The sequence below is a fragment of the Ixodes scapularis genome, unplaced genomic scaffold (genome assembly GCF_016920785.2).
Source record: "Ixodes scapularis isolate PalLabHiFi unplaced genomic scaffold, ASM1692078v2 PGA_scaffold4__175_contigs__length_147842914, whole genome shotgun sequence".
Lineage (NCBI taxonomy): Eukaryota > Metazoa > Arthropoda > Arachnida > Ixodida > Ixodidae > Ixodes > Ixodes scapularis.
The window spans coordinates 109,491,340-109,635,518 of record NW_024609879.1 but is presented as its reverse complement, the minus strand read 5'-3'; the positions used below and the strand labels follow the sequence as shown (position 1 = coordinate 109,635,518).

At 45.4% G+C, this 144,179-nt stretch overlaps 1 protein-coding gene across 1 annotated transcript; it reads left to right on the top strand.

Annotated features, from left to right (window-relative positions):
* Window positions 1-36,637: 36,637 nt before the first annotated feature.
* LOC8032941 (galanin receptor type 2) lies at window positions 36,638-117,744 on the top strand. The gene is made up of 4 exons (XM_029970709.2): window positions 36,638-36,651; window positions 36,806-37,015; window positions 76,914-77,064; window positions 117,433-117,744. The coding sequence occupies exons 1-4, from the start codon at window positions 36,638-36,640 to the stop codon at window positions 117,742-117,744; spliced, it is 687 nt and encodes a 228-aa protein (XP_029826569.2).
* The last annotated feature ends 26,435 nt before the right edge of the window (window positions 117,745-144,179 follow it).

Sequence of the window (144,179 nt, the reverse complement as noted above, 5' to 3'; positions counted from 1 at the left end):
CGCCTTTAAAGACGAAAAAAAAAAAAAAGAGAAGGCGCCGATTCTTAGGATTTTCACTCAACTCCTCTCATTTCCTTCAAATGACCGGCGACTTCTGAGTCGATCGATTTGTCGTCGGTATGTCCATTCTAAACTCGCGAACAAAAACCCAAACGCAACGATCACGGCCTGATAGATTTTTTTCCCCACTGAACGCGCTACTCAAAAACCAAAAGGAGCAGGACTCTGTTACAAAAGCAGACACGGCAATCTCAGGTTTCATGAAGGTTTAGCGCTCTGCGTCTAGTACAGCCGTCGCTCTTGCGTTGGTGGCCTCGCTTGGAGTGAGCACCCAGACTTCGCTTCGCGCCAGAATGAACCGGAAAGGACGCTGGGATCCATCCCATCCAATCAAACTCTGCGATCGGGTCACGTGACTAAGCGACCCGCGCGTCGTTGCAGCCCTTCCTTCGGTCACGTGGCACTCACACTTCATTCGATTGGTTCTGATGGTTTTTATAGCGTCCGCTATTCTCTATCCTAACGTGAAAAAAATATATATAGTAGCGCCCGCTCTTCCAGAACAATAGTAACTGAGAGAGTGGAACATGAAACTAGCGTGCCCAAAGGAATTTTTTTTTTTGTGTGTTTTTTGAGGGGTTGGGGGAGGGCGGGGTACTTTTTGTTGTTCGTCTAACGACCTGCCGGCTTCGGTGATTTGTTGCGGAATTTGTATTTGGCGGGAAATGTCTCTATGTTTATGTATGTGTTAGACCTTCCTTGTTATTCCTTTGTATTCTGTAGTAATGAGAATTCTTGTTCGTGGGCAGCTCTTAAACAGATGGGTATCTGATTCCTATTGCCTTTGGACACAATCTGCACGTAACAATGGGAATCAAAAAGAAAAAAAGAAGGACGCCCAAAGAAACATAAACAAGAGGAGCCGAAGTGCTTGTTTACTTTGATAAGAACCTGGAGTGCCCTCAACGTTCTCGTGGCACTTATGGTCATGGTGCTTGTATAATCTGCACTTACGGCCGCTTGCGTATATGATGTGCCCATGGATCTTCAGACGTGCTATCACTCCGGATCTGATTAGTGGACGGGACTTCTCGATGACAACGCGGAAGGACGAATCGCGAAACAAGAAGCGGAAATACAGGGTGTCCCCCCCAAAAAAATGCAGCGTTGCTTTTGACGCAAAATTATACAACGCATCGCCGAACGTTCATTCTCCGCCCAAAATGTAGCCCCAGAGGTCCGAATCACATGCCAAAGTTTCAGCACTAACCGTTATTTTATTTTTTTTTTTCAAAAAGCTATATATGACTTTTTAAAATTTTCAACGCGAAAATGGCGACAGACAGAGCTCTCGATTACACTGGAGCTCTATAGCGCCAGTTACCGAAAACGCGCAAAAATGGGCCCTAATTTCCCATCGATAATTAGAGAAAATCACTTATAGCTTTTGAATAAGATAACGGTCAGTGTTAAAACTTTCTCTGCTGGTTCGGACCTCTAGCGTACACATTCGGGCGGACAATGAGCGTTCGGGGATGCATAGTTTATTTTTGCGATGAAAAAAAGTGACGTAATATATATTTGGGACACCCTGTATATATAATAGTCCACGCCCTGGAATTATTAAGCTGTCAGTGACTATAAAGTCCAGGACAGCGTTGCCAGATCGGAAAGCAGTCGCAATAGCAGACTACTCATCGAAATTTCTGGAGATTTCACAAAACACTGGAATTAACGCAAAAAAAATAATAATAATAAGAAAGAAAAAAGAAACGCCGAAGAGATTTCAAGCATTTTTTTCTCAGAATGTGTAATTTATGAAGAACATAAACCATTCAACTCAGTTTCACGTATAGATACGTACGGGGCGTGCTCAACTTGCTCCATGACACGAAGCAACCGCTAAAGGAAACGAACCAGCGGTCCGTTTTGTTTGCAGTAGCTTCGTATACTGTAGCATCGTACACAGCCCTGTGGCACTACGCTGCTTGGAATGCGTCCCTGACTAATGTGTTTACCGTGTCAAAAACACAACAAAAAGAAAGTGGTCTCTCGATTTTCGCTTTATGACGACACAGAAATGTCATTCTGTCGCCGGCCGCTATCCTGGCGGTGACACAGCGGCGGGCGGGGCTGGACGTGGCAGACGGCTGTTCTGCTGCGGCTCGTTCTCCAGCTTGACAGTCAATGGCAGCTTCGGAAACTGAGGAGCTGGGACGCCGCGATGACAGAAAAACTGGCGTTCGATCGTGTTTTTGTTTTGTTTTTTGTTTTTGCCGCCACTTTTTGCGTTGACCGCCAGGATCGCGACACCCGACAGCGTTACACTCCGGTTTTTCGTGACGTCATTCGTTGCCCCATCGGTCGTCAGTTTTGATGTATGGGAAGGATGGGACGGGCTACACACACCAGTGAAAGGCGCGTTCGGGGCACCATAGTGGCACTGATCATGACGTATCGAAGTGTGCTTGCTTGATACATATCTATATTTCGAACGTGCCTAACGACATTTTTGGTTTGTATGACCAATGAAACCGTCGTACAAGGAAGAAACATAACCTCAGACAGTACCTGCAGAGTCTTGTTTGCATGATATTTTAGCGATGTGAGCGCAGCTTTAGAGTATAGATGCGGCTTTGGGTTCATTCGGAATAGTCCATGGAAAGCAAAAATGTTTTGAGCTCAAACGATCACTTCTGGCCTCCTCACGCCGTCATATTTCGTAAAATACAAAAAAAAAAACGTTTTTATCGAAATTATGTTTTTACGTCATGGTGGCGGCGTTGCGAGTGTATATATTCGTGGAACTCAAGCAAGTGCGCTGGCTAGCTGATTCAGTAGCGACACCCAGGAGCGGGAGGAAACGGGATGGACGACAAAAAGCTGGTGTTTTGTGTTGTTGCCCGTCCCGTTTTTCCCTCGCTCCTGGTTTACCATGCCAATATATCCATGGAGGGTTCTCGCGCCGTTGCAACATCACCAAGCGTTTCCAAGTTAAAGCTGCCCTGGGATAATCCTTGTTTCTTTCAGAGGATCTGCGTCGAGGACAGAGCCCTCTGCGCATTAAGAGGTACCGCATACACGGATTATTCATTAACGTGGGCTCTCTGGCGCGCGTTCCGAAGGACCGCGTGTCGTTTTTAAACAAAGAACTGCTTTCTTCTGCGTTGTTTACGTGTTTCTTATGCATGTCGCTGGCCATAGGAGTTTAACGAACCGGCTTGTGCATGTCTATCACGGATCGTTTCATTTTTACGCTGGAAAGTTCACGACGAGGGGTAAACTATTCTCAGTCTCTATAGCATTCTTACGCGTGACACCAAACAAGCTCCCGTTAAAATTAATTTAAAGTACCATTTTCAGAATATCCCGAGGAACTTTTTTCTTCTGTGCCAAACTTCGCAAAGGCATGTTTATCGTGGAAAAACAGCCCAACTTGCCCAGTTGTTCAGTCAACTAAGGTATATGTACAGCAAGCTTTCGTTGTAGTATAGAAAAGACAGAATGTACTCGACCCTAAATAGTTTTCGTTTTTTTTTCTTCATGATTCTTGTGCAGGGAGACGTCCTATAAAAGTTACAAATCCGATCGTAGAGGGCGGTATAAAGCATCCAAATCTGAGTAACAATGCGGGGATCGCGAAAGTTAGAGACACACTGGAGGCGCTGGCGACAACGTCTCCAGGGAGTTGTTTATACTTTATTTAACTAATTCCATAAACCTCTGCAACAAAGTAACTAAACTAAAAAAGAAGCAAAAAAGACGAGAAACTGAAGGATGTTTTAAGAAATCGGGAATGTACAACGTCTTTTCACGAAGTTTTTGTTAAAGATAATTGTTATAAGTTAAAGTAAATATAAACTAAAGGTATGCATTGGCACTAGTGTTTGTTTGGGCTCAGGATAGCCGCGACGCCGCAGAAAGGTCAATGGCCCATGCCGGTGAAGCTTACGACACCGATTGGTCTCGATCTGCTGAACAGACGCCTCCTATCTTTGTAGCAAAAATACTGGATCCTTGGCCAGAATGCAACACTCTCAAAAAGAGAACTGAACATTATTTGTGCCTTTTTTTTAGTGACAGTGCTATTTTCTATAACCATTAGGTGCTAAAAAGTTTACTCTCCTATCAGTGTGTATATTTGCGAACACGTGTACGAGTGAGTGAGGACGACAGTGTGCAGTGTGTGCGTGTGAAAGAAGTTCTGTATATCTTCGGTTACAGAAGATCCACAAAAAAGGTCCACAGTGCTAAAAAAAATAATATTGCGCTTTACCAATTTCCTGGGGCGCCATTCAGCAAGAGCTCCGTGTGATGGTGTTTAGCCACCTGCTTCGCGTTTGCGCCACTCTGTCTGTGTCAGATTTCCGGTATTCTTCTTTCTCACGCCTTGGCCTTTCTTATACCATCACATTAGGCCGCTTTTAAAAGTCCACCAGGCAACCCTGGCGGTAGCCATCGCTTGGACACGAAGCGCCTGATTGGTTCAAACAAATTTGAACAATCGATCCTTAAACGGGCGAGGAAACAATATTTCTACTTTCAATAAACACAGCTTATAATTATTTCTTGACATTTATGACCTATGAAACACATGTTGTTGTTTTTTTTCTCCGCGGAACGGCAGTCGCAGAAAAAAAAATCGGAGAAAAAAGAACTCCGTTAACTTCATCAGCTCGCAGCCAGAAAAGGCTGTTAGCTGATGCTGCGATCCTTGGAATTTTACCCCGACGAAGACGCTTCTTGGGCAGTGGTGTTGCGTTCGAGTAGTATTGGGTCCCACTAGTGCCGGTAAGTTGGTTGAAAGTGAGAAACGTTCCTACACAATATCGTTGCACAGTCCCTTTAAATGCTGCGTTGCATGCCTTATAGGACTTTGGAAACAAAAAGCGCCGTCAATTCCGTTTTCTTCACTTTCGGGTATGGAGTTGCTGGCGCCATTTTTAAAGGCCGATCCACACAGGGCGTATTCTCAACTTATTGTAACGATAATTTTCCTCCGTTACTCAGTCGAACCGTCCCGTTCTCAGTTACCGTAGTTTTCCTCTTCTTTCCCTTTATTATCGTAGCATCCCCCCCCCCCCCTCCCCTTAAAAAAAAAGTTGGTAATCTCTCTGAACAATACAGTTGATGTGATCTTGATGGTAGTCCGTCTGCAAAAGATGTCCAAATTCTTTACGGAACTTGGACTTGGCGCGCTCGTGGGATGTATAGCTTGAGATGCGATACGTGCTCAGGAAAGCAGCGGTGTGTGCCAGGAGGTCGTCCATCAGTGAGGTCCTCAAGGTAATAAGTGGCAGGCCCTCTTAGTTCCAAGATTCGATAAGTCCCTCGGTGTCGGGGAAGAAGCCTCCCGACAGACTGCAAGGTCCGTCTGGCCAGAACGTTGACGGCGAGATCGCAGTTCCGCAAAGTGAAGTTGCTCAAGGTGAGAGCCGCCGAACCGAGCGTCCAGGTTAGCGATCAAGGTAGGGTAACCGTGAAAGAGGTTCGCTTTGATAGTCTCAAATATTTCGATGGCCTTCCCCCGGAGGTAAAACACTAGGGCTCTTGCTTTGATCGAGACGCTCCAGCCGTTGGCTTCTGCGATCGTTTCAAACTGCATCTGATCGGCTTCCTTAGGAAACCGCTCCGTCAAATGGTCGTTGTTTGAATAGAAATGCGCTGTGTGCATGCCGCACTACCGCGAGGACCAGCACCGCCTCGGGAAAGTTGTGGTGCGGGCTCGGCTTGTTGTAGTTGATTTCGGAGAAACTGGGCTTCCAACTGCCAATGGCGCACCTGGACTTCCGTGGGATCCTGGCTGTCAGCGCCCAAGGCAGGTCGATCTTCCAGGTTTCGAACGTCGTCATCGTTGTGGTCTCTGGCGGGGAAGTGAGAGCGGGTGAGAGGAATATCCCACCGCTGCCACCAAAACTGTAACGGTAACTCTCCTCAATTACTCAGTCGAGCCGTCCCCTTCTCAGTTCCCGTCGTCCCCTCTTCTTTCCCTTCATTATCGTAGCAATATTCACACGCGTTTCAACGGGCATAACCACGACATTTGGCGTGCGCTTTGTTCACAGAACAGAAGAAGGGAAGGTCGCCAAACGATACTAACGGCGCTTTTTGTTGACGTCTCTTCGGTGTTTGGTTTGGCTCGACTCGCACTTATCATGAAGCGAGGCAAAATGTACATCAGCTTCTATATTATTGCTTTTTAGGTGGAGAGAGAAATAACTAAATTTTAATAAACCACGAAAGTCTAATATGCTAACGCTTGTCTCGAACAATGTTACTTGCACTATAGCCACGTTGCCAACAAGTCCAGAGAGAAAAACGGTCGCAATCTCTGCTCAAAACCCTACCTTTTAGCATTCTTTTTTTTTTTTTTTTTTACATTGCCCGCCACACAGATGTTTTTTTTTTTTTTTTTTTTTCTGTCTTAGTTGTTCATCACTATACCCGTTTTCACTTCAAGAACCATAGTAAAACAAGTCCGGCTTCTGGCGGAGCATTGCCAATTTCCCACTTCATATGGATAATTAAAACATATGTAGGTAAATTTTAGATTAGTTAAATGTTATGTTATCAAGACGTACACGTTTCAAACGCCGAAAGCGTCACATTTTTCTTCGACAACCATATCTGGTAAGAACTACTTCGCGCCGCGTTAGAACAATACGCAAGACTTGCTTCTTTCTTGAGGTGAAAATGAGTATAGTTCGTAAGATATCTAGCGATTCTAGTACAGTTCGCCGATAAAACCGTTGAACGAGATAAGCCAGCACCCATTTCGGCGGCTGAGTCAAGCCAGCCAGCCGACCGCAAAGCTAGCCAAGCCGTTCCTCGAGCCACTTCCGGCTGTCAACACGCGAGCTAATTGACTGGCACGCGCCGTGCACTTCTAGATACGCCACGTCGAAATGCGCCGAAGCACCGAGATCTGTCTCGGTCGGACAAATAGGCGTGTATGTACGCCAGCCAGCCTTGAGACGCTCAGAAAGCGTTCGTCCCGACGCCCGCGCTGTACGTCGGGATTACGTCCACCGAAACGCCCGTAAATAAGTCGAAAATCCGCCTTACGTTGTTCGGCCAGGTTCCTAATCTCTTCACAACCATTATCTCATCCTCTCTCTCTCTCTCTGTCTTTCTCCCCCTCTCTAAACCGATATCTAACGGGGGGTGACGAAAGTGAAGGAGGTCTAGACGTGTGTATACACACCAGCTTGTAGGGTATTATTCATTGCAAGCTATCAAAGTAATTGTAATCGATTAGCTTTGAGCGTAATTTTATAGCAATTTGATTACCTTTATTAGATAGTTATCACAATAGTAACCTCGTTACTTTTGGAAGTGATAAAATTACTTGTAACCTTTTAGTAAGGTATGTTGTTGGGCTAGTTGGTTCATCTTAGTAAAACATATAAAGCACCTGTCCTGTTTACTTCTTGTCCTTGTTTCTGTTGCGCTATTTTATATGTTTTACTTGTAACCGTCACTATTTTTTTTTCTTCCCTTCCTTATGGCGCCCTTTGTGCAAGTTTCCTACCAAGGAATATTCGAACCAAATCTCCGACGGGAGTATGAATGGCTTACCGAAATCGGTGAATTAACATGGGTAGTTTATAATTTGGTGATCCTAATTCAACGATGGACAGTAGAAAATATCCTTTTTTTAACCCGGCAGAACAATTTGTCCTTTTTGAAAATCTGAACGGTTATTTTATTTTAGTAAGGCTCAATCATTTTTTTTTAATTATCAAGTAATTTAACTAAACACTTTTTGATCATAGAAAAATTATAATTGATTTTCTTTTTTTTTTTTTAGTAATGCGCACAAGACTGATACTCGGCACGTCAGGACAGGTTTCTGACATAAGCTGGCATGGCGTTTGTGCTGACTGTCATGTGCGCACATTTCGCTCTGCGGAAAACATATTTTTGCGCATCCGTTGAGCCTGCAGTGGCTGACGGCAACCGGCATTGTTTGTGAGAGCTGAGTTGGTGCATATACACCAACTCAGCTCTCTTTTTTTTTCTTGCCACTCTAGAGTCTTGCTTTCCGTACATTAGTCTCCAGTTACTTCACATAGCGGTGACGTGAAGGAAAAAGTAAATGGCCGAAAGAAAAGTCCCAAGGATAAAAAAAAACTCTGTATAGAGTGTTTTTATCCTGGGACCTCTCTTGAACCATCTTCTACTCTATTACGTCACCACTATGTGAAGTAACCTGAGACTAATGTGCGGAAAACAAAACTCTAAAGTGGCATGAAAAAAGAAACGTTTTTGCGTTTGTATTTGTGCCAACAGTGTCGCGCAGTGCACGGGTACAGCTGTTAACTTTCTTTTAGTTTTGCAATATACTTGCTCAATTTGTTACACTTCAGACAAATTTACACTTTGCGTAAACTGAACTCGAGAAGATCCGGCAATCATCTGCGAAACGACGGGAGGATGCAAGCGTCCTTAAACCAATGAGTTTACGCTGCATCAGTGTCGCGGCGATGCAGTTGCCTGTATGATGCATTACTGCTGCGAGATTGTTTTTAGCGCGAGCGCAAAGCTTTTAGAGGAGAGCGAGATGTCTAGAAAATAACACCAAAACCAGGTAAAATTTAATAACGTGAAATCTGGTGATGTAGAGTGGCGGCTTTTGACGGCATAGTTTCCAAATAACCTTGTCAAGTGTTTGATGGAGCTGTTGCGGTCGCAATAAAATTAAGTTCGACTTTTTTTTTTTTGTTCTCAGAAGAGTCGAGGGACTAAAGACACAAAGAACAAGAAAAGTCGTGTGTGTGACTTAGAAAGGTATAAATAAATTTAAAAAGAACTAATTACGCGCACTTCAAACCCGAGGAGATTGGAGAGAAGGGAGAAAAACGCAGAGTAAAAACATAATGGGGCTTCAAAAAATAATTAGATTATAAAAAGACGCTTATTGAGGAGGGGCTTTCGTGGTAAATAATTACTGAGGCATATTTTCTTTCTTTTGTTTTTTGAGAATATGTATTCTTTTACCACAGGAGAGGCATCCCTCGGTGTTATATAGGCTTGTTTCGCAGTCAAAGGGCCGTACAACGAGTTTTTCACTTTAAGTAAATACCTCGGTTTAAAAACAGCGCGACAAGACAGACACAGTAAAGACGAAACAGACGCAGCGCTGCCGTCTGTCTCGTCTTTACTCTTTCCTTGTCTAGTCGCGCTGTCTTAAACCAAAATGCTCATAAACCAACTAGCTCAAAGATACCTTTTAGCAAGTAAATACCGCTTAGGATTATTCCTCGATGCCAAAGAAACGCGCATTTGTTTTTCTCTCCATAAACTGGCAGTCGTGCAAGAAAAAAAAAAGGAGCAGCATTTTTTTTTTTAAATTTGCAGCTAAGCACAAGCTTTTCCATTATCGGGAACCGATCGCATGCCTCTTATGTTCATCAATGCTGTGCGCTGATGTTTAGAAAGCACAGGAAAGATGCTAAGCTCCGAACATTGTTGATGTTCGTCTAATTCCGTCGACGCAGCCAATGGGCACGAGCTGTTCTCCGAATGTTCGCCGATGCGTCGAATGTCTCGAGCCCTATTCCAGAGCTCACAAAAAGCTGGTTTTCAGTCCCTGAGGGGCATTTCACTGTCATGGGGTAAATTCCAGTGATTACGTGAGCGCTCCGATCTCCCTGATGATGTCACAGATTTTTCCGAATTACAACATACAAATAGAGCTCCTGTGTTAGTAGCGTTGCGTGTGAGTATACTTGGGTTCTAAAAAAAAAAAAAACAAATTAGTCGTTAGTTGTTTATACAGCAGGAGTTTAGTCTGCCAGAACATGGCGACATTGTTACCCACTGTAGATGAGCACTTTAGCCAGTGCGGTACAACCGCTATCCTGGGGCCTTTAACGTGCACCACGCAGTAGTGACACACGACCACACGCCGGTACGATGCTCATCCAGATCGAAAAGGGCAGGGGTGAGGCTCTACTTGGGTTCTACTATACTCGTTTTTACCTCAAAAAGGTCGCAGTAAAAAAAAAAAAAGAAGGAATTCCGGCTTTTTGCGGAGCGTTACTAATTTCTATCTTTATGTGGAAAATTAAGATTTTTATAGGTGCATTTTAGGTAGGATATATGTTATTTTATGAAGATGTACACTTTTCAAACGCCAAAAAGCATCGTTTTATCTTCCGACGAACAACTCTTGTGAGAACTACTTCGCGCAGCGGATGCACAATAAGCAAAGCGTCTTTCTTTTTTTTTCTTTCTTAAGGTGACACCGACTATGGCAGGAATCTTCTGTAGATTAAGAAAAATATTAACCTACGGTCTTTCTATAGATTCTGCTTTTGTGTATTCAACTTCTGAACGCTTCTTGATTGCTTCATCCACTTCAAAACATGTCTTTAAACGTACCTGACGCGTTTTGCCCAATTTACTTTCAACGATTGATTAAAGGGTTCCCATTGTGGAACGTACTAACCACTTTTCGATATTATTTCATAGCAGATTGTAATACAATGACCAACACAAACATCTGGTGCACGTTAAAAATGTTTTTGTCCGCGTAAAAGAAACAAAAAAAACAAACAATATTAATGGCGATTCGAGAAAAACGGCTCTCTGACATGTTTGTTTCATGCTATGTATTCCGACATCAATCTTCATACTTTAGAATACGAAAGAATCAGTGCGCCATTCCTACGTGCACTTTGCCTCAATCGTTTTGATTTGAGTCGTAGCTACCTTCTTTTAGCGCAGTACGTGTCGTTGCGTCTGGGAACCATGTTACACAGGGAGGCAGAGGGTTGAAACAAAGACCATACATTTCGAAAGAACGAAAGAAATAGAGACAAGAGAGGACGTATTTCGGGCCCATTGTCCTAGCTCAATTCTCCTCCTTGGTTGGTGTTATTTGAAGAAACATACTGACGGCTTCTTATACTTTCCTGCGTCCGTGCATGTCGAAATGACTATCAATCAGCTCAGTTCGTACCCTTGGAAGATTCGGTAAGCGCTTGCTAAACCATTACGGTATTCCTGACGCAAAAAGAAAATGAAAAAAAGAACATAGAGAAAGTCGAGGAAAAGTCTGGAGCTAGGGACGATGTACCATGTCCGACGGCTGTTTATTTAGTCGTGTAAATACTCTCAGCACTCGTCGCGACAAGATAAGTCAGTGACCCTTCTATTTCTATTCATGAGACAAACAGAACACAACAAAAAAGCAGAAGATAGTAATCACTGTGCTCATTGCTTTTGAACGGTGCGGCAATTGCCAACACCACCGCGCGACATCCGGTTTCGTAGCTCATGCATTTAAGTCTTTAACGGGTAAGCTCGAAACAAAGGATGACCGAGTGGGCTAACGCGTCTCAGTTCGGAGTGTGGAGCGAAAGCTTGCGCTGGAAACATCCTGGGTTCGACCCCTGCCGCCCCCGCCCGTTTCGATCTGGATGAGTTCCGTACCGGCACGGCGTTCGTGTAATCACTACCGAGTGGTGCACGTTAAAAAAACCCAGGTTAGCGGATGTATTTCAATGGCTTAATTTCTCATCTACAGCTAAAAGACCGATCACCCGTTGAGCTCCATCAAGGCTGTATAAACATACAAAACAAGCCAATTTTTTTTTTTATAGAGAGCGGAACTTTGATATAATGGTAATTCAATCCTGGTGGCAAAAAGCTGCACGCCCCTTTTTACCACTTCTGATTATCGATCAGGTATAGGCTTTACTTACAAAGTAAATGCCAGTAAATGATTTTACACTAATGGCTTGGGGGGGGGGGGGGGGGGGTGCACTGGGTTTAGTAAATCATCCGAATCTTCTAAGCTTCAGTTACATGTTGCTAACTATTAGCAACATGTTGGTGACAGCTAGAGAAACGCGAAGGCGTGGTTTATTCTTGTCATGCTTTTGGCTTCGTCATTCGTACGGCGGCATTTTTATTGGCTGATCCTCCAATCTCATTGGCTAGAGAGCGATCATAGGATGTCCTGGACTCGCAGCTACCTGCGTTAATTAAGCTGGCATTTACAGCTTAAGAAACGTTACAATTGTATAGGCATTTGCAAGTGCGGCCCCTGGGCGCCGCCATCTTGCTGCTGGTGTGGGCAGACGGTCTGATAGTTCAGCATTGCTAAGGCGTACCCTCGGACTCAGCGATGCTTGGCTATCAGACGATCAACACACACCAGCAACAAGATGGCGGCGCTCAGGGGCCGCACTTGCAAACGTCTATAGTCAAGGTGGCTATACAGGGTGTTTCTGCTTAAGCATAACAAATTTGTTTAAAAAAAAGGAAGCTGTGAAAGCTACATTAATGCGGTTTTGTGCAGATCGCGACTCCAATAGACCTATTTCTAAATTATCCAAGCATCAAGGAGCATGCAGGGATCCGTGTTCCACCCACCGCACGCGCACGCCTTCTCCGTATAAAAGATTCGAAGTAAATAACCAAAATAAAGCGTTGACGAACGCGTGTGCAATATGCAATTTGCTTTAGAAATGTTACTACTGCTGAGGCCAGCACGTGCGGCGCGCGGAACACCAATCCCTGCATTCTCCTTGATGCTTGGGTAATTTAGCAATTGGTCTATTCACTATAGGTGGCGCCACTCGTTTTCCAAACTGGCAGTTATAGTAAGGGTCGGAGATGCGTGCCGGTATACCAGTTGCTGATCCTGTCTAGTGAGCTGGCTTCACTGAACAACACAAATGATTCCTGCTTATACGAAGAAGCTAAGGTGTTCTGAGCGCAGATCATGTCTTTATCCTTAAAAAAGAAACGGTGTTTAGCCTAATATTTACGCCAGGAGGCACGTTTTAATTCTGGAACGAAACCAAAACTATAACCTCTCTTTTTGGGATAAATTTCTCGGTATAGGTGTTCACTTCGGATTCTTTCATAACACAAGATGTTTCATACAGCGTAATTATCGAGCTATAGAAGTTGTTCACGGAAACTTTATTTTGTGGCATACGTGTCCGATCCAGACACTTTCAGTGTCCCTTTAAAAAGGCGGTCTTTCGTACACGTTAACGGTAACATAGAATATTTTTGTTGATGAAATCAGTGCTGATATTTGTGGGCTTTACTGCCTCTTCCGCAGTTCATTATTTCACATGGCACTTATAAGTGTCATGTGAATTAATGAACTGCGGGCTTTTTAATGTATTTTTGGGTATTCAGATGAATATATTTGTTTTAACACTATTCTCAGCACAAGAGAAACAAAATCAATCCATATTTAGAACAACATATAGACATGGGTAATGAGCTTAGAATATGTTCCCGAAAAGTATAAATTAAGAAACGCTGTTCTCACTACAAAAACCCAAAGACGGAATTTGAGTTAGACAGGAGAAATGTGTTTTTTTTTAATGTTTTTTTGTTTTTTTTTAAGAGCGCGTGAATTAAGAATTTATATTGCGTCCAGTGTTTCACTGTTTGTTTACCTTGATAACGATGTCAGAGTTTGTCATATGCTAAAAAGGAAACAAATGATAAGTTTCTGGAAAGACTATTATGATTAAGTGTTCTTTTTTGTGTGATCGTGGCGTTTATTGGGGGCCTACATTGCCAGAATTTGTATGATAACACAATGAAGATATTTTAATACGTAGTTTTTAAGCTCTAATATAATTTGTTGCTTAGGATCCAATTTCAAACGCGCGAAGTGTGCCAATCAAATTGCGCAAATTATTATCACGGGTGCCAATTGCAGCATTTTTATTTAACAAGCTATAAAATAAAAATTGCCTAAAATCAATGAAAACAATCTAGTTAATCTGAGAAATCCATTTAAAAGGAAATTAATTGTGGGTACAGCATATAGTGCTATCAAAGTTGTGACTTTTGACAGTCGACAAAACTTCCAATGTCGCCGCCAAACATTCCGAACCAGCTACCACCCCCCCCCCCCCCCAAAAAAAAAAAAAAAAAAAAAAAAAGAAAGAAAAAAAAACCGGAATAACTGGAGATTTTTTTTATCATTCTTCTTAGAAATTTTTTGTTTCTTTCATTTTTACGTGCCGTCATTTTGCAAATCTCAGCCTTTCCAGATCGAAGGAACGATTACCCGCTTGCACGTCTGCTCACTGCAGCACGTTTCGTTGCTGTAGGAAAGCGGGGGAACAGTACTGAGTTTTACTATTGCGTATGCGAGCGAACGGACGCACTGTCTGTTTGCGTTGGCGTTGTGTCTTCAACACTGCGCGTGATCAAAATTGCGGTCTTGGATTGGAGCATGGCAACGACGGGCATGCCCATCCTGGAGCAGGCGACACTAACTCAAACGTACAGCGCTTGCGTTTCCTTTTATACGCAATACTAAAACTCTCTAATAAGGTACACTCCTATACCGGCTGCAGCACTACGTTGGGACAGTGAAGAGTGTTGTTTGCATTCGGAAATGACATTTCGCGAGCCATGATCGCAAGCAGTTCCGCCGTGCGCGCTGAGCAGCAGAACCGGAAAACCGTCACTATTTGAAAACTCAAGAATGTAGGGCGAGGGGAAGGAAGGCCGGGGAGGAGGAAGCAGGCGAAACGCTGGAGAGAGGAGGAGGTTCCCCCTCTCTTCTCTAGCGTTCCGTCTGTTTCTTCCTCCCCGGCCTTCCTTTCCCTCACCCTACCTTCTTGAGTTGCAACGGACTATAAAGCGCTTCCCGTTTCCGCCGCGGGAGGGCGGGCAACGAGCAGAGCTGGAGCAGAGCAGAGTAAATATTCTAAGCCTAAATGGTAAAACCAAATGGCTAGGTGGCGTAAGCTACCGCCCGATCCAAAGGGCTCAGCCGGATTCATCCATCCATTCATCCATGGATACCCGAATACGGCCAGGGGGGCATGGTATGGGGGGCAAATCGTCACGATGAGTTTAATATTAACGAAAAAATCTTAATTAACGTCTTAAATATTAAAAAATAAACGTATGGTTTTCAATAGAAACTTGCTTAGCGCCATCGAAAACCACTAAATCAGTCAATAGTAGAAAGTCTTGGAGCGCATAGGAAGCACGTTGAAGCGCTAACGTTTACCACGCGAGCGGCACGAGTAAGGCTTACGGGGCCATAATGCGCCCGCGCGGTTTTCACCGCGTCTTTATCATCCGCGTTATATGGATGTATGGATGGATGGGTAGCAATGGCTTTGTAACGGGCGTCAACTTGCGCCACCTAGCCTAACACCCCAGCCTTGTGCCTGTTGTCAGCCTTGTGCCCCTTTGAGCGCGTGAAAAGCGCGGAACTGCGCTTCCCACGTCCTCGAGGTCTTTCTAAAAATTACAGATTTAGTGACGAAACTAATCCCCGGAGAAGGGGAACAAGGGGGACAAAGGACAAACACAAACCTCCAGACCTCTTGTTCTCCTTTTCCAGGGATTATTTTCGCAATTCTTCTCCAGCTCGCTTGCACATTTGCAATTAATTGCATTATAATAACAGATTTAGTGATTCTTCATGACGCTCAGAAAGTTCCTAATATGAACCATATGTTAGTGCGATAGCGTTTAGGTGCACGTGTAGCAGAAAATCTGGCGTCGGCGTGGGTGGGACCAAAGCAAGTCCCATAATGCAACGCGCGCTGTTGCGTGTGACATCACGTGTGACGTCACATGTGGCTGTGACATCATGACCCTATTAACCCGCTAAACTTAGCGGGAAGGTTTTCCGCTAAATTTAGCGAAAACTTTTCCCGCCAAATTTAGCGAAAAATGTTCCCGACACGTATAGCGGAAACTTTTCCGCCAAATTTAGCGGGTCGATAGGGTCATGACGTGACGCGTCACGTGACGCTACCGACTAGACCAAGCACACACGCTTGCTTGGCTTGCGAATGAGCGTAGGTTTATATGAGAAGGCTTTGTGAACTCCCCTATTAAAGGCGATGCTCAAGCGTCCCCCAAGTTTTTATTTTAACTAAAACAATTTACTTAACAAATCTTAGTTACTTATTTGAATTATCATGGTAATTAACCTCCTATATTCTGTTCCCCTGTGCGAATATCTTACCTGCACAAACCGCATTAATGTAGCTTTCACAGTTTTTTTTTTTTTTTTAGCAAATAAGAAAAATAAAAAAAGATAACGTATCGGTTCCTACTCTTCTAGATAGTGACAATATCATGAACAAACCTATTGATAAAGCGGAATGTTTCAACAGTTATTTCAGCTCCGTATATTCGTTACCAGTGGCAGATAATGTCCGAACTGAAAGGCCTGTTTGGGGTGGAGTAGCGCCCATGGAAGACATATTGTTTGATTCACATGGGATAAACATTTTACTGGAGCGATCAAGTGTTTCAAAGGCTGCAGGCCCGGATGGCTTACCAAATGCCCTGCTGAAATCTTGTGCACGTTCGAGTACTCCATATTTGAAAGTGATTTTTGAGAAGTCTTTGCATGATTGCGCTCTTCCTAATGACTGGAAAATAGCGTCTGTTGTTCCCGCTCACAAATCAGCCGCTCGTAATGTTATTTCAAATTACCGTCCTATTTCTTTAACTTCCGTTTGTTGCAAAATTCTGGAACATATTTTATATACGTCTATTCTGAAGCACATTAATGGTCATTCTCTGTTTAACCCATTCCTACACGGCTTCCAGAAAGGGCTGTCGTGCGTGACACAGTTAACAGAATTCACCCACGATATCGCACAAACACTGAATAACCGTGCAACTGTAGACTGTGTCTTTATCGACTTTCGGAAAGCATTCGACTTGGTTCCCCATACATTAGTGGTGCAAAAATTATCGAATTTTAATATTAACCCTAAAGTTATTTCCCGGATTGCTGAGTATCTCCGTGAAAGGCGTCAGTACGTCGTAGTTAGTGGTGCAGCATCGACAATCGCTGATGTGACATCAGGGGTGCCACAGGGTTCAGTCTTAGGACCTTTACTTTTCTTAATTTATATAAATGATATTAATGAAAACGTTACGTCGTGTATGAGAATGTTTGCCGATGATTGCGTACTGTATAAAAAAATAACCTGTGAAAGTGATAATCAGATAGTACAGAATGATTTAGATGCAATATACACCTGGTGCGAAAAATGGGGGATGAAACTTAATCTAGATAAAGCATTGTCCATGACGTTTTCGAGAAAGAAAATGAAAACTAATTTTCGTTATGTAATCAACAATATTATTTTACAAACAGTGTCTGAATATAAGTATTTAGGCGTCTACTTCACAACCTCGCCGAGTTGGCATCGACATGTGGATTTCACTTTTGCAAAAGCTATCAGGTCTTTAGGGTTCATAAAGCGCAACACTAGACAGTTTCTGCATGACATCCGAGAACTCTTGTATAAAACTAATGTGCGCTCTATACTAGAATATGCCTGTACGGCATGGGACCCTCCGACAAACACTGACCAAGAGAAAATAGAGAAAGTACAAAACCTAGCCGCTCGGTATGTGTTGGGAAAACCAAAACGGGGTGGTGATTTTAGCGCGACGGGTGCAAGACAAACATTAAAATGGGACACACTCGAGCACCGTCGAGCAAAGCTTCGTTTAAAGCTTTTCCATACCATATATCATTCACAATCTGGTATTCCATGCGAAACCTATATTTCACCACATTATGTATCTGCTCGTGTAGATCATGCCCACAAAGTGCGTGAGCTTAGATGCAAGACTGTAGCATACAGTAGCTCTTTTTTCCCTAAAACGATTTCCCAATGGAATCGGTTGCCTTCAACCATAGCGTCTGTTATAGACAATGATGCTTTTTATGCTGCCCTAGAAACAGTCTCGTCATTCGATTGAAAAGGTTCATAGCATGATACTAATAATGTTTTTGTAAAACTTGTTGCAATCTTCTCTGTGTGTCGCGGTAGTTGTGACTTTGTTGTTTCACGTTCGCAAAATCTTTTTTGTTCGATTGGTTGTCTTTTTATGAAGGTTTCCAATGTAGTACCTGTTACGTCATACTTTAGAAGGGTGTGTGCTTGGGCTAGTTGGTTATTCATGAATAGGAGGTAAAAGCGCTAAAAAACGACGGACAAGTTGAAGAATGACGAACACCACAGAGCGCTAACTTGCAACTGAAGTTTATTACTGTCAGTTAGATCATCACCCTCGGGCAATCTGGCTGTACACTGTAACAGATGTGGGTGTGTCCCACGGCTTGACAACACCGTTATCTTAACTCGGAATAGAGACAAAAAAACGAGAGAGATATCGGAGGCGTTTTTTATTTTGAAGTACGATCAGGGCATGTGTGTCAGCGCTCCCTCAGTAAACCTGTATAGCTCTGAGGTGGCATATTTGAAATCATTCGAAAGAGTAAACAATTCATAGATTAACCTTAGATAGATGAAGCGGCATTATTGCCACTTGTCTTTTTGATGTCACGGTGTATATATGTGTACGTGTTTTCAGTAATAAACTTCAGTTGCAAGTTAGCGCTCTGTGGTGTTCGTCATTCTTCAACTTGTCCGTCGTTTTTTAGCGCTTTTACCTCCTATTTACGTCATACTTGATTTTTTTGTGTATAACCCCCCAACTGTAATGCCGAAAGGCACTGTGGGTATCAAATAAATAAATAAAAATACAAAGAAACGCCCTGTAGAACTGTAGCGGGCGAAACGATTTTTTTTTTTAACCTGTCAATAGCCGTGCATTTTTGCCTCTCCGTGTGAGTAAAAGGGAAAAAAATGCTTGGGAGGACAGGAATTGATTTCGTTTTCGAGGCCAGATATTTGCTTACGCAAGCAACTGTCCAGTTTTAAGAAAAAGAAAGAAAAAGAAAAAAGAAAGCGCGGTGCGAAGACGGAGAGTCGTATTCAAAGGGGACACAGCGAACAAATACGCCGCAAGAGACTCCGTTTGAGGAGTAAGCAAACACCCTTACCGACGTAAAAAAGGAGAAAAAACATAGGTACGCGAAATAAGCCTGTCAACACTCACACACGCACACAAACAAACGCACACACACGCACGCCCACGCACGAAGTGTATTGGTATAACGCTCAAAATAACTCTTCCTTCGAAGACCACGAGAATAGATTGTTCAACGTAGTGCGATAAAAGAAATAAATAGAAATAATAAAAAAGCAGCCGCAGTGTTATCTGCTTGCAGTATAAATAAATGTTTGTTTTATAAGTCAGACTTTTTTTTTTTTTTTTTTTTTTGCTTTTTGAGTTTTTACTTTATTGTTGAGGTTTCCCCAAGTTTGAAAACGGGGCAGAATGGGCCACGTAACTGAACGTGGGCGAATAAGATGCTTTCAACAGGAGGTAAAAAAGGTGCTGAGGTCACGTGGCACCTTTGATTGAGCATATTCCCACGCAACATCGCGTTTGTGTGTGCGCGTGTTTTTCCGTTTTTTATTGTTTTTTTTTTTTTTTTTTTTTTTTTGCTGCAAAGTTTTGAAACGCACGCTCCATGACTGAGGCGATTGAATGGCGTACTTTCATTTCGCTACTACAAAAATGTATTAAAATCTTTTCTTTTTTTTGTGGGAAACATATAATAAACCACATACAGCCAAAACAAAAAGGCGGCTTGGGAATATTCGGCTTTATTTCTCCATCGATTTATAGTTATTTTTTTTTTAATTGTTTTGTGCGATGCCTTTTTTTAAGTACTGTAGTATCTTTTTAAAGGTTGTCGACCGTTCAACGTGGTCGTCTTAAAATACTCGCCTATCATATCTGAAAGGTGTTTACGCTGGCGAGAATACCTGTACTCTCTGCCAGTTTAAAGAAACGCAAGGTTACCTGTCTCGGCATTTTATTGGTACTAATAAGCGAATAAGATCTTATCTTATTGACAAGATCTCATTTCCTATTATCTCTACGCTTCATGCTTCGTGATTGGTACTCCGTTGTTCTGATCGGCCCATGCCACAATCTCGTTTGTTGCGGAGCGTGATTAATGTTCTCGGCACTGGTGAGCATAATTTAGATAATTAACTCAAAATTAACGAAAGTTAAAGCGTGAACCCAAGCGTTGACTCGGACAGTTACTCGGCAATGGTTATTGTAACCTGAAGAACATTTTAGTCGCCAATATGGCAACTAATTGAATTGCCTTCGAAAACTACGGCCATACAACAATTTCCGACGCGCAGCAAATTAAATACTTTGATTTCATTCGCGTTCCAGGAATGTAGAAAATGGCTCGCCGTCACAACAGCGTCCCGTGTCGGATGGAGCGGACGTGCGTCTCGTAAAGACGGGCTCCCACATTTGCGTGTGAGCGGGCACCGACTGCGTTGGCACCGCTTTCGACTGCCTACGGAAACTTAACAATGGTGGCGCCATTTTTTGTGTAGCCCAGGTCCACTTATGGTTTCCGTACACTTTGTTAAATTTTTTGCCCATCATTCTTTTACTGCAGGCTTTACATTATGCTTTGGCCGTCGGATTGCCAAAGCAACATGATTTTCGTTTAAGGCTCGTCAGAATACTAGGCGCTGGAGAAAGTCAGCCATCTGCGTTAGGTACTTATTTCGAACTCTATTTGTTCACGTTCCGCCCGTTGTGAAACAAGGAAAAGAGCCCAAGTACGCACCTGATATCGATGCACCATCCTCTCCTTCCGCAGAATAAAGTCCGTCTGCTATTGTCACCGAATGTCAATGCGCCGAGAAATAGAGCGAGAGGAGGAGACGAAAGCTCGAGCAGGGACGCCAGAATGCCGAGCTCTGATTCGAAGAATTAGTGGGTAGACTTAAAGCTAGCTGCCTTTGTCTCCATTGCCATCGTTAAACGCGTTCGAATGTGAGAGCCAAATGCCGGACGCCTGCCTTCCGCGTTCTAACGCGTTCGACGAGAGAAATGGAGACAAAGACAGCTAGCTTTCTGAAGCCAGCTACAGCCGCGCCATCTTCCGAATGCCTTCTGCCACCAACGTGGCAACGATAGCTTGGGCTCCGAGCGCTGCCAAACCAAACCGTTCGCACTGCGCGCGAAGAGCCCTCGCTTTGTTCGGGGAATCTTTAATATAATCTCAGGCCCGAGTGTACACCAAGCATCGTCGGAACCGATAATGGTTCGCCGGGCAACCGCTTTCCGCTCGCAGGGTCGGCTTCCGCAGCGGCGTGTCCAACTTTGACTAGCGTTGCGACGTTCACGTTAGCAGACGACTTACGGAAAATGGCGTCTCCCGTTGCTGGCTTCAGACGCTGTGTTCGCGCGTTCCTCCATAAAAAAGACGCTTCGTTACCATGGTGACGCTGACAATAGCAGGCGGACTTTATCGTGCGGAGGGAGACGGCGGTTAATACACGACAAGTATGTTGGGCCAAAATTTATGCTTCGGGTTTATTTTTTTACAAGTACAGATATCTATTGTAGCGCGAACGAACGATACACATGCCTCTAGCAACAAATGTTTCGCCACCATTCGCTTCCAAGAGTAGCTAATTTCAGTGCTGCTCCATCATTTGTTTTTCAAGGGGAGCACAAGGGGGGGGGGGGGGGGGGGGAGCGTAGGGCCCCGCGCAATGGAGCATTTGATGCTACTTGTAAAACGAAGACAAGCACACCAAGGGGTTAGGGGTATCGGTGGCCGAGTGGGCTAGCGCACACTAGAGCCACGAAATAAGGTACGCTTCAGAGTAACGACACTCCATGTCGTCTTAATACTTAAAATCATGGTTGCCAGTTATCTGAAGCTTTATTTTAAATCGCAAGAAACGCTTTTCCGTCCTCTCGAAATGTTAAACAGCTCGCGGCAGAGCAAAACAATATCCATTGAGCTTCCTAACACAATCTAGAGCCGAGGAAGTCAACTTTTTTAATTTTGACGATCAACAGTTGCGTGTACCCTGCATTAAGCACCGAGATGGCGGCGCCACTAGCAGATCCGGGAACGGAGTGCCGGTTCTCAAACGGTAGCTCATTCAGTGGCTCTAGCGCACACCGGCTCAGAGGACGTGGAGCGAAAACTCGCGCTGCAGGACCCAGAGATCCTGAGTTTAATCCCTACCGTCGCCCGTTTCAATCTGGATAAACATGGTACCGGCGTGCGGTCGTATATCAATACTGCCAGGTGTTCGTTAAAGACTCCAGGCTAGCGGTTGTACTGCACTGCCTAAATAACTCATCAACAGTTCAAACCCCACTCGTTCGTTGGGGCTGACTAACCTCTGGCTGTATAAAAGTATACACACAACACAATTACATTTAATCTAGGGGCTTTAAAAGGGTGCTCCGGCGATTGTTTTGAGCTACCCAGTTAACTATGTTCTCTGAATTCCCATCCTCTACCCTTCCCAGTAGGCTATTTTGAAATGTTTGTTGATGAATTCAGCAAATTTTTCAGGCCAACCAGGGGCCACGAAGAAAACGCCGGAGTTTCCTTAGATATGCAGGTTTACAACGCAGTCTGTCCAGCCCACACGCAAATGGTTGAACGAGCCCTAAACGAGTAAGGACGGTCTTCACATCGTTGACATTCGACATTATAGGACGGCCCCGTATCCTGACGACCGAGAAGTAGGCGCGGCCGAACTCGGACTTCTCGGAACCATGACTGTTCCGAGAAGTGACGTATGGTGATGGTAGTCAGGACGCCTGGAATTGATCTTATCTGCTTTACGGCCACGGACGGCTGCTCAGGAAAACGGGGCCGCGTAAAACAATAACAAAAGGAATGTAAAAAAAAAAAAAAAAAGAAACGAAGAAGAAATTAATGTTTTTGGTTTAACGGCATGGGAAAAATAAATATGTGTAGAAAGCTCTAACATAACAATAAAAAAGAATTGTGTGATTATAAAGTCACATTGCTCGTGTATTACATACAAACGATCCGCGGAGTTCTCTGCGGAGATGTCTGCGAGAGTTATCTGCGGGCACGGCTCAAGCATCTTCGAAACATGTTTTCTTCATGCACATGGACACACTTCGAACATTTCTGCAGACGCCTCTTGTGTATGGTGTATCAGCGGTGGCACTTTAAAAGGCCGCGGGGATGCGTACTGAGAGTTGAACTTGACGTATGGATAGAGTGGGAAAGGTGGAGAAAAAGACAATGCGTCTTTGCACGCAAAAAAAAAAAAAAAAAAGCAGAAGTAGCATTACGGAGGCGAGTGTTTAAGTGCAAGCCAAAAAAAAAAAAAAAAGAGGTGTGAAAGGGGGAAGGAAGTGGAAGGAAGAAAAAGTGTGAGAGAGAAGGTGAAAGAGCTCGTCAAGTGGGAACGAAAAGCACGCAACTCAGCTGCGAGTGGAGAACAGATCCTAGAGCCGCGCTTCAACAATAGGCTCCTTTCGAAATACGGCCCTCTGTCGGCAGCTGTGCAATCCCTTCACAATGGCGGACTGGGACCCCAACAACGTAGCAACGCACACCTTGTGCGTTTGAGTAGAGTCGATTGTTGGGCTAGTTGGTTTTGGAATTTGGAATACATTTTAGCGCTCAAAAAACAGGGACAAAGAGGCGAGAAACAGACAGCACAGTGCGCTACTAACAACTGATTTTATTACGTGAAACGACACTTTTATACCATCCGAGTTTCTGATTTTGCTCCACCACTAGCCAACCCGGTGCCAGGCCGCGTCATTGAGGAACGCACGCTCCTTGTCCAGTAAATCAATTGAGGCCACGCTGACACATGCTGCACCACCCTTCCTAATCTCATCTGCCTCGATTATCTCCCTCACAGTTTTTTCCTTGTGCCGTGCCAGAATCTTGCTCTCGGAAAACAACGGCATACACTTGCACCTTTCACAATGATCAGACAGATGACCGTCCCGATAATTTCCTACTTTAAGTTTGTGCTCCCTCAGCCTATCATTAACACACCTACCTGTCTGACCTATATACTTGTTTCCGCATGATACGGGGGTCTGATATACTACTCCCTCCGCACATTCAACGAAGGGATCCCTGTGTTTTACCGCGCAGTCAGAAGGGGCCTTACAAAAAGGATCTGTCCTCCTACATAATCTACTAAGTTTGTTTGGTGCGGAAAACACTACTTTCACGTTTGATCTATTGGCCACCTTTTTCAAGCCATGCGCCGTTTTGTGAATGTACGGTATCACCGCGACCTTCTGTTTATCTCTGAGAACCATTGGGCAAGGGCGATCTTCACTACGCAATCTTTTTAATACGATCTCTGCAACTGAGACCACTACATTCTTCGGGAAGCCAGCTGCCAACAACCGCCTGTACTGCGTGCCCAGGCCTTCTGACATCACATGATGGCATGATTTTTTGAGGGCGTTCAATACGCACATATTGGCAATACTCCTTTTTACCAGTTTTGAATGAGCTGAATTGTACGGCAACAGGGGTTTCTGGGCTCTAGGGTGGTACATCCAACACACATGTCTTTCAGAAAAGGTTAGTCTGATATCAAGGAACTGCAGCACACCCTCTACTGGTAGTTCCTGGGTTAGTATGAGGGGGTGTAGCGCACTGTGCTGTCTGTTTCTCGCCTCTTTGTCCCTGTTTTTTGAGCGCTAAAATGTATTCCAAATTGTGCGTTTGGTTGGATTCGTAGGCAAAAAACACACCCACAGACAAAAGGTGATGAGAGCGGTGACGTTGCACTTTTGATGGTGTTTGATTGGCTCGTTTGCTGCTAGCGTTGGCCGCGCTCCGACGAATTCACTATCTTGTGGAATGACTTGCACGTTCCACGATGCTCGTTGTTCCGCCTATATGCGGTAATTCCGCCCTTCTAATAATCGGCACGTGACTTTCGAAAGTCGCGTATGAGAAACAGTTCAAGAGATAAAGAACTAAGCCAGAAACGCGTTCCCATGAACAGGGGCCCTAATCTGGACACTTGGCGGAAAAAGTCGGCGAGAAATCTGGCGGCCGTGATTGGCCAATTTCGCACTTGACCTTGGCGCCTACCAATCAGAGCCGCTGGATTTCTCGCCTTTTTTTCGCCAAGTGTCCAGATTAGGGCCCCAGGTTGTGGTACGAAGGTGAACGATTTGAATCCTGAGCCTTATTCCGTCTTAATTAGGACTGCTTTAGGCAAAACGGAGAACGGTAGTACCTAAAAAAAAAAACACAAAAAAACAAAAAAAAGACACTTCTAGTTAGTTTGACTGGACTCAGCTGAACAAGATCGTTGGATTAGTTAGCTCGAGGATAATTCGCCCCCCCCCCCCCATCCCCCCCCACCCCCTCCTTTCCCTGGTTATGCTCGTACAGACAAAATATCAGCTTACCGAATTTCTTCTAAGTCAGTCCCAAATTTGCCACGTAGTGCGCTCCACCGTTTCACCACAGGCTCGTTCGATTTACCGGCACCTCTTTGAGCGGTGCAACAAGTGTAGGGTGACGTACTTCCGGTCGTATCGTCATGCACATACCGGAAGTACACTGTCCTACACTTTTGTGCACCGGTTGGGGGGGGGGGGGGGCAGACAAACCGAACGAGCCTCATACAGTCGTAAGATCCTTGCTCAAAGACGCACTTCGGCTGCACAAACACTGCAAAAGCAAAAGCAACTGCTTTCTGAGGGTTGTAAACTAAACCCTCAGAAAGAAGAAAAAAAAAAACAGGTTATTGGATACAAGTATTACAAAAAAAAAAAAAAGAAACGTACAGGCGAGCTGGTGAGCTTTCAACGTCTTAAAAACCCGAGACAGAGGGCCAGAAGAGGCGGCGACACACACGTAGGTCTGTCGAGACCTGTGCGTGCGCGGCCTCCGGTTTGTTCGTTGATCTCGGGTTTTTAGAATGTTACAAATTATTTCTTCTTGTTGCCGCCGTCACGCTCGGCTGATGCTTGTACATTCAATCAGTGCAGCGCAAGCGTAACACAAATGCCAGCCGAAGGCTGATGCAGAGCACTCGTCGCCAATGATTCCCGGCGCAATTACGTCATCGTTAGGGTGTCTCCGATTTTCCGCAGGCGGCAAATACGCTGGAGCTCGGCGATAGTACGGCGCAGAGCGGCAGTCGCGTGCGTGTAAGGCGTCGTTGCGAACCAACATTGCGCTCATAATCTGACGACTACGAGCGCTAAGGTGACGCGGACGAGCGTTAGCTGGCGCACCATGAATCTACCAGCGATGATGTGAGGCGATAGAAAGCGATAGAAATAACACCACCCTCTTCTGGGTGGTGTTATTTCCATTCATGTGGGGAAAACCGAATATACTGGATGCCGCGGTTCTGTTGTGTCACTTTATCCTGCGAAGCACAGAACGACCATGCGATCGAACCAGCCAATAATAACCGAAAGTTATACCATATATATTAAAAAGATTGAAAAAAAAGATTGTCAAGACCGTAGGGCAATATGTGCATGATTTGCATTCTCGATGTCAAATATTCTAGAATAATGAAATTATATAAAAACAAAAAACACGCTTTGGTATATTTCTTTTTCTGCCTGATTAACATTGTACTTAAACCTTTTGCACCCGGACCAACATTAAAGCACTATTACAAATAAAAATAAAAAAGAAAACTAGCGCGAAAAATTGTTACGGTAATTCTTGAATATGAAATGAGGCCCATTGCTGAAAAATCTCATGTGTTCCGCTCACAAGGTTACTTAATGATAAACCTCAGTCACAGCTGGCGCTATAAACGTTACAATCATCCGCAAAGAAAAAGGAAACCAGCGTATTAAGTCATGGATGAAGAAAGAATAAAACAATTAAAACAGGGAAAACACAACCACATCTTTCTCCCAAGCACCGTATTAAATTCGTCGGCACCGTGCGACCAACACCGACCAAACCCCGACCACACAACGCTACTAAACAACTTTTATTTTTGACTTTATGAAATGACACAGTTCGTGTTCATTAATTTTTTTAACTGCACAGCGTCTCTTTTTATGAGTGTGCTCACCTTTTCTTAACGTTCATGTTCGCTTAGATTTTTTGTCAATGTTTCTTACCTTCCTTTTTTTCTATTTGCTTCTTTGGTGACAATAGACCCCTTTCGAAAGTCACGTGCCGATTGTTAGAAGGTAGGAGCCACTGCACAGCGACGGGACAACTGACATCCCGGAAAGTGCAAGTCATTCGATAATATACGCGAACATCGGACGCGGTCAATGCTAGGAGCCGACAAGCCAATCAAACGGTGTCGAAAATCTTACGTCACTGCGCTCATCACCTTTTTCTCTATGTGTGTTTTTGTCTTCTAAGTTCTAACCCAACCAGACGCAAATGCGCTGTGACGTTGCGGCTTTAGTCCGCCATTGTGTGGAGAATTCACAGCTGCCAACAGAGGGCTGTCTTTCGAAGGTGAAAAAAAATGAAAAAAATATATAAAAGGAGGGATGACGAAATGTTGGGCTAGGTGGCGCAAGCTGCCGCCCGTTACAAAGGGTATAGCCATTACCATCCATCCATCCATCCGGGAGTCTCACAGGGGTCTATAGCAATATCTTTTTTTATGTTACAATTGGGAGATACAGTTTGCTACAAACAAGGTCTGATATAGGCAGTAGACAGGAACGAGCGATGAACTTCGACCATGCATTTATTGAAACTACGTGAAATGAAAAAACAAAAAACAAAAAAAAAACAATCACTCCATAATCACGTCTACACGCGATTAGGCTGCTGTTTTCTTATGGGGCACGTAGTTTCAGTAAATGTTTAGTAAAATTTAGGCGGGAGGCTGGGCTGGTTGTTTTGACGTAGAACTGCGTCTTTCTCCGCTCATGGAAGGGCGTCCAAAGTTGGGAGGTTGATGTCACGTGTCACGGAAGTGACGTCACGCAGATCACACCAGAGCGTAGCGCGCCGCCTGCTGCCGAGAACCGCGCAGTGCCAACACCACCTAGACAGAAGGCCTCCACACGCGTCATGATAGTCAGATCGATCGAGGCGAGAGATTGGGCACGAGTGCTGCGTCAGTGTTCGGCTGCGGCTCGTGGCCAATCAGCGCGTCGAAGGTCGGACTCGGGTCCAATAGCCGACCGAGCGCGATCCGACTGTGATGACGTTTCATAGAGGAAGAGGAAACCATGCGGAGGCCTTCTGTCTAGGTGGTGTTGGCAGTGCGCACGCGCGTCCTTTCTTATCTGCTGACTTGCTCGTTTGCTCGATTCAACGCCAATCGCAAATACACACACACAAAAAAGTTCGGTACTTTTATACACACTAATCTGAAACCTACCCGTAGTTCTACGGAAATTTATGCAGACTAGTAAACCTATGCACCGACCGATGTTTTCATTCAGACTTGGTTTTTAAGCCAAAAAGCACGCGGAGAAAAATGAGACGCAACAGCGCACAAGGCGTACTTTGAACGAAACATTTTTCAGAGACATGTAAACGTTGCACAATCCACATGCGAAAAAAGAGCCGACCCGATCAAAACAAAACACATAAAAAAATTAGACAACACTAATGCATGACATAGCCTTAGTCCTGCATGTGTTAAAGGCCGATGTACAACCTCGGTTTTCTGCAGGGAAGATAATCCTCTCAGCGCTCCCCTTTCCTAAGCTGCGAGGAGAGCCCAGTCGGGGCAAGGTAAAAAGTGGAGAGGATATAGGAAAGGAGGAGGCGAGCAAAAGTGGAAAGCGCGAAGTGTACGTCGGGCCTTTAAATGACTTTTTCACTTTCCGATTTTTTTTTTTATCTGGGTTTCTTTTTTCTTCTTTGCGCACATGCTGCTTGAATATTTATGAGTTGCCTAATAAAAGTTTTGTTTAGGTGTTCAAAATAAGTACCCCTTGCCCTATGTTGACTTTCACTTTTGTCTTTTTTTTTTCCCGTAAAACCTCAGTTTGTTTACTTGAAGTTCAGCTCTCGTCTTGTGTACTGCCTATCCCTGTCCTTATTTATTGCGCGCGGCATCACCAATTTCCAGGAAAGAAACCACCACGCCTGCATCGCCACTTCTATTTTTTTTTCTCATGCCTGATATATTATTACATAACTCCCCTGAGCCTAACGCTTTCCAAAAAAAAAAAAAATTATTAGCATGTTTTGATTATTTTACATGTTTTATATGCTGATCGCTATTGTACCTGTTTTATTATTATTATAAACTTTTTTAATTATTTATTAAGTTGTCGGCAAGCATGATCTCTGGCTGCTGAAGAAAGGAAGAGTGTGGCCTATTGAAAGGTTTTAGAATAGGGGGTCTCAACGCTTTGTGTCTTTCGAACAGCTCGGCGCTTCGCACTGCGCATGCGCGTAACTTTTTCGCATGTGCAGTACATCGCCTCAAGCTGTCTTGGGGCACCCAAATCGTTCTGGCCTTCTATTCTAAAACTCTCTACCACATTCGCGTTTTTGTGCTTCTGGATTCTTTCATCTGCAACCTTATCGACCAATACCGACAAAAGATGGCCGATCATATTAAGCTCGGGTCTAGCCGCGCACCTTGCATTTGTAATGCGGTCAGGGACCATGGTCTCTGATGTCCTGTCCAGAGACATATTTCTGCCATAACGCCTCCAAAAGTAAATTTAATATGTAGACTGGTTCTTGAACTTAGTCCAAATGTTTCAATACAGGACGCAAACTGTTTCTTTTTCAGCGTCTGGCCCGCTACGTTTTGAAACTTTCACTCAGAAAGGCGCAGGTGTGCAGTTGGCGGTTTTCTCCCGGCTCAGCATTACCACTGTGCATAGATGGCGCTTCGCGCACGTTTCGTCATTGGTACAGGTGCGAAATTCGCGGTCTTTTTTTAGTTCAGTGGTACCACTGCTCATAGATGGCGCTTCGTACAGTTCGTCATTGAAACTTATATATTTTAAACTGTGAAGCTGGTTATGATTTGGTCTAGAGAACGTAATACTAGATTACACGAGAGAAGAATATTACGGTTGTAAAATAACTAAGTCATGTATTGATCATATAATAACTAGACTTGGAAATGTGACATTAGTTCCTGCAGTGATTAAAGAAAAAGTCGCGAATCATTATTGCATAGCTCTTGCCGTATTGGTAGAAAACCCAGCCAATTACACGTCCAACCGCACAGTGCGTAAAACAATCTTAGATGATAAAAAGATAGACCGTCTGATTAGCGCGTATGATTGGAATTCATTGGGAATGTATGATCATATCACCACTTACAATATGCTCGTAAATAGATTTAAAGAGATTTATAAAACCTCTTCCACGATTACAAAGATAAAAAAAAAACAGAACATGTGTGGATTAATGACGATATTTTAGAACTATGTCATCAAAAAGAGAAATTGTGGCAAAGATGCAAGCAAAATCCCGGTGATGAAAATCGTAAAAATGAATTTCGTGCACTCCGAAATAAAGTAACAGCTAGAATTCGATTGTCAAAGAAGAAGCATTACTTAAACGAATTTGCTTCAGCAGAAAATTCAAGGAAAACATGGTATCTCGTAAATGAGTTAATTGGTAGAAAAACAAAACAAATAACATTGACGATACAATAATAAATAATTTTCCCGATATAGAAAACTACACGGAACTGGCCCAGTCCTTCAATAGCAGTTTTGTTCGTACTGTAAAAGCCTTAAAGCAGAATATATTGCCGCATGTGGAAAAAAATCCAGCTGAACAGATCGGCTGCTTATATTCGGCACACTTAGCAGAACTACACGAACAAGAATTGTTCGATATTATCAACTCAATGTCAATTACAAAGGTACCGGGGATAGATGAAATTTGTGTACGGGATTTAAAGTATAACTATCCGAAGTTAAAACTAATGCTACTTAAAATCCTCAACGGCTGCTTGACAACGGGTGAAATTCCAGAAGGGCTAAAAGTATCAATATTAAGGCTGCTTTATAAAAATGGTAATAAGAAAGAAGTTGGAAATTATAGACCCATATCTATATTACCTGTGATCGCTCACATTCGAGAGAAATGGGTTTAAAAATGCATGAATAGATTTTGCGACAAATTTTTGTTATTAAATGACGCGCAGTATGGCTTCCGAAAACAAAGAAGTACAGTTTCACTATTAGTAGATTTCTCCCATTGTGTAAATGAGACACTTGAAAATAATAAGATAGCGCTTGCCTTGTTTATTTATTTATTTTATTTATTTCCAATACTACTAACCCCATTCGGGGTTTTTGTAGGGTAGTACAGTTTGAAATATTACAAGCAGAAAAAAAATGTTCAACACATAATTTGCAGGTAAATATTCAAAGCAAATATAGAAGTCGAGAATGAAAAATTAGTAAACAACTTCAATACAATAGATACATTGCACTTTTAAAAACAGCATAAAATATTAGTTTATGATGAAAAGTGGGCATCTACGTAGTCGAGGAAGATTTCAATAGAAGAGGACTGAACAACATTTTGAGGCAGGTAGTTCCATTCGTTAATGGTTCGGGAAAAAAAGTGAATTTAAAGCAGTTATGATGAGCGACGTCTTCCTCGTAAAGCTTGCCATGGTTGTACCATGTAAATCGTTTGCTTGTATGGATAAGATAATTTTCTTTTGGTAGGTTGGAACGATCGTTGGCTAATTCGTATAGAAATTTAAGTCTAGCTGTTTTTGCTCTTTTTTCTAAAGAAGAGAAACCCAGTTGCCTGCAAAGTTCAGAGGGAGAGACGTGCCTACTATACTTATTGCAAATAAACCTCGAGGCCATTCTCTGAACTCTTTCTATCTTATTGATGCCGGAGACTGTGTGGGGGAATCAGACGACGTTGGCGTACTCGAGCATAGGACGTATTAAAGTTTTGTAGGCTAGTAATTTAGTGGCAGGAGATGCAAATTTTAAGACTCGTTTAAGGAAACTCAGTTTGTTTAGAGCTTTATTAGTTGTGGAGTGAATGTGTGAGTCCCAACGCAAATTTTGATTTATATTGAGGCCGATGTATTTGTATTCACCGACTTGTTCCAAGAGGTTATTGTTTATCTGGTAAGGAAAGGAGTATTGTTGTCTTTTATTGGTTATGGTCATAAATACAGTTTTATTCGAATTTATTTCCATCTGCCAGTCGTGGCACCAATTTATGATGTGTTGAAGCGCATTATTTAGGTTAATCTGGCCATTTGGGTTATTTATTTGTGAATAAAGTATGCAATCATCAGCAAAGAGGCGAATTTTTACGTTCACATCTTTGACCAAGTCATTTATGTATATTAGGAACAAAAAAGGTGCCAGTACTGATCCCTGTGGGACTCCCGATGAAACTTTGCCTTTGAATGATGAGTGCGCATTAATTGCTACGTACTGGTAGCGATCTGAAAGGTAGTCTTCAATCCACCTGAGAATTTTTCTTGCTCCTAGTATAGATTCTAGCTTAAACAATAGCTTTGGGTGAGATACCTTGTCAAAGGCTTTTGATAGATCGATGAATATGGCGTCAACCTGTCCTCTATTGTTTATGACAGTGGAAAAATCGTGAATGCTTTCAACAAGTTGCGTCACTGTTGAAAGGTGACGTCTGAAACCGTGCTGATATGGAGTAAGTATTTGATTATTCTCGATGTGGGTGGAGACATGCTTCAGAACAATGTGTTCGAGCAATTTACAGCAAGTTGAAGTAAGGGAGATGGGCCTTCAGTTTGCGAATTCGTTTTTGTTTCCAGATTTATGAATGGGGATGACTTTCGCTAACTTCCAGTCTTTAGGAGTTGCCCTTTGTTAAGTGATTGTGTAAATATTATAACAAGATATTTTGTTACCCATTCGGCGTATCTTTTTAGAAATTCATTTGGTATATCGTCCGGCCCAGCACTTTTTGTTTTGTGTTCAGGTTGAGTAGAAGAGATAAAATACCCTGTTCGGTAATTACAACGTTATTTACAGCCAAGACTGGGGAATGGGACGCGAATGAGGGTGCATTACCATTATCTGTTGTAAAGACCGAAAGAAAATAATGATTGAAGGCTTTCGCAAGATTTGCTTTGTCACCGAAGAGCGTTTCTAGACTAGATTAGTTTTTTGGGTTGACATAGTTCCAGAATTTGACGGGTGAAGATTGAATAAACGACTGAAGAGTGATATTGAAAAATTTGTATTTAGCCGACTTGATTTTTTGTCCGAGATCGCTGTTGAGTAATGCCATTTTGTTCTTATTTAGAGGAGTTCTGGCTTTCTTTGCCTTCTTACGAAGCCTATTTATTTTGCGCTTTACATGGATGATTTCTCGCGTTATCCAAGGGTTTTTCGTTGTGGAATAAAACATAAGACACACGTGCCGTTTTGAATTCGTTCCAAAGCATATCTACAGTGGATTTATCTAAAACATTTGGCACATTAGACCATAAAATTCTATTACGTAAACTCGAAAAGCACAGTTTCAGAGGTCCTTTTAACAGATTCTTTACAAACTACTTTACCAACCGATTTCAACTGGTCAAAATTAGTCACAACACAAGTGAAAAAGTAAGAATCGAATGTAAGGTGCCGCAGGGCAGCACCTTAGGCCCCTTGTTTTTTTAATATTTATGTAAACGACCTAAGATCAATACCGTTTCAGTCTAAAATGTTTCACTATGCCGACGATACCGTTTTATTATTACCACATTATGACTACGAGCAGGCGGTTCATATTTTTTCAGAGTGAGATAAACTTATTAATAGATTGGTCCTCGAGTAACGAAATTTCTCTAAATACCAAAAAAACTAAGCTAGTATGTTTCCGTAACCCTCATAAGCGCATTGAACTTAAGACAAACATATATCTCCACCTTCATGAGCAAGATCAGTCAATGTGCAGATGCAAGCCATTACCATACGAGTCTTCAGTCAAATATTTAGGTATATTTTTTGCTGAGCACGCACTTTGGAAACAGCAGTTAGTACATATTCCTAGAAGGCTCCGTTTAGTATCCGCGTATATATACAAACTAAAAAGTGCATGCTGCGTAAAATTACGGCAGTCTATTTTCAAAGCTCTAGGAGAGTCAATCTTACGGTATGGAATAACGATATACGGGAATTGTTCAGGGTACAAAAGAAAGGAAATTGGTAGGGTCATAAAGCATATTGGGAATAACGTTTCATATGGTTCAGTCCATGATGTCTTAGAACTGGAAGAAAAAATTAAGGCACCAGGCATACTCTCATTCGATCAATTTTATAAATATGTAGCAATAGCAAGTAATTATTATAAAATGATTTCAAATACGAGGTTAAGAAAAGAAATCTCAGGCGTACAGAGAGATTTGTGTTGCCGAAAGTTCTAACAAATTATGGTAAAAAAGAAAGGAAATATTACATCCCTGCATTATTTAACGCGTTGCCTGAAACTTTAAGTAATTTAACACCCATTCGCGTGGTAAAACTAAAAGTCAAAGAATGGTGTCAAACGCTCTCTGCTGTTACCTGTGAATAAAAAGTTGTAATCGTTTGCATAGTGCACAGTTCTTCCTTATGTGTAATGATGCATGCAGTGTTTTGTTGGCTGCCTGGACCCACACACAAGCATTTCTGCTTTCGTGGGCCAGTATGCTATCTTGTGTAAAATATTTCTTTTCAGTAAATAAAGTATTATTATTATTATTGAAAAAAATATATATAAAAATATCTAGCGTGAAGTACGTACTGAGCCAACATGTGCGTGGTGCGCTTAGAAGGGATGTTTTTAGCGAACTTTCACGTAATCTATACTGAATACATAAAAAAAAAGAAAAAAAAGAGCAATTTCTGAAAGATAGGACATTTATTTTCGAAGACGGTAAAACAGTTTGAAAACAGACCCTGGCATTACGTAAGCGCGTGTTAAAAAGGGGTAGACAAAGAAATTGAATATGCATGTGTTTGTAAGAAGTACGTTAGTACCGATATGTGCTTGCCCTGATAGAAAATAGACGACCATTGAAACTTCAGAGCATCTATTATAGTGCGCACATAGAAGCCTATATATGTATATGGCCACCTATCAAAAATGATTGGCTAAAGAAATGAATATGCATGTAACACAAATAGATTTATATATGCAAAGACGTTTAAAAATAATCGCAAAGTTGCCTGGTAGGAATAGAGAATCTTTTTTTTTTTATTTCTATTTTTGTTAAAAATCGGCCCTGCCTCGGGGTTCGGCAAAGTTTCTGGAGATTTTTTGTTTAGTTCGTTTTGCTTGTTTCTATTTGTCGATTTGTCTCCTTGCTGGTTATTTTCCAGAAATTCAGTACTTTGTAAAATTCCATACTTCGGCCGGGGCGATAGTGTAATATTCACTGCCATAATGTCTTCATCTTGTCTATTGTATTATCACATAATCGCCCTCACTAGACGCGGCACCGCGGGCCTTGTTGACTCTCCAAGCTTTGAAAAAAATAATCTGACGGGGCAGTGTTTCCAAAGTTGTGTTCGACAGAGGCACGATCCCATCCGATTACACTATAAAACAAATTCCTGAGCAGCTGCATAGCCCGCCGTGGGCCAATCACGGTGGTCACGTACCTGGTCCAGAAACTAATGAGAAGCTAAAAGGAAATTGTCCGAGTAGAAAACTTGGTCTCCTCTGGAACAGTGAGCAAGGTGACAACAAACGATTTTACCAAGACCCGTGAACAATTCGCTCTTCATAATTTGAAGATGAAAACGATGAAACATATATCGCAGCACAAAGAAAATTAAAGATGCATCGGACGTTGAATATTCTTATACAACAAGTTATTTGTGATTTCCGTCACTTCGGACAACGAATGCCCGCAAGTGGAGGGATATAGGCACGGTCACGCACTAGCTACCCTAGGAGGCTAGTCCGCAGTAGAGAAATAAAAACGCATCAGAACATGAAAAAAATTATGGGATGTTGGACGGCTTGTGAATGATAAGGAGGTTAGCCCGCCATTGTTGTCTTCTAGCGCAAGCGCCAGCCCTGTAACTTGAAGAAAAATAACCATGGCGTTTAGTGCTGTAAATGGGAATATAACTGCATCCCTGCATCGGAGTACCCCACGAATAGTAGGAAACTTAGAACCCAACAAAACATTGTTCAACGCTGTCTGAAATGCCCTTTTGCGAAGTGGTACGTTCGTGCTTCGAAAATGTTGTTCTATGCGCTGAGAATCTGAGAGAGAGGGGGAAAAAATATTGGCGCGGAGACGTCGGAACGCCGAGCTCTGATTGGAAGGATTAGAGGGTAGCAGGGCCGTAACCAGGGGGGGGGGGGGGGTTAGGGGGTTCTGACCCCCCCCCTCCCCCCGAAATTTTTTTCTGGGTACGGCCCTGGTCGGTGCACTGGCAGCCAGCCGATTTTAATCTCCACCTCTGCGCACGCGCAGTGGCGCCGGTCGGCTACCGGGTACCAAACCGGGACCGGTTCTCCGGTTTGCTGTAACTCTCCATTATATGCTACCGATGAACATGATTCATAAGCGAAAATAAGACAATAGACACTTTCAAAATGGCCGCCGTTGTCCCCGAAACCCCCCCCCCCCCCCTCCCCCCCGAAATTTTTTTCTGGGTACGGCCCTGGAGGGTAGATATAAAGCTACCTCCCTTTCTCTCCACTGCACTCGTCGAAGGCGTTCGAATGCCACAGCCGAACGCCTGACGCCTTTCGTTCCGCGTTCTAAGGCGTTCGACGAGTGCAATGGAGAGAAAGGTAGCTTGCGTTAGGTCTACCCCCTAATCTATCCAATCAGAACTCGGCGTTCTGACGTCAAATGTCCGTGCCCCTTTCTGATCTGTGACGCAGTGCTCGTGTCCAATGGCTCGGTGGATAGGCATTCCCAATGTTGCCCCCTTTTTGCTACCAGCCGTGCGGGCTATCAGTCGGCAGAAGCACCTCCTATTCACTGTCCCGGGGTAATGCGAAGATACGCGAGAAAGTTAGGTTCTGAAAAGATTGTACAACATGGGCAACCAAACGTTTGTGCGGATTATAATTTTTTAATCCCTCTCGTGTCTCGCAGGCCGTTGTTTACGACTATTGTTGTAGAGCAAAGGACGCAAACAATCAGCACTTCGTGGTGTGTCGAGTCTCGCTTTAAGCGGGACCTTGACCTGTCCTCTGTCCTCCCAGGTACCTGGCCATCGTGCACCCGCTCGTGTCCCGGGTGCAACAGAGCAAGGCCCGGGCCAAGCGCATTCTGCTGGGAGTGTGGACGGTGCCCTGCCTCCTGGCCGCGCCTTTTCTGCACCCGGCCAAGGCAGAGTCCGACACCCTGTGGTCCCAGTACGGGAGTATCTCGAGGAGAAGCTGCCTCATCACCCTCGAGCCGGGATTCAGGAGGTGGGCCGTCACCAAATACATTTTTTAAATATAAAATATTGCACTCCGTTCATTTTTTCTCAGGCTGGTTCACACTATAAAGTCGCTGGATCCTAGGAAAGTAGCGCCAGGCTCCACGCATGGTCGCCATTTTGGTTTATGGAATGAGCGATTTCTTTTTGGCTTCTCCATTCTTGGTGAGCCGATCAAAATTTGCCAGTAATGGGTAGCTTTATAGACACGTTTCTTGTATACCGTTATTTTTCTATTCACACACTGACGAAACGAGTGTACATCTTCGTACAGTCCCGACATGAGGTGTCGATGCTTCGTGTAATTGAAAAATACGTTTCCTCTCCTAAAACAGGCAATAAGTGCACTATCATTGTAAGAGATCTGAAGCGACAAGCATGATTGATAAGTCGATTGCATATACAGTGCGAAAGGCACTTATGTTGGCGAGGAACGTACGCTTTCAGTACGTAGGTGCTCCATTGCGAACTTGGCGCGACTAATTGAGAACGATCCTTTTGAAACTTCAAACATTTGAATGGAAGTGTCGATTTCCGTGGCAACAGAGTCAGATCAGCCCCTTACCTTGCATTGCGAGGTTTGGTTGTGTTTACGTTAGTATTTTGTTTGTGTATGGCTTGCAGGCAGGGAAAGAACTGGCACTACTTTCTCAGGATCTAGTGATTTTAGTTCACACAGCACCCTTTTTCTTACGTTACGAATAAGGTACCTCAATGTCGTTCTGTTTAGGGTAATGCCACCCTTTGTAGTACCTAGTGCCACTAAATAAGCTACGCTTCAGAATAACGACACTTGGCCATATTGTGGCTTAAAATCATGGTTGCCAGTTATCTGAAGCTTTATCTGAAATCACAGGAAATGCTTTTCCGCCCTCCACAAATGTTCAAACCGTTCGCGACAGGGCAAAGCAATATTACATTACCTTCCTAACACCGAATCTAATGCTTTGGAAGTCGCACTTTTGAATCATGACGATCGGCCGTTGCGTCTGTTCTGCATACGAGCCAAAATGGCGGCGCCCACAACAATGTCGGGGAACGGAGTGCCGATACTCTAAGCGCAGCTTATTTAGTGGCTCTAGTAGTACCCGATGCCGACAGCACGCGCTCACGTTGAAAATACAAAGAAATTGACGAAAACAATATGGCGCCAGAGCACAGTCAGCGCCACAACCGCTTGCAGGGACACGTTCTTTCACGAGCTTCTGAACAAAAAAGAAAAATAAGCGTGTGGAACAAAATGGCCAGATGCCACTACCCTAAGCAAAGCGCATATAAAGGCACCTTAGTTACGAAGCTTCCGCACGCTTACGTCGAAATTCGACCGGAAGTCACTGGCACATTTGTGCATGGTATTAGCGGCGAGATGTTTCGGTGGCGCCCTCGTTTGGTTACCTTTTGTGACGTCATTACCCTGTGTACAACAAGTTCGATGGTGTTTGTAATCGGCATAGTGGAAGCCTGAAATGATAGAGCTCTCAAAGCAACACTGCCAACACCGTCAAAACTGAAGTTCTTACATTCCTCTTAATTCCGGCAATGAGACATCCTTTGCTGACGTCATAGTCAGCATTCGGCCAATTGGGATGGGCCGACCACAGCGACGCTTTCGATAGCTCACGTCGCCGATTCCGCGTGCCGAGCTACTCCACGAACTTGTTGCAATGCTCCTTACGAAGCACAAAAGTGCCGGTGACTTCCAATTGTACTTCGACATAAGCGTACGCCATCTTCGTGACGTAAAGAAGCGGTGCTTTGTGAACCAGCCTAACCGCTCATTCACACTGGAAGCGGATCCGCGTTCGCATAGCGGTTGCGAACGCGGTTGTATACACCTTTGCAAGTGAAATCCTGGCTTAACCTCGAACCGCGCGCCAAGGTGAGGCGGACCTACTCTCCAGCCAGGACGTTCGCTGGTTGTCGTACAATGTTGCCAAGCGTCTCTCGCCGAAACGTACACCACTGAGCGCAGAAAGAAATTAAAAAAAGTAATTATAAAACGTACACGTGTCGTCTTCATCAGCGAAACAGCAAGGAATATTAAATAAAATGCCTAAAGCGGTAACAAATCGAAAATTTTCAAAAAGATCTAAAGTCTCAAGGCGCTCTCTTCAGAATACGCCAAAAGTCGCAAGCCTTTGCATCAACGATGGCTGCGCTCGCGGCAGCTCTGGCTTCCACAACATGCAGGAACAGAGGCTGCGATCGTTATAAAGTCAGCTTCAACCCTGAAAGATGCCCCGTCCTACAATATGTTACGCTACGATTCTGTGTGGATACCTCCTCCTGCGTTCCGAGACAGTAAGTGTGCCGCTAACGTAAGCCATCGGCGAGGCAGCAAACGGCACCATCTTGTCATCGCGCACCCCAATGACGTGCCCCTGGCGCACCCCAGCATGGCGGAAACGGTACGGGGCGCCAGCATCGCTCAAAATGGCAGCGCACAGGAGCCTTTCTTGCAAACGTGTATAAAGGTCCAGTACAATTGCACGCGCACTCCATGACATGAAGTGCGCGTGCAATTGTACTGGATCTTTATACAACCGCGTTCGCAACCGCTTTGCGAACGCGGATCCGCTTCCAGTGTGAATGAGCGGTAAAGGTTCATTCACAGAGTGGTGCTTGCTTACGTTTTCTACGTTACGTTTTGAATCATCGGGACATCTGCGCTTCGTACTTCGATGAAAATCAACTCCTTCGATTGGTGGCCACGCTCCATACGAAGCACGGACTTCCCGGTGACTTTCGACCTTGTTGTGTCTGGTTTCGGTCGATGGCCCAAATCTCTTTAGGCCATCGAGAAGTGGCATGTTTTTCTTTTTGGCCAACGTTTCACACTCAAGATGGACCATCAGGTTCTAGTGACTCTGCTTTCTACTCAGGGAACCGGTCGATAACCGATGAGAATAGCCAGATGGGTCATGAGACTCCTAAAATACGATTACGAGATTCACTATCAGAAGGGGAATGAAAGCGTGGTGGCAGACGCACCTTGTCTGCCTGCACGGAATGGTTCCGACCACTCCGAGACATGCGAAGATGACGACGAATTCACTTGCCTGGTACACAATTACCTACGATAGACAAGGTCAAAAGTAAAACGACACAAGACCTTGATTTGCCTCGGGTGATACAGTGTATCAGAACGGGATGGTGTCTCGAACAGCAACGAGACACAGCACTGTCTCCATACTACAAACTACGAGAAGACCTCTCCTGGGTGAACGGCGTACTACTACGGGGAGAAGTGCTGGTGCCACCTACTTCAATCCGACGGAGACTCATTAACTTAGCACACGAGTCACATTCGGGTGTTGTGAGAACGAAGCAGCGTCTACGTCAGCGCTTCTGGTGGCCGAGGATGGACATTGAAGTAGAAGCTTGCATCAAAGACTGTAACACATGTCAGACAAACGACAAGACAGCGGTTATAGCAGTACCACCTCTTCAACCAGTGGCACTCCCATCAGCCGCATGGAAACAGCTAGGAATCGACATTGTGGGACCGTTTTACCAACTTCCTCCAGAATTTAGATTTGCGGTTACTTTAGTAGACTACTTCAGCAAGTGGCCAGAGGTCGGTTTTTGTACTCGAGTAACGGCTGAAGTTGTTTTCAACTTTGTAACTACGATTTTTAGCCGAGAAGGATACCCGGAAGTGATTGTTTCGGATCATGGTCCACAGTTCCGGTCTAGCACATTCCGAGAGTTCCTGGACACAAGAGGAATTTCTCACCGTCGGTCTGCCATCTACCACCCACAGGCAAACGGACAGGCGGAGAGATTTAACAGAGTTCTAAAAGGGTACGTCCAGACTACGATACAAGAACAAAGCAACATTCGCACTAGCCTGACTGAATTCTTGGGCGTCTACCGGAGTACACCACATGCGGCGACGAAACTCTCCCCGGCTGAACCGCTTCATGGACGTCGAATGCGGACGAAAATGGACATCGTCGGATTTCCAAATTTCGAGAAACTGGCTCCTATCGAGATGCAGCAGCTCCGTCAAAACATCGCTGATTACCAGCGACGGAGCAAGCAGTACACTGACGAGAGACGCAGAGCAAGACCCTTTAAAGGAACCGTGGGAGACTATGTGCGCGTGAAACTTCCCACACACCAAACGAAGGGAACAACAGCGTTCGGACAACCCGAATGAATTCAAAAAGCAGTCGGCCAAAATACGCTTGTTACATCTGGAGGAGGATGTTGGAATTCGTCGCGGTTATCGCGAGCATATGTTCCAGTCGGATCACAGTCACATGAGGACAACACAGGGCCCGGGGGAGATACACTATGGTCCGTTGCAACCTAAGAACGAAGGGCGAGGGTAAGACGGGCCTGGGAGGAGGAAGCAGACGGAACGCTGGAGAGGAGAGAGGGAAACCTCCTTCTCTCTTTAGCGTTCCGTCTGCTTCCTCCTCCCCGGTCCGTCTTACCCTCGCCCTTCGTTCTTAGGATGCAACGGACTATGGATGTGGAACAACCACTTCACCTAACTCTACGAAGGTCCAAGAGAAGCAGGAATCCGCCGGACAGATTTTCCCCTTAGGGAACTTTTTTTAAAGGGGGGATTATGTTGTGTCTGGTTTCGGTCGGAAAGAAGTGCTCGCAAGGAGGTGGAAGAGGAAGACGGGAGTAAGAGGAGGACGAAGGTGGAACAGCTGATCTTTCGTCTAGCTGTCTTTAAGCTCCGATATTAAAATACAACAGACCTAAGCAGACGTAACCTCTCGTAACATAACGTAACATAACCAAACCGGGCTGTGTGCCTTACACAGCGAAAATGTGGTGGTGTGCTTTTGACGCTCTTTGATTGTTCCCGTGAGCTCGTAGAGTCGGTTGCGTGCGGAAGTCAAGTGAATCGAAGTATAGTTGGGTGTTGAACTGTCGACGCTGTGACGCGGTCGTGCGACGCCGAGGGAAAGCGCAGCCACCGACGCACCGAAATGCCGGTTTCGCCGAGACATCGGAGATGGTTCTTTAGACACTGCAGGAATAACGAGGCTGTGGCGCATCCAATCGCACCAAAGCCGTCGGACGTTTTCGGAGGGAGATGTATTCCCCTTGTAAAGTATTTGCCATTACCATCTGTCTGTGGCGTACTTCCAAGTATGTACCTTTCCAGCGCTTGTCACACAGCTGAAAAATGCTGCGTCGCTGGGCTGTGGACGCTTGCGCAGCCCCCGTCTCTCGTGCTCTGTCCTCGTCTTTGGTGCACTTTCAGATCAGGATGAATAACTACCCACTAGCCCAATTTTCCACCCTTCCGCTTGCGCAGTGTCTGATATTCCATAAAAAGAGAGTTACTGCGCATGCTCACAAGACGTTCCACAGCCAATTAGACAACTATGGGAGCTCGCAGAAGGCCTGGATTGTTCCGCGTGGGTTAATTAAAAGTCCGATCGCCTTAATTGACAATTTTCAAAGGTACATCAAGCAGCACTAGTGACCGGCCTTTCTTGGGCATCGCTTCCTGCTCGAAGTGTGTGATTGGATACGAGTTCAACGCCGAGCGGTGAAGCAACACTGGTGTCGAATAGAGTTGCAACCGAGAACGCGACGAACTCGGTACATTCCGCGCCCTGTGTTGCTTCAGCAATAAGTGACTATGAGGAGGTAGAAATAACTTAAGCTTAAGAACTTATGTTTGAGAACTTGAGCTTAAAGGCCGACAAACAAGGAGAAAGGAGGTAACTCTCCTCAATTTCTCCTTTCCATTCGAGAAAGGAAGATACCTTCCTCCTTTCTGTGGAGAGTAGCTCGGAGCCCCGCTCCTGTGGGGAGAGGAGGAGAGAAGAGAGCGAGAGGAAATGGAGAGAAGGAAACTGGGAACCGATTTTCTGCCCGGCAGAAGACAATTCTGTAGGTCGGCCTTTAAGAAGAAAGCTTATAAACACTCTCTTACGAGAGTGTTCCTGGAAATGTGCTGACTTGAGACATCTTTGAAGAGATAGGATCTGGGGCACTGCACTATGGGTATGGTGCCTTGAACACGTCTGCCAACTGATGTGGCGTTTGAGCGTGTTTGGAACAAAACAAAATAAAATGTGAAGTAATAAAAAAAATCGACACTAGAAGACTGGTCATAACGTTCACGCATTCAGATTATCACCGCAGCCTTCGTTTCTGAGACCCAACGTTAGAGATCTTTGGGGAACCGTTTTTGCCCATCCGATATGGTACGACGTGCCATCGAACACGCACTGGGCATGTGCGAGTCTTCTGCAGCAGCACATACGCAGTTCGTACGGGAGGGACCATTGTACCGTTTCGGATGTGCTAAAACTGTTCCCTAAAACTCTCTATTATCTTTACACCAAGACACCGTTTACGAGCAAGCGCGCGTCTGTACACACCAGCTGTGGGTAGAGCGCGCGGGCAAAAACCAGTTTTGCGTGAGATGAAGAGTCTGCGCTTGCGCAGTTTCGACAGCAGCACCACCGCAGCGGCGTGATGTCAGAGAGATGGGTTGGTGTATAGGGAGTATTCACTGGCGGCCATAGCTGTGTGCGCGACTGCTGAGCGCGTGCTGATGGCGAGCTTCCACAGTTCGTTTGCAACGTGCATTCCACACCGCTAATATTGCCGGTCTTAGCAACCTATTAGTGGGAGCTCGTTCTGAGCATGCGCTCTAAACAGTACCCACAAATATGGCGTCCAGTGAATACTATTTCCTTTTTAATCCGCAGTTTTTTTTGTTTTTCTTTTTGTGGTCGCTGAATTAAAAATTACACGAGGTTTTTCTTTTTCTTCTCGAACAATGATAAGTATTTTGACAAATTTTAGAGCAAATATGGAATGAATATGGTAATAGAGCTGCCATTAAAACGCTTCAGGTGCTTGTTGCAAGGTTTCGGTGTAAACGCAATCTCGCTGACAAATTTTAATATAGCCTCTGCGCTTCTCTGCGATACGAGAACTTCGTCATACCGAACAGCCAAAACTTCCGAATACAGCTTATTTAATTAATTGATTTATTTTGAGCATATTGCCGTCCAATGTTTTGAGGCCAAAGCATGGTGTGGGGCAGAACAATAAAAAAGTCAGCAAAGCAAAATAGTATAGTTAAACATTCAGTAAAACAAGAACACAATTCAGTCCCCGGAGTCCATTCTAACCAAAAAAAGACCTGGAATGCACAGAGCAGCACTTCAAGACGAATCTTGTAAAGAGGAAGTCATACTCACTAAGGGAGGATGTCACAAGAACAAAACAACCCAAGTTGCGTGTAAAGCTATAGCAAATAAACGCCATACCCTCGTGAATCTCGAGCGTTTACTTCCGCGCAAAACACTTGACAGAGCCAATCGTGGTGGCCTTCGGAGAGAGAATAAGGCCAAACGACAAGGCTAAAATGTGTAAAAAAACAACATTGAGGTTTGGGCGCATTTATGCAGCCTGAACGTAGTCTGCCTCAACGGGCGACTTGTCTCTCAGCTGTAGAGGATAAATTTAGGCAGTGCGGTACAACCGCTAGCCTGGGGTCTTGAACGTGCATCACGCAGTAGTAATGCACGGCCGGACGCCGGTACGACGCTCATCTAGATCGAAACGGACGGCAGGGGCGATTGAAGTTATGTCTATACACGTTTGCAAGAAAGGCTCCTGTGCGCTGCCATTTTGAGCGATGCTGGCGCCCCGTACCGTTTCCGCCATGCTGGGGTGCGCCAGGGGCACGTCACTGGGGTGCGCGATGACAAGATGGTGCCGTTTGCTGCATCGCCGATGGCTTACGTTAGCGGCACACTTACTGTCTCGGAACGCAAGAGGAGGTATCCACACAGAATCGTAGCGTCACATATTGTAGGACGGGGCATCTTTCAGGGTTGGAGCTGACTTTATAACGATCGCAGCCTCTGTTCCTGCATGTTGTGGAAGCCAGAGCTGCCGCGAGCGCAGCCATCGTTGATGCAAAGACCATGCGACGTTTGGCGCATTCTGAAGAGAGCGCCTTGAGACTTTAGATCTTTTTGAAAATTTTCGATTTGTTACCGCTTTAGGCATTTTATTTAATTGTCATTGCTATTTCGCTGTCGAAGACGACACGTGTACGTTTTATAATTATTTTTTAAAATTTCTTTCTGCGCTCAGTGGTGTACGCTTCGGCGAGAGACGCTTGGCAACATTGTACGACAACCAGCGAACGTCCTGGCTGGAGAGTAGGTCCGCCTCACCTTGGCGCGCGGTTCGAGGTTAAACCGGGATCCCACTTGCAAAGGTGTATAGATGTAACAAACCAATCTGCTGCAGCACTAAGGCACTAAACGTGGCGTTTTATGATCATGCCACCATGCCCATGACACTATGGCCAGAACCACCGTTACTGTTTTTTTTTGTTTTTTTTTTTTGTTTTTTTTTTAGGTTTAAAAATACTATAAGCTTTTCGTTCGGCGATTTTCTTTCTTAGATCGCAGTTATTCGTTCTTCCAAGCGTTCCAGATTTCATAGAGTGCCGAAATCACTCCATGCTGAAAAAAAGTTTCAAATATGTTAATAACGAAAGACGATAGAAGAAAACAAATATACATTAATAGACAGCGGTTTCTTTCCGAGCTTCACGAGGCTTACCAATGTACAAAGGATCGATGCCAAAGAACGTTGTGTGTGGGCGCGTGCGCATGTTTTGGGATGGAGATAATCAAGCTAGGGCTTGGCTTCAGGCTAAGTGCTTGCAGTGAACTTAAGCGTGGACGATTTGTGTAGCAGAGCTCGCTTTTATTTTTGTTGCTTGGCCGGTTTTAAGCGGGTTCGTGAACAAAAGGGTTGAGGCTATTTGCATCCACACTGTTTGATAGCAAAGCACCCCAAGTGCCGCCTTTGCGCAGCGCCAGACTGGCGCATCAAGCGCACTAGCGCTTTCGCCACTTTGGAGAGCTATAGCTCATTTCCTTCTGAATTAGGAACGCTGATGTAACATATTCTAACGCTCAGCTCATTCACAAAATGTCGATGATGAAAGCGATATTTTTGGGAGGACTTTGTAAAGTCGGAGAAAAGGAGCAGCGAGGCTCATGAGATCGTCGAAAGGGTTTGAGAGTAAAATTAAATTCTCATTATTTTTATCCCTTTCTTCGCCGGCATAAATACGCATGCTTTTAATCACTTTGGCACCTGCCTTTGAAATAAGCAGAAAAGAACAAATACCTTCGTTCTATTAATAAAGTGAATGTAAGGGCGCAAACGAGCTGGTTCATATTGAATATGACACAACCTCCCCCCCCCCCCCCCCCAGACTGCAGGTAAAAACTACGCAAACACGAAAATTTCTAAAAGTTCTCAAAACCTATGAGGATCCTTCAATACCCCCTCCCTTATGACACACACACACACACACACACACAAACACACACACACACATACACGCACGCACACGCACGCACACGCACGCACACGCACGCACACGCACGCACACGCGCACACACGCACACGCACACACACATTTAAAAAGGCAAACTTTTAAATAATGAACGTGGCTGTTAGAGCTGGTTCACAGAGCCCCACTTTCTAACGGTATACCTTACGTTACCAAACCTTACGTACAAGTCATTGGGACATCTGTGCTTCGAATTACGCGTGGCTGCCAGTTCAAGGAAAAAGCCTGGCACGCGACATTCGAGACACGAATGTTTTGGTGACTTAGACGTGATGCAAGAAAACGTAAGGAAACGGTGCTGTGTGAACCGGCCTTTAGTGTAGCTACAAATAAACCTTTTTTTTAAAGTTTTCACTAATTTTTTTAGGCACGATCGCATTGTTCTAGACGCATTCGATTGATAGCAGAATACGATACACGAAACTCTAAACACTAATATCGCAGTCTTCCCTTTATTCTACACCAGGGTAGCTAAACTCGTGGAGCAAAACATTCTTCGCTTTTTGACGTAGCGGGGGGAGTGACCAAAAGAACGCCGCAAAGTTTCCTCCTCCCTGCGCGCGCTCAACTTCGCAAGTTTTGACGAAAAATCCCCCGTGATCCCTAGGCGGTGCACGAGAGCGCGAGACAGCGCGGGGAGGCGAGCGTTCACGCCTCTCGCTGTAGGTTGTCTTTGAGCTCTCTAGCGCCGACAATCCCATCACGCCTCGCCCAGGCGAGGAACGAGAGCAGACGACGAGAGTTCGTCTGCTACGGTGGGGCATTCGCACATCGGAACTGAAAGAAAATGTTTGCTTTCTGCTCGAAATCGCGTCCCGCGGGCCACAAACTCAAACGCGAGCTTGAATTGTAAGCGTCTAATATTTCACGAAGGGAGGAATTGACAACCCGTGTTTTATTTGCAAAATTTGAGTCGTTTTGTAGCCGTACAGACGCTGAAACCTACCAGTGTGCAATGAAAGGCCCAGGACAACCAAAGAGACCACGAGATCTAGCATCATTTGTGTATGGGTGAAAAGTGGAACATTTTTCGACAAAGCTCCCACAGCGGAAACCCGTGACGCATTCACTCAGCGTCCAGGAAGGCTAAACATGGAGACGTTGCCCGAGAGTCAAGAAAGTCATATTTGAACGGCAGCTATCCTGCCCCGTTATATTTTGTTTTGAGAAAGCTCTCGTTCTCAATGCCCTCACCAGGGAAATAAAAAGTCTTACGAAACGTATTGCTAGATGTTCCAAAGAACTAGATTGAAGCCGTATCCTTTCAGTGGTTCACTCATAATACTATGCTTAAAGCGAAGCAAGCTTTTGCGCGTACAGTGCCATCAATTTTCTCAAGTGTATGTTGTTTTGTAGTCAGCTGTTTTCGGAAACTTACGCCGTCTGTAGACATCTCTGACAGCCGAGTTGCTTAATTGGAAGTCATTGCAAATGTAAGTTCCACGTTGCAGCAACCAACGTTTATAGATAAACGATGGCAGCGACTGCACTCCCGCATTCCCACCCATCACGTCGAACAAAATGGCGCTAGTTTCGGTTTGAGGTCGGTACTTTTCTACAACATCTATGGCGACAGCATCAGTCTGCACTCGGTGCATTCGGCAAGTTCGTTCGGGGCCTGTTCTCCGCGCGCGCAGCACTCCGCGGGTGTAATGCATTAGAACTCTCACAATGCAAGTCTGGATCGCGAATCGGGAGCCCGTCACTAGCCTCACCGGCGGCCATTGCTTGACGACAGGCAATACGCCGCGTCCTGTCTAGTTCTCCCTTCGCTTTCGTCTTTGTTGTTTTGGCCTATTACACCATGAGGCAATACACGCAAGTCTAAGGGAGAAACACGCAAAAATCGGAAGCTTGTACGCGGTGCTCGAGGGCGAGCATTTTATGACGTGCTGCGATGATTATGTCGAGTTCTTGGAGATCAAATAGATATTCGTCAAACGTTTGAACATCGATTAAAAACAAAATCGGCCGGAGCACCATTGACTTTACCGACGTCGCTTGCTTCGGTTGCTAAATAAATGGCACGTTCAGCGACTGAACGGCACGCTCCGAGTTTCAGTTTTTCACGGAAGCCGTCACAGCAGTTCAAATAAAAAGCTTTCACCATGATGTACTATGTACAAGCGGTTAAAACGACGCAAATGTCCCCAGTAAAGGCCTTCTAACTTATCGTTTGCTGAGCTTTGATGACTCTGAAATCACGGATGACTTCACAATAACTCTCGGTAGCCCTTGTCTCACTAAACACATTACAGTTAACGCCCAACAAAGTCGCCCTCGGCCCTCAACCACACAACATTTAGTTGAACAAGCTTGGTATTCTAACGCGTTTAATATTCTTGCCCACAATATTAACTGTTATTTTCGGAAACACGATAGAAGTTTCATGGTAGCGAACAGCCTACTAACGTAATAAAATTTAGTTTTCCCGTTTCTCCTATAACATGCATAAGATCGTGTCAAGCGATGACTGCCGGTGGTGCCGCTCGACCCCATCAATACAGGCCTCTATTCGCGATCCAGCCTCCTAAGAGATCAGTGGTGCCAGTGCTATTAGACATAAATCGTTTATTTGCATCGGTACACCCATACCTGCCGGATGTCGGGACGAGGCGCAAAACCGTACATTCGGCCAATATTGAAGCCGGTTTTCGGCCGATATTGCCTCTACACTCGCCAAGAAGCAACGTGCTGTTTTGGCGACTCGTTTGTGTAATTTATTTGTTCAGTCATATTATTGGGTCCCGGGCCACTGTGTACACCCCAAAAAAGAAATGAAATGTACAGTGGTAATTACACCTTGACGAGAAGCAGGCACGTAGCCAGAATTTTGCTTAAGGAAGAGGGGGGGGGGGGGGGGGGGGCGCCCACTACAAAGTGTTTTATGAGGGGGAGGGGGGAGAGGAGGCCCCAGCAAAATGGAAGATTTCAAGGGGGGGGGGGGGGGAGGCGGGCCTTAGGCCCCCCCCCTGGCTACGTGCCAAACGAGAGGGGGTATTGTAGTTTTACATCTTTATAAAAAGGTGTAATGCATTATCCCACGTTTTAAGAAACGTGTTTAAAAAATCACACATTTTTAAAGGTGTGAGGTTTACATTTCTTTTATAAGGTCCATCGCTACACTTATTACGGTGTTAATTACAGGGCTCTGTGTTTTTGGATAAACCCGAAAAACTAAAAAAAAAACTCGCCGGTAAAATTTTTTCCAATTCGGATTTATCCGATAAACTCCGAATTGTTACGTGCCCATGCCACCCCCCCTCCCCCCCCCCCCCCCCCCCCCCCAAAAAAAAAAAGTATTTTTTTTTTACAATTTCAGTAGCGCAGGACCAATGGTCCTGGGAAAATGACACCTTAAATATCTTTCCAAGCCTCGGACCGTTGCCAAAAGGGGGTCTTACGGCTTGTTTCGTCAAGGTTGGTTCATGGAAACAGGTCACTGTACCATTCGTGTCATGACAAAAGCCACTCTTTTGTTTTCCCGTTTGGGCCATGGGATTTGGGATTTAGAGAAAGGAGAGGGTATGTTTCTGTAACAGTGAAATATATGGATCATAGGGATTGCATAAAATAGGGAAGAGTGGCAGTTGAAACTTCTCTATTACATCCATAACCACACCACCTTGCGCGGCCGCGGGATAGATTGATGGGATGACTACGAGCTTCCTTGCGGCTACCTCCGGCAGTTTATTGATTTTAAGGCATCGACTTTTATGGAAGCCACACTTGTGTGCGACTTTTGTCATGAGACAAATTAGTGTTGCTAATGACACCAACGTCAAATTCACCTGAAGAAATCTTATTTGATACAAGAGCGTTTTATTTTTTTATCTGGCATACGTTTTCATCCGGTTAATATTTATTATTTTTTTAATAGGAAACACTGCAAAATTAATATCAGAATTTCGGAGAATTGGGGATTTACGAAAAATAAACTCCGACAAAAACCAAATTTTTCCTAAAAAATAAACTCCGAAAAATACCCTCCGAATTTCACGAAAAATAAACTCCGAAAACACAGAGCCCTAACTTATGGGACACCCCACTTACATGTATAAAGGTGTGAAAATGTTTAATGTGTATATGCCTCTAACGGAAGGAAATCTCTTTCATGTGATTACATCGCGTGCCGATGAAATGATCTGTCGATGACACGTCGTTCGACGAACTGATTTGATCGCCAATGAGTGACGACTGCCGGTAGAATTTCGGGGAAATAATTCTGCCGGCTGCCGGGAGACTCGACCCTACCCAAGAATTGCCCCGGTTTTTGTTTCTTTCCCAACATTCTAAATTGTATACCAGCTTATTGGTACCTCTTCAAATAATACAAAAAAAAACAACGAAAAAACAAACAAAAACGATGGCATCCGCAAAAACTCTGACAGCCCGGCTCACAGTCATGTGGGAGACTGACAGGTGCTCATCAGTCGCCACCATGCCTTGAAAGATACCGGTTCCGAAGAACCGGAGCGCGCAGAGAACTTGTTGTTCCACGGTCATGGCAGACGCAATTGTCCGGGCGCCGAACGAAGCTCGTCGCAGAGTCAACGCACAACGGCTTTCGATAGCCGGTACTGTCGCCGAAAGTCGTCGTCGGGGTGTTCAAAGGCGTCCCCGGTGGTCTCAGTAGGGACGCCGACGGTGGCGGAAGATAAGCTCGGCCGCAGCGTACAGCACCGCCATGTTGACAAAGTTTAACTTCGCCTCGATCCGAAGCGAAGATCTCGAGCTCAAACCACGGCTCTCGCAAAGTTCGGAAACGTCACTTTGACGTCAGCGACAACTTCGACAAACGAGGTTTCTTTATTACACAAACTTCGGAGGGATTTCGAGCGTCAGCAGGTCGCCTAGGGACAATCTGGAAAGCATTAATTTTAGCTTGGCGTAGGGATATAGGGACAAATCGGCGCTACGTCATCGGTGAAGCCGTTCAATCAGCGGGCTCCTCGCGCCCCTCACGCGTCGCACGCGCGCCTCGATGAACTTTGCTACATTCTGCCTCTCTCAAAGAAATGAGCGTTCGAATGATTGGCTTTTTGGCACCTCGCTCGGCGCGACGTCAGCGTCGCGAGAGTCCAATTAGCGCGTTCCGCAAACTTCGGGCACAAAGTTGTGCTTGACGAGTTTAGCGACCCAGGGATGCTATGTTGCGCTTTTTGCACTCCCAGGAGACTTGGAAGAAGGAAGTGACGTCAACGACACAGCAAATGCAGATTGGATGTTGACAGAAGAAAACAAAATCAATTTCCAATCTGCATTTGCTGCGTTGTTGACGTCACTTCCTTCTCCCTAGTCTAGTCTCCTGGGAGTGCAAAAAGAGCAACATAGCACCCCAGGGGTACACAACATGCGGCGCACGGACATGACACTGCGAAATCTGCTCAAGACGGCAAGCAATGTGATGATGCCAGATATTGAAAGTGTCTGCAAAATATTAAAAACCCGCACAATTCCCAATAACTTTTTTTTTTTTTGGCCCGCGTCATTTTTTGAGTTTTGCACCCCTGTTGTAGACCATTTAACTTTGTATTCATAGTCGAGTTAGCTGATACACCAGACGTCTGGGGAGCACGAGGCGTCCGAGAATTAAAAAGAATCACAATAAGCGTTCGGAAATGGCAGTGACTATAAACGGTATGGGCGCGTTTTGGCAGCAGCCTTCTGTGGCCGTTACTCGTTTCCTGTCTAAATTCCTAGCTTCATCCACAAACTGCTGCCCGGAATCGGTAACTCGCTAATCGCTTGCCCTAGCGATAAGGAAAGGTAACCGAGAATCGCGATGCAATTAATCGACCACTTCATACACGAATTATTTCTGGCAATAATTACTTCAACAAATTTTTCTATTTTTAGCGCGTAAGAAAAAAAAAATGACAAAGGATTGTACTGTCCCGACTCCCCATATCAGTTTTTTTTTTTTAATTAAAGCGGTACGGAAACGAAATATTTGCACTTTTATTTCTTTCTTTAGATGTGGCCCACGTTGTGCCGGCCGCCTTGAACTACTAGCCTACTAGCGTTTCTTGGCTGCAGGCAGAGAAGTCAAGGAAACTAATTTTAAAACGCATGAACATATTTCAAAATTACGTCTGGCGGCAGTCGTTGAAGCTCCGTTGCAATGCCGTCACGCCATGAGTTCCTAAAAAACAGCGCCAGTTCGCAACAGTATGGCTTTCTCGTGGTGGTCCTGAATGTGACTTGGGTGAGAACGCTCACAAGTTGAGACTACAGCCAAAGCTACGAGTGCGAGTTGGCCCGCGCTCCTGGTTTTGAGGCATGCAATTTTAGCGTGAGCGCTCGATCGTTCTGCGGAACAACGCTTCAAAACAGCGACCTCGAGCTCTCGTGATTGTGGCATTGGCTGCAGTATCAGCTCTACAGTGCTTCTGCAACGTGCACTCCACACCATCGAGACCGCCATTCTTTGCATACGTTAGGTAGGAGCTTGATCTGAGGATGCCGGGACCTTTGTTTAAGATAAGTCTATTTGATTTCTGAAAAAAAAACTCTCATACAATCCTGTCCGCTTAAGCGTAGGTATACGCTTGTATGCGGGACATGGCAGCACAGACATTTTCATCATGTAGACACAATTGATGGTTAAATGTAAGTAAAACATGAAAGAAACATTCAAATAACACATTAAACAACGAATTTTAAGCCCAAGTGGAAAATTTACCTGTGAAGTAACACCCAGTTCGACAATAACAATCATTCAATGGTTACAAAAGAAACATCGCGAATTTAAACACATAATGACAAGACTCGACACGTACATAACGAGAGACACTCGCTAGAAAACACTAAGCTTTTACGCAATACCTCATTGTTCAGAATTTCAGTTCGACAAAAAACACCACTCTTTTATTTTTTTTATACATCTGCCTTTTAGATGACAGGCTTAAGATGTCTTTAGGCAAGCTATTAAATATTGCAGGACCATAATAGTTTCTCTGTTTTTTTCCCGTAGTTTGTACATATTTTTGGAATTGCATACGTTTCTGTGTGCCGGAGTGTTTTTATCCTGTTGCGTATTTCCTTAAGTTCCTTCGAAAAATAATGGCTGGTTAAAACGACAAATTTAAAACCATATTCAAACGATAATAATTCGACTGCATCTTTCCTTTCCTTGGTATCCTTCAGTTCATGTTTTGACCCATATACTTTATCGCTAACACATCTATTAATGATACTATCAATTTTTTGTTTCTTGTATTTAGGACATGTTCCATATACAGTAATTCCGTAACGTTTCACAGATTCCCCCAATTATAGGAACACCTCACGGCTCAGATTGACATCACATCCAGTTTTAAGTCTATAGAGATATGCAGAAACAACGCGAAGTTTTTGTAGGACATGATCAATGTGATTACTCCATAAAACGTTTTCGTCGAAATGCAAACCGAGGTATAGGTGTTGTTTTAACATTATTCATTTTTTTCGCAGTCGCACTGATCACAGTGTTGATCATGAAGGAATATGGGAATATCAAACGGAACTTGTTTATAAGGGCTTCGGAAATATATGAGTTTAGTTTTGTTGAGATTGACAAAAATACAATTGTTTGTGAACCAGCTCATTAATTGTACTATATCGTTTTAAAATAAAGGAGCAGCGAGATTGTACTGTTCGTGTAGTAATATTAATGAAGTATCATCTCCGTATTGAAATAAATTTGATTTCAGCTTCACGTGACCTATATGTCATTAATGTATATGTTAAAGAGTAAATGACCCAGTGTAGAGCCTTGTAGAACACCAAACCTCATTTTAATTTTATCACTTGTTGAGCTTTAAGCTTTAAGCTTTAAGACCGTTAAACTTCACAATTTGAAATTTGTTCGTAAAATAACTTTTGAGAACGGTAAAAAATGGCCCTTGAAAACCCATTCTGTACAGCTTTGCAAACATGACTGAATGATCGATGCTATCAAAGGATCGGTATAGGTCAAGAAACAGTGCGATAGCGATTTGATTATTGTCTAAAACCTTATAAATGATATCCGAAAAACTCTCCATCAGCAAAGTCGTGTTTTTCTGTTTTTTTTCGAACCCCGTATTGTATGAGAGTATTAATGAAAATGTGTCACAGAATGACGTCATCACTCTTGCTAAATACTTTTCCATGATGTGTGTCATGGCTGGAAGTATGGATATTGGTCTATAATTTGTTAGTTCTTTTATAGATCCTTTTTTGCGTACTGGCCTTATGATATAAAATTTCTTCCCGTCTGGAATAATTCCGCTTTCAAATATGCCATTGAAAATTGAAAGCAAAACACCTCTCAGTTTATAAAAGTTACAGTAAAGATCCCACACTCTTATTAGGTCATGTCCAGCTGGCTTAAATAAAGACATACTAGAAAGTATTTTTTCCAGATCGTACTCTGTCATCAAAAGTAAACACGTTGAATTTACACTAGTTCCGATATCGACAGGAATCTCATTTTTTTTTATCATGGTTCTTAAATTCTGTACAGAATCAATAAACGTATGGTTAAAAGAGTTCGCAAGGACTCGAAAATTCGTTGTTTCTCCCAAAGCTTTTCGCAATCACTTCGTCAACGTTTTGTTTAGCCTTTATACCTGATAACTGCTGTGTTAGTTGCCACATTGTTCGAGAATTTCCCTTGCAGTCTTTGAACTCCTTCAGGTAAGATTTCTTTTTTGCTATTCCGTATCGTAGCCGTTACTTTATTTCTCATTTTTCGGAGTTCCTCTCTAAGAAGCACATTATCCTGTTTTTTTCTACATATTGCCCAAAGCTTGTTTTTTTAAAAAGCAGAGTTCCATTATGTCCTTCTCGACCCATACGTTTTTATCTTTTCTTTTTTTAGTTTTTTTCTTCTTTTTGAGTTAGAATAAATTTCTTGGAATTTATCGACCAGTCGCGTATATGTAGCGATACGATCACTTTCAATAAGCAGGTTCCAATCGTAGTCTTCTATTAATCTGTCGATATTTTTGTTATCAAAGTAATTATACTATCATCTTCGGCCCGCGAGTTTTCAAAGATCTTCTCTTGTAGTAGTGTTGTAATTACAAAGTAATGGTCTGCAAATTTTGCTTCATCACCCAAGATAGTGTTCTCAATTCACTTACTCTGACTATAATATGATCAATACAACTGCGCATAATATTATCCCCTAGGCATTCTTCTCTTGTGTAGTCGTTAATAGTATTTTCCAACCCAAACTCGGCTAAAATATATAGGTACTGAGATGACCCACACCTAAACAGATTTTAACGTCAGTGTCGAAATCACCCGAGAAAATTAGGTAAGGGCTATTATTAAATTTAAAAAAAATACTCAATTCGTCGCAAAAACGAACTATGCTATTGGTGGGCGGTCGGTACACAGCACACACTGTAAACGACTCGTTTTGCCAGTATATTGACACTGTTACCACTTCGGCAGTAACAAATGTGGTCTTCACGCGCTCTGATACCCAGTCGTCCCGGACAAACGTCAGCACACCCCCACCTCCACGTTTTTCGCGGCACAAGTAATGTGGACTGAAATTATTTAATTTGAACCCTTGACAGGCAGCTTCATTGACATTTATTTCAGTTAATATTAGAACATCCCGCGTACCCAGAATGTCAAACAAATAAACGTTGAATTAATCCCAGTGCTTTTGCAGAGTTCTGATATTAATATGTAGCAGTGTTAATACCATTACTTCCATTATCTACTGCTGTACGTTGTGTAAACACATCCCAATCTGGGAATGACTGAAATGAGGTTTTCCTTTCAACGAGTCTTGTTCAAATCTCCTGCATTGTCAATTCGATTAGAAGCAGCTCCTTCTCTTTGCCTCACAAATATCGTACCCTTGCGCATCCAAACAAATGTGTACGACTTTTCTTTGTCCACATTCTTTGTACCCCAAAACAGCTCCCGAAGAGCTCTAGTTAAGTTCTCGTTGATGAATAATCCTTCAGCTCTGAGCGTTGTTCTTTTGTCTGTCCTGATGTGTCCACAAGTCCCTGCTCGCTCCCTCCGTGAACCCAAAGAGGATCGGAGTGATTTCTCCTTCTCTGGCCTTTAGTCTGTGCACTGCCTTGATTTGTTCAGGAGCGTAAACCGGAAGTTCAAGCTTTGATGCAAGGTACTGAGCAATATTCGTTACATCTTCCTGTCGTTGTTGCTGTATGCCGTGGATCTCAACATTTTTTCGACGAGAGTACATTTCCGCCTCGCTTAGCGCACTTCTGAGCTCGATCGTATCATGGGTATTTTGCTCTAGCCTCGTTTCCAGGTCTTCCGATTTCTTTTTCAACTCCCTCGTTGTGTTTTCGTGCGCTTTTAGCATCGAGAGAACCTAATCATATTTGGTGCTAAGCTCATTCAAGCTCTTTTCCTTTCCTTCCACTGTCCTAGTCTCGTTCTCGATTTTCTCGATCATGACATCGCCTTTGCTCGACCGTGCACTAACCGATCCTTCCCCCCTTTCAATCTTTCCCAGCACGTGAGTCAACTTTCTGTCTATCTCTGACATCCTAGTCATGATAGATGCCAAGTTACAACCTTGGGAATCCTGAGTCATCAAATCACTCTCAATCGCTTTGACGGAATTCACTGTTCACAGACTGTTTGATCGCCCAGTGCGTGTGTTGCATGTGGCTCAACGCCAGGATTTCAGAACTTCTCTAGTCATGTTTTTAAACACTGTTTTCGTCGTACCGGAACATTTCTCTACGTAATAGCGGTTTTTGAATTCGACAAACTCAATACACGAGGTATCTTAATTTTTGTCAAAGCTTTAAGGTAAGCCAAACATTCAGTAGACCCAGACATTATGGAAATGACAAGAGAAGAAACGCACAGTAAACAGGCAAACTGGCAGTACGGCAGAATACGACGCCCGATATCTTTACATAGTTAACGCTGTCTTACGTACAAGATGAAAAGCAGGCGATTATGTTCTGCACCGGCACGACGCCGGACTGCCATCAGGTGCCTTGGGACGGTTGCTTTTGTAGGCGCCAGCGCTGTCGTCGGCTGACGTCACACTTCCGAGCACGCCTCCCAGTTGGCATCGTCAGCTGATTGCAGATTGTCGGGGCGCCGTCTCTTGCCGATGACAGTGTAGATGTGGGACGAGTTGCGTTTCTTGTATCGGCTGTGTACAAGATGAAAAGCGGACGATTGTGTTCTGAACCGGCACAACGCCGGACTCCCAACCGGCATTGTGCCAACCGGCGTTTTACGCTGCCAACTGGCGTTTTACGGACTTCCATTCGGTGTTTTACGCAGCGAAGGGGTTAGGCCAACCGTACGCCATTGCTGGGTACTGACGGTTATTTCTATTTACTGGTTCCCTCGAGCCAGCACTTCTTTGGCGTGAGACTGACACGGTGAAGCGAACGCTCGTGACGCATAAAATACCGGCATGGCATCAGATGATGTTACAGGCAAGCTATGTATAGGCTCTAGGGCGTACAGTCCTCGAATATTACTACCAGGCGAGATTTTGACGCGCTGACGTCACTAAGCGGCGAGGCTCGCAACTACAGTACCCTTGACAATGTGAGAACTATTGACGCCACGAGTGCGATACGCATTGCGCTTCTCGCTGACCGACTTTGAAGTGAGGGGTAGAAAGCTCGCGCTCACGTCATTTCATTTCCGTACCTCTTTAACGCACATTTTCTTCCAGTATAATAGCCCTGTCAGACGGGCGAGTTTAGTGCACTTCAAGCGAGTGCACTTCAACCTGTCAAAACACACTGCAAGTGCGTTGGTGTTACACGGGCAATGACGATGGGTGTAGTAATCGGCATGCAAATTATTGAAGCACATGAGCAGATTTTCGTAAATTACTTCTTCGTCTTATTACAAACACGTTTCCACCCATTGTTGCGCCAAGTTACGAGCTTTAATGTAAATTTAAATCCAATTTGATGACTCAGTCAGTACAAGCCAGGCAAATCCAAAATCTAGATATCGCTCTCATTCGCAACAATGAAAAAAAAAAAAAAAAATTGGGGTGCGTGCATGTTCATACAGGCTAGAACTTAGTCTGCCTCAACGGGCGATTTGTCTCCCAGCTGTGGATGAGAAATGTAGTTCAGTATAACCGCTAGCCTGGAGGACTTTAACGTGCAGCACGCAGTAGTGGTACACGACCGCACGCCGGTACGACGCTCATCCATATCGAAACGGGCAGGGGTGGGGATTGAACCCAGGATCCCTGGGTTCTGCAGCGCGAGCTTTCGCTCCACGTGCTCCGAGCTGGTGTGCGCTAGACCACTCGGCCACCGATCCCCCCTGTTAAAAATATTAAAGATGTTTACAATTCTCTGTAATGCCAAATTGGAGCGCAGCTCTTGAGGAGGCGGAGGTGAGTGTACGCAGGGGAAAGTATGCCCCTCCTCCCCCTTCTTCCCTTCTCATCCTCCTCTCCTGCTCCCTCTCATTTAGCAGAAACGTTTCGCTAAATTTCTCGCTAAATTTAGCGGGAAAAATTGACTTGCGACATCACGTGACACGTGACGTGATATTTCACTTGTAACGTCAGGAGGGTAAAATTTTTCCGCTAAGTTTAGCGGGAACGTTTTACCCTCAAGACGTCACGTGCAACGTCCCACGTCAATTTTATGTGCGACGTCACGAGAGACGTCACACGTGACGTGACGTGCGTCACGTGTGACGTTATTATAGAAAACGTCCCGCTAAACTTAGCGAAAACATTTCCCACCAAAAATAGCGAAAACATTTGCCGCCACATTTAGCGGGAAAATTTTACCTTCGCGACGTTACACGTGACGTCACGTGTGACATCATTATGGGAAACGTCCCATAATGCAACGCGCGGTTACGCCGACATCGACGCCACGCCGCTCAATGTAACCTTGTGACAAGGTTACATTAATGTACGATTTTTACGCCAACTGGATTACACTGTTCGATCATCGCGCAAGCCAAGAAAAATAAAGAAGCATATACAACTTTGGCGTTCCGCTTCGTTCCATGCAAGTCTTCGAGGAGGCCCTGACACTGCCTAATTTTATCATAATTATCGTGTTGTCTCGAAGAGCTACATGCTGAAACAAAAGTGGCTCTCCTTCTATGGTAACCAAGATAGCCTCGGAATGACTGACTTTGTCGTCGTCTTTTATCAATTCACCGCGGCGCGAATCTCGGTACAGATCAGCCTAAACTGGGGAAAAAGAAGAAGAAGCACCTTGTAGATGGTCAATCCTTTTTCTGCGTTCCACATTATTTTTGAAAGATTGCCGACGCCTCTGGATTAGAGCCTGATCTGTTCCTTCGCTACGAAAGAAGTAAGCCTCTTTTATACCCGGACCTACAAATCATACTCCTGAAGGCCGCCAGCTACGTGGACCCTTTAAATCTGGGTCCTACCAAGGTGCTCCCGGATTTTCCATCATGGAAAACTCCGATGGAGAGCCTTCATCAGATGGAAGACCAAAATCAGGCCTTTCGGTGACGGCATTAGCAAAAGATTAAGCCGGCCAGCCAGGCCAAGAGAGAACATCAGGTCAAGCGCTCAAGGGTGTCAAGCGACGCAAAAAAGAAAATGACGACGAACCTGACGATGACGACCAAGATGAGGATATAGGAGCGTCTGAAGTAACATCAGACTCTACGATGCACGTCGACGAGGAGAAAAGTGACCTGGAGGGATTCATACTAGTTACACACCGACGTCAGCGAACAACTGGTGTGCCAGTTTTACTGACCCCAGTCAAAGATGACCAACGACTCCAAAAACAGAATCCGCTCAAACTAAGCGAAGAAATAGCGGCAGCGGCAGACGCCCCTCTTGTGAGACATCATTTCACTGCTCGGGGAGGTCTCCTTGTAGATCTTGCAGACGCTGCTACCGTGAACAAGCTGCTGAAGGTTCGTTCTCTCAGTGGAGTTGCAGTCCAAGCAACCATACCGAAGACCTACATGCGGAACAACGGCCTCGTGACAGGGGTACCTGATTGGTACTCGGACAGCGAGCTAACGGAATTCCTGGAACCGGCTGGTGTGATCGCAGCCCGCCGACTCTACCAACGTCGCTCAAAGGTTGGCGAAGTGGCTAAACCGACTGACCGAGTTGTTCTAACTTTCCGGCCAAACACAGAGCGCCCAGTAAGAGTGAGCCTTGGGTTCACCATACATGAGGTCTGCGATTATGTTGAAGCCCCCTCCCGATGTTTCAACTGCCAGGCACTCGGACACATAGCCAAATACTGCAAGAACGCTGTCAAGTGCAAAAAGTGCGCAGGACCACACGCAACCAAAGACTGCAAGGGAGAAGAGCCCGTGAAGTGTGCAAACTGCGGTGGGGACCATCCCGCAAGCTACGTCAACTGCAAAGTGCGCCTCGGAGCACTCGCAAGAAGCAAGGCTTTTGTCAATGGACCATGACAGGCTTTGAAGCCAGTGGAGACCGTGGAGGTCAACGATACGGCCGCATCGCAGAAATTACCTGTTGCACCAGTTGCGATGTCAAAACCTACAGACAGCCAAACAGCATCTGGCATGAAACCACGGGAGGGGCGACGAAAATATAGGAAAACGAACAGCGCCAGTAAGAATCTAACAGAGAAACAGACGCTACTCGAGGAGGAGTTTCCTACCTTACCACCCAGAGAATCGCAAGACCCTAACGTGTCCCAAGCTCACCGGGCTTCGTCGACGGGTAGACGCCTCTACAGTAGAGCGACAGAAAATGTCCCACCACACCCAAAGAGAGAAACTGATCTGCCTGGGACATCAAATGTCAACGACATAGTGAGTTTGCTTTTCTCTGCCATACGAGGCTTCATTGCCCAACTACCTCCAGGCCATCTAAAAATGGTACTACAAGAAATTATGGTTTTCGAAGTGACAATTACTGATATGATCCGAAAATGGATGTAGTTATGGCCCAGGATCCAAAACATCAATCAAAAGTGCCCCCTAAACAAAGAAATGTGCCATTAATAATGCAATGGAACTGTGCGAGCCTCCCAGTAAGATTGGCGGCACTGTCCTTATATTTACAAACTTACCAAATACCAATCTTAGCATTTAGTGAAGCAGGACTACCAAATAATGGTAGTATTTCCGGATACACATGCTACAAAAATCCCACAAAGGATTTCCCTACGGATCTGCGGCGTTATTTATACGAAAATAGCTTCCCCAACATAGGATTGACACAAGAGACCTGTGCACAGAACATCTCGAACTGATAGCAGCGCATGTAGTTGTAAGTGGACATCCACTATGCATCGGCTCAGCCTATGTGCGTCCGGGGAAGGGCAAAGCTACTGTTGCGAGTGCGGTTGCCGAACTCTGCAAACGCTGCTCAGACCCTATTGTGTTATGCGGCGACTGGAACGCGTATCACAGCCTCTGGGGGAGTGCAAAAGATGATGCTAGAGGGAAAGCACTGGCTCAGGCTTTTGAGGATTGTGATTTGGCTATAACAAATGACGGAAGTCCGACATTTTTTAGATCACCTAACACATACAGTGCAATAGACATCACGGCATACTCATCAGGCCTCAGCATACAATGGAGAACCTATCCATATACAATGGGCAGTGATCACTATCCCACATTTATAGAGTTAGCAGGCGTTTGCTCAACACAGCAACGCATTGGACACTTCATTCACTGGGACAATTACAGAAAAGATCTCACAGCATCACCGGAACCCCTAGACCAGGCGATAGTGATTAGTGCTGAAAGAGCCACAATCAGAATGCGCCTTCCAAGCCATTATCCCGAGCCCGACTTGACACTATTTAAGCTTTTTGCGCAACGTAGACAAGTAGAAAGAAAACTTCAGCGATTCTATACACGTGAAGTAAAAACCCTGCTAAGTAGAATAAATGCAATCATTCGTCGATATGCAAAAAAGACCAAGCGCAAGCAGTGGGATGAAAGCACAGCGTCGGCCGATGGTAACAAGCCTGGAACCCACATTTGGCGAATTTTGAACTGCTTTACGGGGAAAAACGAGACGCATACATCTTATGCTTCAATAGCACTTCGTCTGGGCGAAAATCTAAAAGACACACTAGAAAGCTTTGCGGATTATTTTTCGACGCCTCAAAGCGAGGTTGGAGCGGAAAGCTACGCGGTAAAAAAGAAATCACCTCTTGACGCTCTCTTCACCGCAGGTGAACTAGCCGCTGCACTAAAAATGTGTCGCAGAAAAAGTGCACCAGGTCCTGACGGGATCACAAATCAGATGCTCCAAAACTTACCTGACGGACGACTAGAGGAACTTCTGAATTCCTTCAATACCATATGGACAACGGGAAATATACCACAAACTTGGCGAACAGCATGGGTTGTTCCGGGAAAACCGAGCCGGGAAAACAAGCCGGAAAAACCGAGAACATCATCATCTTCATATCGACCTATATCGCTAACGTCGTGCGTAGCGAAACTTGTGGAGCAAATGATCCATTCCCGTGTCTCGTGGTGGCTTGAGAAATATCAACTATTACCCAAAGAGATGACCGGATTCAGAAAAGGCCTCTCAACAGCGGATAGTGTGATTAACCTATTGAGTGCTGTTGAGCATAATCACTACAACAAGAACTCAACTCTGGCAATATTCTTTGACATCAGCCAGGCTTATGACAATGTACAGCATTCCGCAGTTCTGAGAAAGCTAACACAACTTTGATTGACAGGTCATTTACAGGTCTTCCTAAAGAATTTTTTCGCTGGACGAACGCTCCAAGTTCGGCTGGGACGAGCAGTGAGCTCGCAGCGTAAATCTCTTTGTGGCCTGCCCCAAGGAAGTGTACTATCGCCGATACTTTTTAATATCCTTTTGTCAAAGTTACCAGAAGCAGTCCCCAGGTACACTCTTCCTACTAGTATGTCAATATACGCGGATGATATTTGTATTTGGACTTCAGGCTTCAGGCATCATGGTCTACGAAATGCTGCTCAAGCTGCGATTAAAGCCTCGAGCAAGTACTTAGCTGAGTGAGGACTCCAGTTTTCACCAGAGAAGACGGCGTTCATTCTTTTTCCCGGAAAAGATCGAAACAGCACACGAATAGATCTTCAGGTAAACGGAACTCCGATTCGTCGTGTCCGGCAGCATCGATTTCTAGGCTTCTCCATCAATTCTCGGCTGAATTGGCACTCACAGGCAATGGCTACGGCAAAATCCACAGTAGTAGTGAGAAATGCCATTAGGAGGGTGGCGGGACAGTCGTGGGGGAACTCTCCAAGGTCTATGCTACGTCTCCATTCAGCATTAGTAGTTTCCCGCATCTTATACGCCCTCCCTTATATGAAGTTATCACGGTCCGACTCTGAACTTCTCGAACGCATCCACAGACGAGGAGTTCGTACAAGCCTTGGTGTCCCCAGTTCTACCAGAAATGACCTAAGCTCTGCCACTGCCTCTTTTGGCAACGCAACGCCTACTTCTACAGAAGCTCCGCTTGCACGAAACAGCTACTGGAAGGAGCCTGCTCCAACGACTAGCGAAAAGGACGAGTTCGCGCTTTCACATTTCTTTAGAGACTCTGAAACACCTAGGGTGGCAATCAGAAGCGTGACCAGATAGCTTTGACTACCAACCTAAGCCCCCATGGGAGGAATACATCCCAAAATGCAATGAGAAGATCCCGAGTATACCAAACAAGAAAATATCAAACGAAGTGGTGCTGAAAATGACAGCGACGGAGTACATTGAAACAACATTTAAAGATTTTTTTCAAGTTTACACGGATGGTTCTGTAAATCGTCATAAAAGAAGTAGCACAGCCGCCTATAATGTCCCAGCCTATAACCTTCAGTGGAGCGGCCGTATCGACCAAATGGTGTCCTCCACGACCGCAGAAATAATAGCAATTGTGGAAGCACTCCATACTCTTAAGAGATTTACACCGCAAAAAGTAGTTGTGCTCACAGACTCTCGGTGTGCACTGCAACAGCTAAAACATATACAAGGAACATCAGAAATCGCGGTGGCTGCTCGGTGCGCGACAGAATCCCTTGAGGACTCCGGTTTCAAAATATGTTTTCAATGGATTCCCGCCCACGTTGGACTCGCCGGAAATGAAAGAGCGGACAACCTTGCTACGAACGCGCACAATAAAGAGCGAACAATACACACACCTGACGACCCGAAAGCTTTCCGCATACGTGTCAAAGAACATCTCGACTCTTTGTCGGAGGCAAAAAATAGCCAACATCAGCCCTGTCTCAGTGGAAGCCTACGCCGCAAGGAGGCAACTCTACTTTACCGACTTCGCACCGGAACCGCTCGCACCAGACAACTTTTGCACAAATGGGGTAAGGTACCTTCAGCCTCCTGCGACAGTTGTGGTGTTACAGAAGATTTAAATCACCTACTTTGTGATTGTAATAAATTCGAGAGTCATCGAAAGGACTTCGCTCAAGAACTTAAGAGGGCGCGGTACCTCTATTTATTCGTCCGTTTCGGCCACCAGATGGCGCGCGGATCGTAACGTGGTTGAACGAGCAACTTCTAGATGGCGCCAGTATCGAAGTGTGAAAAGGCCCGCGTTATCCGCTACGTGAAATAGATCCACAAAATGTGTCGTGTTCTCCCGGCGGAGAAAGTTTCTCCCTCCCTCGCGCGCGCTTGGTATGTCTGCGGTCGGTCAGCTCAGAGTGCATAGCATCGGACGTCGGTGATAATACGCGCGGTGGCCGAGTCCGGCCTCCACTCTGTGTGATGCAGTGGGTGGCGCTCGTTTCTGTTCGGAGGTAGGAATAAAAATGTCGGTTCCCTTTTTTACAACGCTCGTTTCTATAGCTTTTTTTTATTTTTATCGATCTAAAGTGACCTAAAGTACCGCCTCTTCGAAATCGTCCTTTGCGGCGAGCGATTGAGAGTCAGGTTAGCATTTTATTTTGGTCAGCACTACACGTTCAATGAAGACCTCGGGCGGCGATGTAATTATGTATTGCTTCCCAAAGTGTGTCCAAGGTGTGTAGTGACAATTGGAAATGGTATTGAAGGCGCGCGACCGTCGGTTGGTAAAATACGTGCGTTAGATTCACTTATTCAGTCTAATCATTTTTGCCAACGTCTTTTATCTGTTTCGACAAATGATATGGTCGAGTCTATTGATAACCTCAGCTAGGTTAAACGTACGGAGTGTCCGGGCTTTAAAAAAATTTGCTTCGTTTATGTGAATGAATATCTGTTTTCTCTTTTCCGTGCTCGGTGCTATGCAAAAATCGCTTAGATGTTATGGTAGCTCAGTGTGGCGGCGTTTTGCACGCTGACTCTCTACTGCATTCGCTGTGCACAGTATGTGTTCAGATGGAATGTGTCAAATCGTATTTCCGATCGATATGATGGATTTACTTTGCTACAGAGTTAATTATATTTTCCTGATTTACACTGGTCAGTCCCTGATCTAAGCTAAGTTCGAATGCGAGGGTGCAGCCAGACTTAGCGTCGTAACAGCCGTAATGTGCAGAAATATATTAGTACAATGAAAGAAAAACAGAAGGATACGAGACGGCTCGGTATTATAGAAGTAATGAGTGTACGATCGAATGATGCCATCGTACGCTTTTTTCTTGTTGAACGGCCTGCATCGCTGGGAAACGCTCAAGGTACCAGCGAAGACAATGAGCTGGCGTGAAATTTTGGAAAACAAGCGTCACTTTCATCATGCGCTTTCATTTCGATATGGCGCAAATTTCGCGCGAAATAGTAACAGGTAAGGCAACAAAATGTAGATGTTAGGTCTGGAACACCACCAGACTCAGCCGTGTTGGGAGCATCTCTCGCGAGTCAATACGCGAAAGGTATTGCGCGTCGAACTGTACGTGCGAGTTATCCATTTCAGCGAAACCTTGATTTCGCAAAACTATTGTGTGTTAGAATATGCACCGTGTTAATCAGCTATCACTATACCCAATCTCAAAAGTTGCGCGCAGTACTGGGAAGCCACGAGCGAGAAATAAATGAAAGTTGATATTGTAGGACAATCGCGACGTGGAGACCTATAAAAGAGAGTCCCGATAAAAAGAGAGCTCCGTCTTCCCCTTCTCTTCAAGTGCTTGGGTTACGCTTTCATTCCTGCACCTTTGGTAACACCGCGCGCACCGAAAATCGCCTCCTTCCCTGAAAAACACCGTGGCCTTCAGAATTGAGGGGTGCTACGCGAAAGCGAGCGACATGGTCACGGGAACGAAGGCGAGGTGCTCCGGGCTTTGAAAACGCTCCTGATCGCAACAACTTTTTTTGTTTCTTTTTTTTTTCTTTTTTGTCGAGGCACAATTTTTTTTTTCTTTTCGTCTACCTTGATACCCCATCAGCGCAAAAACTACCATAAACTAAAAAAAAAAAAAAATAAAAAAAAATAATGGGCATACAATGACCACGCACCCACTGGGACCCGAGTCAAGGCAAGAAACACTAACTACTAAAAGGGGAAAAAAAAAATCATGTTCGCATACACAGACAGAACGCCTCCATCGAAAGAAACGCTTGTTCTGCCAGTCTCGTTGTGCGTCTGTCAAAAGCCACAAAGGAGGAAGATTATCAGCGCTTCGCCACTTCCCCCCCCCCCCCCCCCCTCTAAAGAGAAGAAAAGAAAGGTTTCTTGGGCGCACGCGGTCGCCCGAGCGACGACCTTGGAAGGGTATGCGATTGTAGCACGTTTGTCCCACGACAGTTCCCCTGTCTCAAATGCCCACTGTCCGTTTCTCCCAAATACCAGTCTTATCTTCCCGAGTAGCAACTCCGCAGTGATTCTGAATCATTCTGATGCTTTCCAACGTTGCAAAACTGTAGAGCTATCTACAGCGCTAAAATTCAAAAGTGCTGTGTTGGATTCGGGAACTGGTGTAGGTTTAGCTAATGAACTTTCCAGAGAACGATAGTAGTTTTCGGGGTTCCAGGCGACCAGACAGGTCGCAATTATTGGTTCATTAAAAATTGTATTTTATAATCACAATCGTATCATCAAGGGCACGCCATTTCCTCATCACTTCTTCTACGAACAGAGTTGCTGTATTCGTAGCACACGTAGACGGAAACGGAGACTGTGCCGAAATAATATTTTCTTTGGGCAGGTACTGCGCAGCGATTACACACAATGCCTCTAACATAAACATGCTGCTCCACATGTGTATTCACAAGACGCAATACATCGTTCTCCCAACTTCGTTGAAATGGGCGTGAAAGCGCGTAACCGCCACTTGGTTGAAGTTCTACTTAGAGGTGAAGCGTTTACCATAAAAAATCGTTAAATATTTGTTGTTGTTTTTTCGTTTAACTACAAGACTGGGTTCACTTCAATTTTTTTTTTTTTCATGTCGTCTCCACAGCGTTTCTACGTCGGTACTTTCGCGTTAGAAAACATCACATAATGTGCGAGAAAAAACTGTACGAACGATGCTGCATAGCCTCTTTTTTTGGACATTAAAAAGAGTAGTTGGCTTCCCTTCGCACTGCATGTTTTAGCATGGAAGTTCTATTTAATTATGATGTCTTCACTTCCTTAAAAAAATATACGGTTATTTAAATTACCGAATTACAAAAACGTCAAAATTGCTTAATTGTTTTTCGTTGGGACGCCATGGCGACAGCGACCCTTGCGTTCGCTCGTGCTTTTCGCCAGCATTTCTACGATGAATCGCCAGGACCGCGACAGACAACAGCATGACACTCCGGCTTTTGTGACGTCATTTTTTACCACTGCGGGACCACTTTTAATGTGTGGGCGGGATAGGACGCTAAACACACCAGTCTGAAACGCGCTCCAGGTGCCATAGAACTGCTCCTAAATGTAGCTGTCACGTGCTTTGCTCCGCGACTGTGATTCCCTCACAGCAGCTCTAACTGAGGTTTGCCAAATTACGGTGAAACGGAGTATAGACAAAACAGACAAGAAACGAGCTGCGAGCATACGCTAGTCAAACTTACAACAAAAAGGATTGGTTTTTCCCCAAGCTGGACGACATTTATCGGGCATCTTTAGAGCTGCCACCCAAAATCACGCGTACTCAATAAGATTTTTTTTCTCGCGCGTGTTGGTGATTGTTACAACGCCCTGTAAGCAATGCACACACACACACTCACACACACACATATATATATATATATATATATATATATATGCGTGGGCGAGGGCAAAAAGCCATGCCCTTGATAGACCACGGAGCTATGTCGTGTCGTCTGCTACTGTACCGCCAACAGGAGAGCGATAGCTCTGTGTGTTCCACATATGCGTGTTGCGGTATGACTCTGTACGTCTGTCCTGGAGGAAGATAAGAATATAGGGTATGTGACCCCCTCCTAAGCTAGCAAAAACAAACAGTGTGAACCAGCCTATAGAGTTCGTTTTGCATTTTATTGCGGTGCAGCACTACACGCTGACTCAAGGACGTAAACATGTGTTGGTCCCCAAAGTGTGTCCAAGGGGCATAGTGGCGATTTATTGAGAAATCGTATTTAAGGCGCGCGAACGTTTGCTGGAAGATATCCGCGTTAGACTACTTTCTATTCTAATCATTTTGGCAATGACTTTTACTTGTTTCAACCCATGACATGGTGGACTCATAAGCTTAGGTGGACTGAAACCACAGAACGTACGGTTTTAGATTACTTGCTTCGTGCATGTAATTAAATAACTGTTGCGTCTTTTTTTATTTGACGATGTAACAACCGTAATGCGAGAAAAAAAGAAACATTTGAACGAGGAAAGATTAGGATGCAAGGTGCCACGATGTTATGGAGGTAATGAATATACGACGGATGCTATCGTACACTTTCACTTATTGGAGGTTTTACAAGTTGAACGTCGCGTTTATATCCGGTTGAAAATAGTATAACATAGACAAGGCTTCTACATCTATTGAAGGAGCTTTTTCAGAAGAACTGGTGCTCCTACTTTGTTTGTGGTATTTGACGAGCTCAGTGGTTTTACAGAGCCGGGCGGGAGAGAAAAGTATGACTTTGCATTGATGGCTCTTACGAGCATCGCGATGGTCTACATCAAACATAGAGATCATATAATAATATCGAGGAAAAGGCCCAGCATCTTTTTTATGCTTTGCTGTCATAAACCCAAAATCTGGTAAACCATCATTTGCAATGACAATATTTAGTGTCCTTTTGCTTTATTTCCGCAGAAACAACCGGCGAAAGTCATTGTATCAGAAACAAATCACGCTGACGAACAGTTGAACAAAGGCAGAGCGTAGATGCAAAGCGAGCGCGTTTTGCTTTGTTCTGTATCTCGGGACCGTCGATGTCAGCGTCAGTGTTGCGGAGTTGCCACTCCGGAGTTGGAATGATTCCGGAATCATTCCGCATTTTCACGACCCCGGAATGGAATGGGAATGGAATGGCGGCAACGTTGAGGGGAATGGAATGGGAATGGAATTAGATACCTTTTGCCCGGAATGGAATGGGAATAGAATGGAGCCAAGCTCTTTTTTTTTTTTTAGTGTTTACAGTAAGCGAAACCGGAGCCATGTCACCGAGTCACTTGCTCAGAAATAAAATGAGCGGGAAACTGCTAGCCGGCCTAGAGCCCTAACAGACGTATGCGCACGAAAACGCAATACAAGAAAAAAAACAAGCGTCAAAGCAAAGAGCAGAAAAGTGAAGGTGGGTGGGAGTGGCGGCGTTTACGGACACGCAGGCTACGGGCTTCACCGGCGTTACACGAGAGCGAAACAAGAAACCAAGCACCAAGCAAAAGAAACGAAGGGAGCGGCAAAAAAAGAAACCGCCGTGCACGGCTCCTCATCAGCTCTGATAACTCTTGTACTCGGGCGCCGCCGAAAGATGATCAGTTATTGTTTTCTTATAGTTCGAAAAGCGTTGTTTAGCAGGCGGCCAACCCCACTGCCTTCCAGGTTCGTTCCCTCGCACTCCTTTGAGGTGCGAAATGTGGGTTTGCTTCAGCATGAAAACAAAACCAGATTCACTTCTCTCTTCTCCCGTTGCGCTGTGCTCCGACGCTTGTTTCTTTTTTTTTTTTTTTTTTTGTACTGCATTTTTATGTGTAAGTCCGCGTTTTACTTGGTCTTTGTCCCGATGCTTGTTTTCTGTGTTCTATGTTTTACATTGAAGTGGGTTAGGGTCACAAGGAAGCTAGCGGATTCTCGCTCATTTCGTTTGACTTTAGTCTCTGCATACTTTGTTTCACCTTGCGGTGGACCGCTGTGGACGTTACGTGTGACCCCAGGCAATCCAGCACAGTGAGCGGGACTACACGCACGGCGCGTTGCTGCGCCCCAGGGTCACGCGTCACTCAGAAGGCACTGGATTGGTTTGGATAGCTCTCGTGCTGTCTGTTGTAGTTCATGGTAAGGTGAAGTAGACTATGGTAACCGCTCTTGTTGCGTGGCCGAACTGACTGGACTTGCAGAAAAACAGTTTCGTGACCTGGTCTATGCGGTCCCTCGTACTGCGCCGTAGGGGTTTCACTTTGTCAGAGGATGTGTTTTTGCCGCTGTGCATGGAGTTGCTTCCAGCAGCGTACTATAGCCGTGTTGCTCTTTTTGAAGAATACAGCAATATAGCTTATTTCTGCGCCACGCACGAACTGGGTATTTTTTATGGTCTTATTAGACAAACACGCTGGTCGCGTATGTCCTAAAAGTCAAATGCAAAAAAAAAAGAGTGAATTTGAGTGTTGCTGTTTGTTGCGAGCCACGTGGTCGTAAGACCAATGTCTTAAACAAGCATCGACATGTCAAGGGACTTTCTCGGTGTTTGCAGTACAATGTAAACAAACACTTTGTTCCACCAGCGCTCCGCTTAGCAAATTCAGTGTTTTTTGGGGCCTTTAGCATTTTTTTGCAATTGTCTCAGCGTTGATAATGGCAGCTTTATGCTGCTTATGCCGACAACACAATATAGCTGTCAAGTGCCAATTTTTACGTTTAGGAATTAGCGGAATGGAATGGAACAATTCAGCCATTCCGGGAGTGGGAATGAGCCCACTGTTCCCATTCCTAGGAGTTGAAAGGAATTGAATTATCGAAACTTTAATTCCCCGGAATGGAATTGGAATGGAATGGGGGTGCCCATTCTGCAAAACTGGTCAGCGTCCGCATTGAATCCCCCCTCTCTCCGCTGCTGTCTGCCCCGCTGACCTCAAACTAGACGTGGTAACCGAAGTCACATTTTTCCCTCACTGCATGGCAGCCTTCCAAATACATCACGGCTGCAGAACTGCGGTGGGTTGCTAACTCCACAGAACAAATCTATTTACTATATAAATACATAAATCTCGGGACGCACTGCAATATCCTGAGTCATTACCCACCCCAATTTTTGCGTCTCTTCTTTCAGCTAACGTGATCGAGAGTGAAGTCGCGTCTGTCGCCATAACAACCATAACGCGCAGAAAGAAATATGAACGAGGGAAGGATAAAATACGAGGTCCCACGGTTTTGTGAAAGTAACGAGTGTACAAATTATATTATAGAATATTTTTGTGTTGCCGCAAGGGAGCGGTTCCTTGTGCTTCGCTGGAGTTATTTGACGAGCTCGGCGGTCCTACGAGGCCACATATATTGGAGAGAGGTAGAAATTTTCTTACGACTCTTGTTACGAAAGAGGTTGGGTGTGTCACTCAAGTCTAAACAAAAACGTTCAAGAGTTCCTTCTTTCTTTCTTTTTTTTTCTCTCTGTTTTCAGAACAACTAGGCACGAGACCCCAAGGATTAGTAGGCCACTTCACTAAGCGAAGCTATGGAATGTTGAGGGTGCTTAATTTTCTGTTAGGCACACAGAAACTCCCCACTTTGAACTTCTTTGTGCTAACTTCGGGAAACCGATAATCCGCAGTGCGAACAAAAACGACTTATCGGAGTGCCCAAGACATCGCTTTTAACCGCGTTGTAGATTATCATTTGCGTGGGCCAGAGTTTGAAAGGAATCGCGATCGTTGAGGCGTTTGCTATGCGTCGCTGCAAACATAACATATATATGCACCACCTTCATGAGCGTATCTCGAAAGGGGGTTGATTTTCAACGCCCGGAACGTTTGGCCGCTGTTTCCTCTGCGTGGCATTACCAGTCAGCTTTGGAGATAGCGAGATTCAGCAGGCCGTTTTTCTCCTCCGTATCGGTATCCTCAAAGAACGCGTCGCAACTGAGCATGCACGCCTCCAGTCTTTTCTGCATAGTTCAAGGTCTCGTGGCGGATGACGCAGAGCTAAGCTAGCGCTTAGCGGGTTGCGGAAACGATCTGCTGAAACTCCTTATTCTCCTCACTCTATTTTTCCGAACTACCTTTCCCTTCCCGGCCCTTTTATTCTCCCTTCTTTCTTGCCCTCGTCCAGTTTGCCTTGCAAAAATACGTTCCGAAGTCGAAGTAAATAAATATTGTTGCAGTTCAGGGTTGCCTTCCGGCGCTTTGGCCTTTTAGCAACTTCATAATCCGGTGTTCAACGTTTCGATGTTTGTTATTTTGATAATGCGAAGTTTTGAACTCAACAAATCACCTCTATTCACCAAAAAAAAAAAAAAAACACATAATTTTAGAACAAACTTTATTATTCTGAGTTGATAAACATCCGCCGGTGACAAAAATACTAAATTGGTTCCAACCGAAAAACTCAGGTGATTCGAAATATTCTATTCGGCCTGGGTAAAACCAAAACACTCCAGTCGGTGACTGTTCCCGCCCTAGCGACGGCTAGTTTCTTCGAAACGCCTTCTCTGTAGAAGTTTGTGAAACATTTTTTCTCGTCAATCCACCATCCTCCCAGTGCCTATTCAGTGGTCGGTGTGGTTCTTGGAAGACAACGTCAACAACATTAGTGTCGTCCGGAACCATTGACCTTAGAAACGCGCCTCTTCGCTTGGGGAACTGAGATGCCTTGATTGTTATTTGTTTCTTTTGCCTACTACAGACCATTCAAAAACTCGCCTTCTGGGTGCCACCAACTTCGTTTACTGGGGTGTGAAGCGCGTTCGGGCGTGTGCAATAGCTCTCTAGGCCAAGAGATTGTACACTGATTATGCGTTCACAGGCATTTTTGGTCGGGATAGATGTTCCCGCGATGAGAGCGTATGAGATATGTGAATACAATTGGAAATGTTCTTGTCCAATCCCATTTTTCTTCCTCTGTTACCAACGCTTTTTAGCATCATCACGAGACGTTCAATCATAATAAACTGGTGTTTAAAAAAATAAGCACCGAAAAACATGCACCGACTTTTTGCTCAAAAATAAACACCGGAAAAAAACATACTTTAATTATTACCCATGTCACCATTTTGGGATATTTGTGAATTTCCAGAAGAACAGCGAGTTATCACCCTCCCCTAAGAATACCCTGACTACAGAGCAGGCCACCCGGTTTTCCCCGTGTCAGATTGCGGTGACCACGAACCGGAGCTCACAGAACGTCCGTGAAAAATATAAAGGAGGAAAACAACGATCTACTCTGTGCACGCTTCATCCCCGATTTCCACGACCCCAAGGCCGAAGGACGTTTGTGTGAAAGATAACGATAATATAAAACTTTGCGTCAGAAAAAAAAAAGTACAAACAAGCACAACGCATTGACGGATCACGAGGTTCTGGAACACCTCGCGGCCCGCTTGCCATAGGACGGTTGTCTTCGACCCATGGCTCCAAGGTGAATTTGCCACGTGCGAAAACACGGAGACCTATCCACCGAGAAACAGGAAAGCGAGACATGCACGCTGACGCCTCGGCGTGCACAATGAAACAGGATACGGGCGCGGAGTACGGCCGTAGAAGAACACCTTACGGCGAGCCTCGCACGGTCGCGGCTTGAGGACCACCTTCGCTCCTCTCGCTAACAAAACCATCCGGTCTGGAACACGATGGGACGATCTCACCAGGAACCTCAACGTGCGAAGCTTCCACACACTGTCGCTTACGAGTATTCTCAATCAGGCACTGCTTTCGCTTGCCGTAGGAAGCCTGCTTTCGACCCATGACGCCAGAGGCGAACGCAACACTTCCGAACGGCAAATATTCGAACGCACCAAACGCCAAGCGCCACAGCGTTGAACTAAACCGCGTTCGCTGTCGCTCGAACGAAAGAAGATCGCGTATGAATACAAAAAAAAAATGTGTGCACCGAACTCAAACTACTGACAGAGACCGCCATCTAGCGGGAAAAGAACAAAATGAAAAACACACGAAATTTTTTTTTTGTTTTCTTTTCCGAAAGAAAAAACTCGTTTTCGGAAATATCGCTGTAGTTCCGAAACGGATTAACCTACACTAATTATTTTGATACCAATCGATTCCGTATTAAATTTTAGAGGCACTTGCGCGAACAAGACTGTTTTCTAAAAATTGGTAGATTATGTAAAACGTCATTAAATCCAAAAGTGTCAAAACTACCGTTTTGAGTCGATTTCACGATTTAAAAATATATATTTGTGCTAAATACTGAGAAATATTATCTGCGCCAATGAAACAATTAAGTTTTAATCTCTTTATCGTAAAAGTTTTAAGCAAATACAAAGAGCGGTTCTCATGTAGGAATTTTTTGAAAACGTCAAAAATCTACATGTATTCTCTATGGCGCTTGGAGGTACTATGCCCTCTTGACAGGCATAACTTCAAGATCAACGACATTACAGATTTAATATATCCAACTGGAAGAAGAGCTCGAAGAAAGCTACTACGGACCCTTTTCCTAAACTTCCTCCAGGCGACTGGACTACAAGCACGATTATAGAATGAAATACTGAGTGCCATCAACACTTGAAAGACCGGAAGTGTGCGTGACTGGACTTGTGACTTATCTTCGAAACAAAACAAACACTAAGTTTTTTTTTCTTGTGTTGTGTGCGTGTGTGAGTGTGTTCTTTTCTTCTTGAATCATCATTTATTTCAGTTAGTTTTATTCATTTTATTATTTCATTTTCATTTCTGGACGGGACAATGCCGGCCTAATCGGCAAGGCTAAGTTCGCCCAAATAATTTAATAAAGCGTCACCTTTCTCTCTCTCTCTCAGCCTAAACTCCAAGTCCACCCCACTATTTTTGTCAATGCCACTCTTCTCTGTACTCTCTTTCACGAATTTCTTATTCTTTAATAAAATTTACGCCACGTTTTTGGTTTCTGTGTTGTTAAGTTTGACTGCTGAAACACAACTATCGATGCCACGCACTCGATCGAATGAAGTGGGTTCGTCAAACTCACTCGAAGCTAAGTGTGTTCTTCAGGAAGAAGCCGTGTGGCACACTACGGAAATGACACTAAAGGCGAAGCGCACTTGGTTAAAGGGGCCATGAAACGAATTTTGGGTTGGGATGAACGATTTTAAATTGGCACTTTACTAATCGCATATCGTTTAGTTGGCCAAAAGAAAGAGGCTAGAAAGTCAAAAACCGGCTTTTCGGTAGGAACATTTGAAAATATAGCGGACTATTTTGTACCTTCTTGCCTTCGAAAGCTCTCCGCCTTTCCACTATGATACATCCGCGGTTCCAAAAGCGCGTCACCGGCGCCAAACTGACGTCAGCAGAGCCCAGCTCACGCATTGGACACGAGAACTGCGTCACTCGGACGTATGCGCTCGTCAACAATCAATCCGTCGACGAATATTTGGATTCGCGTTCTTGGCCAATGAGTGCCCTGACGGAACTTATCATCACTGGGGAATGACAAGGTCTATGGTGTGCATAAAAAGCACGGTGGAAGCTAGGAGTCATCGCACCGGTGCCGAAGGAATGTCACGACCACGTGATTTCACAATTCGCATTTGAGTTGAAGATTAAAGCTAAGGAGGAAGAAGTAGGAAAATCGTTTCATGACCCCTTTAAAGTGCACTAAATTAGCCCGTCTGGCAGGGGTATTACATATCATCGGTAAACTCGACATGTTTTGAATTGCCGTCTGTTATCATTTTTGGTTTGGATTTAATAAAACGTGCACATTTCATATTCACAATGTTTTTGTTCGTTTTTGCAACCGTTTTTTTTTTTCTAGATGTAGCAGCAGAGTTCGCCGGGAATATTAGTCAACTAAATTGGTAGCAATGTTTATGCTCTGTATTTTAAGTTATTTTTAACCCGATATGGTCCCACCTCGAGTGGCGTTTTCGAAACGCCAAAGGTGGGTTCGCACACTTGCGACGGCTTACGACTGTGTGTCTTAAAACCTTTTAAAATCTCTTGCGACGTAAACGCCCACTGGTGCCATCTCTCGGGTAGCCGGGGAACACTTGCAGTTTCCGTATATGTCCTAGTTTTTTCGCGCACCATTCTTCCATTTTTTTTCTCGAACAAAAGTTTTGACATTGTTATAACAAACAATTTTGTATAAATAGTAGGTACATCATATATCGAAAATACCGGAAAAGCTTTGTTTTAGTGAAATGCAGTTCCAGGGCCAACTCATAGATGGCGCCATCGTGCCAGTGTGTTCTCTCGTAGTAAGAGGTCACGAAAACTCGGTCCTAAACAAACGCAAGTGTGTGAACGTGCCGTAAGGGTACAATAGATTAGTGGATAAACGTGAGATGTTTCACCTTCTCATTTGCTCCCTTGTTCCTTCTACGTTTGCTCAGGGGCTACTACGCCTGCCTGTTTCTGCTAATGTACCTACTGCCCCTGGCCTTCATCGGCTGGACCTGCGGACGCATCGCGCGCTGCCTGCTCCGAGGCATCTCGCTCACCAGGCAGGGCAGCCTCAGGAGACAGGAGGCCAACCGAAGAAAGGTAGGACCTCTTTTCGCGAAAATGAAAACACCCACCTTCTGTTCTTTTCTTTTCGCAGAGAAATGAACGAAAGCGCGTATACAGGACATTACACCAAACCTTTTGATTTGTGTCATCTGGGTCGTAGTTTCGCAGATGCATTAAGAAACCCTCACCCTAAATTTCTATGCGAGAGCGGTAGTGTTTATGATAAAGACGTACAGGGCTCAATCTCAAGAGGTCGACCCATTATATACCGTATGCGATAGTGAATGTGAGACGCTGGAGACCACTTGGTCATGAAGCGCACGGGACTTCGCCCTCCCATCCCTGAGGTGTAGCGGATGTGGCGGGGGCGCCGGGTTTTTCTGGCGAGAATAAAAAAAAAAATGGAGAAGAACAGGATCATAGTCATAAAGAGGAAGCTAGAAGTTTGGTGGACATTATCCGGGGAAAGTTAAATGAAGCAAAACTAACTCGCAGAACTTGGGACAGGCGGCACAGAAGCAAAGTGGGACTCCATCCCGCGTGGGTCCGGACCAAAGTCTCAACCCTGTTTCCCTGTGGGCCCGCCGAACGCTTCATATAAGATCGGTGTATTCACTAGGGGAACATTGAAAGGGTTAATCGACGTGCGCGCACGTTTCGAACGTGGTACACCCCGGCACGATCCACAACACCGAATAAATTGACCGTGTTTCGACTACGCTGTGGCCTGGCCTGCCGCGACACACCATACTAGTTAACCGAAAGGCCGTAGTGCTGATGTTTCTACGTCAGAAATTGGAGGTCTGAGTGTGGCGAACAATGGACACGAGTTCTGCATATTGTTGCGGTAAAAAATCAAGTTTTGCGCATTATTTATGACGCGCGCGAATTAGTTCTTAGAAGATTTGGTTGTGGAAGGAAGAAACGACGCGCGTGGCATTTCAATTAGCAGCAATTTTACCTTCAAAGTTCTATAATGCATGAAATGCAGTATTTAAAAAGAGATAATTTTAATTTGTTTAGAAGACTATATATACAGTCTTCTATGGTATAAATGACGTGGCATCTATATATATATATATATATATTAAAAAGTAGAGGTCTGATGACGTGGGGTCTCGTAACGTTGATTTTTCCGCTAAATTTAGCTGGAAAACTACATTAGTGTATAATTTACGTGACGTCAGGTAACGTGACATAAATTTCCCCGCCAAATTTAGCGGGGAAACTGAATTGGGATGAAGGTTGTGTGACGTCAATTTCTCCGCTGAATTAAGCGGTGAAAGCGAATTGGTCTGCAGGACCCGCTACGTCAAGTCACGTGAAATCAACATTCCCGCTAAATTTATCGGGGAAATTGAATTGATGTATAGGTCACGTGACGTACTTTTTTCCGCTAATTTGAGCGGGGAAACTGAATTGGCCTGCATATCTCGTAACGCCAGGCCGTGTGACATCAAATTTCCCACTAAATTTAGCGGGGAAGCTTTATTCGTGTAATAAGGTACTAATGTTGAAAGCTGGGCTAGTTGGTGATCGTTGTACATAATGGAATAAAACAGCGCGAAGATAGAAATAGGAAGAGACACACCAGACAGGACAGAGCGCTGACTCGCAACTACGGCTTCTTTACTCAACGAAAAAGAGAAAGACAAAGAGAAGGAAAAAAGATAAAATTATACAGGAAAAGAAGAAGAAAAAGAATGAAGAAAAAAAGAGAAGAAAGAGACATTACTGTACGCAATCACACGCGCACCTTTCACCCATGGTAGCTGACTACGGCACGTGCTGGACCCTCATTGTCAACTTCAGGAATTCCAGCTCCTTGCCTGACAACGCCACTGATGCTGCGCTGATACACTTTTTTCCTCTACTCTGGATGTGGAAGGCCTCCAGCACCTCGCGTGTCACTTTGTCCCTGTGTCGTCCCAAGATGGTGGTGGCACTAAAAAACGGCTCGCACAGGCACTCTTTACAGTGAACCGATAGGTGTCCTCCCACTGTCGCTCCGAGGGAGTACCTGTGCTCGCGGAGCCTTTCATTCAGGCACCGTCCCGCTTGTCCCACGTAGGGGGAGCCGCACGAGAGGGGGATACTGTAGACTACTCCCGTGACACATGGGACGAACGGCCTGGCGTGCTTCTTGCTACACTTGTTTCTGGCGATTCCCTCTGCCTTCGCATGAACTCTGGGGCAGATCTGGCTCATTTTTTCTGGTGCGGAGAAAACCACTGGGATTCCATATCTTTTTCCAACATTTTTTAAATTGTGAGAGATCCTGTGTAAGTACGGGATAACTACAGGTCGCTTGCGTTCCACATCGCGTTGTGTAGACTGGCTACCCTTTACTTTCTTCAGCAGTTTGCTTGCGACGTCTGAAAGTAGTGTCGTCGGATAGCCAGCTTTCCTCAGTCTTTCTGTCTGTATCCTAAAGCTCTCCCCCAGAGTGTGGAGGCAAGATTTTTTGAGCGCTGAGCTCAGACAAGATGTAACGATGCCCCTCTTCACAACCTTCGAGTGGGCCGACCTCCAGTCGAGGATGCCTTTCTTGGATCGTGGACGATAGGTCCAGTAGACACGCGAGTCTCCTATGACAGGGAAAGGTCCAGGTACTGGAGTACCCCTTCTTTTGGGACCTCAAAGGTAAACCTAAGGCCTCCCCCACACTTCTCGAATACCGCCACCACTGTGTCAACCAACGCTTCCAATGTTCCAGATCTTCTGAAAAACACCAAAAAGTCATCCACATTGCGAATTATCTTGATAATTCGCTATGGGGATTTTCGGCCTCCTCGCTCCATCGGAAGGACACACAAAAAGGGTGTGTCGTGTTTTAAGATCCGAGTACTGGCGCCAGGAAAGGTTCTTCCGAGACTGCCTGAGAGTAGCCTGTGCCTCCGCAAAGGAAAACCCTGCCAATTCACGAAGGTTCTACCATGAGATGAACAAGAGAGCAAGGGATGCCACGGAGTTCTTGTGGCAGAGAATCCGGCCACAACTTCCAAAGAAGAAGGACCTGATGACTCCGTCGACCCGCGGATACACAACATTGGGTGAAGCCGAGATTCCTCCAGAAATTGGCAAGCCGTTAGAGCTGGGTCCCAAGTTCTGCTTCGAGCCGGTCCTAAGCCCTTCCGAGTTGGTGACTCTGGCCAAGAACGTAGCAGAGAAGGCGATGGAAGGGGACAGGCCAAGGTGCATTCACGAGTGTGTGGAAGTTCTTCAATCACCAAGAAGAAGAGGACAGGTTGGTCCAATTACCACTTTGGTGGATTTCGTGGTAGACAGTGACCTACGTGTCATGTTATCCGACAAAGAGGGTCAGTTTGTTGTGTTACCAAAGGGCATGTTCAATGAAAAGGCAAACGCGGCCATTGAGAAAAAAAAATTCAGACCGGTCAATGTGGATCTGAAGAAACTTCGAGACAGGGCAAAAGGACTTTGTGATCGCCTGGCGTTAACCCAGCTGGCGGTGAGAGTAGAAAAAGCGGAGAATGTACACCTGCAAACGTTTTTCAGCGCCAAAACCCATAAAGAAGGGTGCCCGTTTCGAGCCATTGTCACGGAAAAGGGATCGTGGCAAAGGCAGGTGGCCTCCTACCTACAAAAACAGTTATCGTCATTGAATATCAAGGACCCTTTTAGGGTTTTCAATTCTTTGGAGCTTGTAGAGTACCTCGAAGCAGAGGGTCCAGAGGTGAGGCACGCTTGTAGTATAGACGTGGAAGATCTTTTTTACTCCTTGCCGCACGACAGATTGCTGGAAGCAGTGAAAGGGTGCATCGAAGCCAATGGAGAACTGGCTTTTAGGAGTTCTAGTGGAGTATCCCTGGAAAGCTTTTTGGAGTTGTTGTTATTCTATCTGCAGTCAATGGTAGTCGGGTGGCAGGAAGGGTGCTACCGGCAAAAGTCGGGTGTGTGTATCGGCTCTTGCGTAGCCCCCGTCTTAAGTGACATTTACCTCGGTGAAGTGGACTGTGGCATTGAAAGAGAGCTAGGCGGTACGAGTGTTATCAAGATAATTCGCAATGTGGATGACTTTTTGGTGTTTTTCAGAAGATCTGGAACATTGGAAGCGTTGGTTGGCACAGTGGTGGCGGTATTCGAGAAGTGTGGGGGAGGCCTTAGGTTTACCTTTGAGGTCCCAAAAGAAGGGGTACTCCAGTACCTGGACCTTTCCCTGCGCATAGGAGACTCGCGTGTCTACTGGACCTATCGTCCACGATCCAAGAAAGGCATCCTCGACTGGAGGTCGGCCCACTCGAAGGTTGTGAAGAGGGGCATCGTTACATCTTGTCTGAGCTCAGCGCTCAAAAAATCTTGCCTCCACACTCTGGGGGAGAGCTTTAGGATACAGACAGAAAGACTGAGGAAAGCTGGCTATCCGACGACACTACTTTCAGACGTCGCAAGCAAACTGCTGAAGAAAGTAAAGGGTAGCCAGTCTACACAACGCGATGTGGAACGCAAGCGACCTGTAGTTATCCCGTACTTACACAGGACCTCTCACAATTTAAAAAATGTTGGAAAAAGATATGGAATCCCAGTGGTTTTCTCCGCACCAGAAAAAATGAGCCAGATCTGCCCCAGAGTTCATGCGAAGGCAGAGGGAATCGCCAGAAACAAGTGTAGCAAGAAGCACGCCAGGCCGTTCGTCCCATGTGTCACGGGAGTAGTCTACAGTATCCCCCTCTCGTGCGGCTCAACCTACGTGGGACAAGCGGGACGGTGCCTGAATGAAAGGCTCCGCGAGCACAGGTACTCCCTCGGAGCGACAGTGGGAGGACACCTATCGGTTCACTGTAAAGAGTGCCTGTGCGAGCCGTTTTTTAGTGCCACCACCATCTTGGGACGACACAGGGACAAAGTGACACGCGAGGGGCTGGAGGCCTTCCACATCCAGAGTAGAGGAAAAAAGTGTATCAGCGCAGCATCAGTGGCGTTGTCAGGCAAGGAGCTGGAATTCCTGAAGTTGACAATGAGGGTCCAGCACGTGCCGTAGTCAGCTACCATGGGTGAAAGGTGCGCGTGTGATTGCGTACAGTAATGTCTCTTTCTTCTCTTTTTTTCTTCATTCTTTTTCTTCTTCTTTTCCTGTATAATTTTATCTTTTTTCCTTCTCTTTGTCTTTCTCTTTTTCGTTGAGTAAAGAAGCCGTAGTTGCGAGTCAGCGCTCTGTCCTGTCTGGTGTGTCTCTTCCTATTTCTATCTTCGCGCTGTTTTATTCCATTATTCGTGTAAGGTCACATGCAATCAATTTCTTTGTTAAATTTAGCGGGAAATGCTCGGGCCGACGGATGGACGAACGGACAAAATTTTAGTACTGGGAGTAGCGTTAAAAAGCATTTCATGCTTTAAAATAACGTGAAGTTATTCTAAGATGCACTTCCGTATACCTTAATTCAACGCTTAAAATGGTAATCTAGTAACAATCCCCAGAGAACCGGACCTTTTTTTTCTGTGTGTGTGCGTGTGAGTGTGTTTTAGAGCGCAGCTCTTAAGCGCCTGTTTCCGGCTTGAGCGACGTTGCCGTCGCCGTCGGCGTCGGTGTAACCGTAAAGCGCGAGACACATGCGCGTCAAAACTGTCCGATCTGGCGTGCGAACTGTCGGGAAGATGGCTGCTCCGAATCGCCGCACAGGACGGTTCGCGACACATGGTTTCCGACGCGTCGTTGCGTCGCTCCGTTCAGCTCCGCCCAGTTTCGGGTGTCCCTCTACTAAATGGATGGATGGATGCTAATGGCTATATTTATAACGGGCGGTAGCTCGCGCCACCTAGCCTAGAACACTAAAATACTTCCCTCGCCCTTCTTGGTTTTTCTGGCTTTAAAACAAACATAATATTTTTATTACCTTCTATTAAAGCGTGCGTGTGTGAAGATTTTCCGTGAGGCTGTTTTTCTGCTCAAAATCACTTAATCGCGAAGGACCGCAGCGGACCTTAGAGCCATCCCAGAGAAACGAGCACTGCGTAAAAATCACGTGACTACGTACCGCGCACATAACTGCGTCTCTCCCGAAGTTCACATGACATTGGAATGGCTCGTAGCGTCCGCTGCTGTCCATCGTGAGGTGAAACGGAGTATATTCGGGTTTCGACGGGCTCGATCGGTCCCACAAGGCAGGCTTGCTTTGGCGCTCGAAATCAGCAGCTCGTTTTGTGCGCGCGGGAAAACTCGATGGCGTCCGTTTCCTTCACAACCACGACTCGCCGCGCGTGACGCACCGCGCACCGCCACGTCCGTTTCCCCGAACCACATTGCGCCTCCTCCTCCTCGCCCGATCGGTCCGAAAGTCACTTGACAACATGACCTTCGCCATCCGTGCTCATTGGCTGCGGCCACTGCGGCCTTCCGAAAATCGGACCGTGCGTGCGGCGATATCTGGCAAGTTGGACGCATGCGGGCGCCGGACGGAGCCCCCGTCCGACGCTCCGGTGCGACGAAAACCCTCGCCCTCGGACGTCGTTCCGGCGGTTCGCACGTCGGATCGCATGGTTTTTTCGCGCATGTGTCTCGCGCAAATCCGACGTGCGAACCGCCGGAACGACGTCCGAGGACGAGGGTTTTCGTCGCACCGGAGCGTCGGACGGGGACTCCGTCCGGCGCCCGCATGCGTCCAACTTGCCAGATATCGCCGCACGCACGGTCCGATTTTCGGAAGGCCGCAGTGGCCGCAGCCAATGAGCACGGATGGCGAAGGTCATGTTGTCAAGTGACTTTCGGACCGATCGGGCGAGGAGGCGCCATGTGGTTCGGGGAAGCGGATGTGGCGGTGCGCTGTGCGTCACGCGCGGCGGGTCGTGGTTGTGAAGGAAACGGACGCCACCGAGTTTTCCCGCGCGCACATAACGAGCTGCTGATTTCGAGCGCCGAAGCAAGCCTGCCTTCTGGGACCGATCGAGCCCGTCGAAAGCCGAATATACCCCGTTTCACCTTAGGATGTACAGCAGCGGACGCTACGAGCCATTCCAATGTCATGTGAGCTTCGGGAGAGACGCAGTTATGTGCGCGGTACGTAGTCACGTGATTTTTACGCAGTGCTCGTTTCGCTGGGATGGCTCTAAGGTCCGCTGCGGTCCTTCGCGATTAAGTGATTTCGAGCAGAAAAATAGACTCACGGAAAATAGCCCCACGGAAAATCTTCACACACGCACACTTTAATAGAATGTAATAAAAAATATTACGTTTGTTTGAAAGTCGGAAAAACCAAGAAGGGCGAGGGAAGTATTTATCTTTCTCGGCTAGGTGGCGCGAGCTACCGCCCGTTATAAATATGGCCATTAGCATCCATCTATTCATTTGGTAGAAGGACACCCGAAACTGGGCGGAGCTGAACGGAGCGACGCAACGACGCGTCGGAAACCATGTGTCGCGAACCGTCCTGTGCGGCGATTCGGAGCAGCCATCTTCCCGACAGTTCGCACGCCGGATCGGACAGTTTTGACGCGCATGTGTCTCGCGCTTAACGCATCGGCGAAACGCTTTTTCGTGACGCGCCGGCGTTGCCGTTGGCGTAGCCGTAACGCATCGGCGTAAAGCGCGAGACACATGCGCGAAAAATCCATCCGATCCGACATGCGAACCGCCGGAACGACGTCCGAGGGCGAGGGTTTTCGTCGCACCGGAGCGTCGGACGGGTGCTCCGTCCGGCGCCGACATGCGACCAACTTGCCAGATATCGCCGCACGCACGGTCCGATTTTCGGAGAGCTGCAGCCAATGAGCACGGATGGCGCGAAGGTCATGTTGTCACGTGACTTTCGGACCGATCGGGCGAGGAGGCGCTACGTGGTTCGGGGTTCGGGTGGTTCGGGCAAGCCGATGTGGCGGTGCGCGGTGCGTCACGCGACGCGAGTCGTGGTTGTGAAGGAAACGGACGCCTACGAGTTTTCCCGCGCGCACAAAACGAGCTGCTGATTTCGCGCGCCAAAGCAAGCCGGCTTTCTGGGACCCGATCGAGACCGTCGAAACCCGAATATACTCGGTTTCACCTTAGGATGGACAGCAGTGGACGCTACGAGCCATTCCAGTGTCATGTGAGCTTCGGGAGAGACGCAGCAATGCGCGCCGTACGTAGTCACGTGATTTGTACGTAGTGCTCGTTTCGCTGGGATCTATGGCTGGGATGGCTCTAAGGTCCGCTGCGGTCCTTTGCGATTAAGTGATGTTGAGCAGAAAAATAGCCTCACGGAAAATCTTCCCACACGCACACTTTAATAGAAGGCAATAAAAATATTATGTTTGTTTTAAAGTCAGAAAAACCAAGAAGGGCGAGGGAAGTATTTTAGTTTTCTAGGTTAGGTGGCGCGAACTACCGCCCGTTATAAATAGAGCCATTAGCATCCATCCATCCATTTAGTAGAGGGACACCCGAAACTGGGCGGAGCTGAACGGAGCGACGCAAGACGCGTCGGAAACCATGTGTCGCGAACCGTCCGGTGCAGCGATTCGGAGCAGCCATCTTCCCGACAGTTCGCACGCCGGATCGGACAGTTTTGACGCGCATGTGTCTCGCGCCGAACGCTTTTTCGCGACGCGTCGCCGACGCCTTGGCGTAGCCGTAACGCGTCGGTATAACGGATCTGCGTGACGCTTCGCCGTCGGCGTTACCCCGCGGTGTATTACGGGAAACGTCACATAATGCACCGCGGTGACGCGCGCGTTGGAGGAGGAGGGAGGAGGAGTAGGAAGAGAAGAGGGGGACGAGGCGAGGAGCAGGGGAGGAGTAGATGATGAGGGAGGAGGAAAGGCATACCGTCCACTCCGTACCCTCCCTCACTTCCTTAAGAGCTGCGCTCTAATTCTACATTACAGTGAGTTGTGAACGTCTTTCAATTTTTTTGGCGGGTGACTGTTAATATAGGAGGTGCTTTGGGGCAGCGTGTGTGAGGGGTACGCTCAAAACTTTGAGGGCGCCACCACGGTAAGTGATCATGTCACGTGTTGTAAGATAGAACGTCTAAGCAGCTTGAACACTTTTTGTGGTATGGCACGCATGACCGCGGAGCCCGTCTTTGAACTGTGTAAAAAAAAAACATCTATCAATATAGTCTATGTTAATAGATTAAGTTTTTTTTTAATTTTCATTGTTTTATGAGTGCACATACAGTCATACTGCAAGCTTGTCGAGCCTGCTCAAATTAGATACAGTTGGTTAGCTGTCGCTTTCTGTAAAGGACCTCACCAGTAATTCTTTCTAATAGTATTTGTTTTTTTAGACTCCTATATCTCGAACGTTTTTCTGATCTTTGACAGGTAAGATGAAATGGCTTCGAATCTTTTTTTACCTTTTCTTGCACAAAGACATGTTTTTTCCCGAGAATGTAAAGAGCGAGAGAGACAGAGAGACAGAAAGTCGGAGATCCAATTCCCGCTGGGAAAGTGGTTGCATGGCCAGCGAAGCTGTGGTATCACATGCAACGATTGCCCACTGCACTATACCACATGAATGACGAAAGCAGAGTAAATGCACTGTAAATTAAACTTTTCATATACAAGGCGCTTCGCGTAAGAGTGACTAAAATTCCTAAAATTAGTGCATTCAAGGTTAAAGGATAATTTTCTCGGAACGTCTTTTCTCGTAGTGGCGGTCATCAGAAAATGCGGGATACTTAGTAATAGACACCTTTCCGAAATTCAGTGCCACCTGGTGGTTCGTATAGCACTATAGGTTTTGCCAAACCATTGTCGGAAATGGACTGTATTTGATCGGGCGCTGTCACTTTCGCAAGTCAACGGCACGCGAGGAATTTTTCAATGTGAGTTCTTTGGTGATGTTCGATGGTGACCAAGTACCTGCAGTGAGAACAAAGCTCCAACCTACAGAGACGCCTCAATAAAATTCTATACGCCAAAGGGCTTTAACGCCGATTGTCTGCCGCCCACAGATTGACTGAATCTGAGTTTGAGATGAACGCTTACGCTGCTCCTGTGTCTCATTCCTAAGTCACGTCGTACTAACCCCTTGAATGTACAGGCCTCAGATCCGTTGGGTCGCATCCGTTTAGGAGCATCTTCAGCGTCTTCCTTTGTAGGTCCCTAGAAGGCCGCCATTGGTACGGCACAGATTTCGTTCCACAGATGATGATAAAGATCAAAATGGCCGAACTGAATGTCGGAAAGGGTCTATTAGTTTTGCTAATTACCAAACATGTCTAATCAACTTGTTAATTAGTGAAAATAGACATAGGGCTCCAATTGGAAACTTGCAGAGAGTCACCAAAATCCTAAATCAGTAATTTTCCGAAAGGCTTTGAGCCCATGAGAAGCGTAGTGGTGCACTAAAGTAACCGCTCGTGCATGAAGCAGGTACAAGGCTGACAGTTCCGGTAAGGCGCCCCTGCGAGTTTTCCGTCTCTTATGAGAGTCCCAGCCTTGTACCTGCCCCATGACTGGTAACTTAAGCGCACTACTACGCTTCTCATGCGCTCAAAGTCTTTCTGAAAATTACCGATAGAGTGGTTTCTGATGACGCTCAGTCAAAATAGAACCATTTGTCTATTTTGACGAAATAAAAAGTTGATCAGTAATCTTTAGTTAATTAGAGACCTAATTAGTAAGTATCGCGCATTTTCTAACGTCCGCCACCAGGCTTAATGCGGTTCCGAGAAAATTATCTTTTTACCTCGAATATACTGAATTTAGGAATTCTTTTTTTTTCACTCTAACGTGAAACGCCCTGTATAAAGGGCTAGTGACGTCACCTCTAACGTCACAAGCTTCCCTCGTCGCGGCAGCTCGTGCAACAGTTATCTTTACCGAGAAACGTATGCGGTGAGCGCTACGTGCTTCGCATTGTTATCAGGGTTACCTTATTATCAATTATGTGATCGGATGCTCGTTTTGTGCTTGTTTTTTATTGAAACGACTGCTGTGATTTTTGTTGTATGCGTGATATGCACTCTTTGCTTCAATTGCTGAAGGTTTTGTTTTCCGTGAGGACGCCGACTCGAAAAACTCCGACCAACGAATCAGATCCAGAGCCTCGCAATTCAGGCATGGAAATAAACTCCGAAGCGCATAAAATACACGCATCGTTTGTTTACCCATCGAGCAACTGCTGCCCCCATACTACCAGGCCCCACAACTTGCGCTAGGCGCCAAAATCAACACTGGCGGCGAGCACCCACGCAGAAGAAGGAGACAGCGCGGAGCCTCTATTCTCTACGTTATCTGTGGCCACGGTCCCTCGCGCTTTCATGGCCGGCTAGCTCGCGAACCAAGTTTGGCCGCATAAATTTCCACCGTCCCCTATTGGCTCGCTCTTCTATACGGCCTTAGGAAAAGAAGGACCAAGGGACTCCAATATATCGGAGTTTGTAGCGAACTCGACTCTGCCATGCTCAACTCTTTGCTCCGAGATATTTTTATTTTCATTTTGGTATCCTCATTACTTTTTTATTTGTTTCTATATATATATATTCTACGAATGCCTCTTTTATGTTTTTTTTATCATTTAAGGTTGGATTTTTACATTTTCTTTTTATGTTGTGTGCGCGAGTTTGAGTGTCATTCGCTGCGACTTTGCTCGAGTGGTTCTATGCGCCAACGTAACCCTCTGACGTCGCACCAGTGTGGTGACGCTGTCGTGGGCACCGCGCGCGCATGCGCAGATGCTCTACCTCACGCGAACCAGTTTTCTGCGCACGCGCGCAGTTGCCACGCCCGGTGTGGGCGAACAGCGTGTTATTGCATACACTTCGTTTCAGCAGCCGACGCTATGCAGAGAGCAAGTCGTCTGCTTCTTTTGCAGGGGGTTGCGGTGACGTCAGAAAGACGCCGAGCTCTGATTGGCTCTGATTGAAGGATAGTGGGTAGATCTCAAGACAAGCAACCTTGCGGTCTAACCATTAGCATTTTAATCGAGCCAATGAGAGCGTTGCGTTTTGACACCACCACAACCCCAGCAAAAGAAGCAGAACTTGCGCTCCTCTTACGCTCCAATGGAGCCTATCAGGCAGCGTCAAAAGTGCATCGTCATGGTACTTTTCATTTTTTGGTTTTCTATCACTAGCTAAATCAATCATGCCCAGAAAAAAATGAGAGATGTTTACGTGTTTTTTTTTCTAACACGAAATTAAAAGCGCAGCTCTTGAGGTATTTTGGTTTTGCTATATGTCCCTGGTAAAAAATATCATAGAAAAAAATATATACATTGACTTTTTGTTGTTGTTTGAGGGTAGGCCAGAGAGGACGAGGATTGTAGACGGTGGGGGGCCCGATAATGTATCGCACTCAGTGTTGCATTATGGAACTTTTGAGGCGCCCGTTCCCGTATATAGCGGGTACGCCGAGGGCAATGGCGACGCCGACGCCATTTAATGTGAGAACGGGTGCCTAAAAGCTGTACTCTTTAAATGCGCAAAATCGGGGCGCGTACACTGTGCGCGATCCGTTCAGTCGGCGACAGCAAGCGCACAGAGGCGATGAGCGGTCGGACTTGAGGTAAAAGGGAGCATAATAGGCAGCGGACGAGACACTTCAAAATGAAAATAGCATGGCGAGAACCAAGATTTCACTCAATTTCGGTCCGGTGCTGGTGCTTTTGCTGTTGACTGCGGTGAAAACGTCTTCTTTTTAAAGAAAACATCTGGCCCGATGGTTGCCCGTTGGGCCGGGGGGGGGGGGGGGGGGGGAGGGAGGGAGGGAGGGAGGGAGGGAGGAGGGAGGAGGAGGAGGAGGAGGAGGAGTAGAAAGAGGGAGAGTTTAAATGGGTGCTTCTATGCCGACAGATCAGATGAACGAAAGGAGTTCGTCTTTAATTCGATCGCCTATTGAAACTCATGCTATACTTTGAATTGCTGTCGTGTTCGATGCAAACCATGAGGTTATGTGTTGTTTCGTGCTGTATATAGGCTGATGTAGTCGAACGCGATCGGTCAATAGGTGTTTCCAAGACCCGCACCCAAGTCCCTTGTTCCGAGTCACTGACAATTTCAAAAACGTAGGACGTAGCGAGTCCCGAGTTATTTTATTATCACTGCGCAACTAATAGGATTGCGGTTTTATGCCTAGATGCCGTCGAAAGACAAAAAATCGTTGGCTGCGCCGGTGTCTCTAGAGACCTCATCCAAAAATATCAAAAGGCAGAGCGCGGAGCGCGCAATGAATTATGGGAACGTCCTGTAAGCACATACTCTCCCCCACAACGTCTGCCACGCGACACTAAAGAGCAAGACAAAAAAAAAAAAAAAAAGAGAGAAAGAGAGACGGTAGCGCTGTTGCCCTCCTGCCCTCCACCGCTCGCCAGCGTTTTCTCCGTTGCGTCCAAGGTCGCCTTCGTCGCCTGCTGTAGACGGATCTGTACACGACGTTCCCGGCAGTCGTTTCGACGCCACGAGGGGGCGCCGTGCGTTCTGCAACAAGTCTATTGAACATGATTCCGTGAGCGCGTTATTCGTGATCAACATATGCGGACGAGTAAACAAGATATATGGAAAACGAAAACAAGAAATCATTCCAAAGCAATATGAGTATCTATAAAATAAGTGGTCCGGTGTGCTGTGCGTAACATTTAGAAACGTTGCTTTGAAAGACAGTGGAAGGAGGTTGGTTTTTTGTTCTTGTTAATGGCACCGAAATGTTTTTTTTTCTTCTTTAGAATAAATTAATGATATACGAGAAGAATGAAGAGAAAAGAATTCCGGCAACTTTAAGCCCAGAAGTTTTGCACTCGAGAAAAACCGCTTCCGAAGCAACGGAAAAATATAAGAAAATTGAGCTTAATCCAGGCGCAAACAGAAGCTTATCGCGACGCATTTTCCAGCTAGAGACCACAAAAAAACAATGAATTGCACTAAGTGGTTTCTACCGCTGCACATTACTTATTTCACTCCTAGTTTCTTTTTTAGTTGTTTTTTTAACGTTTTTTTAGTGTCATACTGGTCAATGCCTAAATTTTGTGAAAACAAAAGATCGTCCATGAAAGAAAAAGAACTCCGTGCTCGGAATGGCGATGTTCTAGTTGAGCCAGACAGGGTTAACAAAGAGCATAAAATTTCTTAATAAAGCTGTTTTGTTTTTTTTTGTTTTTTTTTACGTCATGCAATTTGAGGTTTTTTGGTTGTGCGTCTATTATATAAATTGCAGCATGCTCTAGTGATTTGAAGGCGTCCTCATACGGCTTTCGGCGGTGCTTTCTTTCCCCGTTTTTTTATTTTTTTTTATTCTGCTTTATATGAGTGCCGCTTGCGAATGAGAAAGGCTTTACCTGTCAGCATTGGTTTAATCTGTCGTCGGGAATAGAGTATATTAATGTATCTCTGCAGTTCACTATATTTTTCTTGCGTCTTTAGATGTTTCGTGTCATGTGTCCAGAACGTCCTAGCGCAACGTCATCCTTAAAAGGCTGCCGCAGTGACCACTCGGGCGTGTCGCTGTCTCAAATGTCACTCCGCGCTTTAACAAAACTTGTCCTGGACAGTTCTTTTTCTTGAATCGTTTTTACTCCTTTTTAAGGCGTATATAAATCAGACGCCAGCCGTTAAAAGAAATCTCTACAAGTTACAATAGATATAACTGACTGTTTCATTGTGTGATGTACATTTCAAGGTATACAATTGGCACGGATAAAAATGTATATAAAAAGAGCACGGTGTTTCTTTGTGTACGCACCTAGCACGTATAGAGTGGGGCACGGTGGCTACAAACATAGAATGAGACGTTTTTTTCTTCGTGTATGCGTGTGCTTTTTGCTTTTTTTCGTCTCAACTGACGAGATGTTACCAAAAGTGCTAATGTGGAAGATTGCGCTCGTCCAACGACTTCATCGGCAACACACGATGTTTGTGAACAGTATCGTACCTAAGCAACGTTCAGGAAAAAAAGACGATGATCTTGCGTTCACGCTAACTGTCGCGCGGAGCGCAGTTCGTTTGCGCGCAAAAGCATTAGCGCCTCAAGAGACGGGCGTGACTAACGCACGAGTAGTGCACAAAAGCACCCGATGTCAAAAGCCCCGTATCAAATGCCCCGCGGCAAACACCCCTTCCTCTTTGCCCCCTTTTTGAAAAGCCCCAGTTCTAGAAGCCTATGACGCGAATCCCCCGTGTCAGGTGTCCATGTCCTCATTCTGACGGCGGAGCATTCTGCTTCTAAGAGGCAGTAAGTGTGCACGCGACCTTATGAAACGTTATCATTTTGTGCCCGGAACTCAAGTAAGAGATAGATTGATGAAACTTTTCGTTCTTCAGGCGTGAGCTAAGCTTTTTCACGTCTTGCGACGTTAAAAGCGATAAGAAGCAGAAAATAATGGTCCCATGGCAAAACATTTGAAGTGACGACTTTTAGCAATATAGCATTGAACCAAAGCTTCCGTCGAATATGAAGCAGGCGTGGATTCACAGATCCGACGAAATGGGTTCGTCAGAACTGTGACCATGCTGCTCCTGGAGCCGTGCATATCACCGCACAACACACCAGTTCTATATTTCTTACGTCGTTTCTTTAAAAAAAAAGAGTATGTGTATCCGTTTCGGTAGGTACAGCCTAAATCTGCGTTTGAGCTCCCTCCGTTACAGCGGAGTGCATTGCTGGTTGTGCAGATTTACGCCATTGGCCACTTGTAGCTCATTATAAGTTTTTCGGCGGTTCCAGTTAACCTTATACATAGCTTGCAAGTGTCGCCATTGTTTGGTACGGACGGTTATTTCTACTTAATGGTTTCTTTGAACTACAACTTCTGCGGTGTGCAACTAACACGGCCAACCGAACGCTCGCGGCGCATAAAATACTGTCATGGCCGCGAATGACAATAAATAAATAAAATGAAATATATTGTGTTGTTCCTTTCACTTAAAATAGCCTTTGTACATCCCCAACAGATAGGGTTAAGACATGGAACTATGCTTTTTGAAGAGCGAAGAGGGTTGAGGCGGCGACAGTTAGGACGGGGTATTTAGCACGCGGGGAATCCGCGACGTGGCAATAGACCTTATTTAACCTTATCCAGGTTCGCCCGCCATCTGTCGGGCGTGGCGCCAACCTTCCTTCCGATGCCATCTTTGAGGAGACTGGTAAAGCGCTGTGGCCGTTTGCGGCGTGCGAAAACGGCTCCCAGCGACCGCACGACTGCCCTGTTCCGCTACGTATTCAACGAGGAAATAAAATGTAAAAAAAAAAAGAAAAAAAAACACAAAAAAAACGATGTAAAGATTCCGATCGTATTGCTTTCTTTTCAAGTTAAAGGTATTGTAGCCAACGTTTAAATAGCCGCAACGCGTTCCTCTACTACTCATGCTCCTAAAAAGAGCACCTGCGCGTTAGTGTTATGTGCTTTTACAGGGCTCTTAATCCTTTCTTAATATATGACACTTTCCATGGTGGCACGAAGGGCTCATGATATTTGTATGTAACATCAGCGAGCATCTATTATTTTACGTGATTTTTTGGGAGCTTGATGTTGGCTAGCATCGCAGCTTCGCTAAAACCGCAGGCGACCTGGTGAATGACATCCATAGTAACCCTGAGGTGTAGGAACAATAAAAAAAAAAATACGCTGAGGATCTACACTACACTCTAAGAAAAAGTGAGCAACCCCCTAGTCATCATGCGTTTTGAGGCTGTAACTACACCACAGGCTTACTTAACTACCCAGTGGGCTCGAGCCATTGAGCGTTACCACCCTGTTGGAAGGTGACAAGCATGGGGTAGCCACGTTTTATAAACTCTTGAATTGAACATTCAAGTGCATGCAGTCGTTCAATAGTAAAAGTCACTTAAAATATCTCAAAAAGTACTTGAAACTTGTTTTCTTGGTGCGTTGGTTACCATTTATTGAAATTTGAACTGGTCGAAACAGGCGAGTGGCTCACTTCGCCTAAACTGGCACAAAACAAACATTGCCATAGTGTACAGGCAACCTCGGTAGGCACCTGCTAAAACCCGAGGCAGATGAAAAAGTATCGCAGTTGTCTTTTTTGGTTCCGTCGCGGGTTTTACCATGTACTGCTAGTAAACAGCTCGCAGCTGGCGTCGTGCTCTAGGAATTTAACCAAATCTCTAGAAAACCACAGGAAGCTACGCACGGGCGTGAGTTGACTTGAATGTTCGCCGGACGAGATATTCTTGTCGTCTTTTGTTGTGCGGTTCAGTAAAGAGCGTTCAGATCAGTTGCAAATGGCCTCCTCGGTTCCGCCGAACTTGCACGCCTGTCATACCCAATTTTTTTTGCTTTCAAGTGCAGTGAAGTATGAAGCATTGAACACCACGACTGAGGCCGGACAGGACGAACGTACACAGATATCTGGGATCATGTCCGTGTATTTCAGTATTTCTCTGTCTCGGGATATATGATTCGCCTTCACTGGCTCATTTGGCACATTTCATCGAGCATACTCATTAAAAAGGCTTCAAACAACTGCGTGTCATCCAAGGTGGACTACTTTGAAAGGGAGTTGGATTTCAGGTGTTCCGGCACGCGTTCCTTGTACCTATATAATATATTCCAAGTAAATTTCCAGAAAGAAGGCGTTGGTAAACATACACGTGCTATTTGCTTTAGTTTTTTTTTTTTTTAAAGTACTGCTGGAGACGCCAGCAGGTGCAGCGCAGAGAACTATGTTCTCGGCGTTCTTTGATGCTTAAGGCCGGTTCAGACACTTGCGTTTGAATGCGTTTGACAGCGTTGCGTCGAAAACCGAAACCGAGTCACCGGCACATCTGTGCCGCTGACTCGCTATGAAGCGTGAAATCCAATTCAAAGAATTATCTTGGCTCGCGATATAACCAGCAGGAATGTCCTGGTTTCTCGCTGCCGCAACGCAGTCAGACGTAGTCAAACGCAACTGTCTGAACCAGGCTTTAGATAATTTAGCATACGTATTTTGTGTTCGTGGCAAGTGAAGGAACGGGCCCGAAAGTGGCAATTCTGCACTGTCCTCTTGGCGCGAGCGCATAGAACGCATATTTGAAAGACACGCGCTTGAGCAGAAACCATTGTAGCGAAAAGAAGAAAACTGAAAAAAAAAACGCTTCGGGGAGGACCGGCGGACGGGCTTTGCTAGAATCACCTGCGCGCGCTCAGTGTACTCAACATTTACTCAACCGCCGCTGAAGTCATTCGGATATGTAAAAAGAGAAAAGGAAATGCATCAGCGTGGTGAGAAAGTTGTGATTGCAGAAATTGGTTTCGATAATTAATACCATTAATTAAACAGGCTCCTGTATACTTGAACTGTAGGTAAGCGAGAAAACGAAACTGATCAAAACGTGACGTGTAACGACTATTCAAATTTATTTGTAGCCTGCAGTTCACTTTTGAAATAGATTACGTTAGAAATACGAGCGCTTTCCTAAGGGCAGTAGAGGAAAATAATATATACGGGTAAATCTTATACAGTCTCTTGGTATTTGTGTAAAATATGACAGTGGTCACCATCCTAATCGGTCACAGAAAATGCAGCACTATAGACGCTTTCAGGCAGCTGTGCATGGACGCCGCCATAACCGACCTTCAGTTTTTGTTCCCTCCTATTACGTTCCTTCCACTTCATCATTACCACAACAGGACAGGTTATTGCCATTTTAAGTGTTAGTGTGTCCCTCTCCCCAGCATAGGCCCTTGTGGAGACTCGTCAACGCCCGCTTCAGTGGCTCGGCATCTCGTTAAGTCAAGAGAAGGTCGGCTATGGCGGCTCAATCTGGCGCGCGCTGAAAGCGTCTATATAAGCTGGTGGTGTCGACTAGTCGTGTGTATAGGAATCATGCTCCGCGACAACTTTTCTTGGCAATGCGGTGGAAGGTATACGTCCCGCGTCCCCTCTCCCATTTTGAGTTACGCTGGCTCTCCTCCTCCCCCATTTCCGGGGAGAGGAGGAGAGCAAAATAGGAGAGGGGACGCGGGACGTACCTTCCACTGCATTGCCAAGAAAAGTTGTCGCGGAGTATAGAGTGTCAATGTCTCATGTCGTATCTTGTGGTGTTTGTGAACGCGTTCATGTATATTTGAAAGAATATGGTGTCGGTATACCGCGTATGTGTGAAGTGTGGTGTGGAATATGTAGGTACGTTCATGTCTGGCGACGCGCTCAGAGCACACTGTTGGTTTCTTTTTTCTTAGTTTGAGCGCTGTCCGTTAGGTGGCGCGTGTCGCCGCCCAATTCAAGGAGTCGCGCATTTATGTGTCTACTTACTTGAGTGAAAAACATGGAGGCGTACCATGGCTCCACAGATGGAGGCACTCACTCGATTGAATGACGTTTTAGCGAACGCCCACGTTTCACCGAACGACAATTTAGCGAATAGTCGGACGCCGCGAAGCGGCGTTTTCGGGTGGGCCATGTGGGTTCACATTCTTGTAATAAACCGCCGCAGACTGTCGCCGCAAAGCGGCGACAGTCTGCGGTGACAGTGGGCGGAGACAGTCTGCGGGGGCGTAAAGTGCAGCGCGGCGGATGGGTTAACGCGCGCCCCCATTATTCGCTAAAACGTCGACTCGCTCAAATGTCGTTGTTTGCTAAAACGTCATTCGCTCATGTGATATGGACCCGTGTTCCGTGCGGTGAATAGCGCCAAGTGCGTGCACAGACGCGGTGAGGATTACCAGGGACTTGAAAGGGGATAACGAATGCCAACAGGTGAGCAGGAGCGTTGAACGATCGGAACTGACGCCGCCTGTATCAGTGATGCTTCGCCTCGCCACTGTCAACCGAAAACGCCGGATCACTTGCGGTTAGTACAGCAAGCAGATTCTCTGTTCAGTAAAGACATCATTCCATTGGTCGCTATACGATTCCTTTTTTGAATGTTTACTGGCCGCGAAGTAAATGCAGCCGGCCGCGCGAAAGCAGTCGCGGACAAACCCCCTCGAATGCCCCCCCCCCCCCCCCCCCCTCTCACATCGCCGCCCCTAGGCTACTCGTAATAGGTGCGGTGCCGGTGCTTCAAGACGCGTTTTGGAGTGCTTTACGGCGCACGGAAAGCAGCGAACGGGCGTACGTACTTGAGAATCGCATTTTAGCAGAAAGCAGTCCAGCTCGCTAGGCCTTACTTGTATTGCTCCACTGTCGCGTGCCAGCCGCCATCTTGCTTTTGGGGGTGGCCACTGTGACTACCTGTTGATTGCGTGCCGTGTGACTACCCATGGGGTCGTTAGTATAGCTAAAGGGGTAGCGATATCTGTGACGGCTTCTGACTACCCCAAAAGTAGTACCCTACGACTACCCTTTTGTTGAGTGTTGCATACTCACACAAGCGTATGCGAGGCACACAAGCGTAAAACGAAATGACCGGCTTGCCGCCGCGGTGCAAGCACGCGAAATTTAACGTATTAAAAACAACAGCAACACTATCCTACGCAAAGCTTTGACATTTTCTTTTAGAGCGCAGCTCTTAGGCGCCCGTTCCCGGCTTGAGCGGCGTCGCTGTCGGCGTAACCGCGAGTAACCATCGTAACCCTCGTGAGGTTTACGAGGGTTACGAGGGTTAATCTCACGAGGCTCGGCGCCCTCAGGAGGATCACGAGGGCTACGAGGGTTACTAACTCTCGTAACCCTCACGAGAGTTACGAGGGTTAGTTACCCTCAAAAGGGTTACTTTCACGAGGGTCACGAGGGTTATGAGAGTTACCCTCACGAGGGTCACGATAGTTACCCTCACGAGGGTCACGAGAGTTGCCCTCACAAGGGTTACTAGGGTTACCCTCACGAGCGTCACGATGGTTACCCAGGTCACGTGACCCCCCCGGGGTCGCGTGACCCAGGGATATCCCCCGGGGTCACGTGACCCCCCGTTGACTACATCGCCACTGATAACGTCACCGGCATCCGGAGCGTCATCGGCATCATCACTGATGACGTCATCAGTGACGTTACTGATGACGTCACCGGCATCCGCATCATCATCATCACTGATGACTTCATCAGTGACGACACTGATGACGTCATCGGTATCCGCATCGTGATCGTCACTGATGACGTCACCAGTGACGTCATCAGTGAGCACCTAAGTGCCTAAAAGCTGCGCTCTAAAGAAGAACATGCACGAACGTTGCGCGGGGAGAGGGGTTCGTAGTACTGCAGGTGGCGGGCAACGGGGACGGTGGAGAAGCCTCAAAAATGGCGCCGAGCCTCTGACAGTAACCGTGGCCGCCGAGAGACGGCACTAATAATGAATAAGGTCCATTGAACGCGGGGTTTTTGAAATTTGGGGCTAAAAACACGGGGCTTTTGCGACAGGGATTCTGCACGCGGGGCAATCGTGCTACACCCCTCACGCGCATACACTTACGTGCAGTCACGGACATCTCACTGACTCATCGCAGCCAATCAGACTGCGGCGTTTTGCTCTAAGGACACCGGTGAGCCAATCACGAAGCAAGGAGCGGGAACATTGTAAGACGCGCCCTGCCTTTTCCTAAGCTGTTATCAGTGACTCCAGAAGCAAGCGCACTCGCGGTAGACCGGGATGTGGCGCGCCACCCAGCGGAGGAAACGTTAAGTAACGAAACAGTGTAACCACGCGCTTGTATCCAAACGAACGGCAAAAAACGGACGTGTCCTGCCGGTCAGGGTGTTCTATATAAATTTGTTTAACTTATTCATTCGTTTTTTGTTTTGTTTTTTGCTGCTGCGTTTGAAGTGAAACAATTTGTATTCATTAAGTTGTACTATGCCTATTTTTTGTTTTAATTATATTTCTCGAAGTTTGAATAGTACTTGTGATCAATTGATTTTGTGATTCCTTGTATTGTACGTCGCTTTGTTTATATCTTGAAGTATTGCATCTTCATAACCCCCTTCCCCCCCACCCTCCCTCCCCCACTTCCCCCACACCCCTCCATTATCAAACGTTCTTCACGAGCCTATAGAGTATTAACCGCATGCAAGCTATTTGGCGAGGGACGAGACAAGCGGCGGCGACCGGCTTCGCTGTCGCTCGATGAGTCGCGCGACGAAGCAAACCGCATGAAAGCGACGGGAGCTAGCGACCAAGGCGATGATCGACGTTTTCGGATAATCCACGAACCGAGCGGCGCGACCGGCGACAGTGAGAAATCTCCGACGCTCGCTAAATCGCTTACATGCCGTTCGGCCTTTATTCACCGCGATTCGTCCATCGATGTTCTTGTCGGCGGATGCAGCAGTGTCATTAGTTGCGGAACGGCTATTAGATGCTCCGGACTTGGTACGCTTTGCGTCTCGTAAACTGACAATGACTTGAAATTCTCCCATCAATCTACCTAGAATACTTCCTGAAGGATTTATTGCGAGTTCGAAATAGAAACGTTTTAATATAACGTCCTACAGTCTGCGCGGCGACACCAAGCATAGCGTGATCTCGATGAACGTCATGCGCTCTTTGTTATAGTGCGAGATTCAGTGTTTGGTAAAAACGTTTATTTTGTATACTTCTTTTTTTTGACAAGGGGGAGGGGGGGGGGGGGGGTCCGTGTTTATGTTTTGTCAAGCCCTTGTCCATGTAAATTCGAGTGCTCCCCGGAAACATACTTGTTAGTGAGCGCGTTGGTAATGATGTAAGTTTAGAAAGAGTTATATACGTAAAGACAGAGTCACGAACTTCGTCCCGGTGTTCTCTCGCGCGCACAGTCACGAGCTAATATAACTTAATCATAGATCACGTTAAAGTCCTTAAGGTGCCATTTGTCATACTAAATATGGTACTCAAATGCTGCATTATACTATTCCTAAACTGCTGAACTTTCTTAGAAAGAAATAACTTTGCTTAGACACAATCTCCTACAAAGCCCTATGTTCGTTTTTTTCTGTACAAGCGACTTCGGCAACTCATTTCAACTGTTTTGTGTATGCTTGGTGTATGCTTTGTGTATGCTAGTGCTGACTGTTAGATAAAGTATATTCGTCCAGTGTTTTTTTATGTTTTGTTTTAAATAACAATGCAGGTATTTGATATTGTTACCGTTTTTTTTTAAATATATTCTAAGCCAATGCTACTCAAGCCTCCAATTGAGTCTTGTACCCTTTGCTACACATATGAAGATAAACTTAATATTAATATTATTATTGTTATTTATTACAACTCTATTAAAACTGTAAGGACGTCTTTAAAGGACCCCTGAAAAGAAAAAAAAACTTTTTTAAATGGTATGGCTGGGACAGGTGTGTCAAATATTAATTGTACGCGAAAAAAAAAAATGTTTTTAGAGCAATATTGACGGCGCAAACCGCGATTCAGTCGGTAGTCACCTTCTTTCCACTTGTTTTCTCTCTTGGCATTTCGGGCGCGTGAAGAAGAGGCTTGGCCATCACGTTGAGGTAAAAAAGAGCGTATGACCATTCCGTGACGTCCTGGACGTTGCGCGCAGAATTTCAAATCAATCTCTTGCCGTCAATATCGCTTGAAAAAAAAAAAATGTTTTTGCGTAAATCTTTTTTTTTTTTTTTTGACGCGTGTTCCAATTAAATTGTTAATTTTTGTTTTCAGGGGTCTTTTAACTATATTGCCCTCTCTACGTCGTTCCAACATGTTATACGCGGTATGGGAAAAGATATGCATCCATTTTAAGTCCCTCACATTTTCAATAGGTTACCACGAAGTCTCTTGGTCCTTATTTCCAGAAAGAAACGTTATATATATATATATATATATATATATATATATATATATATATATATATATATATATATATATATAACGTTTATAATATATACACTAATATACATTAGTGTATATTAGTGTATTAATGTATACAGTAATATACATATACAATAATATACACTATAATAATATATACACTCCGCTATATTGCTGTCAACGAAGAAGCTATATGATCATCAACCTAGTTATTGTTTCGTGACTTTTTATGGCTTCGTGCAGAAACTTTCGTCTCGTGTATCAGTTATTGTGCTCATTTATTTGTGTGTGAGTGGCACTCTGTCATCATGCTAGAAGCAGCTACTTTAGCTTCCGTGCAATGCACGTCTCTGCTCATTTTTTTTTAAATATAGCCTATTGACCTGATAAACAAAAACATATGTTTTTTTTTACAGATTATTTGAAATTTGTATTTTGATGAAGTGTGATTCTGGACTTTATACACCTGAACTGGCGCTATCTTATTGTATTTTGTTTTAGAGCGCAGCTCTTAGGGGCCCGTTCCCGGCTTGAGCGGCGTCGCCGTCGGCGTCAGCGTCGCCGTCGCCGTCGGCGTCGGCGTCGGCGTCGGCGTAACCGCAACCCTCGTAACCCTCGTGAGGGTTACGAGGGTTACTTACCCTCGTAACCCTCACGAGGGTTACGAGGGTTTTTACCCTCAGAAGGGTTACCTTCACAAGGGTTACCCTCACGAGGGTTACTTACCCTTGTAACCCTCACGAGGGTTACGAGGGTTAGTAACCCTCGTGAGGGTAACCCTCGTGAAGGTAACCCTTTTGAGGGTTACGAGGGTTAGTAACCCTCGTGAGGGTAACCTTCACGAGGGTTACTAACCCTCGTAACCCTCAAAAGGGTTACGAGGGTTAGGTTACCCTCGTGAGGGTAACTCTCATAACCCTCGTGACCCTCACGAGGGTTACTTACCCTCGTAACCCTCACGCGGGTTACGAGGGTTAGTAACCCTCGTGAGGGTAACCTTCACGAGGGTTACCCTCACGAGGGTCACGAGGGTTATGAGAGTTAACCTCACGAGGGTCACGAGAGTTACCCTCACGAGGGTCATGAGAGTAACCCTCACGAGGGTCACGAGAGTTGCCCTCACAAGGGTTACTAGGGTTACCCTCACGAGGGTCACGATGGTTACCCAGGTCAAGTGACCCCCCCTGGGGTCACGTGACCTGGGGATACCCCCGAGGTCACGTGACCCCCCGTTGACGTCATAGCCACTGATGACGTCATCAGTGACGTCACTGATGACGTCACCGGCATCCGCATCGTCATCGTCACTGATGACGTCATCAGTGACGTCACTAATGACGTCACCGGCATCCGCATCGTCATCATCATCACTGATGGCGTCATCAGTGACGCTACTGATGACGTCATCGGTATCGTCACGTGACCCCCCGACGTCACGTGACGCCCCAAGGTCACGTGACCCCCCGCCCCCCGAGGTCACTTGACCCCCCCCCCCCCCCCCCAGTACCCTTCCCTCCTCCTCCTCAAGAGCTGCGCTCTAATTCGGCGTTACAGGGAGTTGTAAACGGCTTTCATTTTTTTTTTACCTTTCCTATTACTTTCTGGAACTTTCCTGTGAACGCTACAACTTTTAGTTCAATCCCACAAGCCCTTGTTGGCTTTGACGAGCCTGCCTTCTGCTATTTTGAGTTCACCCAGAGTAAATAAATATTATTATTATTAATATCATTATTCGTCAATTAAGGAAATACATCAAGGTGGATCGGCGCAGGCACACGGACAATGTGGAGGCAAGTCTCTGGCGGAATCCGAAGGAAATTTGGCGCAACCTAAACGGCAGGTCTGGACAAAAAGAAGTCCAGAATAACGTTAATTCAAAGTGGGCGATTCATTAGAGCTTCATCGAACATCGCAAACATGTTTGCAGCTCATATTAGTTCCGTTTCAAAATGCTACAGTAAGCGGGACTGTTCTGATGAAGCGGATATCTCCCTCTATGTCTTTTCTGGGGTACCATATTACGGTGCCAGATGTCCTGGTTGCAATAAAAAAGCTCCGGAATTCAATTTCGGTGGGTCCTGACAATAGTCCTGGTCCCATTGTTAGGGTCTACGTGGACCTCTTTGCATCTACCCCAGCAACTGTCTTTTATAGCTCACTAAGGTCTGGTGTGTTTCCAGAGTTACGGAAAACATCTAGCGTTGTACCTGTTTATAGATCTGGGGAAAAAAAAAATTGGAGGCCTCCAACTACCGACTTGTGCTGTTACTTTTTGTGTTTTCGAAAGTTTTTGAAGCTGTGGTGCACTTATTTATGTCTTACTTTCTTGAGAAACATCATTGTCGCATGTCAGCACGGCTTTATGTCGGTTCAGTCCACAGTGACCAATTTAACGTGTTTTATGAATATCGATGTATCACTTATGAGTAATCGTAGTCAGCTTGATGTAATTAATTTCGACCTGAGCAAGGCATTCGATTTAGTAGGCCATAATCTTCTCTCGAACAAATGACAGCAAACGAGAGTCAGATGATCAATGCCCTGCTTGGGTTTCTTGTTACCTAAGAGGCCGCCAGAAGAGCGTTCGCATTGAGGGTGTGTACCTTTCTTTATATCACACCACTTCTCGTGTACAACAGGGCTGGGTTCTGGGACCCCTATTGCTCACATTGTTTGTCAATGATGTACAGTCATGCCTATACTACTGATCCGTTCTTCAGTTTGCGGATGACATGAAGATATTTCGAGAAATTCAGTCAGAGGCGGGCTGCTACGACCTGCCAAGAGATATAGACAGAATTGGAGACTGGTGCTCGGTCAGTAATTTAGTGGTCAATAAAACAAAAACGAAAGTTTTCACCTACAGTCGCCAAATCGGACAAATTATGTTCCGCTACGAAATTGAATCCGAGAGGATTGGGCGTACTGAAGCAATTCGAGATCTGGGTGTCTACTTCGAGTCAAATCCAAAGTTTCGCCCTCATGTAGAGACAACATTTTTTTACTGCTGTGAGAAGGCTAGAAGTGATCAGCCGTATAACGAGTGAATTCATGCAGCCTTTTGTATTTTTCACACTCTTTAGAAGTCTTTGCCGATCCCGCCTGGACTATGCATCTGTAGTCTGGAACCGGTTGGCGAGATCAAATGAAGCTTTACTTGACCGCGTTCAAAAGACATTTGCCTACAATCTTAACTGCAGCTACTTGCAAAACGAGTCATACAATTATTCCAGTGTCTATGGCCACTACAACATCGAATCTCTGCATCACCGCAGGCCTCTCTGCTGACATTTTATTACTCTTCAAATGTTTACATGGCAAGATTCGTTCTCCTGACATTTTATTATGAATTTCGTTGCGTGTGCCACACTACTGCACTGTGTCGAGTAGCGCATTTTATCCCCCTGCGGCAAATATGTTGAACCCTGTCAGCCGCATGCAACTGAAATATGAAATAATTTTAGGTTTTCACGAGTCATCAAAGCTATATTGTAACGTAACGCGATTAATGATGTTCTTTTTTTTTTGCCACGGTTGTTCTTGAAGTAAATTGGTGAATGTACTTCTGTGGACTGATTAGATGTGCATTTAACTGCATCAATGTGTGTGTTCACTTATTTTGTGCTGTATTTTTTTTTACGTCTTGATTTCCCTCTCTTGTTTATTCTCTCCCTCAGTGCTTTCCCCGTGTTTCAAGAAAAAGACCAGTGCCTGTTCTTGTAGATGAAATAAACATTATTTTGATTATTATTATTATTATTATTATTAGATGTCGAGTAATTTTCAGGAATGAGGGAATTTCAATGTTTTCAAACAGAAGATTAATATAACGATATAACTTTAATGGTGTTTCACGTGAACATAAGGAAGCATTGGAAGCTCTTCAACGTCCTGGTGAAAGACGTGACAGCAAACATCGACTTTTTTGTACTTTCCAAAACGAATGTCTTTGAGGACTGGTGGAATCAATTTGAGCTAGCAGGTTATAATTCATTCTGGTTTTCGCGATCAAACACTGAGCGCAATGGAATCGCGGTTTTCGTTAAGTAGACTTGGCAAGTTTCTGGAAACGACATCTCATTTTATCACGCGGAAGCGATTGCCCTTAAAATTGGAAATTCTCTCTCCTTGATGTTTTTGTTAGCTTGTTATAGGCCCCGTTTCATGAGTATTAGGAGTTTTCTTGACGGATTGAAGAAATACTCCCCACAGTGAGTAGCCGTGGTTTTATTTTGCTTGTGTGGTGACATTAGTATCGATGTTGCGAAGCAGCATTAGTCCAACGTGTGTGATTATTTTAATATACTGGCATATGAAGTCATTTAGAACGCTATTACTACACCTACAATAGAAAATATAATGGCGGGTTGGCTAGTATCGTCATTCATTGATCATATCTGCATCGGAGCAGAAAATACCGTTGTAATGTCTTCAGTCATCAAGCAGAAATTACCAGATCATTATTTTGTAGGATGTCGGTTTGTGAATGATGTGGAAACAAAGATAGGGGCCAAGTCATTGCAAGAAATAGTGATTATTCATAACTCCATACTAGAGCACTTCGTTTCGACGTTTGATTGGGTTTATTTCCGTGCATCTACATCAGTCTAATCTGTATACGGAGTTCGTGCTAATCATCAAATCTTTTATCGGCAAATCTAAACGAACAATTACTATATAAAAAAAAAAGAAACGGAGACCGGATCATACCTGGCTAGACAAGGAGGTATTTGCCGCCAAAAGCAAAAAAAAGAAAAATACTATTGGGCACGAAGTCGGCGAGCACCAAAAAGTTATAAACTTCGTGCTGAGTTTAGAGTGGCGATGAATCGAGCTAATGCTATACTTCGATCTACAAAAAGGCAGCTTTTCAAAAAAATTTGAGACGGGCGCGACTTAGCTTCGCAGAGACATGGTCACTCGTGAACACTCTTCGCGTTTATCACCGTAAACGTTTTGTGTTCTGACTTGACGGAATAGCCGAGCGATTTAATTGATTTTTTCGTGGCTCTCGTTCCCATTCCACATGGTGCTTGTGACTCCGAAAAAGTAATAGAAATGAACGTTAGATCTGCTTTTCTCTACCCTACGAGTTTTGACGACTTTCGCTCTACGCTCTTCAGCATTAAGCCTACTAGGTCACCAGGTGTAGACCTGGTGACCTAGTAACTGTTGGATGTCTCCAGCAAAATTTTGCATATCTAAAATATGTAATCACTAGTATGCTTAACAGTTTTATTGAGTTGACCGTTATCCCCAACGAGGGTAAAACTGTTAATATTTCAGTCTTCAAGGGCGGGGATTCCAGAAAGGTAAAAAACTACCGACCGACTTCAATTTTGCCTTCGCTGGCCCATATTTTGTGAAAAACACACTTTTCACATCATGACCAGTTTCATCGACCAGTGTTCGTTTTTATCATCTGGACAGTACGGATTCATTTCGAGAAGCAATACGCAGCTCTTTTAGATGACTTAGCTAATGGCGTGACTTTGCTTTCGAGGGAAACATGTTTTCTTGTGCCGTTTTCCTAGATGTCAGCAAAGCCATCGATACGGTCAATCGTGAGATTTTGTTAAGGAAGCTTTGGAGATTTGGTTTCCGTGGTCCGTTTCAGTCGCTCTTGGCAAATCTGTTAGATAAAAGAAAACAAGTGGTTTCCATAGATAAGGTCCAGAGCTCAGCGGAATTTCTCCAAACCGGTGTCCCACAGGGTCAGTGCTATCTCCAATAGTTTTTACTATATATGTGAATGACTTAGAATCTGTTGTTTCGAAATGTGGTGTTTATCAGTACGCTGACGACAGCTTGCTTGTTTCACGTTATGTCAGTTTTAATGCGGATGTATAAGCTCTGCAGTCTACTGTCCTGAAAGTTATGAACTCGTATGCGACCAACCGTATTAAAGTTAGCCCTTTAAGAAGTAAACTCATCTGTTTACGAAATCCCTTAAGACCTATTTTTTTAGTATTCCCTTTTCCCTACACAGTTCTGTCTGTAAACCCTGTTGTTGTACACCTGTTTCCTGGGCTGACTCAACAAAATATATGGGTCTTATTTTCTAATATGACACGTCCTGGAACAAGCAGGTAGCTCACATATGTAGCGTGCCAAACAAAGTTGCATGCATGTTGTACAGTATGAGAGTGTTTGTTCCATTGAATGCCAGACAAGTTATTGCCCACGCGCTTGGGTACTGCGCAATGAGTATTACGGTATGGCGTGACACTCCTTGCCCACTGTACAACTGCGTGGCACACTAAGATTTATAATATTTTAAAAGGAATTTTGCGGAGCGTCTCGTATAATTCTGTTTTCTCGTCCAGCGAAGATCTTTTTTTTTTTAGGGATTTGCAGATTACGAGATTAGGTGATTTGAATACCGAAACAGTTGTGCTCCGCCACTTTTGGAGTGAGAACAGGACGCTTTATGCACCATCGCGCCACTTCCGAGTCTCTCCTCGGTATGAAGTCCAGGGATAATTTACTACATACGGAAAAGGGACACGATTGCTCTACGTTTCAGAAGTATTCAATGCTCTTCCTGAAGAAATTTATAGTATCACTGTCAAAGGACAGTTAAAGAGTAGACTTCGTCGTCATGTGTTTGAAGATTCATCTTTTTATTTTTTTTTATTTTGAGTGTATGTGTATGGAAAAGGGGGAGGGGGGAGGAGGTGGCGAGGCTAGCAAGCCAAAGCTTGTGTTAGGGTGTTAGTTTCTCTGTATAGTTTATATTTTACCTAAGCTGACTTGCTGGGTTTACTGATACAATCGATTTTAGGCTTTGACGAACCCGCCATTTGATATACCGCGACTGTTGTGCCAATAACAAACTTTTAATATTATTATTATTTTTTAAGCCAGCAGCCCTCCGGCGGAGGCGCCCGACTTTATTTACGGCGGGCAGGTTAACCTTCTGCCCTGTAAATGTTCATATCACGAATACCCAGACATTCATTTTAAAATAATTATTCTTGTGTAAACAAAACACATTTTCGATTACTCTGCCACAAAAACGAATTGCATTTTTTTATATTTTCAGTTTGTAAATACGGACCTTGTTGGCAGAGTTTGAGTGCATTCGATATTTTTTAATGTTTTCTTTAATTTATAATTTTTTAGCTAGATATGATAGTTGTCCATAATAGAGTTCTTCAACTTGAAAGAAAAAAAAAAAGACAATATGAAGTTTCTAGACTAAGTATATAAAACAAACAAAAATGATTAGATCAAAAATGTCCCAGAAAAAATACCACCCGGAAAAAGCAGAATTTTGAGTAATGCTGCTTGCGCCGCGCATAATTAAAAAGGACGAGTTATATTTGACGCATTTCATATCCCGCACCATTTATTTTAATGTTAGCACAAAAGCACGTTCTGGAGGAAAGTTGGTAGCTATACTTATGTTATTTCTTTGTGTTTAGTAGACAATGGGAGCAGGAAAGCCCATGGAACACCACTCAACTCGTAAATATATTTTTAAAGTTAGGCTATACTGAATACTTCAAACTACAATCTTTCAGGCTCATGCAGTTCCAAGCAGTACAAATATTAAAGGGAGAAATTAAAAAAAAAAGTTAATCGTCTGCGAGCTGCGCTTGCACATAAATTGTAGGGCCCACGTGCACTTCCTTTATAGTTCGGTAGTGAAAGTGGGTAAAAGACAGTAATTCAGTCCGCTTAATATAACTGAAATATTGCTTTTAGATAGCCAACCGTTTAAGTTACGTTTCTTTGTTATGTTCGTTGATTATAGAGTCCAAATTAACTTCGTTTTATGTAAATGCGAAAATATAAGAACAAATAAACAAAAATCGCAGGAGCCGAGATTAACATTGCCTCTACCCGCGGCAGTAAAAGACCCGATCAAAGGAGAAAACAACGAAAGAAGCTGAGTTGAGGAGAACAAAGCCGTACGCAGTTATTCGAGATCGTTCTACAGAATATCACGCGTGGACGTCAAACAAAAAAAATATAGCATGCTCTTTTTATATGAACGTAAATGAATAATTGTAAATAGCGCTTTGCCAAGGTTATGCGATAAAGTTTCCAGGCCCTTTTAAGTTATTCAAAGCGACGATACGCTTTACACGCAAAATCTTTGAGACAGAAATCTTGTATAGGAATAGACCCTTTTCAAAAGTTCATCAAGCCACATTGGCTATCGCCGTCTGTTGGCGATCGCCAATGCGGCTTGCGGCTTGTCAATGTGGCTTGTAGCCAAAGTGGCTCCTGGCCGATGTGGCTTGCCATTGTGGCCTGGCGTTCCCTCATCGGAACTTTTGGCGAGCGGCCCCTTCCGTTACAAAGAGGTCGCCATTAAATCCGATCCAATTCAATCCCATAAAACCGAAGCTTAACCATCTAAGCCTCTCGCTAACTTCATTGAGGGGGATCGCAGTGTCCGACGGTCGAATTCCTAAACGCTACTCGACTCCAAACTCCACTCAAACTCTAATCGAGGACGTTGTTTGGCGCATTATTGTTGGAACTCGACTCGAAACTCCACTCGACCGGGGAAGTATTCGAAGATTTCCCCCAGAATCTTAGGACAGCTTCCCAGCTACCTCGAGATTTTCCTCCAGACTCGAGTTGCTTTTGGATGTCGTGGCGACCGACACATCGCTCACCACGTTGATGAATTTCGTCCTCGGAACCGATCGACTAACTCTTGCACAACAGCGAAGAGCAGAGCCTTCCAGTCTCACGGCGTCGTATCAGGAACCGGTTGAACACGATGGAGGTGATCGACGAGTGCGAATTTCTTGCGCGCTACCGCTTTGCGAAAGTCACGGTGACCAGCCTCCTGAAGTTCGCTTTGCTGGCGGAAGGCGAGAACGGTCAAGGTCTGTCGGTCCCTCCAAATCCCCTGCTCTTGATCGCGCTGCAGTTCTACGACGCTGGGGCATTCAGATGCACGGTAACCGGTAACCTGGTAAATGTGTCGCAGCGACCAGCGTGCCGGGTCATTGGGCGATTGTTGCGGCTCATCACCAGCACGTCGTGATACCATCTTGTGATGTAAGACTGAACTTATGGAGTCACAATTTCTATTCGACAATGTGGGAGCGAGACGTGCCGAAGAGGTGAATTTCAATTTATACTAAAGGCCCAAAAAACAAAGTAGCACTTGACCGCTTGACCATACTCCGTTCGCCGTTAAGCTGAGACTGGAAGATCTGCCTTCAACGCGAAGTCGCTGGCTTCCGCGGTGCTGTGGTTGCGCGTGCCTGTGCGTTCATACATGCGTTAGCGAGGGCCGAAAGCTCGTGCTGAACGCGGGGCTTCTATACTTTCTTTCATACTTAGCGTGCAACGCTGCCAAAGCTACTGGCGCGAACGCGTGGCTTCATCTATGGTTTTGTTTGCGCGAGAAGGCGTGCAAATGATCAACGAGATCAAGTCCCACGCTCGCGCCAGTAGCTTTGACAGCGTTGCACGCTAAGTATGAAACAGAGTATAGTCTCAGCTTAAGGGTGAAAAGAGTATACCTCGGGTAAGAGTGACGGCCGTACCAGTCATGCATTAATAAACGTATCGTCAATCAACGTTATGAGAGCTTCCGTTGAGTTACGATCGCTAGTCGCCAGGGCATTCGTCCTTCGGTCATAGCAACCAGTTCAAGGAGTATCTCTGCAGGCGAATTACGAAGCATGAATGACCTGGTGATTCGCAATCATATCAACACGAAATACTGGGGAAATGCGAAATGTAGTTCAACGCGTCTGCGTGCATAGGCCCAGTCTTGTACACGTTACTAAAAAAAGGTAATCGATTACAATTACTATTACTCTTGGCTAAAAAGTATTCGATTAGATTACTTGTTTACTCGACGGCAAAAGTAATTGGACATTACTTAAAGAAGTAATCGTTACTTTTCCGATTACTTTATTGTGTGAAGCCACATCTTTAGCGCTCATAACAATGAACTACTTCCAACCTATATTTCGCATTTGCACAAGTATTGAAGAAAAGAACTGGCTCCCTCTTCGTGGTCGTTGCACCTTCACAATGCGGACACAAGCATAGAATTCTTTTGACGACGTTTAATGATTTGGGCGTTCGCCAGTGTGTGTGTGTGTGTGGGGGGGGGGGGGGGGGGGGGGGAGCGGAGGGGGTTCTAGATCTTGTTAAGCTTGAGCAAGGGTTGTCGCTCAGAGTTTGCGTCACTCATTTTATTATTCACATGTGCATGAGCTTGCATGTTATACAAAAGAGCAGCCGCTCCAGGATTTGAAACGGATCATCTGTAGTATACATTAGCGGAAGAGATCGCCCCGACCACTTCTCAACTCGAAACATTGCTTGTTACAAAGACCACGTAGGGGAAATGGGGAAATATTTCAACTGCCTTTTTTTATATTTTGCACCCGCTTTAGGCATTCTTCGGTTCTGGTTCTCCTACGGGCTGCGAGTAGGTACCCTAAGCAGGAGTTTTTTTTGTTTTTTTTTTATTTCTGGGTGTGTGTGCTACGCTGCGTGAGGGGGCTAGTTTGAACGAAGGACTAACAAAGCTACATGCTGCTCCCTCAAACTTCGCCCTGTATGGCCTTTGTCACGCACTGTGGCTTCCGTGGGACTTCACCCTTCCAGTCCCCAGGTCGAAAAAAACGAAAACAAAAACGGACATTCCACAGAAACTGTACATAGAAAGAGATTGACCTCGTTTCCTGCAGCTCCGCAAAAATCTTTCTTTTTTCCATTCGAAAAAAAAAAAAGAAAAAAAAAGCAAATTTTAATTTTGTCATTTCATAAAAAAAAGCGTGCCGGGGGGGGGGGGGGGGGGGGGGCGGGGTCCGTGGACATATTGTAATGGTTACAAGTAATTTTATTACTTCAAAGAGTAATCAGATTACTCTTGTGATTACTCCCTAATAAAAGTAATCAACTGATTACAAAATTACTCCAAAAAGTAATCGATTACAAGTAATTTGATTACTTGTAATGCGTAAGGTACAAGTCTGCATAGGCCTTATCTTTTTTTTTTGTAAGGGGGGGGGGGGGGTCTATTTTTATGCATGCAGCATTGAAGAAAAGCCAGAGCAGTTTTAACATATCCATGAGCAGAAGTTATTCTGCAAATATGCATAAGCCTTCGGACCCACACGTATAGAGCGTTCCCAAAAACTAGTTACAGGTTTTTTTTTTTTTTTTTCACCGCAGAAATAAGCTACGCATTGCCGAACGCTCACTCAACACCCAAAAGTAGCGCTAAAGGCACAAACCAGATGCTGAAGTTTCAGCACGAACGAATATTTTATTCAAAAGTTATAAGTGATTTTATGAAAATTTGAATGGGAAAAAGGTGGCCGACGGAGCTCTTAATTACAGATTTGTAATTAATTTGTAGTTACAGATTGCGCCAGAAACCGAAAACGGGTAAAAATGGGCCCTTTTTCCAATTGAAATTGTCAGAAAATCGCATACGACTTTTAATAATGTATTGGTTCGTGCTGAAACTTTTGCCTCTGTTCTAGACCTCTTGCCCTACCTTTCGACGGAAAATGATCGTTCGGCGAAGCGTAGTTTATTTTTGCGGTGAATAAAATACCTTTTACATGTTTTTTTTCGCACACACCCCGTACGAATTATCGAATTAAAATGTCAAGCTTACACCGAAATTATCGTGAATATGCGGGTTTCGCTGACACTGGCACATTCATTACGCTCTTTGTGCCAGATGATTGTGGTTTCACACCAACACAAATACATAAAATATGTTGGTCGTTGCTACGTTGTATCAGTACTTAGTATGAATGTTACGGCTGCATTTCAAAGGATGCCAAAGATGAGAACTGCGCTATTTAGGAACTCCCAGTTAAAACAACGCCGAGCAGAAGAACACCCCTTCTAAGAGAGGGGTTCTCAAAAAGGGCTTGACGCTTAATCGAATTCATGCAATGAAAAACTGGAAGGTGTTTTTTTGCCCACACCGTTGCCAGGCTGGAGGGCGCTTGCTTTCTAACGATAAAACCACTAAAACTTTCACGCTGACTAGAGAAAACCTTGAAATTCACTAATTCAGTGCTGGTAAAGCAGGTTCTTTTAAAGCTAACGAAAACAAAAATTTATATTTTGAACCAAAATTATCTCTCAGACAAAACATGTTCGTATAATCTCGTCTCCAGACCTTTCGCCGGGAACGCTGGAGTTGAGTACAAGATCTCGAGGAATTCCTCCGTCGAGGAATTGCCGAGAAGCGCCAGGGAACCCAAATGTATATCTTGAGTGGAGGTGTTCATTTTTCCTCCACTCGACTGATTGGAAGTGGAGCTGGAATCAAGTGGCGTTTAAGAATGCGACCGCGAGTGTGCTTACGCGGAGTAGCTTGGAGCGCGTGGAGTGAAATCCCGCGCTGCAGAACCCAGTTCGTCTCGGGTTCAATCTCCAACCCTATTCGTTTCGACCTGGATGAGAAGCGTACCGGCTTATAATCGTGAATCAAGATTGCGTGGTGCACGTTAAAGAGCACAGAGGCAGTTTTGCTGATCAATGCGGGTACCTCTCCCGGCGGTTACCTCACCCGCAAGAGGGATCTTAAAGTCACGTAACCAGCTCCGTGGGGACAAGAAACTTGGCGTTCCAGCCAGATGGCTGCCGTAAGTCCGTTCTCGCTTCAAATGCTAAAGTCCCATTTTGCGCGAAAGAAATCTCGATGAGGCTTGAAATGGAAGCGAAATGAACCGCATACGTGTAGTTTAGGAGCGGCGTGTAAAGGTATTTCTGGGGAAGGTGGCGTTAATCAAAAATTAAAGAAAAACAACAGGAAAGGCTTACGTCTTTCGAGCGGATTCCACCGGAGCGTTAGTCACTTTCCCCTCCCGGAACCGATCCCGTGACCTCAAATTCCCCCTTTCTGGTGAGTTAGCTGCAGGGACAGATACCCGCACTGATCAGCCAACCGGCCCCGTCTAGCGTTTCCGCTGCACTGGCTAAATTTCTCATCTACTGCTGAGACACCAGACGCCCATTGAAGCGGACTAACTTCCGGCTCTCTTAAACATACATACAACACAATTATTTTATCGCGACCTAGTCTAAACACGATTTAACGCTTGACGTCGCAACTCACCGAACCTGGACCCAACTCCTTAATACCTGTACTTACAATATGCCACAGGGTGCGTACCCATTATTCCGTGTACTAGATAGAGCTGACATGCTAAGAGCTCAGCGTATACCGCGCCGGTAACAGAGCGTGGCGATCGCGCGAAATATGCTACTCAGAAGGAGCGGAGACATATAGTTAATGAACCTTAACCAAAAGGAGTTCGGAACATGTGTGAACCTCGTTTTTTGAAGATGTCGGGTGCTTGAGAGTGCAAGGGGGCCGTCAAAATAGCCGGCCCAAGACGGTGGTTGCAAGACTGCGTGAGACGTTATGTTCGCCTGCCACTCCGTTTTTTCGTTGTAGCTTTCCCAGGGCTGGACTCGAGAGACGATGTTTGAAACAAGTTCCACCAAACCTAGTTCATGCGTCCGCCGCTGGGGGAAGCGTCCGCATAAAAATAAGAGTCTATTACATCCAGTATTCTGGAGTTTGGCCCCGAAACATTCCTTAAATGTTTCGAAAGTTCCAAAACGGGTCCTGCTGCCTTGTGTGGGGCTGTTGTACGTTAGAAGCGAGGCAATAAGTTTAAATATCCCACGACTGCTTTTTTTTTTAAATATTCTTTCAGCCTTTTAATAACAGGCTGAAGTTAGAGTTAGTTGGCACACATCGCGGCACTGTTAGCGCGAACACGACATCGGCGCAATTTCGCATTTACTTCTAAATAGTATTAGCGAGCACGAACTTTTATCGCTTACATTAATGTAAGTTTTATAATTATAAAACTAAATGAGCTCTTTCCGGAGCAATAATAACTTGGATGACATCCCTTGGTTTCAAGGAGAAAAAAACTAGAAAAACCGGCGATAGCTTATTCGCGCTCACAGTGTCGCGCTCTCTACATAATGCAAAAGAAATCGGTAAGCTGGAACGATAGGGACAAAACACAGAGAGGGAGAAATAGAGACATACACACCGCTGTATGTCTCTATTTCTTGGAGTTTGACCGTAAATTGGCCATCAACCGACTTGCGGCCGCCCTTTTAATGGCCGGCCGCAAGTCGGCAAGCAGAGTGGAAAGGCTAGAAAGGTTGCCGTCCTCTATAAACGACGGCGGCAACCAGGCAACTGACAATCCGGTTGTCTGGTTTCCGCCATCGCTAATAGATGGCGGTAGCTGTCCAGAGTTTTGTGTCGAGATTTGTTTGCCCACGGACACGATACTGGGAAAACTAACTCTTAACTGCTCAGCTGTAATATATATAGTATATATACATATACAGGGTGTTTGAGAGAACGCAGGCCAAATCGCTCCTGCGAAAACTACTCATCGCAACAAAAAAGTCTTATGGCGTTTTGGTCCTGGGCCAGCGGCCCATTTAGGAAAATTATGAAAGTCCGGGATAATTAGGTTGTTAATTATGTTTGCGTAATTAACTTTTTTAATATTGTGTTTAAGGGGATTATTTAAATTAGGAAATTGCTCAGCATCATCAGAGAACACTAAATCAACAAATTGCAGAACGACAGAAGGCACGCGAAGCAATTTACAGCTTTCTGAAAAACCGCATAAAACCGACGGGTTTTTAAGTTTCGGTTTGCTATCGGAGCGCATCTCAGCCCTGGCGGCATCGCGCCCCGTGGAGAGATAGTGCAACTAGCCTCTGCTGCGTCGCGCGATGACAGCGCAGCGGAGGTTGGTTGCACTATCTCTCCATGCGGCGCGGTGCCGCCGGTGCCGAGATGCGCTGCGATAGCAAACCGAAACTTAAAAACCGGTCGAATTTGTGCGGTTTTTCAAAAAGCCATAAAATGCTTTGCGTGCCTTCTATCGTTCTGCAATTTGTTGATTTAGTGTTTTTCGATAATGCTAACCAATTTTCTAATTTATATCATGCCCTTAAACACAATGATAAAAAAAAGTTAATTACGCAAAAATAATTAAGACCTTAATTATCCCGGACTTTAATAATTTTCCTAAATGGGCCCCTGGCCCAGGACCAAAACGCCACAAGCCTTTTTTCGTTGCGATGAGTAGTTTTCGCAGGAGCGATTTGGCCTGCGTTCTCTGAAACACCCAGTATATACATATACCATATAGCCAAGCAAAATTTGAAATAGGGACAGCACGCTGAAATATATATATATTTTTTTCCGACTGCCTTCAAAGGGTGAAGCGGCTTTCTAATGTGCAGTAATATAGCTGAACTGCAATCATCATCAGCAGCGGTAGATTGCATGCACGTGTTGCGTATGTTAACGCATTGTAATGGTTTTATGCATGCATAATGCGCTGACAAAACGCTCGTGTTATACCGTTACGCACCTGTAGCACAAGTAAACGCGTTGTAAAGGTTTTATGCATTCATATTGCGCTGACAAAACCTTGTTATACGTATTCAGTAATAAGCCTTCACGTCGGGTGCGGATGCTTGTAATGGAGATGTAGCAGCGGCTCCTGACGTAATATTGGAAAGTAAAAAAAAACAAGGCAAGAGCTTAATTATTTTCGAGTTGGGAGCACACAGCTCGAACTTCGACCGAGCAGACTTTCTTCCTCTTGCCCGAGAGGCGAACTTTTACTTTTGAGCCGCGAGAGACGCGAACGATCATCCGAATCAAGAGTTGTGTAATCTAACGGGTGACGCATCGACGCGTTCGGAAACTCCGGTGACGCTGAACCAAAGTTACAACTCTATCCTCTCGGACAGCTATCTTAGAAGCAGTAAAAAAAATTCACAAACACAGCTTTTTTTTTTTTTCTTTTTCTTTCTTACGAGGGTTAAGTATTCTTGATAAATGACGCGTGAGACAAAAAACAACAACAAAAAAAAAAAACACAAAAAGCACGGTCCCGATTTTTAATTGCTGGCAGCGATTACTAAGGAATTTGGACTTAGCGTTACCGTTATACCGTCACCGTTACAACCTTGCCATCCCCTGGCACAGAATGTACCGCTAAAAGAAATTTACCGCGGACCGTCATCTTTAACAGCCATGTTGTCTTCCGGCTGCACGTTTGAAGACGAAGGTCGTCTAAAATGTTTCGTCGGTGGTACGTTCTCAGCCCGGTTTTGACATGGCGGAAACGGGCAACGGTGTTTAGTAACGCCATCCTAAAACTTCCTCCTATCAACCGCGAGGAAAGGGGGAACCGATCCAGCAGGTATTAGATTACACCAACATGCAATACCGGTGTACTTTGTCGAAGTGGAACAATAATACATTTAGTCATTTTTTATTATATTAATAGAGAGGTAAATGGGAACATAATCTATATAGTCGATGACAAGATCAGAACGACTGGGAGGTCCTTCGGTTGTCTCGCCTCTCGGGCGCGAGCGTCTATTTTCAACAACGCTTCGGATGCCTTGTGAGCTTCTAGCATGGATAAGCAACCAATTCCCGATGGAAGACAACAAGAGCGGGGAGGGGGGAGGGGGGGGGGGGGACATTCCAAATGGACGCCGTGTTGTTCTCATCCTGTTGGTATCTATTGAGGATCCGCGCGACCAAAAGCATCGCTGTGCTCGGCCTTCCTCCATTGGCCAATAGGCGACTGTGATCTCTTAAGTAAGATTAATTCTACGTTTATTATTGAACTTTTACGGTGTTGGTTCAATGGCGCGATGATTAAGCTTCACCGTGCCTTTTACACACACTGTCCAAATTGTCGCTTGCAACTGATAATCCTGATCACGACGTCAACGACAGAAACCAAAAGATGGAGAGAGCAGTAGCCACAATTAATACCAAGTTCGAGTGACAGGGACCGACCAGCTTTCGGCTCGCAGGTGGCCAAGATGGTGATGGTGGTGGCGGCGGCGTTCGCGCTGTCCTGGACCCCGTACTTCCTGGTGTCCATGGTGACCCAGTTCGGCACCAACTACCTGGAGCGGCAGAACTACTTCTTCACCATGCTGAGCATCAACCTGCTCGCCTTCCTCAACTCGTGCGTCAACCCCTTCATCTACGCGGCCATGAGCTCCCGCTTCAGGGCGGGCTTCCGCAGGATCCTGCATCCCGCCTGCGGAGGATGCCACGGCCACGAGCAATGGACCAAGGCTTCCAGGCCGGTGAACTGCTCGTCCATTCCTCACATTTAGTACCTGTTACATACCACATCTCCGCACTAAAAAACGCCAAGAAAACATAGAGGAAGTAAAGACGACGACAACACAAGTCGCTCCTTAGTTCGCCTTGTGTTGACCGGGGCAGTATTGATCCTAGCCTTCAGGCCATTCGCTTTTGGTGCGTAATGGACCAATCAGCCCAAAGCACCATTGTATTACTATGCTCCGTTTCACATTAAATCCTACAGCAGCCGATCGCTACAATACAACGCGGATCGCAAGTTCGTCTGCTTATTTTGCAGGGGCTGTGGTGATGTCAGAACACCGAGCTTTGATTGTCTTTGATTGAAGGATAGTGGGTGGACCCATAGCCTCCTCTATACTCACAAAGCCTGGCAGTTCGACGACGAAGCCATAGAGTGCCCGGTCGCAGAATTGGAGCACGAGGATCTGGTAGCACAGAGCATTAATGAGCCAAATTTCGGAGAACCTGGACGTCAGCGCACAGCTGTTGTAGTGGCGATGACCCGAAACACTCTTGTTGGCTCGGGAGAAGTGTGTTTCGGCGTCTCGCCGCTGCGGGGCGCCAGTCAAGTGGCTCTCCTCTCATTCGTTGTTTTCCGCTTCACGTTTTCTATTTCGGCGGCTGCTTCTCCTGGCGATGTGCCAGGCTTTGTCAGTATATAAAAGGCTATGGTATACCTCGAGGCAGCTTGCTTTGAGGTCTGCCCACTATCCTTTAGTCAGAACCAATCAGGGCTCGGCGTTCCGACGTCGCTGCAACCCCTGCAAAAGAAGCAGACGAACTTGCTCTCCGCATAGGGACAATCAAGCAGTGCATCGTCACGGTGCTCGTACTCTTTGTGCGCTTGCTGCCACCGCCTAAACCTAAACGAATCACGCGAGGGAAAAAGAGCGCAGGATCGTGTTGCATGCATTCACTGTGCGCGATTATTTTATACGGGAAAAGCAAACGAACAGAAACGACGAGCGCAGTGATGATGATGTACTTGTGGCGCTCCTTGATAGGTTCCATTCGATCGTAGTTACGGCTATGGTCGAACAGAAAGAGTGAAAGGGAGTATACAGGCACCGAAAGCTTAAAGGCCGGTGACCAGACTCGACATTCTGCGAGGCAGAAGATCCTACTCATTATGGGGAAGGAGGAAACAGGCAATGGTGGACAGGGTAAAAGGGAGGAGAGGAGGAAGCGAGAGAAAAGTGGAAAGCGCGAACTTGTCGTCGGTCTTTAAGGTCGCTCCGCAGTACCATACTCGTTGTCACCTAAAACGAAAAAAAACACACACAAAAAAAAAGGTTTTGTGCACTGGATTCATACGCCCCGCGAAGTAGTTTTTACAAGATTTGGTTGTCGGGGGAAGAGATGATGCTTTTGGCGTTTGAAACGTGTACGTCTCAATAAGGTAACGTACATCTAATATAAAATGCCCCTACGTACGCCCTAATTGTCCACATGAAGGGGAACATTAGTAACACTCCGTGAGAGGTCGGACTTTTTTCATTTCTTTATTGATGTTTTCGATGTGAAAACGAGCATTTGCAGACGATAAGAACGCATAAGAACGCAGCACCGATGCAAGAAACACAAACATAATGAACCCCCGTGTTTTTTTTTTTGTTTTTTTTTTGTTTTTTTGTTTCAAGTTGTCAGTGACGATAGGCTTTCTTTAAGAGTCGCTAAAGAAGGCGCTGACAACATCCAAACGAGTCAGGAACTCTTTCAGTAGTCTTGTCTCTCGTCAAAACCCTGCTGGCTTTTTTTGTATTGCCTTGAAGGATAATGTGGCCTTCGGTGACTAAATAGACGCCAGAACCTTAAGGTAGCAAATTCGCAGTAGTGACGTTAACATGATATAACGTGTCCGTGCCGTTCTGTCTCTAACCATACTCGTCTGCGAGTGTGTTATTTGAATTGCATATTGTTTCTGGCAGAGTGTGCACATTTGACGGTGTTCAGAGTGCAGTTTTATCCCAAACTCCTATACCATCAAAAAAAAAAGTCAATAGATTAGGGCAAGACTGGCTGTCACCGCTTGCGGGGTCCATGCGTTTGATACGAGCGATGAGCCGTGATTCTTTATATAATAACTGCGTAAAAACTGTCCATTAGCGTGCGGAGGGCTTTCTTAGCGGGTCGGCTGTGACCAAAACGTCGATTTGGGATCCATAGAGGCAAAGTGCTAGAGTTGATACGATCTCATTAGTAGGATAAAAGCCGCTAAAATACTGCTGGGGAAATTAGTGTTAGCTTTCATTCTGACTCGATCAGCTCTGCTCGCAAGCTGCGTAGGAGGGACCAACCATTAAAAGCTTTCTAGTGTGCCCCTCACAAGACGTATGCCGAAACATGCGTCCATCGACTTTTTTTTCTTTCTGACCCAACAATCTGTCAACTTCTTGGCGCCCATGGTGACACGAAGACTGATGATCAGGCTGCCTGAATTGATTTTTCTCCCGTTGATTCGTCGCCTTTCCGGGCATATTTCTGAGATTGATCTACTAGCACGCATGCTGCAGAGAACTAAACATAAAAATAGAATATCAGTCGGAGTTTTTTCCTGCCATCAAGGTACTTTTTTTTATTATACGTTTCCTCTGAAATCAACTATTCACTTATAGATTCGTCACACAGGGTTCGTACGATGTTTGTTACAAAGATGGGGCTCTATTGTTGGTCGCGGCTATTGGCGCAATGGTCTTGGAAACGCACGCGAACTCTAGTTCTAAATTTACTTTCTTCCCTCTTGGTTTTCATCATAAGGCCATCCTACAAAAAGCACCAGTTCTTCCAGCTTAAGCGTCTAGATGTATTGTAAATGTGATTGCCCCCGCACTGAAGTAATTGAAACCTGTTTTCGTTTTTTTTTTGTAGTTGACCTAGCTGGTTGCGACAATGAGAGTGCTCTTTCACGGTTCACCTGACAGGTTTTGTCCATAACTGATCTAGGCATAAACGCTAGTGTATAATTCGTTTATTTTTTTTTTCTCCGCAAGTCGTGAAGATTGAACACTTCACCACACAGCTTTCTTACCTTTAATATTGATCCAGTCCGTGAGTGGTTTTCTGGATTCGCGGTTCCAGAAACCGTGCAGGAACTGTTAACCTCAATCAAATGTCTCAAGCATGTCTGCCAAGAGCCTGAGCCACGAGATACTATAATTGCACGATCACTCGCTAAAAGCGAATTGCGCGACGATCACACGACGTGATGCGTTTTGAGAGCGACAGCTGTGCCGCTTATTCGACGGTAGCACGACGACGATCGATTGACATAGCACCGATCGTGAGTCATACGGTGTTCTGATATGGAAATGGCGTTGCTTGAATTTAACGTCGATACGTTGTTAATGAATTATTTTAAGATCGTGATATGTTTTTCCGCTAAATTTAGCGGGAAAACTGTGTTTGTTCATAGGTCACGGGACGTTAATTTTTCCGCTAAATTTAGAGGGGAACCTGAATTTGTCTGTAGGTCGCGTCACGTCTGGTCATTTGACATAAATTTGCTCCTCCAAATTTAGAGGGGAAACTGAATTGGCGCATAGGTGAGCTGACGTAATTTTTTTCGCTAAATATAACGGGGAAACTGACGGCGTTTACGCTCACACCGTTGAAAAAATGGGGTAACGGGCCACTATGGACCTGTTCCCCATTTCCCAAGGGCGCCACCATCTTGAATTGTCGTCACTTCCAGCATGGACGAAAACATTGTTTTGCTGTCGCCATGCCAATAGAAGGCATTTACAATATAAGCGTAACCGTCACACGTTCTAGTTTTGACTCCCCTCTATTCTTTTACTAGTTACAGGTTGAAACGTTTTATTATTTTTTTGTCCCCCATACCGGATACGCCAATGAGGTGGCTGGGGACAAGAGTGCAAGGAAAAGGTCTATAGACCTTTTCTGTGTACTCTCATTCCCAGCCACTTAATAGGCGTATCCTGTATGGGCGACAAAAAATTACTAAAACGTTTAACCTGTAACTAGTAAAAAAATAAGAGGGAGGCAAAGTGAGAATGTGTGACGGTTACGCTTATATCCTAAGTGTCTTCAACTGGCGTGGCAACGGCAAAAACAATGTTTTCGCCCATACTGGAAGTGACGACAATTCAAGATGGCGCCGCTCTTGAAGAAAAGATCTATAGACCATCCCAGTAGGAAGGGCGGAGAGAGCAAAATGCCTTCCCCTCTCACCCCGCGGGTCGTCTGCTCCGCCGAGTGGGCTGTACAAACCTAGCATCCGGCTGGCGTTCAAACTCGGTTTAAAATCGCGTCATTTTTTAATTTTCATGCGCAAATGCACGAATTTTGATGTGCAAGTAATCGTGTAATGCTATGTTTAATAAAAAGACTAACCGGATCTAGTTGCGCCGTCACCTGCCGTGCAAATAAAAAAAAGCGTAAAAATTATATTAGAGTGGTCGGTCTGTCCCCTCCGGCGAAAAGTAAATCCGGTTGCAGTAGCTTTTTACTATATGAAGGTCACACTGGTGTAGGCCTTTAGCGAAAATAAGTGGGGAGCCCGGAATAAATAAATAAAAAGGTGCTCCTCTGATGCAATATACGCAGTGGTTGAGGGTATGTACTGCCGGCTGACGCCACTGCTATTGAAGTAACGGAACATAGATAAGCTAGCTGATCAGCTACTGAAATAAAACAACAGAGCGCTATAGGCTAATTCTGGAGTATTCATAAATATTCTAGAAACAGGAACCACTTTAAAACGGTAGCCGCGAGCGAAAGTTCAATGCTCCATACAAACCGCCGTTACAGCACAAAGATGGAGAACGGCGCCCTCCCCGTTTATCGTCTGCTAGCGGAATCGGGCGCGTGCCCTTTCCCTCGTTTTACCCCACCGAACCTACTGAAGTTCCAGGATGTGTGGAGAGGATACTGCGGTCGAACAAAATGGCGCTGCCCTGAAAGTCCTTACTCGAATAAATTATAACAGCTGTCGCCGTAAGGAAAAAAAAAAAAGAAAACGTCAGAAAGAATTGTTTTTTTGTGCTTGCACATCTCACGATGCTACGGAGAACACTCTAGATAGACGCGTCATGGTCGTATTCGCCCTTTTTTGTTTGGCAACAAACTCTGTGGCGCCATCTATTGGGTAGCCCCGGCTCACTTCCGGTTCACGTATAATTCTTATTTTTTTCTCATCATTCTTTTACCAAATAAATTAATTAAATCTGACGTTGTTATATATGGCTATTTGCAGAAGATGGCGTGCATATTTGATTTCGCGAATATTGCGAAACCCGCCGTCTTGTTCAGAACTGGAAGTGATTCGGGGCTATTTGCACACAGGCGCCGCCACGTTACAACTCATGCGAGAAAGAGCGAATAGCAGCGGACATTGGCCAGTATGTGGTCCCGAAAAATAGGTACGTTATATGAGCCCAAGGTGTCGCTTAAACCACGGCCACACCGCTAATACATGGTACAGAAGACAGTCCGCAGTCACTGTCCGAGCGTTTCTTCCTTGGATGACGCTGCTGTCTCATTGGTCATACCATAGAGGTATTATAATGTACGCTAGAGGTTCAAGTGGCGCTAGTGTGCTGACGCAAATTGAAGCAGACAGCAACCAGTCGAAAATTTACCTCTGGTAATGCATTTCTATGGGAAAAAGTGAGTGCATTTTCTGTCTGCGCTCGATCATAAGAGCAAATATCCCGAATAATTCATACGTACTAGGTAGCTCGGAACATTTCTCAGTCAGGCCGACGAAATAATTAGTCAGTTACGGTGTCTTTCTTTCAAATTCATCGCATTAAAAGCGGTGCTAAAACAGCTACGTACGTGTATTTATGTGCCCTGTCGGACACTGTTAGCACGAACACGACGTCGCCGCTTTTCAGCGTGGGGGATATACGTGCCAAACGAACGAAGAACATCTGGAAATTAAGAAAGACGGCAAGAACTACGCAGTAACACCGGATCAGTAACTACACGTGCATATACGATCAAAATTAATTGAAGGCTCCTATTTTAAATAAGTAAGTACCGTTTTATTCTTTCTGCTCTGAGCGAAGCTGCTTGTTCTACGTTCAAAATATCACTCGCACGCTCGAAATCTTTGAGAACAAGTGCCCGATAAAAGCTGCCCGGCAGAGAAAACAATACAAAGAGACAACTTTTATAGCCCACGGACTTTATTCTCTACGTTTTGAATGTTTTTATCCACTCACGCACGACGGGGTCATTTTTATATAGTGACAGGACTGGTATATTAGCAATATATAAGTGTCACCGGATTGCTGGCGAGCCTTGAACACACTCTACGTTCATTTCGATTGTAATTTTGCTTCGATTCGTCGCTTGTTTCTACACACCTGTTGCGGGACACACGTTCGGGACTGAAATGTAGCGAAGTTAAACATCGGTCACTGATGAAGAAAAATGCGCTAACTAAAGCAATTACACTTTTCCAGTGTTAATCAAGGTACATACTATTCGGTACGACCCAAATAACCAAAATGTTCCGTGTTATTTTCCGGCGAAGAGACAAAATGCACGCGCGCTTTCCCATAGGAATACACAGGAAGACTGGAAAAGTAGACTGGTTGCTGTCTGCTTCAATTTGCGTCACGGAAGTCGCATAGACACTAGCGCCAGTTGAACCTCTAGCGTACATTATAATAACTCTATGGGTCATACAAAGACTCTCTGCAGACATATCTTACAAGCAGACGCATGTACAATGCAAAAACTCTCCGTGCGTGTTGACGCGCGTCAGCAGACCATGAATTTAACCCTTTTCAAAAGTCCATCGAGCAATGTTGGCGGTCGTCATTGCTTGGTCACGAAGCACGTGATTGGATACGAGTCCACGCCGAACGCTGACGTCACACTCGTGTCCACTCCGTGCTCATAGCACGTGATCAAGCAATGGCGGACAGCCGTTGGCGCGGACCTTTTGAAAAAGGGTCGATTCTGTCGCCATGTTTCCTGAAAACGCCGTGTTTCTTGTGTCATGTATTATGAACAGTGTGAGTTAAGATGTCGTTTTGGTGGGCATCGTGGAATCTACGTAACAGGGCCCCGTTTCCCTGTCCCTCAGGCCAACGGTGCCGGCGTGTACCTCGTCGACTCGGCACCGACCCCGACGCCTCGCCAACGGCACCAGCCTCTTGTCGTCGGCGTCCAGCGGTTCCCAGACCGACACCCTCCAGAACACTGCCGTCCAGATGCAACAGCGCATCGGCCGAGCAGCCAAGCCGTCGATGCCGCCGCCCCCGCCGCTCCTGCCGTGTCCGGCAACCGAACCAGGAGGCGGGGGTCTTGTGGTCCTCACGAGGCCGGACGGCCAGGAGATCGGGTCCATGAACCAAAGACGGACTCTAAGCGACACCGCGCTCACGACCAAGCATCAGGAAGACTCCGTTTCGGTGGACGAAGAAACCTATGGATTGTGCTCAAGACATTTGTACAGAAGCGCCAGCTCGGTGCGCAGGGTTTTGGCGCCAGCCCCGTTTTGGCACCGGTGATGGGTGGACCTAGCGTCGTGTAGGACTGACGTGTTTTGTTGCTTTTTTTTTTTTTTTTCATCGGTGGACGTGCTACGTCTTTTCTGTGCTCACGAGCTTCTCTTCGAGCTCTCAAATAATAACATAACACCTTTGACGGGCAGGTTAGAGGACTTCACAACGAACTCCTTTAATCAGGAGTGGACGAACCAGCGCACGCCGATGGGCATGCGCAGGGCCGAGATCGAGAGGTGATTCGCCGATTTTGTGAAGGTGTTTGTTCTGAAAGCCTTTGACATACCCGTAAAACAGGGGTACAAACAAGTTCAAAAATATATATTTATTGCTTTACGATTTTGATAAAAGCCAATTTCTCGCGATCGGCCTGTTGTATCTGCTTATCTGAAATAGAAAACTGCTGCGTGGTAGCCCCTGGTACGCAGGACACACTGCAGTGGTCTCATGAAGTCGTCTTTTCGATTCTATCGGATACTCTCGTCGCCTCTGAAAAAAAAAAAAAAAAAAAGGATACCGAACGCCCAACGCTGTGGTTTGCGAGAAGAGCTGTCGAACGTACGAAGGGTACCTCGAAGACTTTCTAAATATTTTGTTTACAAAAATACATTGCACTAGAAATAAAGCTAGATAATTATTCAGGCTTGACTAATCACTTCAAAAATTCTAAAGATTCCTGGCACAAAACCTTTAGTCGTGACAGTCTTGTTGGCAAACGAGGCTAGAAATGACATGCATTTTACGATGGGGAAAGCTATTATGCCCATAACCTTCTATTTAGACAAGATAGAATAGGAACCGCATCAGCTTGTTTTGTGGCAGGGCATCTCAGCTCTATAGACAAAGGCCTTATTGAAACAGAAGGACGCGAAATTATTGTTCTCTCTATCATTAGGTGAAAAGTACGCATTCTTAGAATTGCTAGCGAACATCTTGTTCGAGCGAAAACATTTTTTTAGTTTGGGCATGTTTTAGTCATTATAACTTATTATTACTGACGGGTGTGCTCTACTGGTAACGCTTTCAAAATAAAAGCAGGTCGGCATACAGTGCACAAACAAAGTACGCATCAGGCTATTGAAACAGTGGTGAGTTTCAGTACTGCGTATAAAAGAAAACGCAAAGACTGTGCCTTTGCGCTGGCGTTGCATGTTCCGGACTGCGCGTGCGGGGAGGCCGAACCGCGTCTTGGATCGGCGCATGGCGATGCCCGCGCATGCGCAGGTTGGAGCACACAACGCAAACGCACAGTGATTGCTTGCTAGGACTTTGTATTGATTTTAGTCGCGACGTGTTCGATGTCGTCAATACTTGTGCCTTGTTCATCTTAGGTTTTTTTTTCTCCCTCAAGGAAAGCCGTTTTGTTTATATGTCGCGAAAATATTCATCAACGGACATACTAAACGAAACGTGCTTGATTCCCAAAGCCGCCATACATAGAAAGAAATAATTTAGCGAAGCGTCCCACGGGATTGGAAGACTGGCATCCATAGACCGGAACCCAATCCCAAAGTATATGGGGCACTTCTCGGAACGGCGCTGACATTCGCCTTTCTCGAATGCAACTGCGGCTGGAGCCCTTGATTGCGCACTGAATGCGGCCCTGCGGCGTGAAATCCGGCCTCGTCTCGCAGACGTCGGTAATACCTCGGGCTGCCTGATAGAAGACGGGTACCCGAGAAACGTCTTGGAGTGACGCGGTAAGTAATATATCGTCGCTGTGGAGATGTAAGGAGGAACTGTCGGACACTAGATGAGGAACTTGGCTGCACGAATGTTTGCGTCTGAAGTTGGTGCTATACTTCCTTAAGCTGAGACCGCAGCCAGTGGCACAAGCGGAAGAACTCGGGGTCGCTGTTTTAGAGTGTTCGTTCGCAGAACGAGCACTCCTGCTAGAAATGCACGTCTTAAAGGAGCGATGCAACAATTTTTGTACTGTGCACAAATACCGCTTAAATCGGATCCCTAACGTTAATGACCTATGAAACACGCGTTCGTTTTTCACCCCACGCAATAGAAGTCCCAGAAAAAAATTTAAGAAAAACGAGCGGCGTTCACCCCCTCAACTCGCAGCCAGAACAAGCGGCCACGTGATCTGGAGCCGATTATATGCCGCCAGTGTTGATCATAGCCACGCGCAGGGGTTGGCAAAGCGCAGGACACGCGCTGAGTTCCAGACATTGTTATGGCTCGGCTGTTGTCGTCGTTGCAGCGATTGGACACGGGTCACAACCCGAATGCTTCTCGAGCTAGCAATTGTCACGAGCCCAAGTCGAGTGCCCACGCAGTGCTCGGGTCCAATCTGTGAACCGCATTCAAATATCGTCACTTGGGTGTACTGCGATCCCCGAGTTACGTCATCAAATTTTGCAAAGGAGAGATTGAATGAAAATGATCGCTTTTGTCCTTGAAATTACACCACAACAAAGGAGTTTCTTGGCCAATGGTGTTGCGTGTGAGTATCCTTGAGTCCGAGGTGTGCCAGTAAGCTAGTGTAGAGAGAAAAACATTCCAATTGAATATCGTTGCACAGCTCCTTTAAAGACGGGATCACGGGCTAGCTCGAGCTTTTTTTGGCTGCAGTCTCAGCTTTAGGATGAACAAAGTACATCTGTACGTTTGGGGAAAGATTTAATAACTCCGCATAAAATGTAACTCTTTCTATTTTCAGGGGTTATATTTTAAAGGGAAACTGAAGTGATTGCGTATTTGAGGCACAAAAAAACAAACAAAAAAACACTTACATCGTTTTAGTTTGGCCACCAGGATCGCAAATATCCAGATTATTTTTCAAGTTGGTGCGCGTAGGCTGCAGAGAGTCCTTTTCTTTGAAAGAGTAGTCATATCCAGAGCTTTCGGATTCTCCAGAGTTTTCGGAATTTATAAATCGAAACAATACAACGTCTGTGCCTCTTCAATATTGAAAGTCTAGTCTACTATAGCCTGCTGATTTGATTAGACATGTTGCTCGTGGTTTCCCGCTCTTATGAAAGCATAGATAACAATTCAATACCACAAACTGCGTTTATACTTGACGACAAAACGCAGACAAAAATGCCAGAAAACGTTTTCACAATTTATAGAAACGCACGGGTCGCTATGTCTGATTTAGATCTTACAAAACGAAGACGTCTTTTTTCCGATGTTGAGGCTTAAATATAGAACATACGAACAAAATGCATCCTTCCTAGATTTGCTTTTTGAGTAGACAACTGTTATACCTACATTGTAACAATATATATATATATATATATATATATTATTTTTTTAGAGAATTGACTTTAAAATTTATACTTTTTGGTTTTAGAGTAACATTAACGTAAACGTACCGCAAAGGAGATTTTATACAGTTCAGTGATTTTATAATATATATAAAGGGCGTGTGTTGGGCTCTCCATAAACATAAAATATTGATGTAACCCAAGTAGATCGCAACTATTTAATTGTCAAATTTCATGAACAATTCACCGAGAAAACGTTTTTGACATTTTTACCAAAAAAAAAAAAAAGCATGGCGCCTAAAATTATTTTATGGCACTACAGCCTTTTAAATATGCTCACAGAGTGCTTGAAAGAAGTCAAAATAATGTAAATTGAAAATCCACGGCGGAAGATCGAGCGAAACATCCGATCCACGGCGTATGTGAAAAAGACTGCTTTCCGCCGCGGCCTCTTTTAAATTTGTTAAGTCGAGAACAAAAAATCCAACGGACTTGCGGTTTGTTGCGACTGCGATTTTAGACACGACGCCATAACATATTTTTTTTTTCGGCGATATAAAAAATTTGACCCTTTTTGCCTGCGCGATTTTAGGTGATATCACTCATATGTAATCTTTTTTTTCTTTCTTACATGATAGAATTTGGGGAGTCTGACGTAGAGACGTAGAGGTTATGGGCTGCATAAAGCTGGCGTTACGACATGGGACGTTCTGACCGTTTAATAAAGACATGATTGGAAGACGGATCTTCTGTTTCCCAAATTCCCGACGTTTGTGCTCTCTTAATCACTGAAACCACTATCTTGGAGCACATGGGGTCAACCATCGCAAGTCACCCTTACGTCCTCACTAGCTTAATAAACATTCAAATAGATTCCGTACCACCGTCTCAGGTGTTATAATATGGTTAAAGATGTTTGTCTGTTTTTACACCAAAGGTCTCAAACACGCGGCCCGCGACTCGCTGGGACGCGGCCCGCAGGCAAACCGGCTGCGGGTCCCTGTTCCCATGTCTCGAGCGCTAGAAATGGCATGCTCCATACTTATCTCATGTCGTCGATTCATTTTCAAACGAAAAGTCGCTCTGCTCTTTTAATGTATTCACATAGTTTCTAGTAATCTCTGTTCATTTGCCCTCTGTTTCTCTTGATATTTTTTGCTCCCCAGCTTTTTGTAATGACCAACTATTCCGCTACTAGGCTGCAGGCGCAAGGTATTCATCGAAGAATGCACCTCAGTTGCGTGAACCCTCGATGAGGAGGAGCAACTGGCAAAAATAAAGCTACGAGCTTGGGATTCTCGCCTTCAAGAAATATCACCATTAAAGAGATACTAAAGAAACCATTTGAATAACCGTAGTAAGTGGCGCACAACTTTTCCACGAGCCACTAGCCGCCGGTGTGCACGAGCCCATGCTACGGAAGTGACGTCATAGTCGTCAATTTACGCTTACGATGAGAGTGAATTGTGTGGACTCCGGGTAAAAGGAGAATAAATGCAGACTTTTCATGTACACGGGTGAAGGCTACGTGTTTGTTAGACCGATTAGTCACCTACCTTTTACACCAGACCCCACTGTGGAGGTGAGAAACCTGGCCTTACTCTCATTTTCCCCGGAGCACACACATTTCATTGTCATCCTAAACGTGAATGGAGGACTATGACGTCAATTTCGTGGCGTGCGCACGCGCACACCGGAAGCTGCTGGCTTGCGGAAAGATCGTGCGCCACTTATGATAGACACTGAAGTGTTTGGTGTAGCATCGCTTTAAAGGAGAGGTATTTGTTCAAATGTTGCAATAAAAATCGTTAAGAAACCACTGCCTGTCAAATTAACTGATTGTTTTTAGCTTGATCAATTACTGAGTGAATTGAGCAACGGGAACGACAGCGTACATGCTTGTTCAATGAAAACTTCTGATACGTTACCGGGGCGATGTCATTTTAATTCTTATCATATCAGGTCAGGGCCTGAAGTAGTCGTATAAACAAATCAAATATAACGATATCACTGGCAGGTTCACAGGTTCTCTCCCCCCCCCCCCCCCCACCCCCCTTTCTGTCTTCCGTTGGCCCTTAACCTTTCCGGTGTGGGATATCTGGCCCACAGGCTCAAATGAGTTTGAGACTACTGTTTTACGCCTTCTTGATAAAGGAGATGGCATTACTAGATACTAGTCAAGGTTTATTTTTTTTAAAAAGAAACTTAAACTAAATCTTAGATCTGCTACTTGTGTGGAAACTTACATGATCGATCGGTGATTTTGATTTAAATAAGAACAAGACACCTACACACACACAAAAGGCCTAAGTTTACCAGCAGATATAAATTTCTTTCTGAAAAGAACTTGCGACAGCATTACAGACGTTATCACCGAAAAGACTAACTGTGCAGGCGAGTTGGTGGAAGCTAATCATGTAGTTTAACACCCGACATTGCGGTGCAGAAAAGGCACAAAAAAAACAAAAAAATTGTTAGTCGAGGGAACGGGCACAGAAGGAAACGTCTGAAAGACTTTAGCTTCTACTGTGTTTGTTCTTCGACTACAGGTCGAAGGAACAGACGCAGGAGATGCAGATTTCTGTGCCTGCTCCTTTGGCGAATATTAAGGGTTTCACAGTATACCCGCGTTAAGGCATGCGGGTATACTGTGAAACCCGCATGCCTTAGCGCGGGTTTCAGGAAGGCATGCGGGTCCAGCGGGCAGTCTAAAAAAATAGAAAATGCCGAGCATTTGTGTCGTGCTGCTGCGCTGGTACTGGAGCCAGCTTTGAAAGCACTAATTTCACATCATGAAGCTGCTTGGAATGACATCGTTGAGACCGGAGACTACTCAAAGGATGGGGACAGGACACACGTCTTAACTGTTTCGAACGTGTGTCCTGTTCCCGTTCTTTCCGTCATCTCCGATCTTAGCGATGTCTAATCTGAACCAGCTCGTCTGTTTTCTAGCTTTATCCTCAATGCCTTTGATCAGTTGGGAACAAAGTGTGCAGTCAAAAGAGTGTACGCCTGCCTTCCCCACAGAGTCACTTTTTCATTGTTGGCAATACAAACTTTCGTTTAAAAGAAAAAAAGAAAAAAAAAAAACGATGAGGACCGAAATAGCAAATCCATTAACATCGCCAAAAAAAATTGACCTCAGCATTATGGTTGTCTGCTAACTACTTCAGGAATGTTTGTTGGTGTGTTTAATAAATTTTCAGACGCATTGAAGACTATATAAAAAAAGAATCTTTAATGCGGCAGTCGCACTGGTCAAACATCATACAAAAAAGGGAATTTCTGCAAGGACTTACGAGAGATGTATCTGCGGACACGCTACAAGAATTCGAATCATGGTTGTTTTATTGCATTATTGCACCCTTCGAAAGCGACTGCAGACTGCCTTTTGTATCCTGTATATGCAGTCATAACCGCGGCTTGAGTATGTATATGTATATATATATATACAGAAATAAGGGGAGAAATAAGACACAACATAACCGTGCACCCCTTGATGATTTGCTACTTTTCATTGAGGAAGAGAGGAGGGGGGATGTACTAGATCTCAAACAGGAAGCAAGCATAAAACCTACTTCAGAACATACTTTCCGGCGCCATCGCAATACAAGTGCCACTTGATGCTCTTACTTTTCAAACGATAGGTTGGAGGCATACGAAAAGCTCCAGGTTTCTCTGAATAGCAGCATGTAAGCTTTTCGAGAAACGAAAGAGGATTACATTGGTTGTTAGCCTGTCAACCATCCTCGTTCGAGAAGTGATACGTTTATGTTTCCACGTGTATTCGTTTTATTATTTTATGTTTTCTTTCCTTCAATGTTCGTAGCTTAGTTCGCCATCACAAACTTCGCTGGATCTATATGTCACGCGCGACGGCACTCTCTAAGCTCAGCGCAAGAGCGAGCCATATGTCAAAACGGTCTCACAGGATTTCGCGAATGCTTCGCCTAATTCACCACGTTCGGCGGGAGTTGACACCACGAGGGCGCCACAGTATTTGGTGCCCCAGTAGACTTCCGGTAGTATATTTATTTATTCTTCAGCTACGCACAGCGGTCGGGTAAGAGTTTCCTTCAGAGAAGTTTCTGTAGTAGGTTTGTAAGAACATTATAGTGCATTGTACAAAGTAGTGCAAATAACAAAAGGAGGAGAGACAAATGGAAAAGAAGAGGTAAACCGGAAGCGTACAGGGGTCCGCCCATAGGGGGTGGTAGTGAGCTTGTTTGAAAACAAACGTCGGTGAATACGCCATTACGTACGGTTATCGTGCAGCAATATGTTGTTAACACGGGTCTAGGCCACCTCCACGCAAGCCAACAATTCGGCTGCCCATTCGTCCATGCATATACAAACGCCTCGCATGACAATGCACAATCATGTGTAGTGCGCCCGACACTATCTGATAAATGCCGCCTATGTCCATTAAACTTTGTTCTTGTTGCTCTTCACACCAGTCTGTCGACTGTCTCTTCACCATCCTGATACATGGTGTCAGATGTGGCCGGTACGGGCCTAAGCGTTTTGAGCGATGGATCTGCTCAAAAAGCTGGAGCCCTTACAACTGTCAGGCAACCTCTTCGAAAACTGGTAGCGCTTCTAGGCAGAAGGTTGAGATGTTTTTCAAGGCTACAGCATCAAAAGACGTCCAAGAAGGAAAGCTGCAAAAGCTGCAGTCCTGCTGAGCGTTGCCGGCGACGAAGCACTCAACGTCACAACTTCAAGCTTGGAGACGTTGGAGACAAGGACGACTACGCGATCCTCGTCAGAAACTTTGAAACCTACTTTCCCAAGGTGAGCAATGAAGTGCATGAATGCTACGTATTTAGCTCGAAAGCGGAAGTCGAGGGAGAACCCATGAAAAAGTTTTTTCGAGACCTACAATTGCTAGCCGCAAAGTGCAATTTTGGAGAACGGCATGACTGGACGAGCGAAAGTCGAAAATATGTACTTTTACAAATCCTTCTGGCATATATCGTTACCTCCGGCTGCCTTTTGGTATTTCGTCGGCGCTAGAAGTTTTTGAAAGACATCGAGTCAAGTATTCGATGGTCTTCCCGGCGTGCACCTGTATATTGTCACGATTGGCGAGATTACCAACGAGGAGTAACCGAGGAAACTGAAATGTTTAATGGGGCAAACTTGTGCCAAAAAAAAAAACAAAAAAAAACAAAAGGAAACGGAAAATTACAACAGAGCGTCGCGGACGTCCGAGTCGGCGTAACAGCAGGATACAAACGCTGGGGCGAGACTGACTCCTGCTCGCCGCGTGAATCCCCTTTTGTACACACGTAGGCTTCTGGAACAATCGGCGCAGAAGATTCGGCGCGTAGAACATTCTGACCTCGAACATGCAAGAGAGTTCTCGAATTTACCAGAACACTAAATTATAAGAATAAATAAAAGACGCTTCGCTCCCAGAAATCAAACCCTGGCTCTTCGCGTCTGGTGTAAGTACGATAACCGTTAGTCCACAACCGCGCTGCCTATTTGGCCAGCTACGCGCGCTGCAATATTGACGTCATTCTGGTGCGGGGCGCGACGCGGAAAGAGCATGATAAAAGTTTAGCACCTGCCTTGAAAGCTAATGAAAAATCTGCTTTAACGTTTAACCCACAGGAATGTTGGCTCGGCATAACGGAAATAAAGTTTCTGGGTGACACCATCGGAGCGATAGGTATTTAGCCCAACCCAAAGCTGGTTCGAAGTCTGCTAAAATCCCGGCACCAAAGAACAAAGCAGACATTTAGCGCCTACTGGGAGTGATTAACCACTTCGGGAAATGCTCATCGCACCTGTCTGAAAGAACGGGACTGTTCCGAGCGCTTATCAAGCCTCGTTCGGTGTTTGAGTGGACCGCGACCATGGGAGTGAGCGGAACAGTATCACGCAGATTCTTAGTACAGCACTCGTGTTAGCAATTTTCGATCGTCGAAAGGAGGCGAAATTAATGTATGTCGCATCGAAAGACGGCGTTGGATCGGCGCTTTCGCAGTGTCACTGCGGTCACTGGCGACCAGAGTCTAGACGCATATGCATCCTCAGCGTTAACGCAAGTGGAACAGTGTTACGTACAATTGGAAGAGAGGCGCTTAGCATTTTGTTTGACAAATTTCACCAGTTTGTCTAGAGACAGAAGGTCGTCATTGAGACAAATCACAAGCCAATCTTGTTTGTTGCAATGAAAGGAATTTGGGACATGCCGCCTCGCTTACAGAGTTTTTTTTTTTTTTTAAGACTTTGCAAATATGACGGTCCAGGGCCCGTTTGCTCAAAGCACTAACCGCGGCTAAAGTTAGCCGCAGTACCTAGGAGAGGGATTTTGAGATCACGTGACTGGCTCGGTAGGGATGCGGGGAAACATGGCGGTGCCCCAGTTAATGAGCGCCGCTCGCTTTGAAGCTAATGTGTCGGTCGCTTTGGAACTAATATGTCATTGTAGCTGGAATATCGGGCGCGTTAGTCAGCAACGTATGGTGCAGGAGGCTTTCGCTTTGCCTTACTTCACTTAAACCGCAAAGCATGGGCAATGACATCGCCACATTTTTTAGATAGTGTTTCGATTCTGGGTACTCCTAAGCCTAAATGAACGCGATAATTGTCGTCATAGCAACGTCTTTGGAAAGCGGATTGTTGATAGCACACAAAAGCAGACGTGTTCCCAACCGACCTTTTTTTCTAAATTATCCAAGCACCGAGGTGCATGCTACGACTGTAGTTGCACGCGTCGCACGTGCTGGCGTCTGCAGTAGTAACCGTTCTAAAGCAAAAAGTATAAAACAAATTTTGCCTTGTACGCGCGTTCGTTAAAGCCTTATTATGATTTTTTACTTCAAATCTTTTATAAGAGGAAGGCCAGCGCGCGTGAACCGTAGAATTACACTTCCAGCGTTCTCCTCGTGATGCTTGGATATTTTAGAAAAAAGTCTGTCGGGACGCTGTCTGCGTTTGTGTGCTATCAACAATGCGCTTTCCAAAGACGTTGCCATGCCGACAATTATCGCGTTCATTGAGGCTTAGGAATGCCTAGAATCGAAACACTATCTAAAAAATGCGGCGATTTCATTGCCCATGCTTTACGGTTTAAGTGAGGTAAGGCAAAGCGAAAGCCTCCTGCAATATTCGTTGCTGACTAACGCGCCCGATATTCCAGCTACAACGACATATTAGTTCCAAAGCGACCGGCGCTCACTCACTGGGGCACCGCCATGTTTCCCCGCACCCCTACCGAGCCAGTCACGTGATCTCAAAATTCCTCTCCTAGGTACTGCGGCTAACTTTAGCCGCGGTTAGCGCTTCGAGCAAACGGGCCCTGCGGTATGTTCCTGGAAGATACCTAGTCTTGGCAGACATGCTGCCAAGGACTTCGCCTGTCCGTCAGGTCGACAAGGCTGGTGCCACAGATGACGTGGGGGTACACGCGATTCAGCTCCTGGGTTCGATGGTCACGGAAGCAATGCAAGAAAAACTGGCCGAAGAGACTGCGCGGGAAAACTACATGCAGACGAGCATTTTCAGCCTGTCAGCCGGCCAGCCACTCCAGGGTGAACTTAAACCTTATGCATCTAAATTATCTGTGGTGAACAGAATACTGTTTAAAGGAATAAAAAGTGTTCGTACCTAGAAGAATGCGACGAAAAATCCTACAACAAATACACGCCGGTCATCTCGGTTTACAGAACTGCAAAGAAAAAGCACAACGCCTTGTTTTTTGGCCAGGTCTCAAGAGCGACATCACTCTGCTGATACAGAACTGCTCTACGTATAGAAAGCTCATTTACAAGTAACCAGCATAACCACCACTAATGCGCCCGATTCCGAGCTGTACATGCTGCAGTGTCGAGGTTGACATCTTTGCTTTTGAAGGAAACTCATACCTCGTGGCGTTCGACGCACTTTACAATTTCCCAATGCCTGAGGAGTTGAGGGATATAAGCGCAAGAACCACAACTGCGACACTCGGCTCCATGTTCGCAAGGCACGGCATACCGCTCGAAGTCTGCACGAACAATGGACCGGAGTTATCCAGCCACGAGTTTTCCGCCTTTCTGAAGAGAAATGACTTCAAACACGTCACGTCTAGCCCTCACCATCATCAGTCTAACGGACTCTTAGAAAAGGGGGCGCAGGTTGTGAAGCGCACTCTCAAGAAAACCGAAGAGTCCAGGTACGACTTCTGGTTACGCCTCCTCGCCACTAGAAGACCGCCGATCTCCCGCGGAACTTCTTCAAGGCCGTCTTCTTCTGACTAACATTCCGGACTTTTGTTAAGTGACAGCCACGACAGTAAACAAACACGTTCAAACTCCAAAAAGGGCAACCTGTGCCACCGTTAGCTGAAGGGGACGTCGTGAGGATTGGAGACACTACATTGTCGCGGAAAGCCAAGATGGTTGATACGGCCGCTCCCAGGTCTTACCGTGTGTTGACAAAAGATTGCCGAATGCTGAAACGTAACCGGCAGCATCTGCTACATACCAGTAAGCACTATGTTGAATCGAGCGACGACGACGACTAGAGTACGCCCGGTCTAGACAATGGTAACCCCGAGCTACCAGCATCCAATGAGGCGACGCCGCGACGACGTGAGGACAACAGCCCCGGTACGTCGGGTCCAGACAATGGCGGTACCGAGCTACCAGTCCAGACAGGGTCGATCCCGAGCACCGAGGCGCGTCGCAGAACTCAATGGCGTCACATGTCCAGAAAACGCCAAACGCCGGCGCGGCACCTACGGGCAACAGCAGCCTGCCCCTATTACGACGACGCAGCCCTTAGCACAGTCACGCCAGCAACAACCTTCAGGTGATGTTGTGTCAGTGTCACAAGCCGGTGAAGCCCATGGGGCGTCTCTTATGACTTTAACTTCAATCAAGTGGTATGAAATTGTACTTTGTCTTTTGTAACCGTGAAGAGATGCATCGGCCTTATCAAGTGCAACGCCTCGCATGACAATGCACAGTGATGTGCAATGCGCCAGGCGCTATCTTATATCGAATACTGTCAGTAAACATTGTTCGTGTTGCTCTGCAGGGCCATGCTGTCGACTGCCTCTTCACCTTGTTGCTACAGGCCTATTTGTGATAGGGCAACTCGTTCAAGGAAAACGCGTCGAAGAGGCCAACTGGTCGGCGAGTTTTCTACACCAAACTGTATAATTCCTGTTCAGAAACGTTTAACCTAATACTGCCCTATAAATAATAGTAATTGATCTCCAGTGGGTTCGCTTTTTTTTTTTTGTCGTGGTAGGAGACGGTCACTACGTCGCACGTGAATCACTAGGGCGCGTGTTAACCTATACGGCCCAATCGCCCACGCAGCTTCTCTGTGACAGTGTGCGGCGGCTCATTACAAAAATGTTAACCCAACTGGCCCATTCGTTAACGCCGCATCCAGGCGGCAGTCTGCGGTGGCTCATTACAAAAAGTAAAAAAAAAAGGAACAAAAGGTCGATCCCGAGATGGGCTCATTTCTCAACTTGTCTCAAGGGTCTGTTCTATCTTCACCCTCTTGTGATTTTTCTTTTAATCTTGTAACGTAACAAGAGTGCTGTCTCTAGTCCAAACAAAAATAAACATTTATGTCCAAAGATAACAGGAAACGACGAACTTTTACCTCGGATCGTTTGTCAACCCATTCGATGAACCGCCCTTCAACAGACTGCCCCTTTCGACACTTTGCTCTTTGACGAATTGCCCTATTACGAATTAGCCTTTTCGACGAATTGCCCGTCAAATAGTTGGACGTCGACAAGTTGATTTTCAGCGAGTAGACAGAAAATTCCATCCCATCTGGGATGAACGCTACAGCGTAAGGACCTATAGTACAGTCCCGAAGGAAATGAGAACTACGCCATATTTATTTTTCAGACACAAAGAAACAACGTGGCGTAGCGAGAGTTCATGACAGGGCATGGATTACCTCTTTTCAATGTGTCTGAGTCTGACGGGGAAAAAAAACTCCAAGAATTTATTTTCGTTTTTTTTTTTTTTTCCTTAAGTTGCCTTCGAGTGTAGTATGGTGTATCAGCGGTTACGTTATGAGATTATGTTTTAAACATTTAGAAAGTGGAGACAAATCTTCGAGCCCCCTTCCCTCCTCTCCCTTCCTCGTTTGGCAACTTCCTCCACCTCCTCTCCCTCCCCCACGATTTCCCTTTCCCGCACTCCCAAGGAGCGGGCGGGCTTTGGGCTTGAAAGCGAACATTAAATATTGTTGAAGTTGAAAGATTGTCCTGTCTGTATCGTCCCTTATGTGTCTCCACTTTCTAGATGTTTAAAACGCACCAACACGCTCAAATAGTACAAGAGATTATGTTGCCGTTATTTTAAGAGTTTGTTCATAATAACACAGCGTCTAAGAATGGCGCCTTCGCCGGTACAACTCGAACATCGAGGTTTCTTTTTCGAGTTGCATCATGCGAGCTGGATCATTGTGCAATTACAACACTTGCCTCAAGTGTAGAGCACGGCTCGTAATACATCATACAAAAAGACAGTCCACAGACATTGTCTTAAGATTGATTCTTCCCTATAGGACCGTCAGTTCACATTAGTAATATTTAAAAAAAAAAAAGTGTCTGCAAACGTGTTGAAAGTATGCATATCTGTGACGGTGCTTCGAACATCCGTGAGGCACGTCCACAGGTAATCATTATCACTCTGCAGACAATGAAAAAAAGAATGAGTCGATAAGAAAGCAGAACCACGAATTACTCATATAGAAGAAAAGCACGATAAACCAGGTCCTGCATTTCCTAACCTGTCAGTAGCTGTAGTGGTGTTTGCTTCTCTTCTTGGCACTAGAGCCAATAAATGAGCTGCGCTTAGAGTATCGGCACTTCGTTCCCCGACATTGTTGTGGGCGTCGCCATTTTGGCTAGTATGCAAAGCAGACCCAACTGCCGATCGTCATGATTCAAAAGTGCGACTTCCTCAGCATTAGATTCGGTGTCAGGAACCTGATACAATATTGCTTTGCTCTGTCGAGGACTGTTTAAACATCTGTGGGGGGTGCAAAAAATGTTTTCTGGGATTTCAAATAAAGCTTCAGATAACTGGCAACCCTGATTTTAAGACACAATTAGGCCTAATCTCATTACTCTGAAGCGTAGCTTATTTAGTGGCACTATTTGGTGGAACAGAGTCAATGAACCGACTCATAAGTACATTTCGCTGTCCGCGTGAATCACTGGGCAGCTGTGTGTGAAGCACGCGCACGGCCATAGGGTGTTGAGTAGAATCTCGTGAGATCCCTCAATGGACCTTTTCCGAGAAGCGTTCTGCGCACGCGCGAGCGCCCCGATGCCAAGCGGTGGAAGTCGGCACGAAAAAATCGAGGAAATTCGGAATGAGGCTGTAAGTCGACGAGTAGAACACGTAATTGCAGCATATATATAATTGTGTTACACAAAAAAAGAAAGTGAACGGAAAGAAAAACAGGACGCTTGGGTGGACGCTACGGATTTCCTTCTTTAAAGTCGCGCTAGGCCTACCTCGTTGCGTTGGGCACGCGACGCTGCTCAGAGAGCGAAGCAACTGGTAACGTAGCTCCCATTATCGATGGTAGCGCAGGTAGGTCACTTCCTTGATTTTTAGTTCGTGCAGCCACCGCCTGGTGGCGTCGGTATTTGGAAAAGGTCCATTTGAGGAAATCATTACCTATTCGTGCCGAGAGGTTTTTGGTGGAGCCCTCTTGCGTTTTTTATCCATGACATCAGGACCAGGCTTTGCTCCGTCGCAACGCCGTGACGTCTTGACCCTAGCTACTTCTCGTTAGTGGTCACGACAGGTTCGACGGGATGTTTATACAGCAGAGTGGAACTTAGAAGCTGTATCGCGTCCTTAAACCGTCACCGTCTCGAAATTGGCAGTCTGACAATGCTGTCATGTCCGTCGTTTGACCAATCGCGGAAAGCCGACCACAGCGACGCTTTTGGTCGCGTCAAAATGAGAACGGCAGGACGTGTCTTTCGAACGTCCGGCCTCCAGCACGCCCTCCGTGCCTTCCGTCGTGCTTTGGCTTCGCACTATCACTCGAGCTGCACGATACGTTGAAGCGTTGTCGAAGGCAGGAAGGAAGCTTGCGCTGGAGGCAGGACGGCAGAAGCTCCTCGCTGCCGTTCTCATCTTGCCAGTGACAATAGGGATGTTTAGCGAACCGTTACCGTGTGCCGCGTACTGCATTACCAGAGCCTTTGAAGCATACTTATAAGCTCGAACCCCGCGGTCACAGTATCATCCGGTCCGCGCGCGCTTAAAAACAAGCTTGAAAGGCGCCGGTAGTGCGGTACGCGGAATACGATAACGATTTGCTAAAAGTCCCTATTAGCAATCGAATCGCGACTGGCTAAAGACGGGGTCGCACTGCTAGTGAATCATACAAAAGACAGTCTGCGTACAGATTCGAACGCCAGTCACCGCGAGGTCCATGCTTCGAATGCCGGATGGCAACCAGCTCAAGAAGGAAACTTGGCACGCGGCATTTCAACCACGGATATCACGGTGAGTCGTGTTTGCAGAATGTCGTTTGTAGAATGTGTGTGCAGTGTGAACCCGGCTTTAGGACTTCGAGCGAGCACAAGCTGTCTGCGCTTCGTATCTTCTTTGTTCACAATCGTTTAGTGCGAGAAAAGCTAGGTCCGACAACGGAAGTGGCCATTTAGTGTAAGTTACGCAAAGAAGTAAGCCTCCAACGTAAGACTTAGTCACCCAAATTAATGCCACGCGTCAGAGCATTCCAGTTCACTGAATTTGATATATCAGGATTACAATCTGCGTCAGATTATGTTAGAAAACTAAATGAGTAAACAACGATCATGGATATGGACAGGCTCCACTGCATTTTGTAAATTTAACATACCACACTAAGCTTCCTAATTAATTAGTCGCGTACACGACATTTTTTTGTTTTTTTTTTTCTTTTTCCAACAACCGTTTTTATAAATCAGAACCCCCCAACGAGCGCGCGTTACCGAACGTACCAGGGGCTAGAATAAAGGCACTCTTTTGTTCTAGCAGCTGTGGCTGGAACTTGCGTCATCTCAAACCCAACAATGAACCTGGGTTTTTAACGGAGTTGGAGGAAACGCCCCGCCCTCGAGTCTATCAACGTTTTCCCAAGCGAGAGGAGGTATTTATTCAGCGTAATTAATGGATACACTCCGCAAGCGTGTTATGCGGGCAAGCTTAGGATTTGAGTTCGCTCGCTCTGTCACTCCCCTGTGAGGCAGATTTCCGTGTGTAACGACTAGGTGCAAATCGAGGCGAGTGTTCATTATGTAGTCTGGCAGCTGTGATGCGTGATAAATACTTCATACCGTGTCTCTGGAAGAAGTTTCGAAATTGTGACACCGCGGCATTGAATGCTTGAAAAACGTTACGGCAGGACGACAATAGGTGCTCATTTTAAAGTTACTTGGGGGATTCCTTCCAAGTTTCTCAGAGGGTTCGCGCATTTAAACTTTCTGGGATTGCTTTTAATTCGAGTTGCTACCAACCGACACAGCTACGCTATATCACAGCGTCAAACTAAACCGAACGTTTGTAGCTAAACTCTATAAAGCGCTCTGTTGTTTTGTTCTTGTTTTCTTTTTGCCGGTCATTAAATGTGTTGTACTTAACCAACCAACGCACCTTAATATTTCAGTACCATATTTCTGAACTCCACACTCGCTGACATGTCGAAGCTTCATATTCGCAAGTTTCAGCGAATATGAGGGGCGCTGCGGAAATCAAAGATGGCGGTGAAGGAGATGGATTGGTTTGCCTTAGGCATCGCAAATAATTAAAATTTGCGGGTTTGGCAGGAATTAATACTATGGATCGACTTCAGTATTTCATTATTTCGTTTTTTTTTTTTTTTTTTTTTTTTTTTTTTTTATTTAAATGCACGGGCAGCTTCGGCACGGTGCTCACGGCACCGGCACGGTGCCGTGGGCACTAAGTTTTTGCAAGACCCGTTTTCCAACGCAAAGCGTGATGCGATGGTCAGTCGACTTTTGTTTTATGACGCACGGGCGGCCAGAACATTAGAGGGCCACCGCTTCCTGGTCGCTCAACGTAAGGATAAAAGAACGACCGCCGCTATCCAGGAGGATGTTTTATGGATACTAAACGAGACGCCCCGGCGTTAAACCAGATTTATTTTATGTCACTACTTGTTTTCTTTTTTTGCGGCAAGTAGTGATTGCCAACATGCAGGACATACAGAAGACGGCAATCTTGATCAAAGCCCTCCTTGGGTAAGTGCCGAAAACGTTCGGAAACAGCGAACCAGACAAACGGTCTAAGATCATTTCAGTTGGGGGAACATAATTAAAATCTTAATTATTTTGTTTAGGCTCATATTACAATACGGTGGACTTAAATTGTGTCGCTACAATGCCACATTGGAGAAACAAATATGTCTACAAAAGCTCCAAATCATTCGCATATCTTTTGCTCAGTACCATAAACGTTATGTGCATTAAGCACTGCCAAACGTTGCACTCATGTTCAATTCTTTTACACTGGTAAGAAAAATGACAAAGAATCAGTCCCGGAACTTATAACACTTTATCTGATGCAAAACAACATACTTTTAAGTCACAAGGAGGTTGTTTAGGTTGTGCTCGGAATCGAGGGAACTGAACGCGCCGCAGCGATGGCACTTCGACCAATAAGTTTCTCCACTTTCCATACACAAAAAAAAAAACTACTAAAACAACGCCGTCAATCGTGAACCGCACTGAACAAAAAACAGGTCAGCTGCAGGGACCGTGCAAAAGCTTTCAGACGAAAGCGATGAAACAGCTGGCAGAGTCGTTACGCGCACGCACCAAAACCGTGATTAGGTTTTCCTAATGCATGTAGAGTCCTTACATCTTATTTTTATTTTAAATAAAGCAACGTTTAATTCACCTTTGTTATCAAAATGAATCTTCAGATTCCACACTGGAGCACTTGTTGATTATCCGTCGACCGAAAACACTTTCGTGTAGGGCTGGTGCTATCTTGGCCAGCGGGGGGCACCGACGATGATCACATCCGCTTTTACACTTTTACGGCCACTATTACGACCGAGGACAGCTTCATGAGAATCACCCAACCACCGAGCAACCACATGCCTTGAAGAAGACGTCGAAGCAGCGAAGCTTCTTGGACGGGGAAAGTGAGGCCGGCCGATCGATCGCCGTCGAGCGGCACGGATCCGGTGATGAGCGGACGCAGGCCGTGCGGCCGTGGTTTCTTCGACGTCTTGTTTCCGCGTGGGGTTTAGTAGCATCACGTTGCCCGTTTATCGTGCTATCGCCACATAATATTAGTACTGGCGGGGTTCGTGAGCCTCCGTTACCTATACGTTGCGAGCCTACACGGCAAAACGATTCCCCTCTCTCTGTTTCTGAGGTTGGCCACCAGGGCGGCGACAGCCTAGCTGGAAGTTTCGAATGCTCTTGTTTATGAATGAGCCCGTAAGGTGAGCAATAATCAAAGACCACATATAGCGTGCTATGATCCGACGGAGAGGACACTCAAGGTTTCGTGAACATATAGGGCAAACCGACTGAATTTCTTCGCGCCATTGCAATGAGCAAAGTGTCAACCCTCAAGCCCAACCTGAAAACATATCCGCTGGTGCTGCCAATGGCGGTACAAATAAACGAGCCATGGTCACAGACAGCTCAAGAAACATGGGGCCTCGTTTACGCTTTCTTTTTTGTAATTCGTGCTTATCGGCTAATGCCAAAATCCGATTGGCTAC

Coding starts and splice junctions, on each gene's coding strand:
- LOC8032941 (XM_029970709.2), top strand. Junction 37,016..76,913: donor CTCGAGCCGGGATTCAGGAG/GTGGGCCGTCAC, acceptor ACGTTTGCTCAG/GGGCTACTACGCCTGCCTGT. Junction 77,065..117,432: donor AGGAGGCCAACCGAAGAAAG/GTAGGACCTCTT, acceptor TTCGGCTCGCAG/GTGGCCAAGATGGTGATGGT.